Here is a 144,179-nt window from a genome sequence, read left to right as displayed (position 1 = left end):
AGAGCCTATGGGATCCAGGCCGGAATGAACTCACACCAGAGGGCCCACATCATGAAACTGTGACCAACCCAGCCATTGGGAACTCAGCGCAGAAGGCCCACATCCCCATGGGGATGGGAACCTGGCAGCAGTGTCCTCGCACCACTGGGCGCACATCAGAAAATGTGGGGAGCCCAGCAGTTAGGGCCTGACGCCAGAGGGCCCTCATCACCGAGGGGAGGAGGCTCCCAGCAGGCTCCAACTGCCACCAGAGGGCCTACGTCGGCAAAGCGACGTGTGCCAGCCAGGCAGGAGTGACCTCAGAGCAGAGGGCTCACCTCACAGAAGGGTGAGGAACACAGCGAGGATCAGACTCTCACCAGAGTGCCCACATCACCAAGGGGATGGGAACCAGGCAGGAGTGTCCTCACACCAGTGGGGCCACATCATCGAAAGGTGAGGAACCCAGCATATGTGGCCTCAAACCAGAGGGCCCACAACACCAAGGGGCTCGGAGTCAGGTAGGTGTCTGGACGGGCACATTTAACTATAATTTCCCACCAGGAAGCGGAATTAACCAAAGGCTCAGCGTGCCATGCCGGAACCAGATTAGGGCCTGAAGCAATCCTGCGGTTTTGCGGCCGGCTCACAAGAAAGCGAGTTGAAGAAAGGAGCTCAGGGGCACTGTAATTCACAAATCTGCAGAGTTATAAATGACAGCTATCGTCCGAAAATAGATTCAAGTAAGGCTGCGAAGAGGACTTGAAAGCGGGGCAGAATTGCAGGAAACCGATTTCAGGAGGTAGACTGGAATTGCATTTAAAGCATAGGAAAAGAGGCAGAACGCCGACAATGATGCACTTGGCCAAAAAGGACGTATGCGTTTTCTCCTGAATATATTCAGGAGAAAACCCATACGCCCTTTTTGGCCAACCAAACAAGCGTGCAATGGAAATCCGCACTACAATGAAGTCTCACTTCCCCCCCCCCCCCCCGGTCAAAAGGGCCATCTGAAAAATGTGTAAAATCCAGAAAGGCAGGACAGGCCAAGGAGAACAGGGAGCCTCGTTATGCTGATGGGCGGGATGTAAATTGCCAACAGCCACTCTGGAGAAGTGTATGGTGTTTCCCGAAACATCTAAAAAAAAAAGCTACGGAGCCTAGGGCACTTCCGCTTATGGTCCTATAGCTTAGGCAAATTAAAATCAAAAAGACACAGCCACCCCAAAGTTTGGGACTGCTCTGTTTACAAGAACCTCGTCTACGGTACAGGTTAAATATCCCAGAAAGCGAAAAATGGGTAAAGAAGGTGTGGTACTACGTACAAAGGAATATCACTCAGCAATGAAATCTATGTCATCAGGCCCATAGCAGCATAATGAGTGGATCGAGGCACGACGATTTTAAGTGAAATAAGTCACACAGAAAGAGGAATATCATAAGATATCACTAATACACGGAATGTAAACGTGGCTACACATGAACTGAATTACAATACAGAAGAGGCTCTCAAATTCAGAAAACCAACTTACGCTTGCTGAAGGGGAAAGGTGAGTTGGGGTGCTGCATAAAACCAGAGATTGAAATTAGCACAGATAGCGTTCCATAAGCCAAATATGTAATAGACAAGACCTACTCCTTGCTCAGCGAAATGGGCTCAACACCCCATATTCAACGCCTAGGAATATACCTGACTAGTAAGAATTTTAAACCTATGTATTTATATGTCTCCGTAAGAGAATCAAGTGTGTGTACAGCGGCATCAACGCAGCAGTGAAACTCAGCTAAATCCCAGTATAAAACTAAATTTCAAAAACAAAACACAATGACAGTGAAATAGAGAGCAATTCTTAAATAATTCATTCAGGGCTTGTGATGAAATCTGGATTTACCACATCTACACCCACAGCTGGGTGAGACATAAGGCTGGACACTTGGGGCTGGTAGGAGTGGTGAGGTTCGGTGAGCACATGGAGACGCTTTGAAGTAATACTGCATGGAACCCATTCCACGGGTCCCAACTCTCCAGCTTTAAAGGATTCTTCCTTCAGCTAAAACATGCATGGGGAACCCAGAGTATGGTCCACCGTGTGATCGGGAAACGTTTTCAAATGCATCTCACTTTTCGTCCCCTGGTACTCGGGTTCGCCATTCCAGAGGCTTTACTAACACTCTCCCCACTTGGAGAGTCAGTGCCTTTAACCTCCTGTTTGGCAGAGTTTGCAATTTCTGCGCAAGATGAACAGGAATAGGGAGAACCAATGAGAGGCTGGCTGTAGGTGTCTGGACGGGCACATTTACCTCTAATTTCTCACCAAGAAGACGAATTAACCAAAGGCTCCGCGTGCCGTGCCGGAACCAGATTAAGGCCTGAAGCAAACCTGAGGCTTTGCGGCCAGCTCACAAAGAAGCCAGTTCAAGAAAGGAAATCAGGGGCACTGTAATTCACAAACCTGCAGAGTTATAAATGACAGCTATTGTCCAAAAATATATTGAAGTAAGGCTGCAAAGAGGACTTGAAAGCGAGGCAGAATTTCAGGAATCATATTTCAGGACGTAGACTGGAATTGCATTTAAAGCATAGGAAAAGAGGCAGAAGGTCGACAATGATGCACTTGGGCAAAAAGGGCTTATGCGTTTTTTCCAGGGCCCTCATCACCGAGGGGAGGAGGCTCCCAGCAGGCTCCAACAGCCACCAGAGGGCTCACGTCGCCAAGGCAACGTGAGCAAGCCAGGTAGCAGTTACCTCACAGCAGAGGACCCACCTCACACAAGGGGGAGGAACAGAGCCAGGATCAGACTCTCACCAGAGGGCCCACATCACCAAGGGGCTGGGAGTGAGGCAGGCAGGAGGAGCCTCACAACAGAGAGCCCCAAGAATCAAAAAGGTGAGGAATCCAGCAATTGGAACCTCCCAGCAGGCAGCCCAGAGCACAGAGGCTATGGGATCCAGGCCGGAGTGAACTAACACCAGAGAGCCCACATCATGAAACTGTGAGCAGCCCAGCCGGTGAGACCTCAGAGCAGAAGGCCCACATCCCCATGGGGATGGGAACCTGACAGGAGTATCCGGGCATCACTGGGCTAAACTCAGAAAACGTGGGGAGCCCAGCGGTTAGGGCCTGACGCCAGAGGGCCCTCATCACCCAGGGGAGGAGGCACCCAGCACGCTCCAAATGCCACCAGAGGGCCCTCGTCTCCAAGGCAACGTGTGCCACCCAGGCAGGAGAGACCTCACAGCAGAGGACCCACCTCACAGAAGGGTGAGGAACCCAGCGAGGATCAGACTCTCACCAGAGGGCCCACATCACAAAGGGCATGGGAACCAGGCAGGAGTGTCCTCACACCAGTGGGGCCACATCATCGAAAGGTGAGGAACCCAGCACATGTGGTCTCAAACCAGAGGACACACATCACCAAGGGGCTGGCAGTGAGGCAGGCAGGAGGAACCTCACAACAGAGGGCCCATAGGATAAAAAAGGTGAGGAATCCAGCAATTGGAACCTCCCAGCAGGCGGCCCAGAGCACAGAGCCTATGGGATCCAGGCCGGAATGAACTCACACCAGAGGGCCCACATCATGAAACTGTGACCAACCCAGCCATTGGGAACTCAGCGCAGAAGGCCCACATCCCCATGGGGATGGGAACCTGGCAGCAGTGTCCTCGCACCACTGGGCGCACATCAGAAAATGTGGGGAGCCCAGCAGTTAGGGCCTGACGCCAGAGGGCCCTCATCACCGAGGGGAGGAGGCTCCCAGCAGGCTCCAACTGCCACCAGAGGGCCTACGTCGGCAAAGCGACGTGTGCCAGCCAGGCAGGAGTGACCTCAGAGCAGAGGGCTCACCTCACAGAAGGGTGAGGAACACAGCGAGGATCAGACTCTCACCAGAGTGCCCACATCACCAAGGGGATGGGAACCAGGCAGGAGTGTCCTCACACCAGTGGGGCCACATCATCGAAAGGTGAGGAACCCAGCATATGTGGCCTCAAACCAGAGGGCCCACAACACCAAGGGGCTCGGAGTGAGGTAGGTGTCTGGACGGGCACATTTAACTATAATTTCCCACCAGGAAGCGGAATTAACCAAAGGCTCAGCGTGCCATGCCGGAACCAGATTAGGGCCTGAAGCAATCCTGCGGTTTTGCGGCCGGCTCACAAGAAAGCGAGTTGAAGAAAGGAGCTCAGGGGCACTGTAATTCACAAATCTGCAGAGTTATAAATGACAGCTATCGTCCGAAAATAGATTCAAGTAAGGCTGCGAAGAGGACTTGAAAGCGGGGCAGAATTGCAGGAAACCGATTTCAGGAGGTAGACTGGAATTGCATTTAAAGCATAGGAAAAGAGGCAGAACGCCGACAATGATGCACTTGGCCAAAAAGGACGTATGCGTTTTCTCCTGAATATATTCAGGAGAAAACCCATACGCCCTTTTTGGCCAACCAAACAAGCGTGCAATGGAAATCCGCACTACAATGAAGTCTCACTTCCCCCCCCCCCCCCCCCGGTCAAAAGGGCCATCTGAAAAATGTGTAAAATCCAGAAAGGCAGGACAGGCCAAGGAGAACAGGGAGCCTCGTTATGCTGATGGGCGGGATGTAAATTGCCAACAGCCACTCTGGAGAAGTGTATGGTGTTTCCCGAAACATCTAAAAAAAAAAGCTACGGAGCCTAGGGCACTTCCGCTTATGGTCCTATAGCTTAGGCAAATTAAAATCAAAAAGACACAGCCACCCCAAAGTTTGGGACTGCTCTGTTTACAAGAACCTCGTCTACGGTACAGGTTAAATATCCCAGAAAGCGAAAAATGGGTAAAGAAGGTGTGGTACTACGTACAAAGGAATATCACTCAGCAATGAAATCTATGTCATCAGGCCCATAGCAGCATAATGAGTGGATCGAGGCACGACGATTTTAAGTGAAATAAGTCACACAGAAAGAGGAATATCATAAGATATCACTAATACACGGAATGTAAACGTGGCTACACATGAACTGAATTACAATACAGAAGAGGCTCTCAAATTCAGAAAACCAACTTACGCTTGCTGAAGGGGAAAGGTGAGTTGGGGTGCTGCATAAAACCAGAGATTGAAATTAGCACAGATAGCGTTCCATAAGCCAAATATGTAATAGACAAGACCTACTCCTTGCTCAGCGAAATGGGCTCAACACCCCATATTCAACGCCTAGGAATATACCTGACTAGTAAGAATTTTAAACCTATGTATTTATATGTCTCCGTAAGAGAATCAAGTGTGTGTACAGCGGCATCAACGCAGCAGTGAAACTCAGCTAAATCCCAGTATAAAACTAAATTTCAAAAACAAAACACAATGACAGTGAAATAGAGAGCAATTCTTAAATAATTCATTCAGGGCTTGTGATGAAATCTGGATTTACCACATCTACACCCACAGCTGGGTGAGACATAAGGCTGGACACTTGGGGCTGGTAGGAGTGGTGAGGTTCGGTGAGCACATGGAGACGCTTTGAAGTAATACTGCATGGAACCCATTCCACGGGTCCCAACTCTCCAGCTTTAAAGGATTCTTCCTTCAGCTAAAACATGCATGGGGAACCCAGAGTATGGTCCACCGTGTGATCGGGAAACGTTTTCAAATGCATCTCACTTTTCGTCCCCTGGTACTCGGGTTCGCCATTCCAGAGGCTTTACTAACACTCTCCCCACTTGGAGAGTCAGTGCCTTTAACCTCCTGTTTGGCAGAGTTTGCAATTTCTGCGCAAGATGAACAGGAATAGGGAGAACCAATGAGAGGCTGGCTGTAGGTGTCTGGACGGGCACATTTACCTCTAATTTCTCACCAAGAAGACGAATTAACCAAAGGCTCCGCGTGCCGTGCCGGAACCAGATTAAGGCCTGAAGCAAACCTGAGGCTTTGCGGCCAGCTCACAAAGAAGCCAGTTCAAGAAAGGAAATCAGGGGCACTGTAATTCACAAACCTGCAGAGTTATAAATGACAGCTATTGTCCAAAAATATATTGAAGTAAGGCTGCAAAGAGGACTTGAAAGCGAGGCAGAATTTCAGGAATCATATTTCAGGACGTAGACTGGAATTGCATTTAAAGCATAGGAAAAGAGGCAGAAGGTCGACAATGATGCACTTGGGCAAAAAGGGCTTATGCGTTTTTTCCAGGGCCCTCATCACCGAGGGGAGGAGGCTCCCAGCAGGCTCCAACAGCCACCAGAGGGCTCACGTCGCCAAGGCAACGTGAGCAAGCCAGGTAGCAGTTACCTCACAGCAGAGGACCCACCTCACACAAGGGGGAGGAACAGAGCCAGGATCAGACTCTCACCAGAGGGCCCACATCACCAAGGGGCTGGGAGTGAGGCAGGCAGGAGGAGCCTCACAACAGAGAGCCCCAAGAATCAAAAAGGTGAGGAATCCAGCAATTGGAACCTCCCAGCAGGCAGCCCAGAGCACAGAGGCTATGGGATCCAGGCCGGAGTGAACTAACACCAGAGAGCCCACATCATGAAACTGTGAGCAGCCCAGCCGGTGAGACCTCAGAGCAGAAGGCCCACATCCCCATGGGGATGGGAACCTGACAGGAGTATCCGGGCATCACTGGGCTAAACTCAGAAAACGTGGGGAGCCCAGCGGTTAGGGCCTGACGCCAGAGGGCCCTCATCACCCAGGGGAGGAGGCACCCAGCACGCTCCAAATGCCACCAGAGGGCCCTCGTCTCCAAGGCAACGTGTGCCACCCAGGCAGGAGAGACCTCACAGCAGAGGACCCACCTCACAGAAGGGTGAGGAACCCAGCGAGGATCAGACTCTCACCAGAGGGCCCACATCACAAAGGGCATGGGAACCAGGCAGGAGTGTCCTCACACCAGTGGGGCCACATCATCGAAAGGTGAGGAACCCAGCACATGTGGTCTCAAACCAGAGGACACACATCACCAAGGGGCTGGCAGTGAGGCAGGCAGGAGGAACCTCACAACAGAGGGCCCATAGGATAAAAAAGGTGAGGAATCCAGCAATTGGAACCTCCCAGCAGGCGGCCCAGAGCACAGAGCCTATGGGATCCAGGCCGGAATGAACTCACACCAGAGGGCCCACATCATGAAACTGTGACCAACCCAGCCATTGGGAACTCAGCGCAGAAGGCCCACATCCCCATGGGGATGGGAACCTGGCAGCAGTGTCCTCGCACCACTGGGCGCACATCAGAAAATGTGGGGAGCCCAGCAGTTAGGGCCTGACGCCAGAGGGCCCTCATCACCGAGGGGAGGAGGCTCCCAGCAGGCTCCAACTGCCACCAGAGGGCCTACGTCGGCAAAGCGACGTGTGCCAGCCAGGCAGGAGTGACCTCAGAGCAGAGGGCTCACCTCACAGAAGGGTGAGGAACACAGCGAGGATCAGACTCTCACCACAGTGCCCACATCACCAAGGGGATGGGAACCAGGCAGGAGTGTCCTCACACCAGTGGGGCCACATCATCGAAAGGTGAGGAACCCAGCATATGTGGCCTCAAACCAGAGGGCCCACAACACCAAGGGGCTCGGAGTGAGGTAGGTGTCTGGACGGGCACATTTAACTATAATTTCCCACCAGGAAGCGGAATTAACCAAAGGTTCAGCGTGCCATGCCGGAACCAGATTAGGGCCTGAAGGAATCCTGCGGTTTTGCGGCCGGCTCACAAGAAAGCGAGTTGAAGAAAGGAGCTCAGGGGCACTGTAATTCACAAATCTGCAGAGTTATAAATGACAGCTATCGTCCGAAAATAGATTCAAGTAAGGCTGCGAAGAGGACTTGAAAGCGGGGCAGAATTGCAGGAAACCGATTTCAGGAGGTAGACTGGAATTGCATTTAAAGCATAGGAAAAGAGGCAGAACGCCGACAATGATGCACTTGGCCAAAAAGGACGTATGCGTTTTCTCCTGAATATATTCAGGAGAAAACCCATACGCCCTTTTTGGCCAACCAAACAAGCGTGCAATGGAAATCCGCACTACAATGAAGTCTCACTTCCCCCCCCCCCGGTCAAAAGGGCCATCTGAAAAATGTGTAAAATCCAGAAAGGCAGGACAGGCCAAGGAGAACAGGGAGCCTCGTTATGCTGATGGGCGGGATGTAAATTGCCAACAGCCACTCTGGAGAAGTGTATGGTGTTTCCTGAAACATCTAAAAAAAAAAGCTACGGAGCCTAGGGCACTTCCGCTTATGGTCCTATAGCTTAGGCAAATTAAAATCAAAAAGACACAGCCACCCCAAAGTTTGGGACTGCTCTGTTTACAAGAACCTCGTCTACGGTACAGGTTAAATATCCCAGAAAGCGAAAAATGGGTAAAGAAGGTGTGGTACTACGTACAAAGGAATATCACTCAGCAATGAAATCTATGTCATCAGGCCCATAGCAGCATAATGAGTGGATCGAGGCACGACGATTTTAAGTGAAATAAGTCACACAGAAAGAGGAATATCATAAGATATCACTAATACACGGAATGTAAACGTGGCTACACATGAACTGAATTACAATACAGAAGAGGCTCTCAAATTCAGAAAACCAACTTACGCTTGCTGAAGGGGAAAGGTGAGTTGGGGTGCTGCATAAAACCAGAGATTGAAATTAGCACAGATAGCGTTCCATAAGCCAAATATGTAATAGACAAGACCTACTCCTTGCTCAGCGAAATGGGCTCAACACCCCATATTCAACGCCTAGGAATATACCTGACTAGTAAGAATTTTAAACCTATGTATTTATATGTCTCCGTAAGAGAATCAAGTGTGTGTACAGCGGCATCAACGCAGCAGTGAAAATCAGCTAAATCCCAGTATAAAACTAAATTTCAAAAACAAAACACAATGACAGTGAAATAGAGAGCAATTCTTAAATAATTCATTCAGGGCTTGTGATGAAATCTGGATTTACCACATCTACACCCACAGCTGGGTGAGACATAAGGCTGGACACTTGGGGCTGGTAGGAGTGGTGAGGTTCGGTGAGCACATGGAGACGCTTTGAAGTAATACTGCATGGAACCCATTCCACGGGTCCCAACTCTCCAGCTTTAAAGGATTCTTCCTTCAGCTAAAACATGCATGGGGAACCCAGAGTATGGTCCACCGTGTGATCGGGAAACGTTTTCAAATGCATCTCACTTTTCGTCCCCTGGTACTCGGGTTCGCCATTCCAGAGGCTTTACTAACACTCTCCCCACTTGGAGAGTCAGTGCCTTTAACCTCCTGTTTGGCAGAGTTTGCAATTTCTGCGCAAGATGAACAGGAATAGGGAGAACCAATGAGAGGCTGGCTGTAGGTGTCTGGACGGGCACATTTACCTCTAATTTCTCACCAAGAAGACGAATTAACCAAAGGCTCCGCGTGCCGTGCCGGAACCAGATTAAGGCCTGAAGCAAACCTGAGGCTTTGCGGCCAGCTCACAAAGAAGCCAGTTCAAGAAAGGAAATCAGGGGCACTGTAATTCACAAACCTGCAGAGTTATAAATGACAGCTATTGTCCAAAAATATATTGAAGTAAGGCTGCAAAGAGGACTTGAAAGCGAGGCAGAATTTCAGGAATCATATTTCAGGACGTAGACTGGAATTGCATTTAAAGCATAGGAAAAGAGGCAGAAGGTCGACAATGATGCACTTGGGCAAAAAGGGCTTATGCGTTTTTTCCAGGGCCCTCATCACGGAGGGGAGGAGGCTCCCAGCAGGCTCCAACAGCCACCAGAGGGCTCACGTCGCCAAGGCAACGTGAGCAAGCCAGGTAGCAGTTACCTCACAGCAGAGGACCCACCTCACACAAGGGGGAGGAACAGAGCCAGGATCAGACTCTCACCAGAGGGCCCACATCACCAAGGGGCTGGGAGTGAGGCAGGCAGGAGGAGCCTCACAACAGAGAGCCCCAAGAATCAAAAAGGTGAGGAATCCAGCAATTGGAACCTCCCAGCAGGCAGCCCAGAGCACAGAGGCTATGGGATCCAGGCCGGAGTGAACTAACACCAGAGAGCCCACATCATGAAACTGTGAGCAGCCCAGCCGGTGAGACCTCAGAGCAGAAGGCCCACATCCCCATGGGGATGGGAACCTGACAGGAGTATCCGGGCATCACTGGGCTAAACTCAGAAAACGTGGGGAGCCCAGCGGTTAGGGCCTGACGCCAGAGGGCCCTCATCACCCAGGGGAGGAGGCACCCAGCACGCTCCAAATGCCACCAGAGGGCCCTCGTCTCCAAGGCAACGTGTGCCACCCAGGCAGGAGAGACCTCACAGCAGAGGACCCACCTCACAGAAGGGTGAGGAACCCAGCGAGGATCAGACTCTCACCAGAGGGCCCACATCACAAAGGGCATGGGAACCAGGCAGGAGTGTCCTCACACCAGTGGGGCCACATCATCGAAAGGTGAGGAACCCAGCACATGTGGTCTCAAACCAGAGGACACACATCACCAAGGGGCTGGCAGTGAGGCAGGCAGGAGGAACCTCACAACAGAGGGCCCATAGGATAAAAAAGGTGAGGAATCCAGCAATTGGAACCTCCCAGCAGGCGGCCCAGAGCACAGAGCCTATGGGATCCAGGCCGGAATGAACTCACACCAGAGGGCCCACATCATGAAACTGTGACCAACCCAGCCATTGGGAACTCAGCGCAGAAGGCCCACATCCCCATGGGGATGGGAACCTGGCAGCAGTGTCCTCGCACCACTGGGCGCACATCAGAAAATGTGGGGAGCCCAGCAGTTAGGGCCTGACGCCAGAGGGCCCTCATCACCGAGGGGAGGAGGCTCCCAGCAGGCTCCAACTGCCACCAGAGGGCCTACGTCGGCAAAGCGACGTGTGCCAGCCAGGCAGGAGTGACCTCAGAGCAGAGGGCTCACCTCACAGAAGGGTGAGGAACACAGCGAGGATCAGACTCTCACCAGAGTGCCCACATCACCAAGGGGATGGGAACCAGGCAGGAGTGTCCTCACACCAGTGGGGCCACATCATCGAAAGGTGAGGAACCCAGCATATGTGGCCTCAAACCAGAGGGCCCACAACACCAAGGGGCTCGGAGTGAGGTAGGTGTCTGGACGGGCACATTTAACTATAATTTCCCACCAGGAAGCGGAATTAACCAAAGGCTCAGCGTGCCATGCCGGAACCAGATTAGGGCCTGAAGCAATCCTGCGGTTTTGCGGCCGGCTCACAAGAAAGCGAGTTGAAGAAAGGAGCTCAGGGGCACTGTAATTCACAAATCTGCAGAGTTATAAATGACAGCTATCGTCCAAAAATAGATTCAAGTAAGGCTGCGAAGAGGACTTGAAAGCGGGGCAGAATTGCAGGAAACCGATTTCAGGAGGTAGACTGGAATTGCATTTAAAGCATAGGAAAAGAGGCAGAACGCCGACAATGATGCACTTGGCCAAAAAGGACGTATGCGTTTTCTCCTGAATATATTCAGGAGAAAACCCATACGCCCTTTTTGGCCAACCAAACAAGCGTGCAATGGAAATCCGCACTACAATGAAGTCTCACTTCCCCCCCGGTCAAAAGGGCCATCTGAAAAATGTGTAAAATCCAGAAAGGCAGGACAGGCCAAGGAGAACAGGGAGCCTCGTTATGCTGATGGGCGGGATGTAAATTGCCAACAGCCACTCTGGAGAAGTGTATGGTGTTTCCCGAAACATCTAAAAAAAAAAGCTACGGAGCCTAGGGCACTTCCGCTTATGGTCCTATAGCTTAGGCAAATTAAAATCAAACAGACGCAGCCATCCCAAAGTTTGGGACGGCTCTGTTTACAAGAACCTCGTCTACGGTACAGGTTAAATATCCCAGAAAGCGAAAAATGGGTAAAGAAGGTGTGGTACTTACGTACAAAGGAATATCACTCAGCAATGAAATCTATGTCATCAGGCCCATAGCAGCATAATGAGTGGATCGAGGTACGACGATTTTAAGTGAAATAAGTCACACAGAAAGAGGAATATCATAAGATATCACTAATACACGGAATGTAAACGTGGCTACACATGAACTGAATTACAATACAGAAGAGGGTCTCAAATTCAGAAAACCAACTTACGCTTGCTGAAGGGGAAAGGTGAGTTGGGGTGCTGCATAAAACCAGAGATTGAAATTAGCACAGATAGCGTTCCATAAGCCAAATATGTAATAGACAAGACCTACTCCTTGCTCAGCGAAATGGGCTCAACACCCCATATTCAACGCCTAGGAATATACCTGACTAGTAAGAATCTTAAAACCTATGTATTTATATGTCTCCGTAAGAGAATCAAGTGTGTGTACAGCGGCATCAACGCAGCAGTGAAAATCAGCTAAATCCCAGTATAAAAGTAAATTTCAAAAACAAAACACAATGACAGTGAAATAGAGAGCAATTCTTAAATAATTCATTCAGGGCTTGTGATGAAATCTGGATTTACCACATCTACACCCACAGCTGGGTGAGACATAAGGCTGGACACTTGGGGCTGGTAGGATTGGTGAGGTTCGGTGAGCACATGGAGACGCTTTGAAGTAATACTGCATGGAACCCATTCCACGGGTCCCAACTCTCCAGCTTTCAGGGATTCTTCCTTCAGCTAAAACATGCATGGGGAACCCAGAGTATGGTCCACCGTGTGATCGGGAAACGTTTTCAAATGCATCTCACTTTTCGTCCCCTGGTACTCGGGTTCGCCATTCCAGAGGCTTTACTAACACTCTCCCCACTTGGAGAGTCAGTGCCTTTAATCTCCTGTTTGGCAGAGTTTGCAATTTCTGCGCAAGATGAACAGGAATAGGGAGAACCAATGAGAGGCTGGCTGTAGGTGTCTGGACGGGCACATTTACCTCTAATTTCTCACCAAGAAGACGAATTAACCAAAGGCTCCGCGTGCCGTGCCGGAACCAGATTAAGGCCTGAAGCAAACCTGAGGCTTTGCGGCCAGCTCACAAAGAAGCCAGTTCAAGAAAGGAAATCAGGGGCACTGTAATTCACAAACCTGCAGAGTTATAAATGACAGCTATTGTCCAAAAATATATTGAAGTAAGGCTGCAAAGAGGACTTGAAAGCGAGGCAGAATTTCAGGAATCATATTTCAGGAGGTAGACTGGAATTGCATTTAAAGCATAGGAAAAGCGGCAGATCTTTGACAGTGATGCACTTGGAATATTTTTCCTGAATATATTCAGGAAAAAACGCATACGCCCTTTTCGGGCAACCAAGCACTCGAGCAATGGAAATCCGCACTACAATGATGTCTCATTTCCCATTGGTCAAAAGGGCCATCTGAAAACAGTGTAAAAACCAGAAACACAGGACAGGCCATGGAGAACAGGGAGCCCTGTTATGCTGATGGGCGGGATGTAAATTGCCAACAGCCACTCTGGATATGTTTATTGTGTATCCTGAAACATCTAAAAAAAAAAAGCTACAGAGCCTAGGGCATTTCCACTTATTGCCCTATAGCTTAGGAAAATTAAAATCAACAAGACACAGCCAACACAAAATTTAGGGCTGCTGTGTTTACGAGAACCTCGAGTCCAGTACAACTTAAATATCCCAGAAAGAAAAAAATGGATAAAGAAGTTGGGCTACTTACATACAATGGAATATCACTCCGCAATGAAATCAATGTCATCAGGCCTGTAGCAGCAAATTGAGTGGATTTAAGTACGATGATTCTAAGAGAAATATGTCACACAGAGAAAGATAATTATCATAAGGTATCACTAATAGAGGGAGTGTAAACTTGGCTACACGTGAACTGAATTACAAAACCGAACAGAGTCTCACATTTAGATTAAAAACTTATGCTTGCTTAAGGGGAAAGTTGAGTTGGGGTGCTGTATAAAACCAGAGATAGAAATTAGCACAGATACCGTTCCATAAGCCAAATATGTAATAGACAAGACCTACTCCTTGCTCAACGAAATAGACTCAACCATGAGGTATCACCTCACACCTGTTAGAATGGGCACCATCAGAAAATCTACAAACAACAAATGCTGGAAAGGGTGTGGAGAAAAGGAACCCTCTTCCACTAATGTTGGGAATGTAAATTGATGCAGTCACTGTGGAGAACAATATGGAGTTTCTTAGAAAACTAACAGTAGAATTACCATATGCTAGAGCAATCCAACTACTGGGCATATACCCAGACAAAACCATAAATCAAAAAGAGACATTCACCATATCCAGGTAATGGAAGCAACCTAAATGCCCACAGACAGACGAATGCATATAGACGTGGTACATATATAAAATGGAATATTACTAACCATAAGAAGGAATGAAATTGGGTCACTTGTGGAGACGTCGATGGATCTAGAGACTGTCATACAGAGTGAAGTAAGTCAGAAAGAGAAAAACAAATCTTGTCTATTAATGCATATATGTGGAACCTAGAAAAATTGTACAGATGAACCGTTTTGCAAGGCAGAAATAGAGCAACAGGTGTAGACAACAAACGTATGGACACCAACGGGGGAAAGCTGTTGTGGGGGTGGTGGTGGGAGGAGTTGAGAGATTGGGATTGGCATGTATACATTTATATGTATAAAATAGATAACCAATAAGAACCTGCTGTATAAAAACGTAAAATAAAATTCAAAATTAAAAAGCAATAAAATGAAAAAAAGTAAAACAGAAAAAAAATTCTTCCCTTCACATACATGTATTGATATGAATAAATTATTTCCATGCTTATATCTGTAAATACAGAAAAGAGGAATAAAACCTACCTTGAACCAAAAATGAAAAAAAGAAAGAAAAAAGAAAAACAGAACCCACCAGTTACACAGAGGGAAACCGTATCAGGGCACTTGCTCCAGTTGTAAACAATTCTGAAGCTGGTCAGTGGTGGGGAATCGCCTCCCATTCAGCCAGCAGCCCCCACGCAACGAGCGTCCTCATTGCAAAGCTGGGGGACCGTGCCGAGGCATCTGTGAGTAAACGTGAGCTGAGCCCCAGGCCAGCTGCTGCTGAACGGTTCCCACCCTTCCCAGGTAAAACACCCGAATATGTACAAGGACTTGAAAGCCTAGAGGAAGGGCCATGGAGCCACACGAGCGACAGCATGCCGGCCGACTTGGTGCCTGCAGGCCAGCCAGGATGGTCCTGGCCCTGGGTGCTCTTCTGGAAGCTTTCCATTTCCCTGCCTGAGATACCCCTCCTGTCCCGGCCCCCACTGCTTTTTTCCTTCCTCACCTCTGCCCAGGGAGAAATTCCAGCGGCAGGTATGGGTGACACATCCTCTTCTTTAGCAGGTGGCAGCCTGGCAACTGCTGCAGAAAGTCCAGCAGAGCCCCACTCACACTGGGCCACCCACAAAGCCGTGGCCTCTCCCTCCCTCCCTCCCACCAGCCCAGCCCCGAGACTGCTGACAGGGCAGAGAAAATGGCGTCAGGCACAGCTGCAGGGGCTCTTGCTGCCTGGAGCGGTGTTTATATTGATCTCAACCCAGGCACACCTGGGGAGGGCTGGCCGGCACGGTCAGGCTGCCCAGGTCAGCCAATCATCACCCCTCAGGGGCTCACAGTGGCAGAAAATGGAACTTGCTGATCCGGCCAGGTCCAAGGAACAGGTGTGGGCTCCTGAGACTCAGGATAGACAAGGGCCTGCAGCTCTGGCTTGTTTTCTAATCCTTTTATCTGGCCCATGAGTGGGAGACAACTTCAAGAAAACCCTCTCCTAATGAGAGGAACCCAGGAGTCAGGGAGAGGAGGGGTGGGGGGTGGGTGGAGACAGAGGCCTGGTGCCCCGGCTGCAGTGGAAGTCTCTGGAAGACCAGGTGGAGGGAGGCCGCACAGAGTGATGCCCAGGGTCACAGACCTGTCGGAGCTGCTGTTTGTTCATTCTAGACCTGCTCTGAGGTGCTCTGTGTCAGCTCTGAGCGACAGGTGAGCTGGGGGTGCTCTGCAATGAGGGCTATGTGCACGGTTCCTGTGTGCCCAGCCCTGCCACGGTACCTGCAAGGGTAGCTCTGTATCCTGGGAGGGGCCTGACCACGAGAGCCCCGTGGGCTGCAGGGGACCTGCCCAGGGAACCCCATATCCTGGGAGGGGCCTGACCACGAGAGCCCCGTGGGCTGGGGTGGGGGCGGGGTACCTGCCCAGGTGAGCTCCATATCCTGGGATTGGCCTGACCACGAGAGCCCCATGGGCTGCTGGGGACCTGATAAAGGATGTCAGGACAGTCAGTGAAGCCACCGAGGATATACCTCCAGTAGTTCCTAATTCCTACACCCTGCTGGTCATTCTACCAACCACCAGGACATGGTATTCTGTATTAGTCTTCAATGATGCCTTCTTTTGTATTCCATTAGTCCCAGAGTCACAAGAAATTTTGGCTTCTGAGTGGCAGGCCTCAACATACAACTAAAACAATACTCCCGGGCCGTCTTGCCCCAAGGGTTCAAAAATTCCCACAGCATCTTTGGGGAAAGCTTAGCTAAAGACCTAAAAGTTCTACCTCTGGAAAAGGAAACCCTCCTTCAATATGCAGACGACATTCTCATCGCCAGCCCTACTAAGGAGGCCTCTGAACTACCAAGCCGATAAGGGATAGAAGTTGTCCAAGAAGAAGCTCAAATATCACAGACTACGGTGACCTGCCTGGGCTTCATTCTCACAGAAGGTCGGAGAAGCCCATCCCAGGAAAGGGAAGAAACCATTTGCAGCCTTAGCCCTTTCGAAAACTAGAAGACAGCTTAGGGGTTCCTGGGGAGGCCAGGGTTTGCTGCTTCTGGATCCCTAACTACAGTCTACTAGCTGGGCCTCTATGTGAAACACTGAAAGGAAAAGATGATGATCCTTCTGCATAGAATCCAGAAGTGGCCTTTCAAGAATGGAAAGGGCAGTCCATTCAGACCCTTGCCCTGGAACTCCCCAACTTAGCTAAACCCTTTGACCTTTACATTCCCGGGGAAAGGTGAATCGCCATTGGAGTATTAGTGCAAAAACTGGGACCACTTGAAATGGAACAACGCAAGAATGCCATCCAGGTAGGATAAACTACGGTCACCAAGGGGCTTGGCCCACCACCACATCTGGCCAAGATACTGGCGGTATCTAAAAACCTGGAAATCAGCAGCCCAAAAGGCCACCTCCCTCGTAAGGGAAGAGGACCCCACGTGGTGATCCTAACCACCAACCATGCCCTGAAGTTGCAGGGTTCGCTCCGTGGGCACACTGACCTCGAGTGAGGAGGCCCTCCAACTCCAACCTCCAGAGAGATAACCGGGGGCAACGGGGCACCAGGACGACTCGTGTGACCATCACTTGACCTGGAGTTTCTCTCATAGAACAACAAGTGTGTGTCCCAAAAGAGTAGACTACTGCTTGCAGGGCTTACTGCACCCAGAGGGGAGCTAATAATCTTGGCGGGGGAACCGTATATCACGCTGTCACCATAGAAAAGCCTACAGACACCGTGATGATGGTGGCCAATAAGACCGGCTGGACTCCTGTTTACTTCAAAAGGCTGTTGACTCAGTGGCCATCATGGTCCTTGATCACCACTGACCCTGGACTGTCTGGGAGTTGAGCGGGCAGGGCTCTGACACCCGGTGCTGTTTTTACGTTAATTCAGGGGCCTAACTGAAGAAAGCGCAGACTGCTGGTCAGAGCATCTAGGCTGGCAGAAACCGTCAGCCTAAGATGGCCGAACAAATGTGGGGCGGGGTGAAACTGGACCCCACAGCGTCTCTGCACATCTCCTTCGTGGACCCTTCAAAGTCATTAGAATCTATAACACTTCCAATGCTGGTGCTCCGGCGGACGAGCAGGGAGGCAGGAGGCCTGGGGACAATCAACGTCACCTGGAGGCTGCTGGGGAGAAGTTCTGACCCTCGCCCACGGGTATGAGGGCTCCTAACTCAGCATTCAGCAGTTACAGAAGAAGGGCCTGCACCCTCAGCACTCCAAGAATGAGGAACGGGACAAAAGGCAGAAGAGGGCTTTGTCCCAGGCAAAACCCATTAAAAATCCCTGGGAGATACAAATAGAACCTGGGCAATAAAATAAAGTCTAACCTTTTTTATCCTTTGTGCTTTGTCTAATTTCACGTGCTCCTAGGGTCCCGCATGCAGAGGTTCCACACCCGGCACTTCAGACCAGATTTCCTAGTGCAGAATGGCTGGGTCGACACCTCAGCTCCTGGGGCCCAGTGCAGACTCCGCGATATAGAGCCTGAGCTGCAGCCAACCCGGCCCTCGAGGGCTCCGCCCCCTCCCTCCCACTGACTCTCACAGGATCTCTACACAGCAGCCCAGCCCACAGCCCGCGGGGTAGCACATGCTCTCACCTCTCCATTCTCTGATCAAAATGTAAAGTTTCCTTTGCTTCTGAACCAAACTCAGTCTCGATCTGTTGGCTCCAATGTCACTGGGCAGGGGGACACTTGTTGGGGTCCACTCTGGAGGATCAGTAACAGAAATGGAGAACATTGTAACTTCAATGAACAGATGTGTGAGCCAAACTGTAATTGACATGGAACAGTGTATAAGGCTCGGGTAAAATAAGATGTTTCTAACACTTCCATTTGATATTTCCATCACTTTATTGTAAGCAAGTTCAGTGAAAAGGTTTGTCTTATTTGTCAGGTCAATATTAGAGAAACGAAGTGATTCCTTTCCAAGGATGTACATCTAATAATCTTGGTTAAAGCTTCAATCTTGTTTCAAATGCTTCTCCATTGAAAATGATACCTCTCTTTCAGCTCCCCCATTTCTGAGAAGTATAAAATCTTATGACTTATTATTACCAAAGGGGAAAGGTGGGAGGAGGGATAAATTAACAGTTTGGGATTAACACATACACACTGCTATGTATAAAACAGATCATCAACAAGGAACTACTGTATAGCACAGGGAACTACACTCAATATTTTGCAATAACCTATAAGGGGAAATAATCTGAAAAAGAAGAGATATTTTTATCGACATCATCTCTCAACGACAGTTAAAATGGAACCTAAGGGAAGCCGGTGGTGAGTGCTTCTGACCCTGAAGACTTCAATCATCTAAAGTTTGGACTCTGCCTACTTCCCAAGGCCCTTAATGAACATATGTGTAGCCGTAGCTTAAAAAATTCCCCAGTTTGGGTTTCGGGGAGACACTGATTTTGAAAAAGCCCTGGTGTTCTCCTCACATGAATGGGACCTTTCCTACTGCTAAAACATGCCTGTCACACACAGAGGATGGTATGCCGTCTGATCGGGAAGACTTTGGAAAAGGCATCTCATCTCCTCATCTTCTGGTGCTCGGGTTCACCCCTCCAGCGTCTTTACGAACAGTCTCCCCACTCGGAGATGTCAGCACTGTCAACATCCTGTTGCGTACAGTTTGGAATTTGTCCAGAGGATGAAGCGGAAGGATGAGGAACAATGAGACACAAGTCCTAGGTCTTCGGACAGGCACATGTCACTCTAAGTTCCAATCAGGAAGACGAATTGACCATAGGCTAGGGTTGCCCATGGAAACAGAATAGGGCTTGAGGAAATCCCGCTGCTTTGTGGCCAGTTCCCACAAACACAAGTTGAAAAATGGAACTCAGGGGCACTAAAATTCACGAAACTGCAGCGTTGAAAATATCTATCACTGAAAAATGTCTTGAGGAAAGTCAGAGAAAAGGACTTGTAAGCAAGGGAGAATGGCAGGAAAGGGATTGGAAGAGGTAGAAAGGACTCGCCATTAAGCACAAGAAAAGGGGCTGAACATTGCCAGCATTGCAGTTGGCCAAAAAGGGTGTATGCGTCTTTTTCTGTATATATTCAAGAAAAGGGCATACACTTTTTTAGCCAACCAACCAGGTGGGCACTGGAAATCAATACTACAAAAGATATCACTTCGCATCAGTCAGAAGAGCCGTCCTCATAAAGTGTAAACACCAGAAATGCAGGACAGGGCAAGGAGGAAAGGGAGCCCTTTATAAGGGAGGCTTATAGTGGAAATGTATATTGCCAACGGCCACTCTGGAGAAGTGTATTGTGTTCACTAAAGCATCTAAAAAATGAGCTACACAGCATAGGGCACTTGCACTCATGGGCGTATATCTTGGGAAAAACAAAAATCGAGAGGACACAGGCACCCCAATGTTTACCGCCTCTCTGTTTCAAAGATCCTCGACTAGGATATAACTTAAATGTCTCTGGAGGGCAAAAATGGATAGAGATGTGGTACTTGTGTAGAGTGGGATATTACTCAGCCTGGAAATCAATGAAATATGGCCAGTTGTAACAACTCCGGAGGAGTTACGTATGATCATTCTAAGTGACATAATTCAAAAAGAAAAAGACACATATCATAAGATATCACTTAAAGGTGGAATCCAAAATGGCTACACATGACATAAATTACAAAACAAAAACATAGTCAAATATGTAGAAAACACGCATAAGGCTGCTAAACGGGAAAGGTGGGGAGGGGTGAGGCCTTATCCAGGAGGCTGAAATTAGCAAAGATACCATTCCAAATACCAAATTGATCATCAACAAGAGCTACACGGCAGCTAAAAGAACTGCACTCAGCACACTCAAGTCACCGGAAAAGAATATATACGACTGGTAAGAAGCTGAAACAGAGTTTATCGATGTCTCTCTGTACGTGAATCAAGAGGATGGACAGCAGCAAGAAACAGAGCTTTGAAAATCAGCTGTAACCAATATAATAATAAATTGAAAAAAGTAAACCACAGAGAGACAGAGAAAACCTCTTACAACTTTTCCTCAGGGACGGTGATGCAACATGGATTGAACACATCTAGACCCACAGCAGGATGAGACATAAGGCTGGAAACTGTTTGCGCTAAGAGAAATGTGAGGTTGGATGAGGAAATGCACACCCTTTAAAGTAATACTACCTGGTACCCATTCAATGGGTCCCAAATCTGCAGGTTCAAGGGATCTTCCTACAGCTAAAACATGCATGGAAAACCCAGAGGACTGTACACCATGTGATCGGGAGATGTGTCTAAAATGCACCTCATTTATCCTCTCCTGGTGCTCCTGTTCACCATTCCAGCCACGTTACTTAGAATCTCCCCACTTGGAGAATCAGCACATTTAAACTTCTGTTTCACACATTTTGCAAATTGTGAGGAGGATGAACGGGAAGAGGGGGAACCAATGAGAGAATAGTTGTAGGGGTTTGGACGGGCACATGTCACTCTAATTTCCCATTAAGAATAAGAATTTTAAAAAGGCTCAGCCCGTCTCGCCGGAGCCAAAATAGGGCCTGAAGCAATCCTGCGGTTTTGAGGCCAGCTCACAAAAGAGCAACTTAAAAACTGGAGCTCAGCGTCACTGCAATTCACAAACCTGCAGAGTTATAAATGAAAACTAACGTCCAAAAGCATGTTGAGGTAAGGCAAAGAAGAGGATCTGAATGCAAGACAGAATTGCAAGAAACAGATTTCAAGAGATAGATTGGACTCGTCTTTAAAGCACATGAAAAGCGGCAGAATTTCGACAATGATGCAGTTGGCCAAAAAGGGCGTATGTGTTGTTTCCTGAACATATTCAGGAAACAACGCATACGCACTTTATGGGCAACCAAGCAAGCAAGCAATGCAAATGCGCACAACAAAGAAGTCTCATTTCCCACCGGTCAAAAGGGCCATCCGAAAAAATTGTAGAAACCAGAAATGCAGGACAGGCCATGGAGAACAGGGAGCCTTTATACGCTGATGGGCGGTGTGTGAACTGCCGAGAGCCACTCTGGAGAAGTGTATGGTGGTTTCTAAATCATCTAAAAAACAGAGCTACAGAGCATAGGCCACTTCCAATCACGGGAGTATATCTAGGGAAGTCTAAAAATCAACAAGACACAAGCACACCACAGTTTAGGGCTGCTCTGTTTACAAGAACCTCGACTTCAGTACACCTTAAATATCCCAGGAAAGAGAACAATGGATAAAGAAGATGTGGTACTTATGTACAATGGAGTATCTCTTCACCATGAAATCAATGTAATAAGGCTAGTAGAAGCATAAAGAGTGGATTTAGGTCCGATAATACTACTTGAAATAAGTCAAACAGAAAAAGAAACATATCGTGAGACATCACTTATAGAGGGAATGTAAATATGGCTGCACAACAAATGAATTACAAAACAGAACAGTGTCTCACATTTAGAAAACACACTTATGTCAGCTTAAGGGGAAAGGAGAGGTGGGGTGATGCATAAAACCAGAGTTTGAAATTAGCACAGATACCGTTCCATAAACCAAATAGGTATTAGACAAGATCTACACCTTGCTCAATGAACTGGCCTCAACACCCCCTATACAAAGCAGAGGAATATATCTGAGTAATAAGAATCTTAAAACCTATGTATTGATATATCTCCATAAGGGAATCAAGTGTGTGCGGAGCGGCACAAACACAGCAGTGAAAATGAGCTAAACCCCATTATAGAAATAAATTTTAAAAACAAAACACAGAAACAACGAAAGAGAGAAAAATTCTTACAAAACTCGTTCAGGGGCTGTGATGCAACCTGGATTGACCACATATAAACCCACAGCTGCATAAGCCATAAGGCTGGACACTTGGGGCTGACAGGATTGCTCAGCTTTGGTGAGCAACTGCCGAACCTTTAATGCAATACTTCATGCTACTCATTCCAAGGGTCCCAACGCTCCAGGTTGAAGGGAATCTTCCTACAGCTAAACCATGCATGGGAAACCCAGCGGATGGTATACCATGTGATCGGGAAAGGTTTCTAAAACGCACCTCATTTTTCCTCTCCTGGGGCTCCGGATCGACATTCCAGCCGCTTTACCAACAATATCCCCACCTGGAGAGTCAAGGCCTTTAAGTTCCTGTATCGCACAGTCTGCAGTTAGTGCGGAGGATGAATGGGAAGAGGGGGAACCAGCCAGAAACTAGCGGTAGGGGTTTTGATGGGCACATGTCACTCTAAATTGACATCAGGAAGAAGAATTAACCAAAGGCACAGCAAGGGGGCCCGGAACAAGAACAGGGCCTGAGGCAATCCTGCGGTTATGAGGCCAGATCACAAAAATAAGAGCTGAAAAATGGAGCTCAGGGGCACAGTAATTCACAAACCTGCAGAGTTATAAATGACAGCTATCGTCCAAAAATAGATTGAAGCAAGGCTGCGAAGAGGACTTGAAAGCGGGGCAGAATTGCAGGAAACCGATTTCAGGAGGTAGACTGGAATTGCATTTAAAGCATAGGAAAAGAGGCAGAACGCCGACAATGATGCATTGGCCAAAAAGTGCGTATGCGTTTTCTCCTGAATATGTTCAGGGAAAAACCCATACGCACTTTTTGGCCAACCAAACAAGCGTGCAATGGAAATCCGCACTACAATGAAGGCTCACTTCCCCCCGGGTCAAAAGGGCCATCTGAAAAATGTGTAAAATCCAGAAAGGCAGGACAGGCCAAGGAGAACAGGGAGCCTCGTTATGCTGATGGGCGGGATGTAAATTGCCAACAGCCACTCTGGAGAAGTGTATGGTGTTTCCCGAAACATCTAAAAAAAGAAAGCTACGGAGCCTAGGGCACTTCCGCTTATGGTCCTATAGCTTAGGCAAATTAAAATCAAACAGACGCAGCCATCCCAAAGTTTGGGACGGCTCTGTTTACAAGAACCTCGTCTACGGTACAGGTTAAATATCCCAGAAAGCGAAAAATGGGTAAAGAAGGTGTGGTACTTACGTACAAAGGAATATCACTCAGCAATGAAATCTATGTCATCAGGCCCATAGCAGCATAATGAGTGGATCGAGGTACGACGATTTTAAGTGAAATAAGTCACACAGAAAGAGGAATATCATAAGATATCACTAATACACGGAATGTAAACGTGGCTACACATGAACTGAATTACAATACAGAAGAGGGTCTCAAATTCAGAAAACCAACTTACGCTTGCTGAAGGGGAAAGGTGAGTTGGGGTGCTGCATAAAACCAGAGATTGAAATTAGCACAGATAGCGTTCCATAAGCCAAATATGTAATAGACAAGACCTACTCCTTGCTCAGCGAAATGGGCTCAACACCCCATATTCAACGCCTAGGAATATACCTGACTAGTAAGAATCTTAAAACCTATGTATTTATATGTCTCCGTAAGAGAATCAAGTGTGTGTACAGCGGCATCAACGCAGCAGTGAAGATCAGCTAAATCCCAGTATAAAACTAAATTTCAAAAACAAAACACAATGACGGTGAAATAGAGAGCAATTCTTAAATAATTCATTCAGGGCTTGTGATGAAATCTGGATTTACCACATCTACACCCACAGCTGGGTGAGACATAAGGCTGGACACTTGGGGTTGGTAGGATTGGTGAGGTTCGGTGAGCACATGGAGACGCTTTGAAGTAATACTGCATGGAACCCATTCCACGGGTCCCAACTCTCCAGCTTTAAGGGATTCTTCCTTCAGCTAAAACATGCATGGGGAACCCAGAGTATGGTCCACCGTGTGATCGGGAAACGTTTTCAAATGCATCTCACTTTTCGTCCCCTGGTACTCGGGTTCGCCATTCCAGAGGCTTTACTAACACTCTCCCCACTTGGAGAGTCAGTGCCTTTAACCTCCTGTTTGGCAGAGTTTGCAATTTCTGCGCAAGATGAACAGGAATAGGGAGAACCAATGAGAGGCTGGCTGTAGGTGTCTGGACGGGCACATTTACCTCTAATTTCTCACCAAGAAGACGAATTAACCAAAGGCTCCGCGTGCCGTGCCGGAACCAGATTAAGGCCTGAAGCAAACCTGAGGCTGTGCGGCCAGCTCACAAAGAAGCCAGTTCAAGAAAGGAAATCAGGGGCACTGTAATTCACAAACCTGCAGAGTTATAAATGACAGCTATTGTCCAAAAATATATTGAAGTAAGGCTGCAAAGAGGACTTGAAAGCGAGGCAGAATTTCAGGAATCATATTTCAGGAGGTAGACTGGAATTGCATTTAAAGCATAGGAAAAGAGGCAGAAGGTCGACAATGATGCACTTGGGCAAAAAGGGCTTATGCGTTTTTTCCAGGGCCCTCATCACCGAGGGGAGGAGGCTCCCAGCAGGCTCCAACAGCCACCAGAGGGCTCACGTCGCCAAGGCAACGTGAGCAAGCCAGGTAGCAGTTACCTCACAGCAGAGGACCCACCTCACACAAGGGGGAGGAACAGAGCCAGGATCAGACTCTCACCAGAGGGCCCACATCACGAAGGGGCTGGGAGTGAGGCAGGCAGGAGGAACCTCACAACAGAGGGCCCATAGGATAAAAAAGGTGAGGAATCCAGCAATTGGAACCTCCCAGCAGGCGGCCCAGAGCCCAGCCTATGGGATCCAGGCCGGAATGAACTCACACCGGGGCCCCATCATGAAACTGTGACCAACCCAGCCTTGGGAACTCGCGCGGGCCTCCTGGGTGGGACCTGGCGCGTGTCCTCGCCCCTGGGCGCCTCCTGCTAGGCAGGCAGGAGGAGCCTCACAACAGAGAGCCCCAAGAATCAAAAAGGTGAGGAATCCAGCAATTGGAACCTCCCAGCAGGCAGCCCAGAGCACAGAGGCTATGGGATCCAGGCCGGAGTGAACTAACACCAGAGAGCCCACATCATGAAACTGTGAGCAGCCCAGCCGGTGAGACCTCAGAGCAGAAGGCCCACATCCCCATGGGGATGGGAACCTGACAGGAGTATCCGGGCATCACTGGGCTAAACTCAGAAAACGTGGGGAGCCCAGCGGTTAGGGCCTGACGCCAGAGGGCCCTCATCACCCAGGGGAGGAGGCACCCAGCACGCTCCAAATGCCACCAGAGGGCCCTCGTCTCCAAGGCAACGTGTGCCACCCAGGCAGGAGAGACCTCACAGCAGAGGACCCACCTCACAGAAGGGTGAGGAACCCAGCGAGGATCAGACTCTCACCAGAGGGCCCACATCACAAAGGGCATGGGAACCAGGCAGGAGTGTCCTCACACCAGTGGGGCCACATCATCGAAAGGTGAGGAACCCAGCACATGTGGTCTCAAACCAGAGGACACACATCACCAAGGGGCTGGCAGTGAGGCAGGCAGGAGGAACCTCACAACAGAGGGCCCATAGGATAAAAAAGGTGAGGAATCCAGCAATTGGAACCTCCCAGCAGGCGGCCCAGAGCACAGAGCCTATGGGATCCAGGCCGGAATGAACTCACACCAGAGGGCCCACATCATGAAACTGTGACCAACCCAGCCATTGGGAACTCAGCGCAGAAGGCCCACATCCCCATGGGGATGGGAACCTGGCAGCAGTGTCCTCGCACCACTGGGCGCACATCAGAAAACGTGGGGAGCCCAGCAGTTAGGGCCTGACGCCAGAGGGCCCTCATCACCGAGGGGAGGAGGCTCCCAGCAGGCTCCAACTGCCACCAGAGGGCCTACGTCGGCAAAGCGACGTGTGCCAGCCAGGCAGGAGTGACCTCAGAGCAGAGGGCTCACCTCACAGAAGGGTGAGGAACACAGCGAGGATCAGACTCTCACCAGAGTGCCCACATCACCAAGGGGATGGGAACCAGGCAGGAGTGTCCTCACACCAGTGGGGCCACATCATCGAAAGGTGAGGAACCCAGCATATGTGGCCTCAAACCAGAGGGCCCACAACACCAAGGGGCTCGGAGTGAGGTAGGTGTCTGGACGGGCACATTTAACTATAATTTCCCACCAGGAAGCGGAATTAACCAAAGGCTCAGCGTGCCATGCCGGAACCAGATTAGGGCCTGAAGGAATCCTGCGGTTTTGCGGCCGGCTCACAAGAAAGCGAGTTGAAGAAAGGAGCTCAGGGGCACTGTAATTCACAAATCTGCAGAGTTATAAATGACAGCTATCGTCCAAAAATAGATTCAAGGAAGGCTGCGAAGAGGACTTGAAAGCGGGGCAGAATTGCAGGAAACCGATTTCAGGAGGTAGACTGGAATTGCATTTAAAGCATAGGAAAAGAGGCAGAACGCCGACAATGATGCACTTGGCCAAAAAGGACGTATGCGTTTTCTCCTGAATATATTCAGGAGAAAACGCATACGCCCTTTTTGGCCAACCAAACAAGCGTGCAATGGAAATCCGCACTACAATGAAGTCTCACTTCCCCCCCGGTCAAAAGGGCCATCTGAAAAATGTGTAAAATCCAGAAAGGCAGGACAGGCCAAGGAGAACAGGGAGCCTCGTTATGCTGATGGGCGGGATGTAAATTGCCAACAGCCACTCTGGAGAAGTGTATGGTGTTTCCCGAAACATCTAAAAAAAAAAGCTACGGAGCCTAGGGCACTTCCGCTTATGGTCCTATAGCTTAGGCAAATTAAAATCAAACAGACGCAGCCATCCCAAAGTTTGGGACGGCTCTGTTTACAAGAACCTCGTCTACGGTACAGGTTAAATATCCCAGAAAGCGAAAAATGGGTAAAGAAGGTGTGGTACTTACGTACAAAGGAATATCACTCAGCAATGAAATCTATGTCATCAGGCCCATAGCAGCATAATGAGTGGATCGAGGTACGACGATTTTAAGTGAAATAAGTCACACAGAAAGAGGAATATCATAAGATATCACTAATACACGGAATGTAAACGTGGCTACACATGAACTGAATTACAATACAGAAGAGGCTCTCAAATTCAGAAAACCAACTTACGCTTGCTGAAGGGGAAAGGTGAGTTGGGGTGCTGCATAAAACCAGAGATTGAAATTAGCACAGATAGCGTTCCATAAGCCAAATATGTAATAGACAAGACCTACTCCTTGCTCAGCGAAATGGGCTCAACACCCCATATTCAACGCCTAGGAATATACCTGACTAGTAAGAATCTTAAAACCTATGTATTTATATGTCTCCGTAAGAGAATCAAGTGTGTGTACAGCGGCATCAACGCAGCAGTGAAAATCAGCTAAATCCCAGTATAAAACTAAATTTCAAAAACAAAACACAATGACAGTGAAATAGAGAGCAATTCTTAAATAATTCATTCAGGGCTTGTGATGAAATCTGGATTTACCACATCTACACCCACAGCTGGGTGAGACATAAGGCTGGACACTTGGGGCTGGTAGGAGTGGTGAGGTTCGGTGAGCACATGGAGACGCTTTGAAGTAATACTGCATGGAACCCATTCCACGGGTCCCAACTCTCCAGCTTTAAAGGATTCTTCCTTCAGCTAAAACATGCATGGGGAACCCAGAGTATGGTCCACCGTGTGATCGGGAAACGTTTTCAAATGCATCTCACTTTTCGTCCCCTGGTACTCGGGTTCGCCATTCCAGAGGCTTTACTAACACTCTCCCCACTTGGAGAGTCAGTGCCTTTAACCTCCTGTTTGGCAGAGTTTGCAATTTCTGCGCAAGATGAACAGGAATAGGGAGAACCAATGAGAGGCTGGCTGTAGGTGTCTGGACGGGCACATTTACCTCTAATTTCTCACCAAGAAGACGAATTAACCAAAGGCTCCGCGTGCCGTGCCGGAACCAGATTAAGGCCTGAAGCAAACCTGAGGCTTTGCGGCCAGCTCACAAAGAAGCCAGTTCAAGAAAGGAAATCAGGGGCACTGTAATTCACAAACCTGCAGAGTTATAAATGACAGCTATTGTCCAAAAATATATTGAAGTAAGGCTGCAAAGAGGACTTGAAAGCGAGGCAGAATTTCAGGAATCATATTTCAGGACGTAGACTGGAATTGCATTTAAAGCATAGGAAAAGCGGCAGAAGGTCGACAATGATGCACTTGGGCAAAAAGGGCTTATGCGTTTTTTCCAGGGCCCTCATCACCGAGGGGAGGAGGCTCCCAGCAGGCTCCAACAGCCACCAGAGGGCTCACGTCGCCAAGGCAACGTGAGCAAGCCAGGTAGCAGTTACCTCACAGCAGAGGACCCACCTCACACAAGGGGGAGGAACAGAGCCAGGATCAGACTCTCACCAGAGGGCCCACATCACCAAGGGGCTGGGAGTGAGGCAGGCAGGAGGAGCCTCACAACAGAGAGCCCCAAGAATCAAAAAGGTGAGGAATCCAGCAATTGGAACCTCCCAGCAGGCAGCCCAGAGCACAGAGGCTATGGGATCCAGGCCGGAGTGAACTAACACCAGAGAGCCCACATCATGAAACTGTGAGCAGCCCAGCCGGTGAGACCTCAGAGCAGAAGGCCCACATCCCCATGGGGATGGGAACCTGACAGGAGTATCCGGGCATCACTGGGCTAAACTCAGAAAACGTGGGGAGCCCAGCGGTTAGGGCCTGACGCCAGAGGGCCCTCATCACCCAGGGGAGGAGGCACCCAGCACGCTCCAAATGCCACCAGAGGGCCCTCGTCTCCAAGGCAACGTGTGCCACCCAGGCAGGAGAGACCTCACAGCAGAGGACCCACCTCACAGAAGGGTGAGGAACCCAGCGAGGATCAGACTCTCACCAGAGGGCCCACATCACAAAGGGCATGGGAACCAGGCAGGAGTGTCCTCACACCAGTGGGGCCACATCATCGAAAGGTGAGGAACCCAGCACATGTGGTCTCAAACCAGAGGACACACATCACCAAGGGGCTGGCAGTGAGGCAGGCAGGAGGAACCTCACAACAGAGGGCCCATAGGATAAAAAAGGTGAGGAATCCAGCAATTGGAACCTCCCAGCAGGCGGCCCAGAGCACAGAGCCTATGGGATCCAGGCCGGAATGAACTCACACCAGAGGGCCCACATCATGAAACTGTGACCAACCCAGCCATTGGGAACTCAGCGCAGAAGGCCCACATCCCCATGGGGATGGGAACCTGGCAGCAGTGTCCTCGCACCACTGGGCGCACATCAGAAAATGTGGGGAGCCCAGCAGTTAGGGCCTGACGCCAGAGGGCCCTCATCACCGAGGGGAGGAGGCTCCCAGCAGGCTCCAACTGCCACCAGAGGGCCTACGTCGGCAAAGCGACGTGTGCCAGCCAGGCAGGAGTGACCTCAGAGCAGAGGGCTCACCTCACAGAAGGGTGAGGAACACAGCGAGGATCAGACTCTCACCAGAGTGCCCACATCACCAAGGGGATGGGAACCAGGCAGGAGTGTCCTCACACCAGTGGGGCCACATCATCGAAAGGTGAGGAACCCAGCATATGTGGCCTCAAACCAGAGGGCCCACAACACCAAGGGGCTCGGAGTGAGGTAGGTGTCTGGACGGGCACATTTAACTATAATTTCCCACCAGGAAGCGGAATTAACCAAAGGTTCAGCGTGCCATGCCGGAACCAGATTAGGGCCTGAAGGAATCCTGCGGTTTTGCGGCCGGCTCACAAGAAAGCGAGTTGAAGAAAGGAGCTCAGGGGCACTGTAATTCACAAATCTGCAGAGTTATAAATGACAGCTATCGTCCGAAAATAGATTCAAGTAAGGCTGCGAAGAGGACTTGAAAGCGGGGCAGAATTGCAGGAAACCGATTTCAGGAGGTAGACTGGAATTGCATTTAAAGCATAGGAAAAGAGGCAGAACGCCGACAATGATGCACTTGGCCAAAAAGGACGTATGCGTTTTCTCCTGAATATATTCAGGAGAAAACCCATACGCCCTTTTTGGCCAACCAAACAAGCGTGCAATGGAAATCCGCACTACAATGAAGTCTCACTTCCCCCCCCCCCCCCGGTCAAAAGGGCCATCTGAAAAATGTGTAAAATCCAGAAAGGCAGGACAGGCCAAGGAGAACAGGGAGCCTCGTTATGCTGATGGGCGGGATGTAAATTGCCAACAGCCACTCTGGAGAAGTGTATGGTGTTTCCCGAAACATCTAAAAAAAAAAGCTACGGAGCCTAGGGCACTTCCGCTTATGGTCCTATAGCTTAGGCAAATTAAAATCAAAAAGACACAGCCACCCCAAAGTTTGGGACTGCTCTGTTTACAAGAACCTCGTCTACGGTACAGGTTAAATATCCCAGAAAGCGAAAAATGGGTAAAGAAGGTGTGGTACTACGTACAAAGGAATATCACTCAGCAATGAAATCTATGTCATCAGGCCCATAGCAGCATAATGAGTGGATCGAGGCACGACGATTTTAAGTGAAATAAGTCACACAGAAAGAGGAATATCATAAGATATCACTAATACACGGAATGTAAACGTGGCTACACATGAACTGAATTACAATACAGAAGAGGCTCTCAAATTCAGAAAACCAACTTACGCTTGCTGAAGGGGAAAGGTGAGTTGGGGTGCTGCATAAAACCAGAGATTGAAATTAGCACAGATAGCGTTCCATAAGCCAAATATGTAATAGACAAGACCTACTCCTTGCTCAGCGAAATGGGCTCAACACCCCATATTCAACGCCTAGGAATATACCTGACTAGTAAGAATTTTAAACCTATGTATTTATATGTCTCCGTAAGAGAATCAAGTGTGTGTACAGCGGCATCAACGCAGCAGTGAAACTCAGCTAAATCCCAGTATAAAACTAAATTTCAAAAACAAAACACAATGACAGTGAAATAGAGAGCAATTCTTAAATAATTCATTCAGGGCTTGTGATGAAATCTGGATTTACCACATCTACACCCACAGCTGGGTGAGACATAAGGCTGGACACTTGGGGCTGGTAGGAGTGGTGAGGTTCGGTGAGCACATGGAGACGCTTTGAAGTAATACTGCATGGAACCCATTCCACGGGTCCCAACTCTCCAGCTTTAAAGGATTCTTCCTTCAGCTAAAACATGCATGGGGAACCCAGAGTATGGTCCACCGTGTGATCGGGAAACGTTTTCAAATGCATCTCACTTTTCGTCCCCTGGTACTCGGGTTCGCCATTCCAGAGGCTTTACTAACACTCTCCCCACTTGGAGAGTCAGTGCCTTTAACCTCCTGTTTGGCAGAGTTTGCAATTTCTGCGCAAGATGAACAGGAATAGGGAGAACCAATGAGAGGCTGGCTGTAGGTGTCTGGACGGGCACATTTACCTCTAATTTCTCACCAAGAAGACGAATTAACCAAAGGCTCCGCGTGCCGTGCCGGAACCAGATTAAGGCCTGAAGCAAACCTGAGGCTTTGCGGCCAGCTCACAAAGAAGCCAGTTCAAGAAAGGAAATCAGGGGCACTGTAATTCACAAACCTGCAGAGTTATAAATGACAGCTATTGTCCAAAAATATATTGAAGTAAGGCTGCAAAGAGGACTTGAAAGCGAGGCAGAATTTCAGGAATCATATTTCAGGACGTAGACTGGAATTGCATTTAAAGCATAGGAAAAGAGGCAGAAGGTCGACAATGATGCACTTGGGCAAAAAGGGCTTATGCGTTTTTTCCAGGGCCCTCATCACCGAGGGGAGGAGGCTCCCAGCAGGCTCCAACAGCCACCAGAGGGCTCACGTCGCCAAGGCAACGTGAGCAAGCCAGGTAGCAGTTACCTCACAGCAGAGGACCCACCTCACACAAGGGGGAGGAACAGAGCCAGGATCAGACTCTCACCAGAGGGCCCACATCACCAAGGGGCTGGGAGTGAGGCAGGCAGGAGGAGCCTCACAACAGAGAGCCCCAAGAATCAAAAAGGTGAGGAATCCAGCAATTGGAACCTCCCAGCAGGCAGCCCAGAGCACAGAGGCTATGGGATCCAGGCCGGAGTGAACTAACACCAGAGAGCCCACATCATGAAACTGTGAGCAGCCCAGCCGGTGAGACCTCAGAGCAGAAGGCCCACATCCCCATGGGGATGGGAACCTGACAGGAGTATCCGGGCATCACTGGGCTAAACTCAGAAAACGTGGGGAGCCCAGCGGTTAGGGCCTGACGCCAGAGGGCCCTCATCACCCAGGGGAGGAGGCACCCAGCACGCTCCAAATGCCACCAGAGGGCCCTCGTCTCCAAGGCAACGTGTGCCACCCAGGCAGGAGAGACCTCACAGCAGAGGACCCACCTCACAGAAGGGTGAGGAACCCAGCGAGGATCAGACTCTCACCAGAGGGCCCACATCACAAAGGGCATGGGAACCAGGCAGGAGTGTCCTCACACCAGTGGGGCCACATCATCGAAAGGTGAGGAACCCAGCACATGTGGTCTCAAACCAGAGGACACACATCACCAAGGGGCTGGCAGTGAGGCAGGCAGGAGGAACCTCACAACAGAGGGCCCATAGGATAAAAAAGGTGAGGAATCCAGCAATTGGAACCTCCCAGCAGGCGGCCCAGAGCACAGAGCCTATGGGATCCAGGCCGGAATGAACTCACACCAGAGGGCCCACATCATGAAACTGTGACCAACCCAGCCATTGGGAACTCAGCGCAGAAGGCCCACATCCCCATGGGGATGGGAACCTGGCAGCAGTGTCCTCGCACCACTGGGCGCACATCAGAAAATGTGGGGAGCCCAGCAGTTAGGGCCTGACGCCAGAGGGCCCTCATCACCGAGGGGAGGAGGCTCCCAGCAGGCTCCAACTGCCACCAGAGGGCCTACGTCGGCAAAGCGACGTGTGCCAGCCAGGCAGGAGTGACCTCAGAGCAGAGGGCTCACCTCACAGAAGGGTGAGGAACACAGCGAGGATCAGACTCTCACCAGAGTGCCCACATCACCAAGGGGATGGGAACCAGGCAGGAGTGTCCTCACACCAGTGGGGCCACATCATCGAAAGGTGAGGAACCCAGCATATGTGGCCTCAAACCAGAGGGCCCACAACACCAAGGGGCTCGGAGTGAGGTAGGTGTCTGGACGGGCACATTTAACTATAATTTCCCACCAGGAAGCGGAATTAACCAAAGGTTCAGCGTGCCATGCCGGAACCAGATTAGGGCCTGAAGGAATCCTGCGGTTTTGCGGCCGGCTCACAAGAAAGCGAGTTGAAGAAAGGAGCTCAGGGGCACTGTAATTCACAAATCTGCAGAGTTATAAATGACAGCTATCGTCCGAAAATAGATTCAAGTAAGGCTGCGAAGAGGACTTGAAAGCGGGGCAGAATTGCAGGAAACCGATTTCAGGAGGTAGACTGGAATTGCATTTAAAGCATAGGAAAAGAGGCAGAACGCCGACAATGATGCACTTGGCCAAAAAGGACGTATGCGTTTTCTCCTGAATATATTCAGGAGAAAACCCATACGCCCTTTTTGGCCAACCAAACAAGCGTGCAATGGAAATCCGCACTACAATGAAGTCTCACTTCCCCCCCCCCCCCGGTCAAAAGGGCCATCTGAAAAATGTGTAAAATCCAGAAAGGCAGGACAGGCCAAGGAGAACAGGGAGCCTCGTTATGCTGATGGGCGGGATGTAAATTGCCAACAGCCACTCTGGAGAAGTGTATGGTGTTTCCCGAAACATCTAAAAAAAAAAGCTACGGAGCCTAGGGCACTTCCGCTTATGGTCCTATAGCTTAGGCAAATTAAAATCAAAAAGACACAGCCACCCCAAAGTTTGGGACTGCTCTGTTTACAAGAACCTCGTCTACGGTACAGGTTAAATATCCCAGAAAGCGAAAAATGGGTAAAGAAGGTGTGGTACTACGTACAAAGGAATATCACTCAGCAATGAAATCTATGTCATCAGGCCCATAGCAGCATAATGAGTGGATCGAGGCACGACGATTTTAAGTGAAATAAGTCACACAGAAAGAGGAATATCATAAGATATCACTAATACACGGAATGTAAACGTGGCTACACATGAACTGAATTACAATACAGAAGAGGCTCTCAAATTCAGAAAACCAACTTACGCTTGCTGAAGGGGAAAGGTGAGTTGGGGTGCTGCATAAAACCAGAGATTGAAATTAGCACAGATAGCGTTCCATAAGCCAAATATGTAATAGACAAGACCTACTCCTTGCTCAGCGAAATGGGCTCAACACCCCATATTCAACGCCTAGGAATATACCTGACTAGTAAGAATTTTAAACCTATGTATTTATATGTCTCCGTAAGAGAATCAAGTGTGTGTACAGCGGCATCAACGCAGCAGTGAAACTCAGCTAAATCCCAGTATAAAACTAAATTTCAAAAACAAAACACAATGACAGTGAAATAGAGAGCAATTCTTAAATAATTCATTCAGGGCTTGTGATGAAATCTGGATTTACCACATCTACACCCACAGCTGGGTGAGACATAAGGCTGGACACTTGGGGCTGGTAGGAGTGGTGAGGTTCGGTGAGCACATGGAGACGCTTTGAAGTAATACTGCATGGAACCCATTCCACGGGTCCCAACTCTCCAGCTTTAAAGGATTCTTCCTTCAGCTAAAACATGCATGGGGAACCCAGAGTATGGTCCACCGTGTGATCGGGAAACGTTTTCAAATGCATCTCACTTTTCGTCCCCTGGTACTCGGGTTCGCCATTCCAGAGGCTTTACTAACACTCTCCCCACTTGGAGAGTCAGTGCCTTTAACCTCCTGTTTGGCAGAGTTTGCAATTTCTGCGCAAGATGAACAGGAATAGGGAGAACCAATGAGAGGCTGGCTGTAGGTGTCTGGACGGGCACATTTACCTCTAATTTCTCACCAAGAAGACGAATTAACCAAAGGCTCCGCGTGCCGTGCCGGAACCAGATTAAGGCCTGAAGCAAACCTGAGGCTTTGCGGCCAGCTCACAAAGAAGCCAGTTCAAGAAAGGAAATCAGGGGCACTGTAATTCACAAACCTGCAGAGTTATAAATGACAGCTATTGTCCAAAAATATATTGAAGTAAGGCTGCAAAGAGGACTTGAAAGCGAGGCAGAATTTCAGGAATCATATTTCAGGACGTAGACTGGAATTGCATTTAAAGCATAGGAAAAGAGGCAGAAGGTCGACAATGATGCACTTGGGCAAAAAGGGCTTATGCGTTTTTTCCAGGGCCCTCATCACCGAGGGGAGGAGGCTCCCAGCAGGCTCCAACAGCCACCAGAGGGCTCACGTCGCCAAGGCAACGTGAGCAAGCCAGGTAGCAGTTACCTCACAGCAGAGGACCCACCTCACACAAGGGGGAGGAACAGAGCCAGGATCAGACTCTCACCAGAGGGCCCACATCACCAAGGGGCTGGGAGTGAGGCAGGCAGGAGGAGCCTCACAACAGAGAGCCCCAAGAATCAAAAAGGTGAGGAATCCAGCAATTGGAACCTCCCAGCAGGCAGCCCAGAGCACAGAGGCTATGGGATCCAGGCCGGAGTGAACTAACACCAGAGAGCCCACATCATGAAACTGTGAGCAGCCCAGCCGGTGAGACCTCAGAGCAGAAGGCCCACATCCCCATGGGGATGGGAACCTGACAGGAGTATCCGGGCATCACTGGGCTAAACTCAGAAAACGTGGGGAGCCCAGCGGTTAGGGCCTGACGCCAGAGGGCCCTCATCACCCAGGGGAGGAGGCACCCAGCACGCTCCAAATGCCACCAGAGGGCCCTCGTCTCCAAGGCAACGTGTGCCACCCAGGCAGGAGAGACCTCACAGCAGAGGACCCACCTCACAGAAGGGTGAGGAACCCAGCGAGGATCAGACTCTCACCAGAGGGCCCACATCACAAAGGGCATGGGAACCAGGCAGGAGTGTCCTCACACCAGTGGGGCCACATCATCGAAAGGTGAGGAACCCAGCACATGTGGTCTCAAACCAGAGGACACACATCACCAAGGGGCTGGCAGTGAGGCAGGCAGGAGGAACCTCACAACAGAGTGCCCATAGGATAAAAAAGGTGAGGAATCCAGCAATTGGAACCTCCCAGCAGGCGGCCCAGAGCACAGAGCCTATGGGATCCAGGCCGGAATGAACTCACACCAGAGGGCCCACATCATGAAACTGTGACCAACCCAGCCATTGGGAACTCAGCGCAGAAGGCCCACATCCCCATGGGGATGGGAACCTGGCAGCAGTGTCCTCGCACCACTGGGCGCACATCAGAAAACGTGGGGAGCCCAGCAGTTAGGGCCTGACGCCAGAGGGCCCTCATCACCGAGGGGAGGAGGCTCCCAGCAGGCTCCAACTGCCACCAGAGGGCCTACGTCGGCAAAGCGACGTGTGCCAGCCAGGCAGGAGTAACCTCAGAGCAGAGGGCTCACCTCACAGAAGGGTGAGGAACACAGCGAGGATCAGACTCTCACCAGAGTGCCCACATCACCAAGGGGATGGGAACCAGGCAGGAGTGTCCTCACACCAGTGGGGCCACATCATCGAAAGGTGAGGAACCCAGCATATGTGGCCTCAAACCAGAGGGCCCACAACACCAAGGGGCTCGGAGTGAGGTAGGTGTCTGGACGGGCACATTTAACTATAATTTCCCACCAGGAAGCGGAATTAACCAAAGGCTCAGCGTGCCATGCCGGAACCAGATTAGGGCCTGAAGCAATCCTGCGGTTTTGCGGCCGGCTCACAAGAAAGCGAGTTGAAGAAAGGAGCTCAGGGGCACTGTAATTCACAAATCTGCAGAGTTATAAATGACAGCTATCGTCCGAAAATAGATTCAAGTAAGGCTGCGAAGAGGACTTGAAAGCGGGGCAGAATTGCAGGAAACCGATTTCAGGAGGTAGACTGGAATTGCATTTAAAGCATAGGAAAAGAGGCAGAACGCCGACAATGATGCACTTGGCCAAAAAGGACGTATGCGTTTTCTCCTGAATATATTCAGGAGAAAACCCATACGCCCTTTTTGGCCAACCAAACAAGCGTGCAATGGAAATCCGCACTACAATGAAGTCTCACTTCCCCCCCCCCCCCGGTCAAAAGGGCCATCTGAAAAATGTGTAAAATCCAGAAAGGCAGGACAGGCCAAGGAGAACAGGGAGCCTCGTTATGCTGATGGGCGGGATGTAAATTGCCAACAGCCACTCTGGAGAAGTGTATGGTGTTTCCCGAAACATCTAAAAAAAAAAGCTACGGAGCCTAGGGCACTTCCGCTTATGGTCCTATAGCTTAGGCAAATTAAAATCAAAAAGACACAGCCACCCCAAAGTTTGGGACTGCTCTGTTTACAAGAACCTCGTCTACGGTACAGGTTAAATATCCCAGAAAGCGAAAAATGGGTAAAGAAGGTGTGGTACTACGTACAAAGGAATATCACTCAGCAATGAAATCTATGTCATCAGGCCCATAGCAGCATAATGAGTGGATCGAGGCACGACGATTTTAAGTGAAATAAGTCACACAGAAAGAGGAATATCATAAGATATCACTAATACACGGAATGTAAACGTGGCTACACATGAACTGAATTACAATACAGAAGAGGCTCTCAAATTCAGAAAACCAACTTACGCTTGCTGAAGGGGAAAGGTGAGTTGGGGTGCTGCATAAAACCAGAGATTGAAATTAGCACAGATAGCGTTCCATAAGCCAAATATGTAATAGACAAGACCTACTCCTTGCTCAGCGAAATGGGCTCAACACCCCATATTCAACGCCTAGGAATATACCTGACTAGTAAGAATTTTAAACCTATGTATTTATATGTCTCCGTAAGAGAATCAAGTGTGTGTACAGCGGCATCAACGCAGCAGTGAAAATCAGCTAAATCCCAGTATAAAACTAAATTTCAAAAACAAAACACAATGACAGTGAAATAGAGAGCAATTCTTAAATAATTCATTCAGGGCTTGTGATGAAATCTGGATTTACCACATCTACACCCACAGCTGGGTGAGACATAAGGCTGGACACTTGGGGCTGGTAGGAGTGGTGAGGTTCGGTGAGCACATGGAGACGCTTTGAAGTAATACTGCATGGAACCCATTCCACGGGTCCCAACTCTCCAGCTTTAAAGGATTCTTCCTTCAGCTAAAACATGCATGGGGAACCCAGAGTATGGTCCACCGTGTGATCGGGAAACGTTTTCAAATGCATCTCACTTTTCGTCCCCTGGTACTCGGGTTCGCCATTCCAGAGGCTTTACTAACACTCTCCCCACTTGGAGAGTCAGTGCCTTTAACCTCCTGTTTGGCAGAGTTTGCAATTTCTGCGCAAGATGAACAGGAATAGGGAGAACCAATGAGAGGCTGGCTGTAGGTGTCTGGACGGGCACATTTACCTCTAATTTCTCACCAAGAAGACGAATTAACCAAAGGCTCCGCGTGCCGTGCCGGAACCAGATTAAGGCCTGAAGCAAACCTGAGGCTTTGCGGCCAGCTCACAAAGAAGCCAGTTCAAGAAAGGAAATCAGGGGCACTGTAATTCACAAACCTGCAGAGTTATAAATGACAGCTATTGTCCAAAAATATATTGAAGTAAGGCTGCAAAGAGGACTTGAAAGCGAGGCAGAATTTCAGGAATCATATTTCAGGACGTAGACTGGAATTGCATTTAAAGCATAGGAAAAGAGGCAGAAGGTCGACAATGATGCACTTGGGCAAAAAGGGCTTATGCGTTTTTTCCAGGGCCCTCATCACCGAGGGGAGGAGGCTCCCAGCAGGCTCCAACAGCCACCAGAGGGCTCACGTCGCCAAGGCAACGTGAGCAAGCCAGGTAGCAGTTACCTCACAGCAGAGGACCCACCTCACACAAGGGGGAGGAACAGAGCCAGGATCAGACTCTCACCAGAGGGCCCACATCACCAAGGGGCTGGGAGTGAGGCAGGCAGGAGGAGCCTCACAACAGAGAGCCCCAAGAATCAAAAAGGTGAGGAATCCAGCAATTGGAACCTCCCAGCAGGCAGCCCAGAGCACAGAGGCTATGGGATCCAGGCCGGAGTGAACTAACACCAGAGAGCCCACATCATGAAACTGTGAGCAGCCCAGCCGGTGAGACCTCAGAGCAGAAGGCCCACATCCCCATGGGGATGGGAACCTGACAGGAGTATCCGGGCATCACTGGGCTAAACTCAGAAAACGTGGGGAGCCCAGCGGTTAGGGCCTGACGCCAGAGGGCCCTCATCACCCAGGGGAGGAGGCACCCAGCACGCTCCAAATGCCACCAGAGGGCCCTCGTCTCCAAGGCAACGTGTGCCACCCAGGCAGGAGAGACCTCACAGCAGAGGACCCACCTCACAGAAAGGTGAGGAACCCAGCGAGGATCAGACTCTCACCAGAGGGCCCACATCACAAAGGGCATGGGAACCAGGCAGGAGTGTCCTCACACCAGTGGGGCCACATCATCGAAAGGTGAGGAACCCAGCACATGTGGTCTCAAACCAGAGGACACACATCACCAAGGGGCTGGCAGTGAGGCAGGCAGGAGGAACCTCACAACAGAGGGCCCATAGGATAAAAAAGGTGAGGAATCCAGCAATTGGAACCTCCCAGCAGGCGGCCCAGAGCACAGAGCCTATGGGATCCAGGCCGGAATGAACTCACACCAGAGGGCCCACATCATGAAACTGTGACCAACCCAGCCATTGGGAACTCAGCGCAGAAGGCCCACATCCCCATGGGGATGGGAACCTGGCAGCAGTGTCCTCGCACCACTGGGCGCACATCAGAAAATGTGGGGAGCCCAGCAGTTAGGGCCTGACGCCAGAGGGCCCTCATCACCGAGGGGAGGAGGCTCCCAGCAGGCTCCAACTGCCACCAGAGGGCCTACGTCGGCAAAGCGACGTGTGCCAGCCAGGCAGGAGTGACCTCAGAGCAGAGGGCTCACCTCACAGAAGGGTGAGGAACACAGCGAGGATCAGACTCTCACCAGAGTGCCCACATCACCAAGGGGATGGGAACCAGGCAGGAGTGTCCTCACACCAGTGGGGCCACATCATCGAAAGGTGAGGAACCCAGCATATGTGGCCTCAAACCAGAGGGCCCACAACACCAAGGGGCTCGGAGTGAGGTAGGTGTCTGGACGGGCACATTTAACTATAATTTCCCACCAGGAAGCGGAATTAACCAAAGGCTCAGCGTGCCATGCCGGAACCAGATTAGGGCCTGAAGCAATCCTGCGGTTTTGCGGCCGGCTCACAAGAAAGCGAGTTGAAGAAAGGAGCTCAGGGGCACTGTAATTCACAAATCTGCAGAGTTATAAATGACAGCTATCGTCCGAAAATAGATTCAAGTAAGGCTGCGAAGAGGACTTGAAAGCGGGGCAGAATTGCAGGAAACCGATTTCAGGAGGTAGACTGGAATTGCATTTAAAGCATAGGAAAAGAGGCAGAACGCCGACAATGATGCACTTGGCCAAAAAGGACGTATGCGTTTTCTCCTGAATATATTCAGGAGAAAACCCATACGCCCTTTTTGGCCAACCAAGCAAGCGTGCAATGGAAATCCGCACTACAATGAAGTCCCACTTCCCCCCCCCAATCAAAAGGGCCATCAGAGAAAAGTATAAAATCAAGAAAGGCAGGACAGGCCAAGGAGAACAGGGAGCCTCGTTATGCTGATGGGCGGGATGTAAATTGCCAACAGCCACTCTGGAGAAGTGTATGGTGTTTCCCGAAACATCTAAAAAAAAAAGCTACGGAGCCTAGGGCACTTCCGCTTATGGTCCTATAGCTTAGGCAAATTAAAATCAAAAAGACACAGCCACCCCAAAGTTTGGGACTGCTCTGTTTACAAGAACCTCGTCTACGGTACAGGTTAAATATCCCAGAAAGCGAAAAATGGGTAAAGAAGGTGTGGTACTACGTACAAAGGAATATCACTCAGCAATGAAATCTATGTCATCAGGCCCATAGCAGCATAATGAGTGGATCGAGGCACGACGATTTTAAGTGAAATAAGTCACACAGAAAGAGGAATATCATAAGATATCACTAATACACGGAATGTAAACGTGGCTACACATGAACTGAATTACAATACAGAAGAGGCTCTCAAATTCAGAAAACCAACTTACGCTTGCTGAAGGGGAAAGGTGAGTTGGGGTGCTGCATAAAACCAGAGATTGAAATTAGCACAGATAGCGTTCCATAAGCCAAATATGTAATAGACAAGACCTACTCCTTGCTCAGCGAAATGGGCTCAACACCCCATATTCAACGCCTAGGAATATACCTGACTAGTAAGAATTTTAAACCTATGTATTTATATGTCTCCGTAAGAGAATCAAGTGTGTGTACAGCGGCATCAACGCAGCAGTGAAACTCAGCTAAATCCCAGTATAAAACTAAATTTCAAAAACAAAACACAATGACAGTGAAATAGAGAGCAATTCTTAAATAATTCATTCAGGGCTTGTGATGAAATCTGGATTTACCACATCTACACCCACAGCTGGGTGAGACATAAGGCTGGACACTTGGGGCTGGTAGGAGTGGTGAGGTTCGGTGAGCACATGGAGACGCTTTGAAGTAATACTGCATGGAACCCATTCCACGGGTCCCAACTCTCCAGCTTTAAAGGATTCTTCCTTCAGCTAAAACATGCATGGGGAACCCAGAGTATGGTCCACCGTGTGATCGGGAAACGTTTTCAAATGCATCTCACTTTTCGTCCCCTGGTACTCGGGTTCGCCATTCCAGAGGCTTTACTAACACTCTCCCCACTTGGAGAGTCAGTGCCTTTAACCTCCTGTTTGGCAGAGTTTGCAATTTCTGCGCAAGATGAACAGGAATAGGGAGAACCAATGAGAGGCTGGCTGTAGGTGTCTGGACGGGCACATTTACCTCTAATTTCTCACCAAGAAGACGAATTAACCAAAGGCTCCGCGTGCCGTGCCGGAACCAGATTAAGGCCTGAAGCAAACCTGAGGCTGTGCGGCCAGCTCACAAAGAAGCCAGTTCAAGAAAGGAAATCAGGGGCACTGTAATTCACAAACCTGCAGAGTTATAAATGACAGCTATTGTCCAAAAATATATTGAAGTAAGGCTGCAAAGAGGACTTGAAAGCGAGGCAGAATTTCAGGAATCATATTTCAGGAGGTAGACTGGAATTGCATTTAAAGCATAGGAAAAGAGGCAGAAGGTCGACAATGATGCACTTGGGCAAAAAGGGCTTATGCGTTTTTTCCAGGGCCCTCATCACCGAGGGGAGGAGGCTCCCAGCAGGCTCCAACAGCCACCAGAGGGCTCACGTCGCCAAGGCAACGTGAGCAAGCCAGGTAGCAGTTACCTCACAGCAGAGGACCCACCTCACACAAGGGGGAGGAACAGAGCCAGGATCAGACTCTCACCAGAGGGCCCACATCACGAAGGGGCTGGGAGTTAGGCAGGCAGGAGGAGCCTCACAACAGAGAGCCCCAAGAATCAAAAAGGTGAGGAATCCAGCAATTGGAACCTCCCAGCAGGCAGCCCAGAGCACAGAGGCTATGGGATCCAGGCCGGAGTGAACTAACACCAGAGAGCCCACATCATGAAACTGTGAGCAGCCCAGCCGGTGAGACCTCAGAGCAGAAGGCCCACATCCCCATGGGGATGGGAACCTGACAGGAGTATCCGGGCATCACTGGGCTAAACTCAGAAAACGTGGGGAGCCCAGCGGTTAGGGCCTGACGCCAGAGGGCCCTCATCACCCAGGGGAGGAGGCACCCAGCACGCTCCAAATGCCACCAGAGGGCCCTCGTCTCCAAGGCAACGTGTGCCACCCAGGCAGGAGAGACCTCACAGCAGAGGACCCACCTCACAGAAGGGTGAGGAACCCAGCGAGGATCAGACTCTCACCAGAGGGCCCACATCACAAAGGGCATGGGAACCAGGCAGGAGTGTCCTCACACCAGTGGGGCCACATCATCGAAAGGTGAGGAACCCAGCACATGTGGTCTCAAACCAGAGGACACACATCACCAAGGGGCTGGCAGTGAGGCAGGCAGGAGGAACCTCACAACAGAGGGCCCATAGGATAAAAAAGGTGAGGAATCCAGCAATTGGAACCTCCCAGCAGGCGGCCCAGAGCACAGAGCCTATGGGATCCAGGCCGGAATGAACTCACACCAGAGGGCCCACATCATGAAACTGTGACCAACCCAGCCATTGGGAACTCAGCGCAGAAGGCCCACATCCCCATGGGGATGGGAACCTGGCAGCAGTGTCCTCGCACCACTGGGCGCACATCAGAAAACGTGGGGAGCCCAGCAGTTAGGGCCTGACGCCAGAGGGCCCTCATCACCGAGGGGAGGAGGCTCCCAGCAGGCTCCAACTGCCACCAGAGGGCCTACGTCGGCAAAGCGACGTGTGCCAGCCAGGCAGGAGTGACCTCAGAGCAGAGGGCTCACCTCACAGAAGGGTGAGGAACACAGCGAGGATCAGACTCTCACCAGAGTGCCCACATCACCAAGGGGATGGGAACCAGGCAGGAGTGTCCTCACACCAGTGGGGCCACATCATCGAAAGGTGAGGAACCCAGCATATGTGGCCTCAAACCAGAGGGCCCACAACACCAAGGGGCTCGGAGTGAGGTAGGTGTCTGGACGGGCACATTTAACTATAATTTCCCACCAGGAAGCGGAATTAACCAAAGGCTCAGCGTGCCATGCCGGAACCAGATTAGGGCCTGAAGCAATCCTGCGGTTTTGCGGCCGGCTCACAAGAAAGCGAGTTGAAGAAAGGAGCTCAGGGGCACTGTAATTCACAAATCTGCAGAGTTATAAATGACAGCTATCGTCCAAAAATAGATTCAAGTAAGGCTGCGAAGAGGACTTGAAAGCGGGGCAGAATTGCAGGAAACCGATTTCAGGAGGTAGACTGGAATTGCATTTAAAGCATAGGAAAAGAGGCAGAACGCCGACAATGATGCACTTGGCCAAAAAGGACGTATGCGTTTTCTCCTGAATATATTCAGGAGAAAACGCATACGCCCTTTTTGGCCAACCAAACAAGCGTGCAATGGAAATCCGCACTACAATGAAGTCTCACTTCCCCCCCGGTCAAAAGGGCCATCTGAAAAATGTGTAAAATCCAGAAAGGCAGGACAGGCCAAGGAGAACAGGGAGCCTCGTTATGCTGATGGGCGGGATGTAAATTGCCAACAGCCACTCTGGAGAAGTGTATGGTGTTTCCCGAAACATCTAAAAAAAAGAAAGCTACGGAGCCTAGGGCACTTCCGCTTATGGTCCTATAGCTTAGGCAAATTAAAATCAAACAGACGCAGCCATCCCAAAGTTTGGGACGGCTCTGTTTACAAGAACCTCGTCTACGGTACAGGTTAAATATCCCAGAAAGCGAAAAATGGGTAAAGAAGGTGTGGTACTTACGTACAAAGGAATATCACTCAGCAATGAAATCTATGTCATCAGGCCCATAGCAGCATAATGAGTGGATCGAGGTACGACGATTTTAAGTGAAATAAGTCACACAGAAAGAGGAATATCATAAGATATCACTAATACACGGAATGTAAACGTGGCTACACATGAACTGAATTACAATACAGAAGAGGGTCTCAAATTCAGAAAACCAACTTACGCTTGCTGAAGGGGAAAGGTGAGTTGGGGTGCTGCATAAAACCAGAGATTGAAATTAGCACAGATAGCGTTCCATAAGCCAAATATGTAATAGACAAGACCTACTCCTTGCTCAGCGAAATGGGCTCAACACCCCATATTCAACGCCTAGGAATATACCTGACTAGTAAGAATCTTAAAACCTATGTATTTATATGTCTCCGTAAGAGAATCAAGTGTGTGTACAGCGGCATCAACGCAGCAGTGAAAATCAGCTAAATCCCAGTATAAAACTAAATTTCAAAAACAAAACACAATGACAGTGAAATAGAGAGCAATTCTTAAATAATTCATTCAGGGCTTGTGATGAAATCTGGATTTACCACATCTACACCCACAGCTGGGTGAGACATAAGGCTGGACACTTGGGGCTGGTAGGATTGGTGAGGTTCGGTGAGCACATGGAGACGCTTTGAAGTAATACTGCATGGAACCCATTCCACGGGTCCCAACTCTCCAGCTTTAAAGGATTCTTCCTTCAGCTAAAACATGCATGGGGAACCCAGAGTATGGTCCACCGTGTGATCGGGAAACGTTTTCAAATGCATCTCACTTTTCGTCCCCTGGTACTCGGGTTCGCCATTCCAGAGGCTTTACTAACACTCTCCCCACTTGGAGAGTCAGTGCCTTTAATCTCCTGTTTGGCAGAGTTTGCAATTTCTGCGCAAGATGAACAGGAATAGGGAGAACCAATGAGAGGCTGGCTGTAGGTGTCTGGACGGGCACATTTACCTCTAATTTCTCACCAAGAAGACGAATTAACCAAAGGCTCCGCGTGCCGTGCCGGAACCAGATTAAGGCCTGAAGCAAACCTGAGGCTTTGCGGCCAGCTCACAAAGAAGCCAGTTCAAGAAAGGAAATCAGGGGCACTGTAATTCACAAACCTGCAGAGTTATAAATGACAGCTATTGTCCAAAAATATATTGAAGTAAGGCTGCAAAGAGGACTTGAAAGCGAGGCAGAATTTCAGGAATCATATTTCAGGACGTAGACTGGAATTGCATTTAAAGCATAGGAAAAGAGGCAGAAGGTCGACAATGATGCACTTGGGCAAAAAGGGCTTATGCGTTTTTTCCAGGGCCCTCATCACCGAGGGGAGGAGGCTCCCAGCAGGCTCCAACAGCCACCAGAGGGCTCACGTCGCCAAGGCAACGTGAGCAAGCCAGGTAGCAGTTACCTCACAGCAGAGGACCCACCTCACACAAGGGGGAGGAACAGAGCCAGGATCAGACTCTCACCAGAGGGCCCACATCACCAAGGGGCTGGGAGTGAGGCAGGCAGGAGGAGCCTCACAACAGAGAGCCCCAAGAATCAAAAAGGTGAGGAATCCAGCAATTGGAACCTCCCAGCAGGCAGCCCAGAGCACAGAGGCTATGGGATCCAGGCCGGAGTGAACTAACACCAGAGAGCCCACATCATGAAACTGTGAGCAGCCCAGCCGGTGAGACCTCAGAGCAGAAGGCCCACATCCCCATGGGGATGGGAACCTGACAGGAGTATCCGGACATCACTGGGCTAAACTCAGAAAACGTGGGGAGCCCAGCGGTTAGGGCCTGACGCCAGAGGGCCCTCATCACCCAGGGGAGGAGGCACCCAGCACGCTCCAAATGCCACCAGAGGGCCCTCGTCTCCAAGGCAACGTGTGCCACCCAGGCAGGAGAGACCTCACAGCAGAGGACCCACCTCACAGAAGGGTGAGGAACCCAGCGAGGATCAGACTCTCACCAGAGGGCCCACATCACAAAGGGCATGGGAACCAGGCAGGAGTGTCCTCACACCAGTGGGGCCACATCATCGAAAGGTGAGGAACCCAGCACATGTGGTCTCAAACCAGAGGACACACATCACCAAGGGGCTGGCAGTGAGGCAGGCAGGAGGAACCTCACAACAGAGGGCCCATAGGATAAAAAAGGTGAGGAATCCAGCAATTGGAACCTCCCAGCAGGCGGCCCAGAGCACACAGCCTATGGGATCCAGGCCGGAATGAACTCACACCAGAGGGCCCACATCATGAAACTGTGACCAACCCAGCCATTGGGAACTCAGCGCAGAAGGCCCACATCCCCATGGGGATGGGAACCTGGCAGCAGTGTCCTCGCACCACTGGGCGCACATCAGAAAATGTGGGGAGCCCAGCAGTTAGGGCCTGACGCCAGAGGGCCCTCATCACCGAGGGGAGGAGGCTCCCAGCAGGCTCCAACTGCCACCAGAGGGCCTACGTCGGCAAAGCGACGTGTGCCAGCCAGGCAGGAGTGACCTCAGAGCAGAGGGCTCACCTCACAGAAGGGTGAGGAACACAGCGAGGATCAGACTCTCACCAGAGTGGCCACATCACCAAGGGGATGGGAACCAGGCAGGAGTGTCCTCACACCAGTGGGGCCACATCATCGAAAGGTGAGGAACCCAGCATATGTGGCCTCAAACCAGAGGGCCCACAACACCAAGGGGCTCGGAGTGAGGTAGGTGTCTGGACGGGCACATTTAACTATAATTTCCCACCAGGAAGCGGAATTAACCAAAGGCTCAGCGTGCCATGCCGGAACCAGATTAGGGCCTGAAGCAATCCTGCGGTTTTGCGGCCGGCTCACAAGAAAGCGAGTTGAAGAAAGGAGCTCAGGGGCACTGTAATTCACAAATCTGCAGAGTTATAAATGACAGCTATCGTCCGAAAATAGATTCAAGTAAGGCTGCGAAGAGGACTTGAAAGCGGGGCAGAATTGCAGGAAACCGATTTCAGGAGGTAGACTGGAATTGCATTTAAAGCATAGGAAAAGAGGCAGAACGCCGACAATGATGCACTTGGCCAAAAAGGACGTATGCGTTTTCTCCTGAATATATTCAGGAGAAAACCCATACGCCCTTTTTGGCCAACCAAACAAGCGTGCAATGGAAATCCGCACTACAATGAAGTCTCACTTCCCCCCCCCCCCCCCCGGTCAAAAGGGCCATCTGAAAAATGTGTAAAATCCAGAAAGGCAGGACAGGCCAAGGAGAACAGGGAGCCTCGTTATGCTGATGGGCGGGATGTAAATTGCCAACAGCCACTCTGGAGAAGTGTATGGTGTTTCCCGAAACATCTAAAAAAAAAAGCTACGGAGCCTAGGGCACTTCCGCTTATGGTCCTATAGCTTAGGCAAATTAAAATCAAAAAGACACAGCCACCCCAAAGTTTAGGACGGCTCTGTTTACAAGAACCTCGTCTACGGTACAAGTTAAATATCCCAGAAAGCGAAAAATGGGTAAAGAAGGTGTGGTACTTACGTACAAAGGAATATCACTCAGCAATGAAATCTATGTCATCAGGCCCATAGCAGCATAATGAGTGGATCGAGGCACGACGATTTTAAGTGAAATAAGTCACACAGAAAGAGGAATATCATAAGATATCACTAATACACGGAATGTAAACGTGGCTACACATGAACTGAATTACAATACAGAAGAGGGTCTCAAATTCAGAAAACCAACTTACGCTTGCTGAAGGGGAAAGGTGAGTTGGGGTGCTGCATAAAACCAGAGATTGAAATTAGCACAGATAGCGTTCCATAAGCCAAATATGTAATAGACAAGACCTACTCCTTGCTCAACGAAATGGGCTCAACACCCCATATTCAACGCCTAGGAATATACCTGACTAGTAAGAATCTTAAAACCTATGTATTTATATGTCTCCGTAAGAGAATCAAGTGTGTGTGTACAGCGGCATCAACGCAGCAGGGAAAATCAGCTAAATCCCAGTATAAAACTAAATTTCAAAAACAAAACACAATGACGGTGAAATAGAGAGCAATTCTTAAATAATTCATTCAGGGCTTGTGATGAAATCTGGATTTACCACATCTACACCCACAGCTGGGTGAGACATAAGGCTGGACACTTGGGGCTGATAGGATTGGTGAGGTTCGGTGAGCACATGGAGACGCTTTGAAGTAATACTGCATGGTACCCATTCCACGGGTCCCAACTCTCCAGCTTTAAGGGATTCTTCCTTCAGCTAAAACATGCATGGGGAACCCAGAGTATGGTCCACCGTGTGATCGGGAAACGTTTTCAAATGCATCTCACTTTTCGTCCCCTGGTACTCGGGTTCGCCATTCCAGAGGCTTTACTAACACTCTCCCCACTTGGAGAGTCAGTGCCTTTAACCTCCTGTTTGGCAGAGTTTGCAATTTCTGCGCAAGATGAACAGGAATAGGGAGAACCAATGAGAGAGTAGCTATACATGTCTGGAGGGGTACATTTACCTCTAATTTCCCACCAGGAAGACGAATTAACCAAAGGCTCCACGTGCCGTGCCGGAACCAGATTAAGGCCTGAAGCAAACCTGAGGCTTTGCGGCCAGCTCACAAAGAAGCCAGTTCAAGAAAGGAAATCAGGGGCACTGTAATTCACAAACCTGCAGAGTTATAAATGACAGCTATTGTCCAAAAATATATTGAAGTAAGGCTGCAAAGAGGACTTGAAAGCGAGGCAGAATTTCAGGAATCATATTTCAGGAGGTAGACTGGAATTGCATTTAAAGCATAGGAAAAGCGGCAGATCTTTGACAGTGATGCACTTGGAATATTTTTCCTGAATATATTCAGGAAAAAACGCATACGCCCTTTTCGGGCAACCAAGCACTCGAGCAATGGAAATCCGGACTACAATGATGTCTCATTTCCCATTGGTCAAAAGGGCCATCTGAAAACAGTGTAAAAACCAGAAACACAGGACAGGCCATGGAGAACAGGGAGCCCTGTTATGCTGATGGGCGGGATGTAAATTGCCAACAGCCACTCTGGATATGTTTATTGTGTATCCTGAAACATCTAAAAAAAAAAAAGCTACAGAGCCTAGGGCCTTTCCACTTATTGCCCTATAGCTTAGGAAAATTAAAATCAACAAGACACAGCCAACACAAAATTTAGGGCTGCTGTGTTTACGAGAACCTCGAGTCCAGTACAACTTAAATATCCCAGAAAGAAAAAAATGGATAAAGAAGTTGGGCTACTTACATACAATGGAATATCACTCCGCAATGAAATCAATGTCATCAGGCCTGTAGCAGCAAATTGAGTGGATTTAAGTACGATGATTCTAAGAGAAATATGTCACACAGAGAAAGATAATTATCATAAGGTATCACTAATAGAGGGAGTGTAAACTTGGCTACACGTGAACTGAATTACAAAACCGAACAGAGTCTCACATTTAGATTAAAAACTTATGCTTGCTTAAGGGGAAAGTTGAGTTGGGGTGCTGTATAAAACCAGAGATAGAAATTAGCACAGATACCGTTCCATAAGCCAAATATGTAATAGACAAGACCTACTCCTTGCTCAACGAAATAGACTCAACCATGAGGTATCACCTCACACCTGTTAGAATGGGCACCATCAGAAAATCTACAAACAACAAATGCTGGAAAGGGTGTGGAGAAAAGGAACCCTCTTCCACTAATGTTGGGAATGTAAATTGATGCAGTCACTGTGGAGAACAATATGGAGTTTCTTAGAAAACTAACAGTAGAATTACCATATGCTAGAGCAATCCAACTACTGGGCATATACCCAGACAAAACCATAAATCAAAAAGAGACATTCACCATATCCAGGTAATGGAAGCAACCTAAATGCCCACAGACAGACGAATGCATATAGACGTGGTACATATATAAAATGGAATATTACTAACCATAAGAAGGAATGAAATTGGGTCACTTGTGGAGACGTCGATGGATCTAGAGACTGTCATACAGAGTGAAGTAAGTCAGAAAGAGAAAAACAAATCTTGTCTATTAATGCATATATGTGGAACCTAGAAAAATTGTACAGATGAACCGTTTTGCAAGGCAGAAATAGAGCAACAGGTGTAGACAACAAACGTATGGACACCAACGGGGGAAAGCTGTTGTGGGGGTGGTGGTGGGAGGAGTTGAGAGATTGGGATTGGCATGTATACATTTATATGTATAAAATAGATAACCAATAAGAACCTGCTGTATAAAAACGTAAAATAAAATTCAAAATTAAAAAGCAATAAAATGAAAAAAAGTAAAACAGAAAAAAAATTCTTCCCTTCACATACATGTATTGATATGAATAAATTATTTCCATGCTTATATCTGTAAATACAGAAAAGAGGAATAAAACCTACCTTGAACCAAAAATGAAAACAAGAAAGAAAAAAGAAAAACAGAACCCACCAGTTACACAGAGGGAAACCGTATCAGGGCACTTGCTCCAGTTGTAAACAATTCTGAAGCTGGTCAGTGGTGGGGAATCGCCTCCCATTCAGCCAGCAGCCCCCACGCAACGAGCGTCCTCATTGCAAAGCTGGGGGACCGTGCCGAGGCATCTGTGAGTAAACGTGAGCTGAGCCCCAGGCCAGCTGCTGCTGAACGGTTCCCACCCTTCCCAGGTAAAACACCCGAATATGTACAAGGACTTGAAAGCCTAGAGGAAGGGCCATGGAGCCACACGAGCGACAGCATGCCGGCCGACTTGGTGCCTGCAGGCCAGCCAGGATGGTCCTGGCCCTGGGTGCTCTTCTGGAAGCTTTCCATTTCCCTGCCTGAGATACCCCTCCTGTCCCGGCCCCCACTGCTTTTTTCCTTCCTCACCTCTGCCCAGGGAGAAATTCCAGCGGCAGGTATGGGTGACACATCCTCTTCTTTAGCAGGTGGCAGCCTGGCAACTGCTGCAGAAAGTCCAGCAGAGCCCCACTCACACTGGGCCACCCACAAAGCCGTGGCCTCTCCCTCCCTCCCTCCCACCAGCCCAGCCCCGAGACTGCTGACAGGGCAGAGAAAATGGCGTCAGGCACAGCTGCAGGGGCTCTTGCTGCCTGGAGCGGTGTTTATATTGATCTCAACCCAGGCACACCTGGGGAGGGCTGGCCGGCACGGTCAGGCTGCCCAGGTCAGCCAATCATCACCCCTCAGGGGCTCACAGTGGCAGAAAATGGAACTTGCTGATCCGGCCAGGTCCAAGGAACAGGTGTGGGCTCCTGAGACTCAGGATAGACAAGGGCCTGCAGCTCTGGCTTGTTTTCTAATCCTTTTATCTGGCCCATGAGTGGGAGACAACTTCAAGAAAACCCTCTCCTAATGAGAGGAACCCAGGAGTCAGGGAGAGGAGGGGTGGGGGGTGGGTGGAGACAGAGGCCTGGTGCCCCGGCTGCAGTGGAAGTCTCTGGAAGACCAGGTGGAGGGAGGCCGCACAGAGTGATGCCCAGGGTCACAGACCTGTCGGAGCTGCTGTTTGTTCATTCTAGACCTGCTCTGAGGTGCTCTGTGTCAGCTCTGAGCGACAGGTGAGCTGGGGGTGCTCTGCAATGAGGGCTATGTGCACGGTTCCTGTGTGCCCAGCCCTGCCACGGTACCTGCAAGGGTAGCTCTGTATCCTGGGAGGGGCCTGACCACGAGAGCCCCGTGGGCTGCAGGGGACCTGCCCAGGGAACCCCATATCCTGGGAGGGGCCTGACCACGAGAGCCCCGTGGGCTGGGGTGGGGGCGGGGTACCTGCCCAGGTGAGCTCCATATCCTGGGATTGGCCTGACCACGAGAGCCCCATGGGCTGCTGGGGACCTGATAAAGGATGTCAGGACAGTCAGTGAAGCCACCGAGGATATACCTCCAGTAGTTCCTAATTCCTACACCCTGCTGGTCATTCTACCAACCACCAGGACATGGTATTCTGTATTAGTCTTCAATGATGCCTTCTTTTGTATTCCATTAGTCCCAGAGTCACAAGAAATTTTGGCTTCTGAGTGGCAGGCCTCAACATACAACTAAAACAATACTCCCGGGCCGTCTTGCCCCAAGGGTTCAAAAATTCCCACAGCATCTTTGGGGAAAGCTTAGCTAAAGACCTAAAAGTTCTACCTCTGGAAAAGGAAACCCTCCTTCAATATGCAGACGACATTCTCATCGCCAGCCCTACTAAGGAGGCCTCTGAACTACCAAGCCGATAAGGGATAGAAGTTGTCCAAGAAGAAGCTCAAATATCACAGACTACGGTGACCTGCCTGGGCTTCATTCTCACAGAAGGTCGGAGAAGCCCATCCCAGGAAAGGGAAGAAACCATTTGCAGCCTTAGCCCTTTCGAAAACTAGAAGACAGCTTAGGGGTTCCTGGGGAGGCCAGGGTTTGCTGCTTCTGGATCCCTAACTACAGTCTACTAGCTGGGCCTCTATGTGAAACACTGAAAGGAAAAGATGATGATCCTTCTGCATAGAATCCAGAAGTGGCCTTTCAAGAATGGAAAGGGCAGTCCATTCAGACCCTTGCCCTGGAACTCCCCAACTTAGCTAAACCCTTTGACCTTTACATTCCCGGGGAAAGGTGAATCGCCATTGGAGTATTAGTGCAAAAACTGGGACCACTTGAAATGGAACAACGCAAGAATGCCATCCAGGTAGGATAAACTACGGTCACCAAGGGGCTTGGCCCACCACCACATCTGGCCAAGATACTGGCGGTATCTAAAAACCTGGAAATCAGCAGCCCAAAAGGCCACCTCCCTCGTAAGGGAAGAGGACCCCACGTGGTGATCCTAACCACCAACCATGCCCTGAAGTTGCAGGGTTCGCTCCGTGGGCACACTGACCTCGAGTGAGGAGGCCCTCCAACTCCAACCTCCAGAGAGATAACCGGGGGCAACGGGGCACCAGGACGACTCGTGTGACCATCACTTGACCTGGAGTTTCTCTCATAGAACAACAAGTGTGTGTCCCAAAAGAGTAGACTACTGCTTGCAGGGCTTACTGCACCCAGAGGGGAGCTAATAATCTTGGCGGGGGAACCGTATATCACGCTGTCACCATAGAAAAGCCTACAGACACCGTGATGATGGTGGCCAATAAGACCGGCTGGACTCCTGTTTACTTCAAAAGGCTGTTGACTCAGTGGCCATCATGGTCCTTGATCACCACTGACCCTGGACTGTCTGGGAGTTGAGCGGGCAGGGCTCTGACACCCGGTGCTGTTTTTACGTTAATTCAGGGGCCTAACTGAAGAAAGCGCAGACTGCTGGTCAGAGCATCTAGGCTGGCAGAAACCGTCAGCCTAAGATGGCCGAACAAATGTGGGGCGGGGTGAAACTGGACCCCACAGCGTCTCTGCACATCTCCTTCGTGGACCCTTCAAAGTCATTAGAATCTATAACACTTCCAATGCTGGTGCTCCGGCGGACGAGCAGGGAGGCAGGAGGCCTGGGGACAATCAACGTCACCTGGAGGCTGCTGGGGAGAAGTTCTGACCCTCGCCCACGGGTATGAGGGCTCCTAACTCAGCATTCAGCAGTTACAGAAGAAGGGCCTGCACCCTCAGCACTCCAAGAATGAGGAACGGGACAAAAGGCAGAAGAGGGCTTTGTCCCAGGCAAAACCCATTAAAAATCCCTGGGAGATACAAATAGAACCTGGGCAATAAAATAAAGTCTAACCTTTTTTATCCTTTGTGCTTTGTCTAATTTCACGTGCTCCTAGGGTCCCGCATGCAGAGGTTCCACACCCGGCACTTCAGACCAGATTTCCTAGTGCAGAATGGCTGGGTCGACACCTCAGCTCCTGGGGCCCAGTGCAGACTCCGCGATATAGAGCCTGAGCTGCAGCCAACCCGGCCCTCGAGGGCTCCGCCCCCTCCCTCCCACTGACTCTCACAGGATCTCTACACAGCAGCCCAGCCCACAGCCCGCGGGGTAGCACATGCTCTCACCTCTCCATTCTCTGATCAAAATGTAAAGTTTCCTTTGCTTCTGAACCAAACTCAGTCTCGATCTGTTGGCTCCAATGTCACTGGGCAGGGGGACACTTGTTTGGGTCCACTCTGGAGGATCAGTAACAGAAATGGAGAACATTGTAACTTCAATGAACAGATGTGTGAGCCAAACTGTAATTGACATGGAACAGTGTATAAGGCTCGGGTAAAATAAGATGTTTCTAACACTTCCATTTGATATTTCCATCACTTTATTGTAAGCAAGTTCAGTGAAAAGGTTTGTCTTATTTGTCAGGTCAATATTAGAGAAACGAAGTGATTCCTTTCCAAGGATGTACATCTAATAATCTTGGTTAAAGCTTCAATCTTGTTTCAAATGCTTCTCCATTGAAAATGATACCTCTCTTTCAGCTCCCCCATTTCTGAGAAGTATAAAATCTTATGACTTATTATTACCAAAGGGGAAAGGTGGGAGGAGGGATAAATTAACAGTTTGGGATTAACACATACACACTGCTATGTATAAAACAGATCATCAACAAGGAACTACTGTATAGCACAGGGAACTACACTCAATATTTTGCAATAACCTATAAGGGGAAATAATCTGAAAAAGAAGAGATATTTTTATCGACATCATCTCTCAACGACAGTTAAAATGGAACCTAAGGGAAGCCGGTGGTGAGTGCTTCTGACCCTGAAGACTTCAATCATCTAAAGTTTGGACTCTGCCTACTTCCCAAGGCCCTTAATGAACATATGTGTAGCCGTAGCTTAAAAAATTCCCCAGTTTGGGTTTCGGGGAGACACTGATTTTGAAAAAGCCCTGGTGTTCTCCTCACATGAATGGGACCTTTCCTACTGCTAAAACATGCCTGTCACACACAGAGGATGGTATGCCGTCTGATCGGGAAGACTTTGGAAAAGGCATCTCATCTCCTCATCTTCTGGTGCTCGGGTTCACCCCTCCAGCGTCTTTACGAACAGTCTCCCCACTCGGAGATGTCAGCACTGTCAACATCCTGTTGCGTACAGTTTGGAATTTGTCCAGAGGATGAAGCGGAAGGATGAGGAACAATGAGACACAAGTCCTAGGTCTTCGGACAGGCACATGTCACTCTAAGTTCCAATCAGGAAGACGAATTGACCATAGGCTAGGGTTGCCCATGGAAACAGAATAGGGCTTGAGGAAATCCCGCTGCTTTGTGGCCAGTTCCCACAAACACAAGTTGAAAAATGGAACTCAGGGGCACTAAAATTCACGAAACTGCAGCGTTGAAAATATCTATCACTGAAAAATGTCTTGAGGAAAGTCAGAGAAAAGGACTTGTAAGCAAGGGAGAATGGCAGGAAAGGGATTGGAAGAGGTAGAAAGGACTCGCCATTAAGCACAAGAAAAGGGGCTGAACATTGCCAGCATTGCAGTTGGCCAAAAAGGGTGTATGCGTCTTTTTCTGTATATATTCAAGAAAAGGGCATACACTTTTTTAGCCAACCAACCAGGTGGGCACTGGAAATCAATACTACAAAAGATATCACTTCGCATCAGTCAGAAGAGCCGTCCTCATAAAGTGTAAACACCAGAAATGCAGGACAGGGCAAGGAGGAAAGGGAGCCCTTTATAAGGGAGGCTTATAGTGGAAATGTATATTGCCAACGGCCACTCTGGAGAAGTGTATTGTGTTCACTAAAGCATCTAAAAAATGAGCTACACAGCATAGGGCACTTGCACTCATGGGCGTATATCTTGGGAAAAACAAAAATCGAGAGGACACAGGCACCCCAATGTTTACCGCCTCTCTGTTTCAAAGATCCTCGACTAGGATATAACTTAAATGTCTCTGGAGGGCAAAAATGGATAGAGATGTGGTACTTGTGTAGAGTGGGATATTACTCAGCCTGGAAATCAATGAAATATGGCCAGTTGTAACAACTCCGGAGGAGTTACGTATGATCATTCTAAGTGACATAATTCAAAAAGAAAAAGACACATATCATAAGATATCACTTAAAGGTGGAATCCAAAATGGCTACACATGACATAAATTACAAAACAAAAACATAGTCAAATATGTAGAAAACACGCATAAGGCTGCTAAACGGGAAAGGTGGGGAGGGGTGAGGCCTTATCCAGGAGGCTGAAATTAGCAAAGATACCATTCCAAATACCAAATTGATCATCAACAAGACCTACACGGCAGCTAAAAGAACTGCACTCAGCACACTCAAGTCACCGGAAAAGAATATATACGACTGGTAAGAAGCTGAAACAGAGTTTATCGATGTCTCTCTGTACGTGAATCAAGAGGATGGACAGCAGCAAGAAACAGAGCTTTGAAAATCAGCTGTAACCAATATAATAATAAATTGAAAAAAGTAAACCACAGAGAGACAGAGAAAACCTCTTACAACTTTTCCTCAGGGACGGTGATGCAACATGGATTGAACACATCTAGACCCACAGCAGGATGAGACATAAGGCTGGAAACTGTTTGCGCTAAGAGAAATGTGAGGTTGGATGAGGAAATGCACACCCTTTAAAGTAATACTACCTGGTACCCATTCAATGGGTCCCAAATCTGCAGGTTCAAGGGATCTTCCTACAGCTAAAACATGCATGGAAAACCCAGAGGACTGTACACCATGTGATCGGGAGATGTGTCTAAAATGCACCTCATTTATCCTCTCCTGGTGCTCCTGTTCACCATTCCAGCCACGTTACTTAGAATCTCCCCACTTGGAGAATCAGCACATTTAAACTTCTGTTTCACACATTTTGCAAATTGTGAGGAGGATGAACGGGAAGAGGGGGAACCAATGAGAGAATAGTTGTAGGGGTTTGGACGGGCACATGTCACTCTAATTTCCCATTAAGAATAAGAATTTTAAAAAGGCTCAGCCCGTCTCGCCGGAGCCAAAATAGGGCCTGAAGCAATCCTGCGGTTTTGAGGCCAGCTCACAAAAGAGCAACTTAAAAACTGGAGCTCAGCGTCACTGCAATTCACAAACCTGCAGAGTTATAAATGAAAACTAACGTCCAAAAGCATGTTGAGGTAAGGCAAAGAAGAGGATCTGAATGCAAGACAGAATTGCAAGAAACAGATTTCAAGAGATAGATTGGACTCGTCTTTAAAGCACATGAAAAGCGGCAGAATTTCGACAATGATGCAGTTGGCCAAAAAGGGCGTATGTGTTGTTTCCTGAACATATTCAGGAAACAACGCATACGCACTTTATGGGCAACCAAGCAAGCAAGCAATGCAAATGCGCACAACAAAGAAGTCTCATTTCCCACCGGTCAAAAGGGCCATCCGAAAAAATTGTAGAAACCAGAAATGCAGGACAGGCCATGGAGAACAGGGAGCCTTTATACGCTGATGGGCGGTGTGTGAACTGCCGAGAGCCACTCTGGAGAAGTGTATGGTGGTTTCTAAATCATCTAAAAAACAGAGCTACAGAGCATAGGCCACTTCCAATCACGGGAGTATATCTAGGGAAGTCTAAAAATCAACAAGACACAAGCACACCACAGTTTAGGGCTGCTCTGTTTACAAGAACCTCGACTTCAGTACACCTTAAATATCCCAGGAAAGAGAACAATGGATAAAGAAGATGTGGTACTTATGTACAATGGAGTATCTCTTCACCATGAAATCAATGTAATAAGGCTAGTAGAAGCATAAAGAGTGGATTTAGGTCCGATAATACTACTTGAAATAAGTCAAACAGAAAAAGAAACATATCGTGAGACATCACTTATAGAGGGAATGTAAATATGGCTGCACAACAAATGAATTACAAAACAGAACAGTGTCTCACATTTAGAAAACACACTTATGTCAGCTTAAGGGGAAAGGAGAGGTGGGGTGATGCATAAAACCAGAGTTTGAAATTAGCACAGATACCGTTCCATAAACCAAATAGGTATTAGACAAGATCTACACCTTGCTCAATGAACTGGCCTCAACACCCCCTATACAAAGCAGAGGAATATATCTGAGTAATAAGAATCTTAAAACCTATGTATTGATATATCTCCATAAGGGAATCAAGTGTGTGCGGAGCGGCACAAACACAGCAGTGAAAATGAGCTAAACCCCATTATAGAAATAAATTTTAAAAACAAAACACAGAAACAACGAAAGAGAGAAAAATTCTTACAAAACTCGTTCAGGGGCTGTGATGCAACCTGGATTGACCACATATAAACCCACAGCTGCATAAGCCATAAGGCTGGACACTTGGGGCTGACAGGATTGCTCAGCTTTGGTGAGCAACTGCCGAACCTTTAATGCAATACTTCATGCTACTCATTCCAAGGGTCCCAACGCTCCAGGTTGAAGGGAATCTTCCTACAGCTAAACCATGCATGGGAAACCCAGCGGATGGTATACCATGTGATCGGGAAAGGTTTCTAAAACGCACCTCATTTTTCCTCTCCTGGGGCTCCGGATCGACATTCCAGCCGCTTTACCAACAATATCCCCACCTGGAGAGTCAAGGCCTTTAAGTTCCTGTATCGCACAGTCTGCAGTTAGTGCGGAGGATGAATGGGAAGAGGGGGAACCAGCCAGAAACTAGCGGTAGGGGTTTTGATGGGCACATGTCACTCTAAATTGACATCAGGAAGAAGAATTAACCAAAGGCACAGCAAGGGGGCCCGGAACAAGAACAGGGCCTGAGGCAATCCTGCGGTTATGAGGCCAGATCACAAAAATAAGAGCTGAAAAATGGAGCTCAGGGGCACAGTAATTCACAAACCTGCAGAGTTATAAATGACAGCTATCGTCCAAAAATAGATTGAAGCAAGGCTGCGAAGAGGACTTGAAAGCGGGGCAGAATTGCAGGAAACCGATTTCAGGAGGTAGACTGGAATTGCATTTAAAGCATAGGAAAAGAGGCAGAACGTCGACAATGATGCATTGGCCAAAAAGTGCGTATGCGTTTTCTCCTGAATATATTCAGGGAAAAACCCACACGCACTTTTTGGCCAACCAAACAAGCGTGCAATGGAAATCCGCACTACAATGAAGTCTCACTTCCCCCCGGGTCAAAAGGGCCATCTGAAAAAAGGGTAAAATCCAGAAAGGCAGGACAGGCCAAGGAGAACAGGGAGCCTCGTTATGCTGATGGGCGGGATGTAAATTGCCAACAGCCACTCTGGAGAAGTGTATGGTGTTTCCCGAAACATCTAAAAAAAAAAAAGCTACGGAGCCTAGGGCACTTCCGCTTATGGTCCTATAGCTTAGGGAAATGAAAATCAAACAGACGCAGCCACCCCAAAGTTTGGGACGGCTCTGTTTACAAGAACCTCGTCTACGGTACAGGTTAAATATCCCAGAAAGCGAAAAATGGGTAAAGAAGGTGTGGTACTTACGTACAAAGGAATATCACTCAGCAATGAAATCTATGTCATCAGGCCCATAGCAGCATAATGAGTGGATCGAGGCACGACGATTTTAAGTGAAATAAGTCACACAGAAAGAGGAATATCATAAGATATCACTAATACACGGAATGTAAACGTGGCTACACATGAACTGAATTACAATACAGAAGAGGCTCTCAAATTCAGAAAACCAACTTACGCTTGCTGAAGGGGAAAGGTGAGTTGGGGTGCTGCATAAAACCAGAGATTGAAATTAGCACAGATAGCGTTCCATAAGCCAAATATGTAATAGACAAGACCTACTCCTTGCTCAGCGAAATGGGCTCAACACCCCATATTCAACGCCTAGGAATATACCTGACTAGTAAGAATCTTAAAACCTATGTATTTATATGTCTCCGTAAGAGAATCAAGTGTGTGTACAGCGGCATCAACGCAGCAGTGAAACTCAGCTAAATCCCAGTATAAAACTAAATTTCAAAAACAAAACACAATGACGGTGAAATAGAGAGCAATTCTTAAATAATTCATTCAGGGCTTGTGATGAAATCTGGATTTACCACATCTACACCCACAGCTGGGTGAGACATAAGGCTGGACACTTGGGGCTGGTAGGATTGGTGAGGTTCGGTGAGCACATGGAGACGCTTTGAAGTAATACTGCATGGTACCCATTCCACGGGTCCCAACTCTCCAGCTTTAAGGGATTCTTCCTTCAGCTAAAACATGCATGGGGAACCCAGAGTATGGTCCACCGTGTGATCGGGAAACGTTTTCAAATGCATCTCAGTTTTCGTCCCCTGGTACTCGGGTTCGCCGTTCCAGAGGCTTTACTAACACTCTCCCCACTTGGAGAGTCAGTGCCTTTAACCTCCTGTTTGGCAGAGTTTGCAATTTCTGCGCAAGATGAACAGGAATAGGGAGAACCAATGAGAGGCTGGCTGTAGGTGTCTGGACGGGCACATTTACCTCTAATTTCTCACCAGGAAGACGAATTAACCAAAGGCTCCGCGTGCCGTGCCGGAACCAGATTAAGGCCTGAAGCAAACCTGAGGCTTTGCGGCCAGCTCACAAAGAAGCCAGTTCAAGAAAGGAAATCAGGGGCACTGTAATTCACAAACCTGCAGAGTTATAAATGACAGCTATTGTCCAAAAATATATTGAAGTAAGGCTGCAAAGAGGACTTGAAAGCGAGGCAGAATTTCAGGAATCATATTACAGGAGGTAGACTGGAATTGCATTTAAAGCATAGGAAAAGAGGCAGAAGGTCGACAATGATGCACTTGGGCAAAAAGGGCTTATGCGTTTTTTCCAGGGCCCTCATCACCGAGGGGAGGAGGCTCCCAGCAGGCTCCAACAGCCACCAGAGGGCTCACGTCGCCAAGGCAACGTGAGCAAGCCAGGTAGCAGTTACCTCACAGCAGAGGACCCACCTCACACAAGGGGGAGGAACAGAGCCAGGATCAGACTCTCGCCAGAGGGCCCACATCACCAAGGGGCTGGGAGTGAGGCAGGCAGGAGGAACCTCACAACAGAGGGCCCATAGGATAAAAAAGGTGAGGAATCCAGCAATTGGAACCTCCCAGCAGGCGGCCCAGAGCACACAGCCTATGGGATCCAGGCCGGAATGAACTCACACCAGAGGGCCCACATCATGAAACTGTGACCAACCCAGCCATTGGGAACTCAGCGCAGAAGGCCCACATCCCCATGGGGATGGGAACCTGGCAGCAGTGTCCTCGCACCACTGGGCGCACATCAGAAAACGTGGGGAGCCCAGCAGTTAGGGCCTGACGCCAGAGGGCCCTCATCACCGAGGGGAGGAGGCTCCCAGCAGGCTCCTACTGCCTCGAGAGGCCCCACGTCGCCAAGGCGAGGTGTGCCAGCCAGGCAGGAGTGACCTCACAGCAGAGGGCCCACCTCACAGAACTCTGAGGAACCCAGCCAGGATCAGACTCTCACCAGAGGGCCCACATCACCAAGGGGATGGGAACCAGGCAGGAGTGTCCTCACACCAGAGGCGCCACATCAACGAAAGGGGAGGAACCAGCACATGTGGCCTCAAACCAGAGGACACACATCGCGAAGGGGCTAGGTGTGAGGCAGGCAGGAGGAGCCTCACAACAGAGGGCCCATAGAATAAAAAAGGTGAGGAATCCAGCAGTCGGAACCTCCCAGCAGGCGGCCAGGAGCACTGAGGCTATGGGATCCAGGCCAGAGTGAACTCAGAGCAGAGGGCTGACATCATGAAACTGTGAGCAACCCAGCTGTTGGGACCTCAGAGCAGAAGGCCCACATCCCCATGGGGAAGGGAACATGACAGGAGTATACTTGCACCGCAGGACGCACATCGGAAAACGTGGGGAGCCCAGCAGTTAGGCCCTGACGCCAGAGGGCCCTCATAACCGACGGGAGGAGACACCCAGCAGACTCCAACTGCCAACAGAGGGCCCACGTCGCCAACGTGACGTGTGCCAGCCAGGCAGGAGTGACCTCACAGCAGAGGGCCTACCTCACAGAAGGGTGAGGAACCCAGCCAGGATAAGACTCTCGCCAGAGGGCCCACATCACCAAGGGGATGGGAACTAGGCAGGAATGTCCTCATACCAGTGGGGCCACATCATCGAAAGGTGCGAAACCCAGCACATATGCCTTCAAACCAGAGGACCCACATCACGAAGGGGCTGGGGGTGAGGCAGGCAGGAGGAGCCTCACAACAGAGGGCCCCAAGAATCAAAAAGGTGAGGAATCCAGCAATTGGAACCTCCCAGCAGGCAGCCCAGAGCACAGAGGCTATGGGATCCAGGCCGGAGTGAACTAACACCAGAGAGCCCACATCATGAAACTGTGAGCAGCCCAGCCGGTGAGACCTCAGAGCAGAAGGCCCACATCCCCATGGGGATGGGAACCTGACAGGAGTATCCGGGCATCACTGGGCTAAACTCAGAAAACGTGGGGAGCCCAGCGGTTAGGGCCTGACGCCAGAGGGCCCTCATCACCCAGGGGAGGAGGCACCCAGCACGCTCCAAATGCCACCAGAGGGCCCTCGTCTCCAAGGCAACGTGTGCCACCCAGGCAGGAGAGACCTCACAGCAGAGGACCCACCTCACAGAAGGGTGAGGAACCCAGCGAGGATCAGACTCTCACCAGAGGGCCCACATCACAAAGGGCATGGGAACCAGGCAGGAGTGTCCTCACACCAGTGGGGCCACATCATCGAAAGGTGAGGAACCCAGCACATGTGGTCTCAAACCAGAGGACACACATCACCAAGGGGCTGGCAGTGAGGCAGGCAGGAGGAACCTCACAACAGAGGGCCCATAGGATAAAAAAGGTGAGGAATCCAGCAATTGGAACCTCCCAGCAGGCGGCCCAGAGCACAGAGCCTATGGGATCCAGGCCGGAATGAACTCACACCAGAGGGCCCACATCATGAAACTGTGACCAACCCAGCCATTGGGAACTCAGCGCAGAAGGCCCACATCCCCATGGGGATGGGAACCTGGCAGCAGTGTCCTCGCACCACTGGGCGCACATCAGAAAATGTGGGGAGCCCAGCAGTTAGGGCCTGACGCCAGAGGGCCCTCATCACCGAGGGGAGGAGGCTCCCAGCAGGCTCCAACTGCCACCAGAGGGCCTACGTCGGCAAAGCGACGTGTGCCAGCCAGGCAGGAGTGACCTCAGAGCAGAGGGCTCACCTCACAGAAGGGTGAGGAACACAGCGAGGATCAGACTCTCACCAGAGTGCCCACATCACCAAGGGGATGGGAACCAGGCAGGAGTGTCCTCACACCAGTGGGGCCACATCATCGAAAGGTGAGGAACCCAGCATATGTGGCCTCAAACCAGAGGGCCCACAACACCAAGGGGCTCGGAGTGAGGTAGGTGTCTGGACGGGCACATTTAACTATAATTTCCCACCAGGAAGCGGAATTAACCAAAGGCTCAGCGTGCCATGCCGGAACCAGATTAGGGCCTGAAGCAATCCTGCGGTTTTGCGGCCGGCTCACAAGAAAGCGAGTTGAAGAAAGGAGCTCAGGGGCACTGTAATTCACAAATCTGCAGAGTTATAAATGACAGCTATCGTCCGAAAATAGATTCAAGTAAGGCTGCGAAGAGGACTTGAAAGCGGGGCAGAATTGCAGGAAACCGATTTCAGGAGGTAGACTGGAATTGCATTTAAAGCATAGGAAAAGAGGCAGAACGCCGACAATGATGCACTTGGCCAAAAAGGACGTATGCGTTTTCTCCTGAATATATTCAGGAGAAAACCCATACGCCCTTTTTGGCCAACCAAACAAGCGTGCAATGGAAATCCGCACTACAATGAAGTCTCACTTCCCCCCCCCCCCCGGTCAAAAGGGCCATCTGAAAAATGTGTAAAATCCAGAAAGGCAGGACAGGCCAAGGAGAACAGGGAGCCTCGTTATGCTGATGGGCGGGATGTAAATTGCCAACAGCCACTCTGGAGAAGTGTATGGTGTTTCCCGAAACATCTAAAAAAAAAAGCTACGGAGCCTAGGGCACTTCCGCTTATGGTCCTATAGCTTAGGCAAATTAAAATCAAAAAGACACAGCCACCCCAAAGTTTGGGACTGCTCTGTTTACAAGAACCTCGTCTACGGTACAGGTTAAATATCCCAGAAAGCGAAAAATGGGTAAAGAAGGTGTGGTACTACGTACAAAGGAATATCACTCAGCAATGAAATCTATGTCATCAGGCCCATAGCAGCATAATGAGTGGATCGAGGCACGACGATTTTAAGTGAAATAAGTCACACAGAAAGAGGAATATCATAAGATATCACTAATACACGGAATGTAAACGTGGCTACACATGAACTGAATTACAATACAGAAGAGGCTCTCAAATTCAGAAAACCAACTTACGCTTGCTGAAGGGGAAAGGTGAGTTGGGGTGCTGCATAAAACCAGAGATTGAAATTAGCACAGATAGCGTTCCATAAGCCAAATATGTAATAGACAAGACCTACTCCTTGCTCAGCGAAATGGGCTCAACACCCCATATTCAACGCCTAGGAATATACCTGACTAGTAAGAATTTTAAACCTATGTATTTATATGTCTCCGTAAGAGAATCAAGTGTGTGTACAGCGGCATCAACGCAGCAGTGAAACTCAGCTAAATCCCAGTATAAAACTAAATTTCAAAAACAAAACACAATGACGGTGAAATAGAGAGCAATTCTTAAATAATTCATTCAGGGCTTGTGATGAAATCTGGATTTACCACATCTACACCCACAGCTGGGTGAGACATAAGGCTGGACACTTGGGGCTGGTAGGAGTGGTGAGGTTCGGTGAGCACATGGAGACGCTTTGAAGTAATACTGCATGGAACCCATTCCACGGGTCCCAACTCTCCAGCTTTAAAGGATTCTTCCTTCAGCTAAAACATGCATGGGGAACCCAGAGTATGGTCCACCGTGTGATCGGGAAACGTTTTCAAATGCATCTCACTTTTCGTCCCCTGGTACTCGGGTTCGCCATTCCAGAGGCTTTACTAACACTCTCCCCACTTGGAGAGTCAGTGCCTTTAACCTCCTGTTTGGCAGAGTTTGCAATTTCTGCGCAAGATGAACAGGAATAGGGAGAACCAATGAGAGGCTGGCTGTAGGTGTCTGGACGGGCACATTTACCTCTAATTTCTCACCAAGAAGACGAATTAACCAAAGGCTCCGCGTGCCGTGCCGGAACCAGATTAAGGCCTGAAGCAAACCTGAGGCTTTGCGGCCAGCTCACAAAGAAGCCAGTTCAAGAAAGGAAATCAGGGGCACTGTAATTCACAAACCTGCAGAGTTATAAATGACAGCTATTGTCCAAAAATATATTGAAGTAAGGCTGCAAAGAGGACTTGAAAGCGAGGCAGAATTTCAGGAATCATATTTCAGGACGTAGACTGGAATTGCATTTAAAGCATAGGAAAAGAGGCAGAAGGTCGACAATGATGCACTTGGGCAAAAAGGGCTTATGCGTTTTTTCCAGGGCCCTCATCACCGAGGGGAGGAGGCTCCCAGCAGGCTCCAACAGCCACCAGAGGGCTCACGTCGCCAAGGCAACGTGAGCAAGCCAGGTAGCAGTTACCTCACAGCAGAGGACCCACCTCACACAAGGGGGAGGAACAGAGCCAGGATCAGACTCTCACCAGAGGGCCCACATCACCAAGGGGCTGGGAGTGAGGCAGGCAGGAGGAGCCTCACAACAGAGAGCCCCAAGAATCAAAAAGGTGAGGAATCCAGCAATTGGAACCTCCCAGCAGGCAGCCCAGAGCACAGAGGCTATGGGATCCAGGCCGGAGTGAACTAACACCAGAGAGCCCACATCATGAAACTGTGAGCAGCCCAGCCGGTGAGACCTCAGAGCAGAAGGCCCACATCCCCATGGGGATGGGAACCTGACAGGAGTATCCGGGCATCACTGGGCTAAACTCAGAAAACGTGGGGAGCCCAGCGGTTAGGGCCTGACGCCAGAGGGCCCTCATCACCCAGGGGAGGAGGCACCCAGCACGCTCCAAATGCCACCAGAGGGCCCTCGTCTCCAAGGCAACGTGTGCCACCCAGGCAGGAGAGACCTCACAGCAGAGGACCCACCTCACAGAAGGGTGAGGAACCCAGCGAGGATCAGACTCTCACCAGAGGGCCCACATCACAAAGGGCATGGGAACCAGGCAGGAGTGTCCTCACACCAGTGGGGCCACATCATCGAAAGGTGAGGAACCCAGCACATGTGGTCTCAAACCAGAGGACACACATCACCAAGGGGCTGGCAGTGAGGCAGGCAGGAGGAACCTCACAACAGAGGGCCCATAGGATAAAAAAGGTGAGGAATCCAGCAATTGGAACCTCCCAGCAGGCGGCCCAGAGCACAGAGCCTATGGGATCCAGGCCGGAATGAACTCACACCAGAGGGCCCACATCATGAAACTGTGACCAACCCAGCCATTGGGAACTCAGCGCAGAAGGCCCACATCCCCATGGGGATGGGAACCTGGCAGCAGTGTCCTCGCACCACTGGGCGCACATCAGAAAACGTGGGGAGCCCAGCAGTTAGGGCCTGACGCCAGAGGGCCCTCATCACCGAGGGGAGGAGGCTCCCAGCAGGCTCCAACTGCCACCAGAGGGCCTACGTCGGCAAAGCGACGTGTGCCAGCCAGGCAGGAGTGACCTCAGAGCAGAGGGCTCACCTCACAGAAGGGTGAGGAACACAGCGAGGATCAGACTCTCACCAGAGTGCCCACATCACCAAGGGGATGGGAACCAGGCAGGAGTGTCCTCACACCAGTGGGGCCACATCATCGAAAGGTGAGGAACCCAGCATATGTGGCCTCAAACCAGAGGGCCCACAACACCAAGGGGCTCGGAGTGAGGTAGGTGTCTGGACGGGCACATTTAACTATAATTTCCCACCAGGAAGCGGAATTAACCAAAGGCTCAGCGTGCCATGCCGGAACCAGATTAGGGCCTGAAGCAATCCTGCGGTTTTGCGGCCGGCTCACAAGAAAGCGAGTTGAAGAAAGGAGCTCAGGGGCACTGTAATTCACAAATCTGCAGAGTTATAAATGACAGCTATCGTCCGAAAATAGATTCAAGTAAGGCTGCGAAGAGGACTTGAAAGCGGGGCAGAATTGCAGGAAACCGATTTCAGGAGGTAGACTGGAATTGCATTTAAAGCATAGGAAAAGAGGCAGAACGCCGACAATGATGCACTTGGCCAAAAAGGACGTATGCGTTTTCTCCTGAATATATTCAGGAGAAAACCCATACGCCCTTTTTGGCCAACCAAACAAGCGTGCAATGGAAATCCGCACTACAATGAAGTCTCACTTCCCCCCCCCCCCCCGGTCAAAAGGGCCATCTGAAAAATGTGTAAAATCCAGAAAGGCAGGACAGGCCAAGGAGAACAGGGAGCCTCGTTATGCTGATGGGCGGGATGTAAATTGCCAACAGCCACTCTGGAGAAGTGTATGGTGTTTCCCGAAACATCTAAAAAAAAAAGCTACGGAGCCTAGGGCACTTCCGCTTATGGTCCTATAGCTTAGGCAAATTAAAATCAAAAAGACACAGCCACCCCAAAGTTTGGGACTGCTCTGTTTACAAGAACCTCGTCTACGGTACAGGTTAAATATCCCAGAAAGCGAAAAATGGGTAAAGAAGGTGTGGTACTACGTACAAAGGAATATCACTCAGCAATGAAATCTATGTCATCAGGCCCATAGCAGCATAATGAGTGGATCGAGGCACGACGATTTTAAGTGAAATAAGTCACACAGAAAGAGGAATATCATAAGATATCACTAATACACGGAATGTAAACGTGGCTACACATGAACTGAATTACAATACAGAAGAGGCTCTCAAATTCAGAAAACCAACTTACGCTTGCTGAAGGGGAAAGGTGAGTTGGGGTGCTGCATAAAACCAGAGATTGAAATTAGCACAGATAGCGTTCCATAAGCCAAATATGTAATAGACAAGACCTACTCCTTGCTCAGCGAAATGGGCTCAACACCCCATATTCAACGCCTAGGAATATACCTGACTAGTAAGAATTTTAAACCTATGTATTTATATGTCTCCGTAAGAGAATCAAGTGTGTGTACAGCGGCATCAACGCAGCAGTGAAACTCAGCTAAATCCCAGTATAAAACTAAATTTCAAAAACAAAACACAATGACAGTGAAATAGAGAGCAATTCTTAAATAATTCATTCAGGGCTTGTGATGAAATCTGGATTTACCACATCTACACCCACAGCTGGGTGAGACATAAGGCTGGACACTTGGGGCTGGTAGGAGTGGTGAGGTTCGGTGAGCACATGGAGACGCTTTGAAGTAATACTGCATGGAACCCATTCCACGGGTCCCAACTCTCCAGCTTTAAAGGATTCTTCCTTCAGCTAAAACATGCATGGGGAACCCAGAGTATGGTCCACCGTGTGATCGGGAAACGTTTTCAAATGCATCTCACTTTTCGTCCCCTGGTACTCGGGTTCGCCATTCCAGAGGCTTTACTAACACTCTCCCCACTTGGAGAGTCAGTGCCTTTAACCTCCTGTTTGGCAGAGTTTGCAATTTCTGCGCAAGATGAACAGGAATAGGGAGAACCAATGAGAGGCTGGCTGTAGGTGTCTGGACGGGCACATTTACCTCTAATTTCTCACCAAGAAGACGAATTAACCAAAGGCTCCGCGTGCCGTGCCGGAACCAGATTAAGGCCTGAAGCAAACCTGAGGCTTTGCGGCCAGCTCACAAAGAAGCCAGTTCAAGAAAGGAAATCAGGGGCACTGTAATTCACAAACCTGCAGAGTTATAAATGACAGCTATTGTCCAAAAATATATTGAAGTAAGGCTGCAAAGAGGACTTGAAAGCGAGGCAGAATTTCAGGAATCATATTTCAGGACGTAGACTGGAATTGCATTTAAAGCATAGGAAAAGAGGCAGAAGGTCGACAATGATGCACTTGGGCAAAAAGGGCTTATGCGTTTTTTCCAGGGCCCTCATCACCGAGGGGAGGAGGCTCCCAGCAGGCTCCAACAGCCACCAGAGGGCTCACGTCGCCAAGGCAACGTGAGCAAGCCAGGTAGCAGTTACCTCACAGCAGAGGACCCACCTCACACAAGGGGGAGGAACAGAGCCAGGATCAGACTCTCACCAGAGGGCCCACATCACCAAGGGGCTGGGAGTGAGGCAGGCAGGAGGAGCCTCACAACAGAGAGCCCCAAGAATCAAAAAGGTGAGGAATCCAGCAATTGGAACCTCCCAGCAGGCAGCCCAGAGCACAGAGGCTATGGGATCCAGGCCGGAGTGAACTAACACCAGAGAGCCCACATCATGAAACTGTGAGCAGCCCAGCCGGTGAGACCTCAGAGCAGAAGGCCCACATCCCCATGGGGATGGGAACCTGACAGGAGTATCCGGGCATCACTGGGCTAAACTCAGAAAACGTGGGGAGCCCAGCGGTTAGGGCCTGACGCCAGAGGGCCCTCATCACCCAGGGGAGGAGGCACCCAGCACGCTCCAAATGCCACCAGAGGGCCCTCGTCTCCAAGGCAACGTGTGCCACCCAGGCAGGAGAGACCTCACAGCAGAGGACCCACCTCACAGAAGGGTGAGGAACCCAGCGAGGATCAGACTCTCACCAGAGGGCCCACATCACAAAGGGCATGGGAACCAGGCAGGAGTGTCCTCACACCAGTGGGGCCACATCATCGAAAGGTGAGGAACCCAGCACATGTGGTCTCAAACCAGAGGACACACATCACCAAGGGGCTGGCAGTGAGGCAGGCAGGAGGAACCTCACAACAGAGGGCCCATAGGATAAAAAAGGTGAGGAATCCAGCAATTGGAACCTCCCAGCAGGCGGCCCAGAGCACAGAGCCTATGGGATCCAGGCCGGAATGAACTCACACCAGAGGGCCCACATCATGAAACTGTGACCAACCCAGCCATTGGGAACTCAGCGCAGAAGGCCCACATCCCCATGGGGATGGGAACCTGGCAGCAGTGTCCTCGCACCACTGGGCGCACATCAGAAAACGTGGGGAGCCCAGCAGTTAGGGCCTGACGCCAGAGGGCCCTCATCACCGAGGGGAGGAGGCTCCCAGCAGGCTCCAACTGCCACCAGAGGGCCTACGTCGGCAAAGCGACGTGTGCCAGCCAGGCAGGAGTGACCTCAGAGCAGAGGGCTCACCTCACAGAAGGGTGAGGAACACAGCGAGGATCAGACTCTCACCAGAGTGCCCACATCACCAAGGGGATGGGAACCAGGCAGGAGTGTCCTCACACCAGTGGGGCCACATCATCGAAAGGTGAGGAACCCAGCATATGTGGCCTCAAACCAGAGGGCCCACAACACCAAGGGGCTCGGAGTGAGGTAGGTGTCTGGACGGGCACATTTAACTATAATTTCCCACCAGGAAGCGGAATTAACCAAAGGCTCAGCGTGCCATGCCGGAACCAGATTAGGGCCTGAAGCAATCCTGCGGTTTTGCGGCCGGCTCACAAGAAAGCGAGTTGAAGAAAGGAGCTCAGGGGCACTGTAATTCACAAATCTGCAGAGTTATAAATGACAGCTATCGTCCGAAAATAGATTCAAGTAAGGCTGCGAAGAGGACTTGAAAGCGGGGCAGAATTGCAGGAAACCGATTTCAGGAGGTAGACTGGAATTGCATTTAAAGCATAGGAAAAGAGGCAGAACGCCGACAATGATGCACTTGGCCAAAAAGGACGTATGCGTTTTCTCCTGAATATATTCAGGAGAAAACCCATACGCCCTTTTTGGCCAACCAAACAAGCGTGCAATGGAAATCCGCACTACAATGAAGTCTCACTTCCCCCCCCCCCCCGGTCAAAAGGGCCATCTGAAAAATGTGTAAAATCCAGAAAGGCAGGACAGGCCAAGGAGAACAGGGAGCCTCGTTATGCTGATGGGCGGGATGTAAATTGCCAACAGCCACTCTGGAGAAGTGTATGGTGTTTCCCGAAACATCTAAAAAAAAAAGCTACGGAGCCTAGGGCACTTCCGCTTATGGTCCTATAGCTTAGGCAAATTAAAATCAAAAAGACACAGCCACCCCAAAGTTTGGGACTGCTCTGTTTACAAGAACCTCGTCTACGGTACAGGTTAAATATCCCAGAAAGCGAAAAATGGGTAAAGAAGGTGTGGTACTACGTACAAAGGAATATCACTCAGCAATGAAATCTATGTCATCAGGCCCATAGCAGCATAATGAGTGGATCGAGGCACGACGATTTTAAGTGAAATAAGTCACACAGAAAGAGGAATATCATAAGATATCACTAATACACGGAATGTAAACGTGGCTACACATGAACTGAATTACAATACAGAAGAGGCTCTCAAATTCAGAAAACCAACTTACGCTTGCTGAAGGGGAAAGGTGAGTTGGGGTGCTGCATAAAACCAGAGATTGAAATTAGCACAGATAGCGTTCCATAAGCCAAATATGTAATAGACAAGACCTACTCCTTGCTCAGCGAAATGGGCTCAACACCCCATATTCAACGCCTAGGAATATACCTGACTAGTAAGAATTTTAAACCTATGTATTTATATGTCTCCGTAAGAGAATCAAGTGTGTGTACAGCGGCATCAACGCAGCAGTGAAACTCAGCTAAATCCCAGTATAAAACTAAATTTCAAAAACAAAACACAATGACAGTGAAATAGAGAGCAATTCTTAAATAATTCATTCAGGGCTTGTGATGAAATCTGGATTTACCACATCTACACCCACAGCTGGGTGAGACATAAGGCTGGACACTTGGGGCTGGTAGGAGTGGTGAGGTTCGGTGAGCACATGGAGACGCTTTGAAGTAATACTGCATGGAACCCATTCCACGGGTCCCAACTCTCCAGCTTTAAAGGATTCTTCCTTCAGCTAAAACATGCATGGGGAACCCAGAGTATGGTCCACCGTGTGATCGGGAAACGTTTTCAAATGCATCTCACTTTTCGTCCCCTGGTACTCGGGTTCGCCATTCCAGAGGCTTTACTAACACTCTCCCCACTTGGAGAGTCAGTGCCTTTAACCTCCTGTTTGGCAGAGTTTGCAATTTCTGCGCAAGATGAACAGGAATAGGGAGAACCAATGAGAGGCTGGCTGTAGGTGTCTGGACGGGCACATTTACCTCTAATTTCTCACCAAGAAGACGAATTAACCAAAGGCTCCGCGTGCCGTGCCGGAACCAGATTAAGGCCTGAAGCAAACCTGAGGCTTTGCGGCCAGCTCACAAAGAAGCCAGTTCAAGAAAGGAAATCAGGGGCACTGTAATTCACAAACCTGCAGAGTTATAAATGACAGCTATTGTCCAAAAATATATTGAAGTAAGGCTGCAAAGAGGACTTGAAAGCGAGGCAGAATTTCAGGAATCATATTTCAGGACGTAGACTGGAATTGCATTTAAAGCATAGGAAAAGAGGCAGAAGGTCGACAATGATGCACTTGGGCAAAAAGGGCTTATGCGTTTTTTCCAGGGCCCTCATCACCGAGGGGAGGAGGCTCCCAGCAGGCTCCAACAGCCACCAGAGGGCTCACGTCGCCAAGGCAACGTGAGCAAGCCAGGTAGCAGTTACCTCACAGCAGAGGACCCACCTCACACAAGGGGGAGGAACAGAGCCAGGATCAGACTCTCACCAGAGGGCCCACATCACCAAGGGGCTGGGAGTGAGGCAGGCAGGAGGAGCCTCACAACAGAGAGCCCCAAGAATCAAAAAGGTGAGGAATCCAGCAATTGGAACCTCCCAGCAGGCAGCCCAGAGCACAGAGGCTATGGGATCCAGGCCGGAGTGAACTAACACCAGAGAGCCCACATCATGAAACTGTGAGCAGCCCAGCCGGTGAGACCTCAGAGCAGAAGGCCCACATCCCCATGGGGATGGGAACCTGACAGGAGTATCCGGGCATCACTGGGCTAAACTCAGAAAACGTGGGGAGCCCAGCGGTTAGGGCCTGACGCCAGAGGGCCCTCATCACCCAGGGGAGGAGGCACCCAGCACGCTCCAAATGCCACCAGAGGGCCCTCGTCTCCAAGGCAACGTGTGCCACCCAGGCAGGAGAGACCTCACAGCAGAGGACCCACCTCACAGAAGGGTGAGGAACCCAGCGAGGATCAGACTCTCACCAGAGGGCCCACATCACAAAGGGCATGGGAACCAGGCAGGAGTGTCCTCACACCAGTGGGGCCACATCATCGAAAGGTGAGGAACCCAGCACATGTGGTCTCAAACCAGAGGACACACATCACCAAGGGGCTGGCAGTGAGGCAGGCAGGAGGAACCTCACAACAGAGGGCCCATAGGATAAAAAAGGTGAGGAATCCAGCAATTGGAACCTCCCAGCAGGCGGCCCAGAGCACAGAGCCTATGGGATCCAGGCCGGAATGAACTCACACCAGAGGGCCCACATCATGAAACTGTGACCAACCCAGCCATTGGGAACTCAGCGCAGAAGGCCCACATCCCCATGGGGATGGGAACCTGGCAGCAGTGTCCTCGCACCACTGGGCGCACATCAGAAAACGTGGGGAGCCCAGCAGTTAGGGCCTGACGCCAGAGGGCCCTCATCACCGAGGGGAGGAGGCTCCCAGCAGGCTCCAACTGCCACCAGAGGGCCTACGTCGGCAAAGCGACGTGTGCCAGCCAGGCAGGAGTGACCTCAGAGCAGAGGGCTCACCTCACAGAAGGTTGAGGAACACAGCGAGGATCAGACTCTCACCAGAGTGCCCACATCACCAAGGGGATGGGAACCAGGCAGGAGTGTCCTCACACCAGTGGGGCCACATCATCGAAAGGTGAGGAACCCAGCATATGTGGCCTCAAACCAGAGGGCCCACAACACCAAGGGGCTCGGAGTGAGGTAGGTGTCTGGACGGGCACATTTAACTATAATTTCCCACCAGGAAGCGGAATTAACCAAAGGCTCAGCGTGCCATGCCGGAACCAGATTAGGGCCTGAAGCAATCCTGCGGTTTTGCGGCCGGCTCACAAGAAAGCGAGTTGAAGAAAGGAGCTCAGGGGCACTGTAATTCACAAATCTGCAGAGTTATAAATGACAGCTATCGTCCGAAAATAGATTCAAGTAAGGCTGCGAAGAGGACTTGAAAGCGGGGCAGAATTGCAGGAAACCGATTTCAGGAGGTAGACTGGAATTGCATTTAAAGCATAGGAAAAGAGGCAGAACGCCGACAATGATGCACTTGGCCAAAAAGGACGTATGCGTTTTCTCCTGAATATATTCAGGAGAAAACCCATACGCCCTTTTTGGCCAACCAAACAAGCGTGCAATGGAAATCCGCACTACAATGAAGTCTCACTTCCCCCCCCCCCCGGTCAAAAGGGCCATCTGAAAAATGTGTAAAATCCAGAAAGGCAGGACAGGCCAAGGAGAACAGGGAGCCTCGTTATGCTGATGGGCGGGATGTAAATTGCCAACAGCCACTCTGGAGAAGTGTATGGTGTTTCCCGAAACATCTAAAAAAAAAAGCTACGGAGCCTAGGGCACTTCCGCTTATGGTCCTATAGCTTAGGCAAATTAAAATCAAAAAGACACAGCCACCCCAAAGTTTGGGACTGCTCTGTTTACAAGAACCTCGTCTACGGTACAGGTTAAATATCCCAGAAAGCGAAAAATGGGTAAAGAAGGTGTGGTACTACGTACAAAGGAATATCACTCAGCAATGAAATCTATGTCATCAGGCCCATAGCAGCATAATGAGTGGATCGAGGCACGACGATTTTAAGTGAAATAAGTCACACAGAAAGAGGAATATCATAAGATATCACTAATACACGGAATGTAAACGTGGCTACACATGAACTGAATTACAATACAGAAGAGGCTCTCAAATTCAGAAAACCAACTTACGCTTGCTGAAGGGGAAAGGTGAGTTGGGGTGCTGCATAAAACCAGAGATTGAAATTAGCACAGATAGCGTTCCATAAGCCAAATATGTAATAGACAAGACCTACTCCTTGCTCAGCGAAATGGGCTCAACACCCCATATTCAACGCCTAGGAATATACCTGACTAGTAAGAATTTTAAACCTATGTATTTATATGTCTCCGTAAGAGAATCAAGTGTGTGTACAGCGGCATCAACGCAGCAGTGAAACTCAGCTAAATCCCAGTATAAAACTAAATTTCAAAAACAAAACACAATGACAGTGAAATAGAGAGCAATTCTTAAATAATTCATTCAGGGCTTGTGATGAAATCTGGATTTACCACATCTACACCCACAGCTGGGTGAGACATAAGGCTGGACACTTGGGGCTGGTAGGAGTGGTGAGGTTCGGTGAGCACATGGAGACGCTTTGAAGTAATACTGCATGGAACCCATTCCACGGGTCCCAACTCTCCAGCTTTAAAGGATTCTTCCTTCAGCTAAAACATGCATGGGGAACCCAGAGTATGGTCCACCGTGTGATCGGGAAACGTTTTCAAATGCATCTCACTTTTCGTCCCCTGGTACTCGGGTTCGCCATTCCAGAGGCTTTACTAACACTCTCCCCACTTGGAGAGTCAGTGCCTTTAACCTCCTGTTTGGCAGAGTTTGCAATTTCTGCGCAAGATGAACAGGAATAGGGAGAACCAATGAGAGGCTGGCTGTAGGTGTCTGGACGGGCACATTTACCTCTAATTTCTCACCAAGAAGACGAATTAACCAAAGGCTCCGCGTGCCGTGCCGGAACCAGATTAAGGCCTGAAGCAAACCTGAGGCTTTGCGGCCAGCTCACAAAGAAGCCAGTTCAAGAAAGGAAATCAGGGGCACTGTAATTCACAAACCTGCAGAGTTATAAATGACAGCTATTGTCCAAAAATATATTGAAGTAAGGCTGCAAAGAGGACTTGAAAGCGAGGCAGAATTTCAGGAATCATATTTCAGGACGTAGACTGGAATTGCATTTAAAGCATAGGAAAAGAGGCAGAAGGTCGACAATGATGCACTTGGGCAAAAAGGGCTTATGCGTTTTTTCCAGGGCCCTCATCACCGAGGGGAGGAGGCTCCCAGCAGGCTCCAACAGCCACCAGAGGGCTCACGTCGCCAAGGCAACGTGAGCAAGCCAGGTAGCAGTTACCTCACAGCAGAGGACCCACCTCACACAAGGGGGAGGAACAGAGCCAGGATCAGACTCTCACCAGAGGGCCCACATCACCAAGGGGCTGGGAGTGAGGCAGGCAGGAGGAGCCTCACAACAGAGAGCCCCAAGAATCAAAAAGGTGAGGAATCCAGCAATTGGAACCTCCCAGCAGGCAGCCCAGAGCACAGAGGCTATGGGATCCAGGCCGGAGTGAACTAACACCAGAGAGCCCACATCATGAAACTGTGAGCAGCCCAGCCGGTGAGACCTCAGAGCAGAAGGCCCACATCCCCATGGGGATGGGAACCTGACAGGAGTATCCGGGCATCACTGGGCTAAACTCAGAAAACGTGGGGAGCCCAGCGGTTAGGGCCTGACGCCAGAGGGCCCTCATCACCCAGGGGAGGAGGCACCCAGCACGCTCCAAATGCCACCAGAGGGCCCTCGTCTCCAAGGCAACGTGTGCCACCCAGGCAGGAGAGACCTCACAGCAGAGGACCCACCTCACAGAAGGGTGAGGAACCCAGCGAGGATCAGACTCTCACCAGAGGGCCCACATCACAAAGGGCATGGGAACCAGGCAGGAGTGTCCTCACACCAGTGGGGCCACATCATCGAAAGGTGAGGAACCCAGCACATGTGGTCTCAAACCAGAGGACACACATCACCAAGGGGCTGGCAGTGAGGCAGGCAGGAGGAACCTCACAACAGAGGGCCCATAGGATAAAAAAGGTGAGGAATCCAGCAATTGGAACCTCCCAGCAGGCGGCCCAGAGCACAGAGCCTATGGGATCCAGGCCGGAATGAACTCACACCAGAGGGCCCACATCATGAAACTGTGACCAACCCAGCCATTGGGAACTCAGCGCAGAAGGCCCACATCCCCATGGGGATGGGAACCTGGCAGCAGTGTCCTCGCACCACTGGGCGCACATCAGAAAATGTGGGGAGCCCAGCAGTTAGGGCCTGACGCCAGAGGGCCCTCATCACCGAGGGGAGGAGGCTCCCAGCAGGCTCCAACTGCCACCAGAGGGCCTACGTCGGCAAAGCGACGTGTGCCAGCCAGGCAGGAGTGACCTCAGAGCAGAGGGCTCACCTCACAGAAGGGTGAGGAACACAGCGAGGATCAGACTCTCACCAGAGTGCCCACATCACCAAGGGGATGGGAACCAGGCAGGAGTGTCCTCACACCAGTGGGGCCACATCATCGAAAGGTGAGGAACCCAGCATATGTGGCCTCAAACCAGAGGGCCCACAACACCAAGGGGCTCGGAGTGAGGTAGGTGTCTGGACGGGCACATTTAACTATAATTTCCCACCAGGAAGCGGAATTAACCAAAGGCTCAGCGTGCCATGCCGGAACCAGATTAGGGCCTGAAGCAATCCTGCGGTTTTGCGGCCGGCTCACAAGAAAGCGAGTTGAAGAAAGGAGCTCAGGGGCACTGTAATTCACAAATCTGCAGAGTTATAAATGACAGCTATCGTCCGAAAATAGATTCAAGTAAGGCTGCGAAGAGGACTTGAAAGCGGGGCAGCATTGCAGGAAACCGATTTCAGGAGGTAGACTGGAATTGCATTTAAAGCATAGGAAAAGAGGCAGAACGCCGACAATGATGCACTTGGCCAAAAAGGACGTATGCGTTTTCTCCTGAATATATTCAGGAGAAAACCCATACGCCCTTTTTGGCCAACCAAACAAGCGTGCAATGGAAATCCGCACTACAATGAAGTCTCACTTCCCCCCCCCCCCCCCGGTCAAAAGGGCCATCTGAAAAATGTGTAAAATCCAGAAAGGCAGGACAGGCCAAGGAGAACAGGGAGCCTCGTTATGCTGATGGGCGGGATGTAAATTGCCAACAGCCACTCTGGAGAAGTGTATGGTGTTTCCCGAAACATCTAAAAAAAAAAGCTACGGAGCCTAGGGCACTTCCGCTTATGGTCCTATAGCTTAGGCAAATTAAAATCAAAAAGACACAGCCACCCCAAAGTTTGGGACTGCTCTGTTTACAAGAACCTCGTCTACGGTACAGGTTAAATATCCCAGAAAGCGAAAAATGGGTAAAGAAGGTGTGGTACTACGTACAAAGGAATATCACTCAGCAATGAAATCTATGTCATCAGGCCCATAGCAGCATAATGAGTGGATCGAGGCACGACGATTTTAAGTGAAATAAGTCACACAGAAAGAGGAATATCATAAGATATCACTAATACACGGAATGTAAACGTGGCTACACATGAACTGAATTACAATACAGAAGAGGCTCTCAAATTCAGAAAACCAACTTACGCTTGCTGAAGGGGAAAGGTGAGTTGGGGTGCTGCATAAAACCAGAGATTGAAATTAGCACAGATAGCGTTCCATAAGCCAAATATGTAATAGACAAGACCTACTCCTTGCTCAGCGAAATGGGCTCAACACCCCATATTCAACGCCTAGGAATATACCTGACTAGTAAGAATTTTAAACCTATGTATTTATATGTCTCCGTAAGAGAATCAAGTGTGTGTACAGCGGCATCAACGCAGCAGTGAAACTCAGCTAAATCCCAGTATAAAACTAAATTTCAAAAACAAAACACAATGACAGTGAAATAGAGAGCAATTCTTAAATAATTCATTCAGGGCTTGTGATGAAATCTGGATTTACCACATCTACACCCACAGCTGGGTGAGACATAAGGCTGGACACTTGGGGCTGGTAGGAGTGGTGAGGTTCGGTGAGCACATGGAGACGCTTTGAAGTAATACTGCATGGAACCCATTCCACGGGTCCCAACTCTCCAGCTTTAAAGGATTCTTCCTTCAGCTAAAACATGCATGGGGAACCCAGAGTATGGTCCACCGTGTGATCGGGAAACGTTTTCAAATGCATCTCACTTTTCGTCCCCTGGTACTCGGGTTCGCCATTCCAGAGGCTTTACTAACACTCTCCCCACTTGGAGAGTCAGTGCCTTTAACCTCCTGTTTGGCAGAGTTTGCAATTTCTGCGCAAGATGAACAGGAATAGGGAGAACCAATGAGAGGCTGGCTGTAGGTGTCTGGACGGGCACATTTACCTCTAATTTCTCACCAAGAAGACGAATTAACCAAAGGCTCCGCGTGCCGTGCCGGAACCAGATTAAGGCCTGAAGCAAACCTGAGGCTTTGCGGCCAGCTCACAAAGAAGCCAGTTCAAGAAAGGAAATCAGGGGCACTGTAATTCACAAACCTGCAGAGTTATAAATGACAGCTATTGTCCAAAAATATATTGAAGTAAGGCTGCAAAGAGGACTTGAAAGCGAGGCAGAATTTCAGGAATCATATTTCAGGACGTAGACTGGAATTGCATTTAAAGCATAGGAAAAGAGGCAGAAGGTCGACAATGATGCACTTGGGCAAAAAGGGCTTATGCGTTTTTTCCAGGGCCCTCATCACCGAGGGGAGGAGGCTCCCAGCAGGCTCCAACAGCCACCAGAGGGCTCACGTCGCCAAGGCAACGTGAGCAAGCCAGGTAGCAGTTACCTCACAGCAGAGGACCCACCTCACACAAGGGGGAGGAACAGAGCCAGGATCAGACTCTCACCAGAGGGCCCACATCACCAAGGGGCTGGGAGTGAGGCAGGCAGGAGGAGCCTCACAACAGAGAGCCCCAAGAATCAAAAAGGTGAGGAATCCAGCAATTGGAACCTCCCAGCAGGCAGCCCAGAGCACAGAGGCTATGGGATCCAGGCCGGAGTGAACTAACACCAGAGAGCCCACATCATGAAACTGTGAGCAGCCCAGCCGGTGAGACCTCAGAGCAGAAGGCCCACATCCCCATGGGGATGGGAACCTGACAGGAGTATCCGGGCATCACTGGGCTAAACTCAGAAAACGTGGGGAGCCCAGCGGTTAGGGCCTGACGCCAGAGGGCCCTCATCACCCAGGGGAGGAGGCACCCAGCACGCTCCAAATGCCACCAGAGGGCCCTCGTCTCCAAGGCAACGTGTGCCACCCAGGCAGGAGAGACCTCACAGCAGAGGACCCACCTCACAGAAGGGTGAGGAACCCAGCGAGGATCAGACTCTCACCAGAGGGCCCACATCACAAAGGGCATGGGAACCAGGCAGGAGTGTCCTCACACCAGTGGGGCCACATCATCGAAAGGTGAGGAACCCAGCACATGTGGTCTCAAACCAGAGGACACACATCACCAAGGGGCTGGCAGTGAGGCAGGCAGGAGGAACCTCACAACAGAGGGCCCATAGGATAAAAAAGGTGAGGAATCCAGCAATTGGAACCTCCCAGCAGGCGGCCCAGAGCACAGAGCCTATGGGATCCAGGCCGGAATGAACTCACACCAGAGGGCCCACATCATGAAACTGTGACCAACCCAGCCATTGGGAACTCAGCGCAGAAGGCCCACATCCCCATGGGGATGGGAACCTGGCAGCAGTGTCCTCGCACCACTGGGCGCACATCAGAAAACGTGGGGAGCCCAGCAGTTAGGGCCTGACGCCAGAGGGCCCTCATCACCGAGGGGAGGAGGCTCCCAGCAGGCTCCAACTGCCACCAGAGGGCCTACGTCGGCAAAGCGACGTGTGCCAGCCAGGCAGGAGTGACCTCAGAGCAGAGGGCTCACCTCACAGAAGGGTGAGGAACACAGCGAGGATCAGACTCTCACCAGAGTGCCCACATCACCAAGGGGATGGGAACCAGGCAGGAGTGTCCTCACACCAGTGGGGCCACATCATCGAAAGGTGAGGAACCCAGCATATGTGGCCTCAAACCAGAGGGCCCACAACACCAAGGGGCTCGGAGTGAGGTAGGTGTCTGGACGGGCACATTTAACTATAATTTCCCACCAGGAAGCGGAATTAACCAAAGGCTCAGCGTGCCATGCCGGAACCAGATTAGGGCCTGAAGCAATCCTGCGGTTTTGCGGCCGGCTCACAAGAAAGCGAGTTGAAGAAAGGAGCTCAGGGGCACTGTAATTCACAAATCTGCAGAGTTATAAATGACAGCTATCGTCCGAAAATAGATTCAAGTAAGGCTGCGAAGAGGACTTGAAAGCGGGGCAGAATTGCAGGAAACCGATTTCAGGAGGTAGACTGGAATTGCATTTAAAGCATAGGAAAAGAGGCAGAACGCCGACAATGATGCACTTGGCCAAAAAGGACGTATGCGTTTTCTCCTGAATATATTCAGGAGAAAACCCATACGCCCTTTTTGGCCAACCAAACAAGCGTGCAATGGAAATCCGCACTACAATGAAGTCTCACTTCCCCCCCCCCCCGGTCAAAAGGGCCATCTGAAAAATGTGTAAAATCCAGAAAGGCAGGACAGGCCAAGGAGAACAGGGAGCCTCGTTATGCTGATGGGCGGGATGTAAATTGCCAACAGCCACTCTGGAGAAGTGTATGGTGTTTCCCGAAACATCTAAAAAAAAAAGCTACGGAGCCTAGGGCACTTCCGCTTATGGTCCTATAGCTTAGGCAAATTAAAATCAAAAAGACACAGCCACCCCAAAGTTTGGGACTGCTCTGTTTACAAGAACCTCGTCTACGGTACAGGTTAAATATCCCAGAAAGCGAAAAATGGGTAAAGAAGGTGTGGTACTACGTACAAAGGAATATCACTCAGCAATGAAATCTATGTCATCAGGCCCATAGCAGCATAATGAGTGGATCGAGGCACGACGATTTTAAGTGAAATAAGTCACACAGAAAGAGGAATATCATAAGATATCACTAATACACGGAATGTAAACGTGGCTACACATGAACTGAATTACAATACAGAAGAGGCTCTCAAATTCAGAAAACCAACTTACGCTTGCTGAAGGGGAAAGGTGAGTTGGGGTGCTGCATAAAACCAGAGATTGAAATTAGCACAGATAGCGTTCCATAAGCCAAATATGTAATAGACAAGACCTACTCCTTGCTCAGCGAAATGGGCTCAACACCCCATATTCAACGCCTAGGAATATACCTGACTAGTAAGAATTTTAAACCTATGTATTTATATGTCTCCGTAAGAGAATCAAGTGTGTGTACAGCGGCATCAACGCAGCAGTGAAAATCAGCTAAATCCCAGTATAAAACTAAATTTCAAAAACAAAACACAATGACAGTGAAATAGAGAGCAATTCTTAAATAATTCATTCAGGGCTTGTGATGAAATCTGGATTTACCACATCTACACCCACAGCTGGGTGAGACATAAGGCTGGACACTTGGGGCTGGTAGGAGTGGTGAGGTTCGGTGAGCACATGGAGACGCTTTGAAGTAATACTGCATGGAACCCATTCCACGGGTCCCAACTCTCCAGCTTTAAAGGATTCTTCCTTCAGCTAAAACATGCATGGGGAACCCAGAGTATGGTCCACCGTGTGATCGGGAAACGTTTTCAAATGCATCTCACTTTTCGTCCCCTGGTACTCGGGTTCGCCATTCCAGAGGCTTTACTAACACTCTCCCCACTTGGAGAGTCAGTGCCTTTAACCTCCTGTTTGGCAGAGTTTGCAATTTCTGCGCAAGATGAACAGGAATAGGGAGAACCAATGAGAGGCTGGCTGTAGGTGTCTGGACGGGCACATTTACCTCTAATTTCTCACCAAGAAGACGAATTAACCAAAGGCTCCGCGTGCCGTGCCGGAACCAGATTAAGGCCTGAAGCAAACCTGAGGCTTTGCGGCCAGCTCACAAAGAAGCCAGTTCAAGAAAGGAAATCAGGGGCACTGTAATTCACAAACCTGCAGAGTTATAAATGACAGCTATTGTCCAAAAATATATTGAAGTAAGGCTGCAAAGAGGACTTGAAAGCGAGGCAGAATTTCAGGAATCATATTTCAGGACGTAGACTGGAATTGCATTTAAAGCATAGGAAAAGAGGCAGAAGGTCGACAATGATGCACTTGGGCAAAAAGGGCTTATGCGTTTTTTCCAGGGCCCTCATCACCGAGGGGAGGAGGCTCCCAGCAGGCTCCAACAGCCACCAGAGGGCTCACGTCGCCAAGGCAACGTGAGCAAGCCAGGTAGCAGTTACCTCACAGCAGAGGACCCACCTCACACAAGGGGGAGGAACAGAGCCAGGATCAGACTCTCACCAGAGGGCCCACATCACCAAGGGGCTGGGAGTGAGGCAGGCAGGAGGAGCCTCACAACAGAGAGCCCCAAGAATCAAAAAGGTGAGGAATCCAGCAATTGGAACCTCCCAGCAGGCAGCCCAGAGCACAGAGGCTATGGGATCCAGGCCGGAGTGAACTAACACCAGAGAGCCCACATCATGAAACTGTGAGCAGCCCAGCCGGTGAGACCTCAGAGCAGAAGGCCCACATCCCCATGGGGATGGGAACCTGACAGGAGTATCCGGGCATCACTGGGCTAAACTCAGAAAACGTGGGGAGCCCAGCGGTTAGGGCCTGACGCCAGAGGGCCCTCATCACCCAGGGGAGGAGGCACCCAGCACGCTCCAAATGCCACCAGAGGGCCCTCGTCTCCAAGGCAACGTGTGCCACCCAGGCAGGAGAGACCTCACAGCAGAGGACCCACCTCACAGAAGGGTGAGGAACCCAGCGAGGATCAGACTCTCACCAGAGGGCCCACATCACAAAGGGCATGGGAACCAGGCAGGAGTGTCCTCACACCAGTGGGGCCACATCATCGAAAGGTGAGGAACCCAGCACATGTGGTCTCAAACCAGAGGACACACATCACCAAGGGGCTGGCAGTGAGGCAGGCAGGAGGAACCTCACAACAGAGGGCCCATAGGATAAAAAAGGTGAGGAATCCAGCAATTGGAACCTCCCAGCAGGCGGCCCAGAGCACAGAGCCTATGGGATCCAGGCCGGAATGAACTCACACCAGAGGGCCCACATCATGAAACTGTGACCAACCCAGCCATTGGGAACTCAGCGCAGAAGGCCCACATCCCCATGGGGATGGGAACCTGGCAGCAGTGTCCTCGCACCACTGGGCGCACATCAGAAAATGTGGGGAGCCCAGCAGTTAGGGCCTGACGCCAGAGGGCCCTCATCACCGAGGGGAGGAGGCTCCCAGCAGGCTCCAACTGCCACCAGAGGGCCTACGTCGGCAAAGCGACGTGTGCCAGCCAGGCAGGAGTGACCTCAGAGCAGAGGGCTCACCTCACAGAAGGGTGAGGAACACAGCGAGGATCAGACTCTCACCAGAGTGCCCACATCACCAAGGGGATGGGAACCAGGCAGGAGTGTCCTCACACCAGTGGGGCCACATCATCGAAAGGTGAGGAACCCAGCATATGTGGCCTCAAACCAGAGGGCCCACAACACCAAGGGGCTCGGAGTGAGGTAGGTGTCTGGACGGGCACATTTAACTATAATTTCCCACCAGGAAGCGGAATTAACCAAAGGCTCAGCGTGCCATGCCGGAACCAGATTAGGGCCTGAAGCAATCCTGCGGTTTTGCGGCCGGCTCACAAGAAAGCGAGTTGAAGAAAGGAGCTCAGGGGCACTGTAATTCACAAATCTGCAGAGTTATAAATGACAGCTATCGTCCGAAAATAGATTCAAGTAAGGCTGCGAAGAGGACTTGAAAGCGGGGCAGCATTGCAGGAAACCGATTTCAGGAGGTAGACTGGAATTGCATTTAAAGCATAGGAAAAGAGGCAGAACGCCGACAATGATGCACTTGGCCAAAAAGGACGTATGCGTTTTCTCCTGAATATATTCAGGAGAAAACCCATACGCCCTTTTTGGCCAACCAAACAAGCGTGCAATGGAAATCCGCACTACAATGAAGTCTCACTTCCCCCCCCCCCCGGTCAAAAGGGCCATCTGAAAAATGTGTAAAATCCAGAAAGGCAGGACAGGCCAAGGAGAACAGGGAGCCTCGTTATGCTGATGGGCGGGATGTAAATTGCCAACAGCCACTCTGGAGAAGTGTATGGTGTTTCCCGAAACATCTAAAAAAAAAAGCTACGGAGCCTAGGGCACTTCCGCTTATGGTCCTATAGCTTAGGCAAATTAAAATCAAAAAGACACAGCCACCCCAAAGTTTGGGACTGCTCTGTTTACAAGAACCTCGTCTACGGTACAGGTTAAATATCCCAGAAAGCGAAAAATGGGTAAAGAAGGTGTGGTACTACGTACAAAGGAATATCACTCAGCAATGAAATCTATGTCATCAGGCCCATAGCAGCATAATGAGTGGATCGAGGCACGACGATTTTAAGTGAAATAAGTCACACAGAAAGAGGAATATCATAAGATATCACTAATACACGGAATGTAAACGTGGCTACACATGAACTGAATTACAATACAGAAGAGGCTCTCAAATTCAGAAAACCAACTTACGCTTGCTGAAGGGGAAAGGTGAGTTGGGGTGCTGCATAAAACCAGAGATTGAAATTAGCACAGATAGCGTTCCATAAGCCAAATATGTAATAGACAAGACCTACTCCTTGCTCAGCGAAATGGGCTCAACACCCCATATTCAACGCCTAGGAATATACCTGACTAGTAAGAATTTTAAACCTATGTATTTATATGTCTCCGTAAGAGAATCAAGTGTGTGTACAGCGGCATCAACGCAGCAGTGAAACTCAGCTAAATCCCAGTATAAAACTAAATTTCAAAAACAAAACACAATGACGGTGAAATAGAGAGCAATTCTTAAATAATTCATTCAGGGCTTGTGATGAAATCTGGATTTACCACATCTACACCCACAGCTGGGTGAGACATAAGGCTGGACACTTGGGGCTGGTAGGAGTGGTGAGGTTCGGTGAGCACATGGAGACGCTTTGAAGTAATACTGCATGGAACCCATTCCACGGGTCCCAACTCTCCAGCTTTAAAGGATTCTTCCTTCAGCTAAAACATGCATGGGGAACCCAGAGTATGGTCCACCGTGTGATCGGGAAACGTTTTCAAATGCATCTCACTTTTCGTCCCCTGGTACTCGGGTTCGCCATTCCAGAGGCTTTACTAACACTCTCCCCACTTGGAGAGTCAGTGCCTTTAACCTCCTGTTTGGCAGAGTTTGCAATTTCTGCGCAAGATGAACAGGAATAGGGAGAACCAATGAGAGGCTGGCTGTAGGTGTCTGGACGGGCACATTTACCTCTAATTTCTCACCAAGAAGACGAATTAACCAAAGGCTCCGCGTGCCGTGCCGGAACCAGATTAAGGCCTGAAGCAAACCTGAGGCTTTGCGGCCAGCTCACAAAGAAGCCAGTTCAAGAAAGGAAATCAGGGGCACTGTAATTCACAAACCTGCAGAGTTATAAATGACAGCTATTGTCCAAAAATATATTGAAGTAAGGCTGCAAAGAGGACTTGAAAGCGAGGCAGAATTTCAGGAATCATATTTCAGGACGTAGACTGGAATTGCATTTAAAGCATAGGAAAAGAGGCAGAAGGTCGACAATGATGCACTTGGGCAAAAAGGGCTTATGCGTTTTTTCCAGGGCCCTCATCACCGAGGGGAGGAGGCTCCCAGCAGGCTCCAACAGCCACCAGAGGGCTCACGTCGCCAAGGCAACGTGAGCAAGCCAGGTAGCAGTTACCTCACAGCAGAGGACCCACCTCACACAAGGGGGAGGAACAGAGCCAGGATCAGACTCTCACCAGAGGGCCCACATCACCAAGGGGCTGGGAGTGAGGCAGGCAGGAGGAGCCTCACAACAGAGAGCCCCAAGAATCAAAAAGGTGAGGAATCCAGCAATTGGAACCTCCCAGCAGGCAGCCCAGAGCACAGAGGCTATGGGATCCAGGCCGGAGTGAACTAACACCAGAGAGCCCACATCATGAAACTGTGAGCAGCCCAGCCGGTGAGACCTCAGAGCAGAAGGCCCACATCCCCATGGGGATGGGAACCTGACAGGAGTATCCGGGCATCACTGGGCTAAACTCAGAAAACGTGGGGAGCCCAGCGGTTAGGGCCTGACGCCAGAGGGCCCTCATCACCCAGGGGAGGAGGCACCCAGCACGCTCCAAATGCCACCAGAGGGCCCTCGTCTCCAAGGCAACGTGTGCCACCCAGGCAGGAGAGACCTCACAGCAGAGGACCCACCTCACAGAAGGGTGAGGAACCCAGCGAGGATCAGACTCTCACCAGAGGGCCCACATCACAAAGGGCATGGGAACCAGGCAGGAGTGTCCTCACACCAGTGGGGCCACATCATCGAAAGGTGAGGAACCCAGCACATGTGGTCTCAAACCAGAGGACACACATCACCAAGGGGCTGGCAGTGAGGCAGGCAGGAGGAACCTCACAACAGAGGGCCCATAGGATAAAAAAGGTGAGGAATCCAGCAATTGGAACCTCCCAGCAGGCGGCCCAGAGCACAGAGCCTATGGGATCCAGGCCGGAATGAACTCACACCAGAGGGCCCACATCATGAAACTGTGACCAACCCAGCCATTGGGAACTCAGCGCAGAAGGCCCACATCCCCATGGGGATGGGAACCTGGCAGCAGTGTCCTCGCACCACTGGGCGCACATCAGAAAATGTGGGGAGCCCAGCAGTTAGGGCCTGACGCCAGAGGGCCCTCATCACCGAGGGGAGGAGGCTCCCAGCAGGCTCCAACTGCCACCAGAGGGCCTACGTCGGCAAAGCGACGTGTGCCAGCCAGGCAGGAGTGACCTCAGAGCAGAGGGCTCACCTCACAGAAGGGTGAGGAACACAGCGAGGATCAGACTCTCACCAGAGTGCCCACATCACCAAGGGGATGGGAACCAGGCAGGAGTGTCCTCACACCAGTGGGGCCACATCATCGAAAGGTGAGGAACCCAGCATATGTGGCCTCAAACCAGAGGGCCCACAACACCAAGGGGCTCGGAGTGAGGTAGGTGTCTGGACGGGCACATTTAACTATAATTTCCCACCAGGAAGCGGAATTAACCAAAGGCTCAGCGTGCCATGCCGGAACCAGATTAGGGCCTGAAGCAATCCTGCGGTTTTGCGGCCGGCTCACAAGAAAGCGAGTTGAAGAAAGGAGCTCAGGGGCACTGTAATTCACAAATCTGCAGAGTTATAAATGACAGCTATCGTCCGAAAATAGATTCAAGTAAGGCTGCGAAGAGGACTTGAAAGCGGGGCAGAATTGCAGGAAACCGATTTCAGGAGGTAGACTGGAATTGCATTTAAAGCATAGGAAAAGAGGCAGAACGCCGACAATGATGCACTTGGCCAAAAAGGACGTATGCGTTTTCTCCTGAATATATTCAGGAGAAAACCCATACGCCCTTTTTGGCCAACCAAACAAGCGTGCAATGGAAATCCGCACTACAATGAAGTCTCACTTCCCCCCCCCCCCGGTCAAAAGGGCCATCTGAAAAATGTGTAAAATCCAGAAAGGCAGGACAGGCCAAGGAGAACAGGGAGCCTCGTTATGCTGATGGGCGGGATGTAAATTGCCAACAGCCACTCTGGAGAAGTGTATGGTGTTTCCCGAAACATCTAAAAAAAAAAGCTACGGAGCCTAGGGCACTTCCGCTTATGGTCCTATAGCTTAGGCAAATTAAAATCAAAAAGACACAGCCACCCCAAAGTTTGGGACTGCTCTGTTTACAAGAACCTCGTCTACGGTACAGGTTAAATATCCCAGAAAGCGAAAAATGGGTAAAGAAGGTGTGGTACTACGTACAAAGGAATATCACTCAGCAATGAAATCTATGTCATCAGGCCCATAGCAGCATAATGAGTGGATCGAGGCACGACGATTTTAAGTGAAATAAGTCACACAGAAAGAGGAATATCATAAGATATCACTAATACACGGAATGTAAACGTGGCTACACATGAACTGAATTACAATACAGAAGAGGCTCTCAAATTCAGAAAACCAACTTACGCTTGCTGAAGGGGAAAGGTGAGTTGGGGTGCTGCATAAAACCAGAGATTGAAATTAGCACAGATAGCGTTCCATAAGCCAAATATGTAATAGACAAGACCTACTCCTTGCTCAGCGAAATGGGCTCAACACCCCATATTCAACGCCTAGGAATATACCTGACTAGTAAGAATTTTAAACCTATGTATTTATATGTCTCCGTAAGAGAATCAAGTGTGTGTACAGCGGCATCAACGCAGCAGTGAAACTCAGCTAAATCCCAGTATAAAACTAAATTTCAAAAACAAAACACAATGACAGTGAAATAGAGAGCAATTCTTAAATAATTCATTCAGGGCTTGTGATGAAATCTGGATTTACCACATCTACACCCACAGCTGGGTGAGACATAAGGCTGGACACTTGGGGCTGGTAGGAGTGGTGAGGTTCGGTGAGCACATGGAGACGCTTTGAAGTAATACTGCATGGAACCCATTCCACGGGTCCCAACTCTCCAGCTTTAAAGGATTCTTCCTTCAGCTAAAACATGCATGGGGAACCCAGAGTATGGTCCACCGTGTGATCGGGAAACGTTTTCAAATGCATCTCACTTTTCGTCCCCTGGTACTCGGGTTCGCCATTCCAGAGGCTTTACTAACACTCTCCCCACTTGGAGAGTCAGTGCCTTTAACCTCCTGTTTGGCAGAGTTTGCAATTTCTGCGCAAGATGAACAGGAATAGGGAGAACCAATGAGAGGCTGGCTGTAGGTGTCTGGACGGGCACATTTACCTCTAATTTCTCACCAAGAAGACGAATTAACCAAAGGCTCCGCGTGCCGTGCCGGAACCAGATTAAGGCCTGAAGCAAACCTGAGGCTTTGCGGCCAGCTCACAAAGAAGCCAGTTCAAGAAAGGAAATCAGGGGCACTGTAATTCACAAACCTGCAGAGTTATAAATGACAGCTATTGTCCAAAAATATATTGAAGTAAGGCTGCAAAGAGGACTTGAAAGCGAGGCAGAATTTCAGGAATCATATTTCAGGACGTAGACTGGAATTGCATTTAAAGCATAGGAAAAGAGGCAGAAGGTCGACAATGATGCACTTGGGCAAAAAGGGCTTATGCGTTTTTTCCAGGGCCCTCATCACCGAGGGGAGGAGGCTCCCAGCAGGCTCCAACAGCCACCAGAGGGCTCACGTCGCCAAGGCAACGTGAGCAAGCCAGGTAGCAGTTACCTCACAGCAGAGGACCCACCTCACACAAGGGGGAGGAACAGAGCCAGGATCAGACTCTCACCAGAGGGCCCACATCACCAAGGGGCTGGGAGTGAGGCAGGCAGGAGGAGCCTCACAACAGAGAGCCCCAAGAATCAAAAAGGTGAGGAATCCAGCAATTGGAACCTCCCAGCAGGCAGCCCAGAGCACAGAGGCTATGGGATCCAGGCCGGAGTGAACTAACACCAGAGAGCCCACATCATGAAACTGTGAGCAGCCCAGCCGGTGAGACCTCAGAGCAGAAGGCCCACATCCCCATGGGGATGGGAACCTGACAGGAGTATCCGGGCATCACTGGGCTAAACTCAGAAAACGTGGGGAGCCCAGCGGTTAGGGCCTGACGCCAGAGGGCCCTCATCACCCAGGGGAGGAGGCACCCAGCACGCTCCAAATGCCACCAGAGGGCCCTCGTCTCCAAGGCAACGTGTGCCACCCAGGCAGGAGAGACCTCACAGCAGAGGACCCACCTCACAGAAGGGTGAGGAACCCAGCGAGGATCAGACTCTCACCAGAGGGCCCACATCACAAAGGGCATGGGAACCAGGCAGGAGTGTCCTCACACCAGTGGGGCCACATCATCGAAAGGTGAGGAACCCAGCACATGTGGTCTCAAACCAGAGGACACACATCACCAAGGGGCTGGCAGTGAGGCAGGCAGGAGGAACCTCACAACAGAGGGCCCATAGGATAAAAAAGGTGAGGAATCCAGCAATTGGAACCTCCCAGCAGGCGGCCCAGAGCACAGAGCCTATGGGATCCAGGCCGGAATGAACTCACACCAGAGGGCCCACATCATGAAACTGTGACCAACCCAGCCATTGGGAACTCAGCGCAGAAGGCCCACATCCCCATGGGGATGGGAACCTGGCAGCAGTGTCCTCGCACCACTGGGCGCACATCAGAAAATGTGGGGAGCCCAGCAGTTAGGGCCTGACGCCAGAGGGCCCTCATCACCGAGGGGAGGAGGCTCCCAGCAGGCTCCAACTGCCACCAGAGGGCCTACGTCGGCAAAGCGACGTGTGCCAGCCAGGCAGGAGTGACCTCAGAGCAGAGGGCTCACCTCACAGAAGGGTGAGGAACACAGCGAGGATCAGACTCTCACCAGAGTGCCCACATCACCAAGGGGATGGGAACCAGGCAGGAGTGTCCTCACACCAGTGGGGCCACATCATCGAAAGGTGAGGAACCCAGCATATGTGGCCTCAAACCAGAGGGCCCACAACACCAAGGGGCTCGGAGTGAGGTAGGTGTCTGGACGGGCACATTTAACTATAATTTCCCACCAGGAAGCGGAATTAACCAAAGGCTCAGCGTGCCATGCCGGAACCAGATTAGGGCCTGAAGCAATCCTGCGGTTTTGCGGCCGGCTCACAAGAAAGCGAGTTGAAGAAAGGAGCTCAGGGGCACTGTAATTCACAAATCTGCAGAGTTATAAATGACAGCTATCGTCCGAAAATAGATTCAAGTAAGGCTGCGAAGAGGACTTGAAAGCGGGGCAGAATTGCAGGAAACCGATTTCAGGAGGTAGACTGGAATTGCATTTAAAGCATAGGAAAAGAGGCAGAACGCCGACAATGATGCACTTGGCCAAAAAGGACGTATGCGTTTTCTCCTGAATATATTCAGGAGAAAACCCATACGCCCTTTTTGGCCAACCAAACAAGCGTGCAATGGAAATCCGCACTACAATGAAGTCTCACTTCCCCCCCCCCCCCGGTCAAAAGGGCCATCTGAAAAATGTGTAAAATCCAGAAAGGCAGGACAGGCCAAGGAGAACAGGGAGCCTCGTTATGCTGATGGGCGGGATGTAAATTGCCAACAGCCACTCTGGAGAAGTGTATGGTGTTTCCCGAAACATCTAAAAAAAAAAGCTACGGAGCCTAGGGCACTTCCGCTTATGGTCCTATAGCTTAGGCAAATTAAAATCAAAAAGACACAGCCACCCCAAAGTTTGGGACTGCTCTGTTTACAAGAACCTCGTCTACGGTACAGGTTAAATATCCCAGAAAGCGAAAAATGGGTAAAGAAGGTGTGGTACTACGTACAAAGGAATATCACTCAGCAATGAAATCTATGTCATCAGGCCCATAGCAGCATAATGAGTGGATCGAGGCACGACGATTTTAAGTGAAATAAGTCACACAGAAAGAGGAATATCATAAGATATCACTAATACACGGAATGTAAACGTGGCTACACATGAACTGAATTACAATACAGAAGAGGCTCTCAAATTCAGAAAACCAACTTACGCTTGCTGAAGGGGAAAGGTGAGTTGGGGTGCTGCATAAAACCAGAGATTGAAATTAGCACAGATAGCGTTCCATAAGCCAAATATGTAATAGACAAGACCTACTCCTTGCTCAGCGAAATGGGCTCAACACCCCATATTCAACGCCTAGGAATATACCTGACTAGTAAGAATTTTAAACCTATGTATTTATATGTCTCCGTAAGAGAATCAAGTGTGTGTACAGCGGCATCAACGCAGCAGTGAAACTCAGCTAAATCCCAGTATAAAACTAAATTTCAAAAACAAAACACAATGACAGTGAAATAGAGAGCAATTCTTAAATAATTCATTCAGGGCTTGTGATGAAATCTGGATTTACCACATCTACACCCACAGCTGGGTGAGACATAAGGCTGGACACTTGGGGCTGGTAGGAGTGGTGAGGTTCGGTGAGCACATGGAGACGCTTTGAAGTAATACTGCATGGAACCCATTCCACGGGTCCCAACTCTCCAGCTTTAAAGGATTCTTCCTTCAGCTAAAACATGCATGGGGAACCCAGAGTATGGTCCACCGTGTGATCGGGAAACGTTTTCAAATGCATCTCACTTTTCGTCCCCTGGTACTCGGGTTCGCCATTCCAGAGGCTTTACTAACACTCTCCCCACTTGGAGAGTCAGTGCCTTTAACCTCCTGTTTGGCAGAGTTTGCAATTTCTGCGCAAGATGAACAGGAATAGGGAGAACCAATGAGAGGCTGGCTGTAGGTGTCTGGACGGGCACATTTACCTCTAATTTCTCACCAAGAAGACGAATTAACCAAAGGCTCCGCGTGCCGTGCCGGAACCAGATTAAGGCCTGAAGCAAACCTGAGGCTTTGCGGCCAGCTCACAAAGAAGCCAGTTCAAGAAAGGAAATCAGGGGCACTGTAATTCACAAACCTGCAGAGTTATAAATGACAGCTATTGTCCAAAAATATATTGAAGTAAGGCTGCAAAGAGGACTTGAAAGCGAGGCAGAATTTCAGGAATCATATTTCAGGACGTAGACTGGAATTGCATTTAAAGCATAGGAAAAGAGGCAGAAGGTCGACAATGATGCACTTGGGCAAAAAGGGCTTATGCGTTTTTTCCAGGGCCCTCATCACCGAGGGGAGGAGGCTCCCAGCAGGCTCCAACAGCCACCAGAGGGCTCACGTCGCCAAGGCAACGTGAGCAAGCCAGGTAGCAGTTACCTCACAGCAGAGGACCCACCTCACACAAGGGGGAGGAACAGAGCCAGGATCAGACTCTCACCAGAGGGCCCACATCACCAAGGGGCTGGGAGTGAGGCAGGCAGGAGGAGCCTCACAACAGAGAGCCCCAAGAATCAAAAAGGTGAGGAATCCAGCAATTGGAACCTCCCAGCAGGCAGCCCAGAGCACAGAGGCTATGGGATCCAGGCCGGAGTGAACTAACACCAGAGAGCCCACATCATGAAACTGTGAGCAGCCCAGCCGGTGAGACCTCAGAGCAGAAGGCCCACATCCCCATGGGGATGGGAACCTGACAGGAGTATCCGGGCATCACTGGGCTAAACTCAGAAAACGTGGGGAGCCCAGCGGTTAGGGCCTGACGCCAGAGGGCCCTCATCACCCAGGGGAGGAGGCACCCAGCACGCTCCAAATGCCACCAGAGGGCCCTCGTCTCCAAGGCAACGTGTGCCACCCAGGCAGGAGAGACCTCACAGCAGAGGACCCACCTCACAGAAGGGTGAGGAACCCAGCGAGGATCAGACTCTCACCAGAGGGCCCACATCACAAAGGGCATGGGAACCAGGCAGGAGTGTCCTCACACCAGTGGGGCCACATCATCGAAAGGTGAGGAACCCAGCACATGTGGTCTCAAACCAGAGGACACACATCACCAAGGGGCTGGCAGTGAGGCAGGCAGGAGGAACCTCACAACAGAGGGCCCATAGGATAAAAAAGGTGAGGAATCCAGCAATTGGAACCTCCCAGCAGGCGGCCCAGAGCACAGAGCCTATGGGATCCAGGCCGGAATGAACTCACACCAGAGGGCCCACATCATGAAACTGTGACCAACCCAGCCATTGGGAACTCAGCGCAGAAGGCCCACATCCCCATGGGGATGGGAACCTGGCAGCAGTGTCCTCGCACCACTGGGCGCACATCAGAAAATGTGGGGAGCCCAGCAGTTAGGGCCTGACGCCAGAGGGCCCTCATCACCGAGGGGAGGAGGCTCCCAGCAGGCTCCAACTGCCACCAGAGGGCCTACGTCGGCAAAGCGACGTGTGCCAGCCAGGCAGGAGTGACCTCAGAGCAGAGGGCTCACCTCACAGAAGGGTGAGGAACACAGCGAGGATCAGACTCTCACCAGAGTGCCCACATCACCAAGGGGATGGGAACCAGGCAGGAGTGTCCTCACACCAGTGGGGCCACATCATCGAAAGGTGAGGAACCCAGCATATGTGGCCTCAAACCAGAGGGCCCACAACACCAAGGGGCTCGGAGTGAGGTAGGTGTCTGGACGGGCACATTTAACTATAATTTCCCACCAGGAAGCGGAATTAACCAAAGGCTCAGCGTGCCATGCCGGAACCAGATTAGGGCCTGAAGCAATCCTGCGGTTTTGCGGCCGGCTCACAAGAAAGCGAGTTGAAGAAAGGAGCTCAGGGGCACTGTAATTCACAAATCTGCAGAGTTATAAATGACAGCTATCGTCCGAAAATAGATTCAAGTAAGGCTGCGAAGAGGACTTGAAAGCGGGGCAGAATTGCAGGAAACCGATTTCAGGAGGTAGACTGGAATTGCATTTAAAGCATAGGAAAAGAGGCAGAACGCCGACAATGATGCACTTGGCCAAAAAGGACGTATGCGTTTTCTCCTGAATATATTCAGGAGAAAACCCATACGCCCTTTTTGGCCAACCAAACAAGCGTGCAATGGAAATCCGCACTACAATGAAGTCTCACTTCCCCCCCCCCCCGGTCAAAAGGGCCATCTGAAAAATGTGTAAAATCCAGAAAGGCAGGACAGGCCAAGGAGAACAGGGAGCCTCGTTATGCTGATGGGCGGGATGTAAATTGCCAACAGCCACTCTGGAGAAGTGTATGGTGTTTCCCGAAACATCTAAAAAAAAAAGCTACGGAGCCTAGGGCACTTCCGCTTATGGTCCTATAGCTTAGGCAAATTAAAATCAAAAAGACACAGCCACCCCAAAGTTTGGGACTGCTCTGTTTACAAGAACCTCGTCTACGGTACAGGTTAAATATCCCAGAAAGCGAAAAATGGGTAAAGAAGGTGTGGTACTACGTACAAAGGAATATCACTCAGCAATGAAATCTATGTCATCAGGCCCATAGCAGCATAATGAGTGGATCGAGGCACGACGATTTTAAGTGAAATAAGTCACACAGAAAGAGGAATATCATAAGATATCACTAATACACGGAATGTAAACGTGGCTACACATGAACTGAATTACAATACAGAAGAGGCTCTCAAATTCAGAAAACCAACTTACGCTTGCTGAAGGGGAAAGGTGAGTTGGGGTGCTGCATAAAACCAGAGATTGAAATTAGCACAGATAGCGTTCCATAAGCCAAATATGTAATAGACAAGACCTACTCCTTGCTCAGCGAAATGGGCTCAACACCCCATATTCAACGCCTAGGAATATACCTGACTAGTAAGAATTTTAAACCTATGTATTTATATGTCTCCGTAAGAGAATCAAGTGTGTGTACAGCGGCATCAACGCAGCAGTGAAACTCAGCTAAATCCCAGTATAAAACTAAATTTCAAAAACAAAACACAATGACGGTGAAATAGAGAGCAATTCTTAAATAATTCATTCAGGGCTTGTGATGAAATCTGGATTTACCACATCTACACCCACAGCTGGGTGAGACATAAGGCTGGACACTTGGGGCTGGTAGGAGTGGTGAGGTTCGGTGAGCACATGGAGACGCTTTGAAGTAATACTGCATGGAACCCATTCCACGGGTCCCAACTCTCCAGCTTTAAAGGATTCTTCCTTCAGCTAAAACATGCATGGGGAACCCAGAGTATGGTCCACCGTGTGATCGGGAAACGTTTTCAAATGCATCTCACTTTTCGTCCCCTGGTACTCGGGTTCGCCATTCCAGAGGCTTTACTAACACTCTCCCCACTTGGAGAGTCAGTGCCTTTAACCTCCTGTTTGGCAGAGTTTGCAATTTCTGCGCAAGATGAACAGGAATAGGGAGAACCAATGAGAGGCTGGCTGTAGGTGTCTGGACGGGCACATTTACCTCTAATTTCTCACCAAGAAGACGAATTAACCAAAGGCTCCGCGTGCCGTGCCGGAACCAGATTAAGGCCTGAAGCAAACCTGAGGCTTTGCGGCCAGCTCACAAAGAAGCCAGTTCAAGAAAGGAAATCAGGGGCACTGTAATTCACAAACCTGCAGAGTTATAAATGACAGCTATTGTCCAAAAATATATTGAAGTAAGGCTGCAAAGAGGACTTGAAAGCGAGGCAGAATTTCAGGAATCATATTTCAGGACGTAGACTGGAATTGCATTTAAAGCATAGGAAAAGAGGCAGAAGGTCGACAATGATGCACTTGGGCAAAAAGGGCTTATGCGTTTTTTCCAGGGCCCTCATCACCGAGGGGAGGAGGCTCCCAGCAGGCTCCAACAGCCACCAGAGGGCTCACGTCGCCAAGGCAACGTGAGCAAGCCAGGTAGCAGTTACCTCACAGCAGAGGACCCACCTCACACAAGGGGGAGGAACAGAGCCAGGATCAGACTCTCACCAGAGGGCCCACATCACCAAGGGGCTGGGAGTGAGGCAGGCAGGAGGAGCCTCACAACAGAGAGCCCCAAGAATCAAAAAGGTGAGGAATCCAGCAATTGGAACCTCCCAGCAGGCAGCCCAGAGCACAGAGGCTATGGGATCCAGGCCGGAGTGAACTAACACCAGAGAGCCCACATCATGAAACTGTGAGCAGCCCAGCCGGTGAGACCTCAGAGCAGAAGGCCCACATCCCCATGGGGATGGGAACCTGACAGGAGTATCCGGGCATCACTGGGCTAAACTCAGAAAACGTGGGGAGCCCAGCGGTTAGGGCCTGACGCCAGAGGGCCCTCATCACCCAGGGGAGGAGGCACCCAGCACGCTCCAAATGCCACCAGAGGGCCCTCGTCTCCAAGGCAACGTGTGCCACCCAGGCAGGAGAGACCTCACAGCAGAGGACCCACCTCACAGAAGGGTGAGGAACCCAGCGAGGATCAGACTCTCACCAGAGGGCCCACATCACAAAGGGCATGGGAACCAGGCAGGAGTGTCCTCACACCAGTGGGGCCACATCATCGAAAGGTGAGGAACCCAGCACATGTGGTCTCAAACCAGAGGACACACATCACCAAGGGGCTGGCAGTGAGGCAGGCAGGAGGAACCTCACAACAGAGGGCCCATAGGATAAAAAAGGTGAGGAATCCAGCAATTGGAACCTCCCAGCAGGCGGCCCAGAGCACAGAGCCTATGGGATCCAGGCCGGAATGAACTCACACCAGAGGGCCCACATCATGAAACTGTGACCAACCCAGCCATTGGGAACTCAGCGCAGAAGGCCCACATCCCCATGGGGATGGGAACCTGGCAGCAGTGTCCTCGCACCACTGGGCGCACATCAGAAAATGTGGGGAGCCCAGCAGTTAGGGCCTGACGCCAGAGGGCCCTCATCACCGAGGGGAGGAGGCTCCCAGCAGGCTCCAACTGCCACCAGAGGGCCTACGTCGGCAAAGCGACGTGTGCCAGCCAGGCAGGAGTGACCTCAGAGCAGAGGGCTCACCTCACAGAAGGGTGAGGAACACAGCGAGGATCAGACTCTCACCAGAGTGCCCACATCACCAAGGGGATGGGAACCAGGCAGGAGTGTCCTCACACCAGTGGGGCCACATCATCGAAAGGTGAGGAACCCAGCATATGTGGCCTCAAACCAGAGGGCCCACAACACCAAGGGGCTCGGAGTGAGGTAGGTGTCTGGACGGGCACATTTAACTATAATTTCCCACCAGGAAGCGGAATTAACCAAAGGCTCAGCGTGCCATGCCGGAACCAGATTAGGGCCTGAAGCAATCCTGCGGTTTTGCGGCCGGCTCACAAGAAAGCGAGTTGAAGAAAGGAGCTCAGGGGCACTGTAATTCACAAATCTGCAGAGTTATAAATGACAGCTATCGTCCGAAAATAGATTCAAGTAAGGCTGCGAAGAGGACTTGAAAGCGGGGCAGAATTGCAGGAAACCGATTTCAGGAGGTAGACTGGAATTGCATTTAAAGCATAGGAAAAGAGGCAGAACGCCGACAATGATGCACTTGGCCAAAAAGGACGTATGCGTTTTCTCCTGAATATATTCAGGAGAAAACCCATACGCCCTTTTTGGCCAACCAAACAAGCGTGCAATGGAAATCCGCACTACAATGAAGTCTCACTTCCCCCCCCCCCCGGTCAAAAGGGCCATCTGAAAAATGTGTAAAATCCAGAAAGGCAGGACAGGCCAAGGAGAACAGGGAGCCTCGTTATGCTGATGGGCGGGATGTAAATTGCCAACAGCCACTCTGGAGAAGTGTATGGTGTTTCCCGAAACATCTAAAAAAAAAAGCTACGGAGCCTAGGGCACTTCCGCTTATGGTCCTATAGCTTAGGCAAATTAAAATCAAAAAGACACAGCCACCCCAAAGTTTGGGACTGCTCTGTTTACAAGAACCTCGTCTACGGTACAGGTTAAATATCCCAGAAAGCGAAAAATGGGTAAAGAAGGTGTGGTACTACGTACAAAGGAATATCACTCAGCAATGAAATCTATGTCATCAGGCCCATAGCAGCATAATGAGTGGATCGAGGCACGACGATTTTAAGTGAAATAAGTCACACAGAAAGAGGAATATCATAAGATATCACTAATACACGGAATGTAAACGTGGCTACACATGAACTGAATTACAATACAGAAGAGGCTCTCAAATTCAGAAAACCAACTTACGCTTGCTGAAGGGGAAAGGTGAGTTGGGGTGCTGCATAAAACCAGAGATTGAAATTAGCACAGATAGCGTTCCATAAGCCAAATATGTAATAGACAAGACCTACTCCTTGCTCAGCGAAATGGGCTCAACACCCCATATTCAACGCCTAGGAATATACCTGACTAGTAAGAATTTTAAACCTATGTATTTATATGTCTCCGTAAGAGAATCAAGTGTGTGTACAGCGGCATCAACGCAGCAGTGAAACTCAGCTAAATCCCAGTATAAAACTAAATTTCAAAAACAAAACACAATGACAGTGAAATAGAGAGCAATTCTTAAATAATTCATTCAGGGCTTGTGATGAAATCTGGATTTACCACATCTACACCCACAGCTGGGTGAGACATAAGGCTGGACACTTGGGGCTGGTAGGAGTGGTGAGGTTCGGTGAGCACATGGAGACGCTTTGAAGTAATACTGCATGGAACCCATTCCACGGGTCCCAACTCTCCAGCTTTAAAGGATTCTTCCTTCAGCTAAAACATGCATGGGGAACCCAGAGTATGGTCCACCGTGTGATCGGGAAACGTTTTCAAATGCATCTCACTTTTCGTCCCCTGGTACTCGGGTTCGCCATTCCAGAGGCTTTACTAACACTCTCCCCACTTGGAGAGTCAGTGCCTTTAACCTCCTGTTTGGCAGAGTTTGCAATTTCTGCGCAAGATGAACAGGAATAGGGAGAACCAATGAGAGGCTGGCTGTAGGTGTCTGGACGGGCACATTTACCTCTAATTTCTCACCAAGAAGACGAATTAACCAAAGGCTCCGCGTGCCGTGCCGGAACCAGATTAAGGCCTGAAGCAAACCTGAGGCTTTGCGGCCAGCTCACAAAGAAGCCAGTTCAAGAAAGGAAATCAGGGGCACTGTAATTCACAAACCTGCAGAGTTATAAATGACAGCTATTGTCCAAAAATATATTGAAGTAAGGCTGCAAAGAGGACTTGAAAGCGAGGCAGAATTTCAGGAATCATATTTCAGGACGTAGACTGGAATTGCATTTAAAGCATAGGAAAAGAGGCAGAAGGTCGACAATGATGCACTTGGGCAAAAAGGGCTTATGCGTTTTTTCCAGGGCCCTCATCACCGAGGGGAGGAGGCTCCCAGCAGGCTCCAACAGCCACCAGAGGGCTCACGTCGCCAAGGCAACGTGAGCAAGCCAGGTAGCAGTTACCTCACAGCAGAGGACCCACCTCACACAAGGGGGAGGAACAGAGCCAGGATCAGACTCTCACCAGAGGGCCCACATCACCAAGGGGCTGGGAGTGAGGCAGGCAGGAGGAGCCTCACAACAGAGAGCCCCAAGAATCAAAAAGGTGAGGAATCCAGCAATTGGAACCTCCCAGCAGGCAGCCCAGAGCACAGAGGCTATGGGATCCAGGCCGGAGTGAACTAACACCAGAGAGCCCACATCATGAAACTGTGAGCAGCCCAGCCGGTGAGACCTCAGAGCAGAAGGCCCACATCCCCATGGGGATGGGAACCTGACAGGAGTATCCGGGCATCACTGGGCTAAACTCAGAAAACGTGGGGAGCCCAGCGGTTAGGGCCTGACGCCAGAGGGCCCTCATCACCCAGGGGAGGAGGCACCCAGCACGCTCCAAATGCCACCAGAGGGCCCTCGTCTCCAAGGCAACGTGTGCCACCCAGGCAGGAGAGACCTCACAGCAGAGGACCCACCTCACAGAAGGGTGAGGAACCCAGCGAGGATCAGACTCTCACCAGAGGGCCCACATCACAAAGGGCATGGGAACCAGGCAGGAGTGTCCTCACACCAGTGGGGCCACATCATCGAAAGGTGAGGAACCCAGCACATGTGGTCTCAAACCAGAGGACACACATCACCAAGGGGCTGGCAGTGAGGCAGGCAGGAGGAACCTCACAACAGAGGGCCCATAGGATAAAAAAGGTGAGGAATCCAGCAATTGGAACCTCCCAGCAGGCGGCCCAGAGCACAGAGCCTATGGGATCCAGGCCGGAATGAACTCACACCAGAGGGCCCACATCATGAAACTGTGACCAACCCAGCCATTGGGAACTCAGCGCAGAAGGCCCACATCCCCATGGGGATGGGAACCTGGCAGCAGTGTCCTCGCACCACTGGGCGCACATCAGAAAATGTGGGGAGCCCAGCAGTTAGGGCCTGACGCCAGAGGGCCCTCATCACCGAGGGGAGGAGGCTCCCAGCAGGCTCCAACTGCCACCAGAGGGCCTACGTCGGCAAAGCGACGTGTGCCAGCCAGGCAGGAGTGACCTCAGAGCAGAGGGCTCACCTCACAGAAGGGTGAGGAACACAGCGAGGATCAGACTCTCACCAGAGTGCCCACATCACCAAGGGGATGGGAACCAGGCAGGAGTGTCCTCACACCAGTGGGGCCACATCATCGAAAGGTGAGGAACCCAGCATATGTGGCCTCAAACCAGAGGGCCCACAACACCAAGGGGCTCGGAGTGAGGTAGGTGTCTGGACGGGCACATTTAACTATAATTTCCCACCAGGAAGCGGAATTAACCAAAGGCTCAGCGTGCCATGCCGGAACCAGATTAGGGCCTGAAGCAATCCTGCGGTTTTGCGGCCGGCTCACAAGAAAGCGAGTTGAAGAAAGGAGCTCAGGGGCACTGTAATTCACAAATCTGCAGAGTTATAAATGACAGCTATCGTCCGAAAATAGATTCAAGTAAGGCTGCGAAGAGGACTTGAAAGCGGGGCAGAATTGCAGGAAACCGATTTCAGGAGGTAGACTGGAATTGCATTTAAAGCATAGGAAAAGAGGCAGAACGCCGACAATGATGCACTTGGCCAAAAAGGACGTATGCGTTTTCTCCTGAATATATTCAGGAGAAAACCCATACGCCCTTTTTGGCCAACCAAACAAGCGTGCAATGGAAATCCGCACTACAATGAAGTCTCACTTCCCCCCCCCCCCGGTCAAAAGGGCCATCTGAAAAATGTGTAAAATCCAGAAAGGCAGGACAGGCCAAGGAGAACAGGGAGCCTCGTTATGCTGATGGGCGGGATGTAAATTGCCAACAGCCACTCTGGAGAAGTGTATGGTGTTTCCCGAAACATCTAAAAAAAAAAGCTACGGAGCCTAGGGCACTTCCGCTTATGGTCCTATAGCTTAGGCAAATTAAAATCAAAAAGACACAGCCACCCCAAAGTTTGGGACTGCTCTGTTTACAAGAACCTCGTCTACGGTACAGGTTAAATATCCCAGAAAGCGAAAAATGGGTAAAGAAGGTGTGGTACTACGTACAAAGGAATATCACTCAGCAATGAAATCTATGTCATCAGGCCCATAGCAGCATAATGAGTGGATCGAGGCACGACGATTTTAAGTGAAATAAGTCACACAGAAAGAGGAATATCATAAGATATCACTAATACACGGAATGTAAACGTGGCTACACATGAACTGAATTACAATACAGAAGAGGCTCTCAAATTCAGAAAACCAACTTACGCTTGCTGAAGGGGAAAGGTGAGTTGGGGTGCTGCATAAAACCAGAGATTGAAATTAGCACAGATAGCGTTCCATAAGCCAAATATGTAATAGACAAGACCTACTCCTTGCTCAGCGAAATGGGCTCAACACCCCATATTCAACGCCTAGGAATATACCTGACTAGTAAGAATTTTAAACCTATGTATTTATATGTCTCCGTAAGAGAATCAAGTGTGTGTACAGCGGCATCAACGCAGCAGTGAAACTCAGCTAAATCCCAGTATAAAACTAAATTTCAAAAACAAAACACAATGACAGTGAAATAGAGAGCAATTCTTAAATAATTCATTCAGGGCTTGTGATGAAATCTGGATTTACCACATCTACACCCACAGCTGGGTGAGACATAAGGCTGGACACTTGGGGCTGGTAGGAGTGGTGAGGTTCGGTGAGCACATGGAGACGCTTTGAAGTAATACTGCATGGAACCCATTCCACGGGTCCCAACTCTCCAGCTTTAAAGGATTCTTCCTTCAGCTAAAACATGCATGGGGAACCCAGAGTATGGTCCACCGTGTGATCGGGAAACGTTTTCAAATGCATCTCACTTTTCGTCCCCTGGTACTCGGGTTCGCCATTCCAGAGGCTTTACTAACACTCTCCCCACTTGGAGAGTCAGTGCCTTTAACCTCCTGTTTGGCAGAGTTTGCAATTTCTGCGCAAGATGAACAGGAATAGGGAGAACCAATGAGAGGCTGGCTGTAGGTGTCTGGACGGGCACATTTACCTCTAATTTCTCACCAAGAAGACGAATTAACCAAAGGCTCCGCGTGCCGTGCCGGAACCAGATTAAGGCCTGAAGCAAACCTGAGGCTTTGCGGCCAGCTCACAAAGAAGCCAGTTCAAGAAAGGAAATCAGGGGCACTGTAATTCACAAACCTGCAGAGTTATAAATGACAGCTATTGTCCAAAAATATATTGAAGTAAGGCTGCAAAGAGGACTTGAAAGCGAGGCAGAATTTCAGGAATCATATTTCAGGACGTAGACTGGAATTGCATTTAAAGCATAGGAAAAGAGGCAGAAGGTCGACAATGATGCACTTGGGCAAAAAGGGCTTATGCGTTTTTTCCAGGGCCCTCATCACCGAGGGGAGGAGGCTCCCAGCAGGCTCCAACAGCCACCAGAGGGCTCACGTCGCCAAGGCAACGTGAGCAAGCCAGGTAGCAGTTACCTCACAGCAGAGGACCCACCTCACACAAGGGGGAGGAACAGAGCCAGGATCAGACTCTCACCAGAGGGCCCACATCACCAAGGGGCTGGGAGTGAGGCAGGCAGGAGGAGCCTCACAACAGAGAGCCCCAAGAATCAAAAAGGTGAGGAATCCAGCAATTGGAACCTCCCAGCAGGCAGCCCAGAGCACAGAGGCTATGGGATCCAGGCCGGAGTGAACTAACACCAGAGAGCCCACATCATGAAACTGTGAGCAGCCCAGCCGGTGAGACCTCAGAGCAGAAGGCCCACATCCCCATGGGGATGGGAACCTGACAGGAGTATCCGGGCATCACTGGGCTAAACTCAGAAAACGTGGGGAGCCCAGCGGTTAGGGCCTGACGCCAGAGGGCCCTCATCACCCAGGGGAGGAGGCACCCAGCACGCTCCAAATGCCACCAGAGGGCCCTCGTCTCCAAGGCAACGTGTGCCACCCAGGCAGGAGAGACCTCACAGCAGAGGACCCACCTCACAGAAGGGTGAGGAACCCAGCGAGGATCAGACTCTCACCAGAGGGCCCACATCACAAAGGGCATGGGAACCAGGCAGGAGTGTCCTCACACCAGTGGGGCCACATCATCGAAAGGTGAGGAACCCAGCACATGTGGTCTCAAACCAGAGGACACACATCACCAAGGGGCTGGCAGTGAGGCAGGCAGGAGGAACCTCACAACAGAGGGCCCATAGGATAAAAAAGGTGAGGAATCCAGCAATTGGAACCTCCCAGCAGGCGGCCCAGAGCACAGAGCCTATGGGATCCAGGCCGGAATGAACTCACACCAGAGGGCCCACATCATGAAACTGTGACCAACCCAGCCATTGGGAACTCAGCGCAGAAGGCCCACATCCCCATGGGGATGGGAACCTGGCAGCAGTGTCCTCGCACCACTGGGCGCACATCAGAAAATGTGGGGAGCCCAGCAGTTAGGGCCTGACGCCAGAGGGCCCTCATCACCGAGGGGAGGAGGCTCCCAGCAGGCTCCAACTGCCACCAGAGGGCCTACGTCGGCAAAGCGACGTGTGCCAGCCAGGCAGGAGTGACCTCAGAGCAGAGGGCTCACCTCACAGAAGGGTGAGGAACACAGCGAGGATCAGACTCTCACCAGAGTGCCCACATCACCAAGGGGATGGGAACCAGGCAGGAGTGTCCTCACACCAGTGGGGCCACATCATCGAAAGGTGAGGAACCCAGCATATGTGGCCTCAAACCAGAGGGCCCACAACACCAAGGGGCTCGGAGTGAGGTAGGTGTCTGGACGGGCACATTTAACTATAATTTCCCACCAGGAAGCGGAATTAACCAAAGGCTCAGCGTGCCATGCCGGAACCAGATTAGGGCCTGAAGCAATCCTGCGGTTTTGCGGCCGGCTCACAAGAAAGCGAGTTGAAGAAAGGAGCTCAGGGGCACTGTAATTCACAAATCTGCAGAGTTATAAATGACAGCTATCGTCCGAAAATAGATTCAAGTAAGGCTGCGAAGAGGACTTGAAAGCGGGGCAGAATTGCAGGAAACCGATTTCAGGAGGTAGACTGGAATTGCATTTAAAGCATAGGAAAAGAGGCAGAACGCCGACAATGATGCACTTGGCCAAAAAGGACGTATGCGTTTTCTCCTGAATATATTCAGGAGAAAACCCATACGCCCTTTTTGGCCAACCAAACAAGCGTGCAATGGAAATCCGCACTACAATGAAGGCTCACTTCCCCCCCCCCCCCCGGTCAAAAGGGCCATCTGAAAAATGTGTAAAATCCAGAAAGGCAGGACAGGCCAAGGAGAACAGGGAGCCTCGTTATGCTGATGGGCGGGATGTAAATTGCCAACAGCCACTCTGGAGAAGTGTATGGTGTTTCCCGAAACATCTAAAAAAAAAAGCTACGGAGCCTAGGGCACTTCCGCTTATGGTCCTATAGCTTAGGCAAATTAAAATCAAAAAGACACAGCCACCCCAAAGTTTAGGACGGCTCTGTTTACAAGAACCTCGTCTACGGTACAAGTTAAATATCCCAGAAAGCGAAAAATGGGTAAAGAAGGTGTGGTACTTACGTACAAAGGAATATCACTCAGCAATGAAATCTATGTCATCAGGCCCATAGCAGCATAATGAGTGGATCGAGGCACGACGATTTTAAGTGAAATAAGTCACACAGAAAGAGGAATATCATAAGATATCACTAATACACGGAATGTAAACGTGGCTACACATGAACTGAATTACAATACAGAAGAGGGTCTCAAATTCAGAAAACCAACTTACGCTTGCTGAAGGGGAAAGGTGAGTTGGGGTGCTGCATAAAACCAGAGATTGAAATTAGCACAGATAGCGTTCCATAAGCCAAATATGTAATAGACAAGACCTACTCCTTGCTCAACGAAATGGGCTCAACACCCCATATTCAACGCCTAGGAATATACCTGACTAGTAAGAATCTTAAAACCTATGTATTTATATGTCTCCGTAAGAGAATCAAGTGTGTGTGTACAGCGGCATCAACGCAGCAGGGAAAATCAGCTAAATCCCAGTATAAAACTAAATTTCAAAAACAAAACACAATGACGGTGAAATAGAGAGCAATTCTTAAATAATTCATTCAGGGCTTGTGATGAAATCTGGATTTACCACATCTACACCCACAGCTGGGTGAGACATAAGGCTGGACACTTGGGGCTGATAGGATTGGTGAGGTTCGGTGAGCACATGGAGACGCTTTGAAGTAATACTGCATGGTACCCATTCCACGGGTCCCAACTCTCCAGCTTTAAGGGATTCTTCCTTCAGCTAAAACATGCATGGGGAACCCAGAGTATGGTCCACCGTGTGATCGGGAAACGTTTTCAAATGCATCTCACTTTTCGTCCCCTGGTACTCGGGTTCGCCATTCCACAGGCTTTACTAACACTCTCCCCACTTGGAGAGTCAGTGCCTTTAATCTCCTGTTTGGCAGAGTTTGCAATTTCTGCGCAAGATGAACAGGAATAGGGAGAACCAATGAGAGAGTAGCTATGCATGTCTGGAGGGGTACATTTACCTCTAATTACCCACCAGGAAGACGAATTAACCAAAGGCTCCGCGTGCCGTGCCGGAACCAGATTAAGGCCTGAAGCAAACCTGAGGCTTTGCGGCCAGCTCACAAAGAAGCCAGTTCAAGAAAGGAAATCAGGGGCACTGTAATTCACAAACCTGCAGAGTTATAAATGACAGCTATTGTCCAAAAATATATTGAAGTAAGGCTGCAAAGAGGACTTGAAAGCGAGGCAGAATTTCAGGAATCATATTTCAGGAGGTAGACTGGAATTGCATTTAAAGCATAGGAAAAGCGGCAGATCTTTGACAGTGATGCACTTGGAATATTTTTCCTGAATATATTCAGGAAAAAACGCATACGCCCTTTTCGGGCAACCAAGCACTCGAGCAATGGAAATCCGGACTACAATGATGTCTCATTTCCCATTGGTCAAAAGGGCCATCTGAAAACAGTGTAAAAACCAGAAACACAGGACAGGCCATGGAGAACAGGGAGCCCTGTTATGCTGATGGGCGGGATGTAAATTGCCAACAGCCACTCTGGATATGTTTATTGTGTATCCTGAAACATCTAAAAAAAAAAAAGCTACAGAGCCTAGGGCCTTTCCACTTATTGCCCTATAGCTTAGGAAAATTAAAATCAACAAGACACAGCCAACACAAAATTTAGGGCTGCTGTGTTTACGAGAACCTCGAGTCCAGTACAACTTAAATATCCCAGAAAGAAAAAAATGGATAAAGAAGTTGGGCTACTTACATACAATGGAATATCACTCCGCAATGAAATCAATGTCATCAGGCCTGTAGCAGCAAATTGAGTGGATTTAAGTACGATGATTCTAAGAGAAATATGTCACACAGAGAAAGATAATTATCATAAGGTATCACTAATAGAGGGAGTGTAAACTTGGCTACACGTGAACTGAATTACAAAACCGAACAGAGTCTCACATTTAGATTAAAAACTTATGCTTGCTTAAGGGGAAAGTTGAGTTGGGGTGCTGTATAAAACCAGAGATAGAAATTAGCACAGATACCGTTCCATAAGCCAAATATGTAATAGACAAGACCTACTCCTTGCTCAACGAAATAGACTCAACCATGAGGTATCACCTCACACCTGTTAGAATGGGCATCATCAGAAAATCTACAAACAACAAATGCTGGAAAGGGTGTGGAGAAAAGGAACCCTCTTCCACTAATGTTGGGAATGTAAATTGATGCAGTCACTGTGGAGAACAATATGGAGTTTCTTAGAAAACTAACAGTAGAATTACCATATGCTAGAGCAATCCAACTACTGGGCATATACCCAGACAAAACCATAAATCAAAAAGAGACATTCACCATATCCAGGTAATGGAAGCAACCTAAATGCCCACAGACAGACGAATGCATATAGACGTGGTACATATATAAAATGGAATATTACTAACCATAAGAAGGAATGAAATTGGGTCACTTGTGGAGACGTCGATGGATCTAGAGACTGTCATACAGAGTGAAGTAAGTCAGAAAGAGAAAAACAAATCTTGTCTATTAATGCATATATGTGGAACCTAGAAAAATTGTACAGATGAACCGTTTTGCAAGGCAGAAATAGAGCAACAGGTGTAGACAACAAACGTATGGACACCAACGGGGGAAAGCTGTTGTGGGGGTGGTGGTGGGAGGAGTTGAGAGATTGGGATTGGCATGTATACATTTATATGTATAAAATAGATAACCAATAAGAACCTGCTGTATAAAAACGTAAAATAAAATTCAAAATTAAAAAGCAATAAAATGAAAAAAAGTAAAACAGAAAAAAAATTCTTCCCTTCACATACATGTATTGATATGAATAAATTATTTCCATGCTTATATCTGTAAATACAGAAAAGAGGAATAAAACCTACCTTGAACCAAAAATGAAAACAAGAAAGAAAAAAGAAAAACAGAACCCACCAGTTACACAGAGGGAAACCGTATCAGGGCACTTGCTCCAGTTGTAAACAATTCTGAAGCTGGTCAGTGGTGGGGAATCGCCTCCCATTCAGCCAGCAGCCCCCACGCAACGAGCGTCCTCATTGCAAAGCTGGGGGACCGTGCCGAGGCATCTGTGAGTAAACGTGAGCTGAGCCCCAGGCCAGCTGCTGCTGAACGGTTCCCACCCTTCCCAGGTAAAACACCCGAATATGTACAAGGACTTGAAAGCCTAGAGGAAGGGCCATGGAGCCACACGAGCGACAGCATGCCGGCCGACTTGGTGCCTGCAGGCCAGCCAGGATGGTCCTGGCCCTGGGTGCTCTTCTGGAAGCTTTCCATTTCCCTGCCTGAGATACCCCTCCTGTCCCGGCCCCCACTGCTTTTTTCCTTCCTCACCTCTGCCCAGGGAGAAATTCCAGCGGCAGGTATGGGTGACACATCCTCTTCTTTAGCAGGTGGCAGCCTGGCAACTGCTGCAGAAAGTCCAGCAGAGCCCCACTCACACTGGGCCACCCACAAAGCCGTGGCCTCTCCCTCCCTCCCTCCCACCAGCCCAGCCCCGAGACTGCTGACAGGGCAGAGAAAATGGCGTCAGGCACAGCTGCAGGGGCTCTTGCTGCCTGGAGCGGTGTTTATATTGATCTCAACCCAGGCACACCTGGGGAGGGCTGGCCGGCACGGTCAGGCTGCCCAGGTCAGCCAATCATCACCCCTCAGGGGCTCACAGTGGCAGAAAATGGAACTTGCTGATCCGGCCAGGTCCAAGGAACAGGTGTGGGCTCCTGAGACTCAGGATAGACAAGGGCCTGCAGCTCTGGCTTGTTTTCTAATCCTTTTATCTGGCCCATGAGTGGGAGACAACTTCAAGAAAACCCTCTCCTAATGAGAGGAACCCAGGAGTCAGGGAGAGGAGGGGTGGGGGGTGGGTGGAGACAGAGGCCTGGTGCCCCGGCTGCAGTGGAAGTCTCTGGAAGACCAGGTGGAGGGAGGCCGCACAGAGTGATGCCCAGGGTCACAGACCTGTCGGAGCTGCTGTTTGTTCATTCTAGACCTGCTCTGAGGTGCTCTGTGTCAGCTCTGAGCGACAGGTGAGCTGGGGGTGCTCTGCAATGAGGGCTATGTGCACGGTTCCTGTGTGCCCAGCCCTGCCACGGTACCTGCAAGGGTAGCTCTGTATCCTGGGAGGGGCCTGACCACGAGAGCCCCGTGGGCTGCAGGGGACCTGCCCAGGGAACCCCATATCCTGGGAGGGGCCTGACCACGAGAGCCCCGTGGGCTGGGGTGGGGGCGGGGTACCTGCCCAGGTGAGCTCCATATCCTGGGATTGGCCTGACCACGAGAGCCCCATGGGCTGCTGGGGACCTGATAAAGGATGTCAGGACAGTCAGTGAAGCCACCGAGGATATACCTCCAGTAGTTCCTAATTCCTACACCCTGCTGGTCATTCTACCAACCACCAGGACATGGTATTCTGTATTAGTCTTCAATGATGCCTTCTTTTGTATTCCATTAGTCCCAGAGTCACAAGAAATTTTGGCTTCTGAGTGGCAGGCCTCAACATACAACTAAAACAATACTCCCGGGCCGTCTTGCCCCAAGGGTTCAAAAATTCCCACAGCATCTTTGGGGAAAGCTTAGCTAAAGACCTAAAAGTTCTACCTCTGGAAAAGGAAACCCTCCTTCAATATGCAGACGACATTCTCATCGCCAGCCCTACTAAGGAGGCCTCTGAACTACCAAGCCGATAAGGGATAGAAGTTGTCCAAGAAGAAGCTCAAATATCACAGACTACGGTGACCTGCCTGGGCTTCATTCTCACAGAAGGTCGGAGAAGCCCATCCCAGGAAAGGGAAGAAACCATTTGCAGCCTTAGCCCTTTCGAAAACTAGAAGACAGCTTAGGGGTTCCTGGGGAGGCCAGGGTTTGCTGCTTCTGGATCCCTAACTACAGTCTACTAGCTGGGCCTCTATGTGAAACACTGAAAGGAAAAGATGATGATCCTTCTGCATAGAATCCAGAAGTGGCCTTTCAAGAATGGAAAGGGCAGTCCATTCAGACCCTTGCCCTGGAACTCCCCAACTTAGCTAAACCCTTTGACCTTTACATTCCCGGGGAAAGGTGAATCGCCATTGGAGTATTAGTGCAAAAACTGGGACCACTTGAAATGGAACAACGCAAGAATGCCATCCAGGTAGGATAAACTACGGTCACCAAGGGGCTTGGCCCACCACCACATCTGGCCAAGATACTGGCGGTATCTAAAAACCTGGAAATCAGCAGCCCAAAAGGCCACCTCCCTCGTAAGGGAAGAGGACCCCACGTGGTGATCCTAACCACCAACCATGCCCTGAAGTTGCAGGGTTCGCTCCGTGGGCACACTGACCTCGAGTGAGGAGGCCCTCCAACTCCAACCTCCAGAGAGATAACCGGGGGCAACGGGGCACCAGGACGACTCGTGTGACCATCACTTGACCTGGAGTTTCTCTCATAGAACAACAAGTGTGTGTCCCAAAAGAGTAGACTACTGCTTGCAGGGCTTACTGCACCCAGAGGGGAGCTAATAATCTTGGCGGGGGAACCGTATATCACGCTGTCACCATAGAAAAGCCTACAGACACCGTGATGATGGTGGCCAATAAGACCGGCTGGACTCCTGTTTACTTCAAAAGGCTGTTGACTCAGTGGCCATCATGGTCCTTGATCACCACTGACCCTGGACTGTCTGGGAGTTGAGCGGGCAGGGCTCTGACACCCGGTGCTGTTTTTACGTTAATTCAGGGGCCTAACTGAAGAAAGCGCAGACTGCTGGTCAGAGCATCTAGGCTGGCAGAAACCGTCAGCCTAAGGTGGCCGAACAAATGTGGGGCGGGGTGAAACTGGACCCCACAGCGTCTCTGCACATCTCCTTCGTGGACCCTTCAAAGTCATTAGAATCTATAACACTTCCAATGCTGGTGCTCAGGCGGACGAGCAGGGAGGCAGGAGGCCTGGGGACAATCAACGTCACCTGGAGGCTGCTGGGGAGAAGTTCTGACCCTCGCCCACGGGTATGAGGGCTCCTAACTCAGCACTCAGCAGTTACAGAAGAAGGGCCTGCACCCTCAGCACTCCAAGAATGAGGAACGGGACAAAAGGCAGAAGAGGGCTTTGTCCCAGGCAAAACCCATTAAAAATCCCTGGGAGATATAAATAGAATCTGGGCAATAAAATAAAGTCTAACCTTTTTTATCCTTTGTGCTTTGTCTAATCCCACGTGCTCCTAGGGTCCCGCATGCAGAGGTTCCACACCCGGCACTTCAGACCAGATTTCCTAGTGCAGAATGGCTGGGTCGACACCTCAGCTCCTGGGGCCCAGTGCAGACTCCGCGATACAGAGCCTGAGCTGCAGCCAACCCGGCCCTCGAGGGCTCCGCCCCCTCCCTCCCACTGACTCTCACAGGATCTCTACACAGCAGCCCAGCCCACAGCCCGCGGGGTAGCACATGCTCTCACCTCTCCATTCTCTGATCAAAATGTAAAGTTTCCTTTGCTTCTGAACCAAACTCAGTCTCGATCTGTTGGCTCCAATGTCACTGGGCAGGGGGACACTTGTTGGGGTCCACTCTGGAGGATCAGTAACAGAAATGGAGAACATTGTAACTTCAATGAACAGATGTGTGAGCCAAACTGTAATTGACATGGAACAGTGTATAAGGCTCGGGTAAAATAAGATGTTTCTAACACTTCCATTTGATATTTCCATCACTTTATTATAAGCAAGTTCAGTGAAAAGGTTTCTCTTATTTGTCAGGTCAATATTAGAGAAACGAAGTGATTCCTTTCCAAGGATGTACATCTAATAATCTTGGTTAAAGCTTCAATCTTGTTTCAAATGCTTCTCCATTGAAAATGATACCTCTCTTTCAGCTCCCCCATTTCTGAGAAGTATAAAATCTTATGACTTATTATTACCAAAGGGGAAAGGTGGGAGGAGGGATAAATTAACAGTTTGGGATTAACACATACACACTGCTATGTATAAAACAGATCATCAACAAGGAACTACTGTATAGCACAGGGAACTACACTCAATATTTTGCAATAACCTATAAGGGGAAATAATCTGAAAAAGAAGAGATAATTTTATCGACATCATCTCTCAACGACAGTTAAAATGGAACCTAAGGGAAGCCGGTGGTGAGTGCTTCTGACCCTGAAGACTTCAATCATCTAAAGTTTGGACTCTGCCTACTTCCCAAGGCCCTTAATGAACATATGTGTAGCCGTAGCTTAAAAAATTCCCCAGTTTGGGTTTCGGGGAGACACTGATTTTGAAAAAGCCCTGGTGTTCTCCTCACATGAATGGGACCTTTCCTACTGCTAAAACATGCCTGTCACACACAGAGGATGGTATGCCGTCTGATCGGGAAGACTTTGGAAAAGGCATCTCATCTCCTCATCTTCTGGTGCTCGGGTTCACCCCTCCAGCGTCTTTACGAACAGTCTCCCCACTCGGAGATGTCAGCACTGTCAACATCCTGTTGCGTACAGTTTGGAATTTGTCCAGAGGATGAAGCGGAAGGATGAGGAACAATGAGACACAAGTCCTAGGTCTTCGGACAGGCACATGTCACTCTAAGTTCCAATCAGGAAGACGAATTGACCATAGGCTAGGGTTGCCCATGGAAACAGAATAGGGCTTGAGGAAATCCCGCTGCTTTGTGGCCAGTTCCCACAAACACAAGTTGAAAAATGGAACTCAGGGGCACTAAAATTCACGAAACTGCAGCGTTGAAAATATCTATCACTGAAAAATGTCTTGAGGAAAGTCAGAGAAAAGGACTTGTAAGCAAGGGAGAATGGCAGGAAAGGGATTGGAAGAGGTAGAAAGGACTCGCCATTAAGCACAAGAAAAGGGGCTGAACATTGCCAGCATTGCAGTTGGCCAAAAAGGGTGTATGCGTCTTTTTCTGTATATATTCAAGAAAAGGGCATACACTTTTTTAGCCAACCAACCAGGTGGGCACTGGAAATCAATACTACAAAAGATATCACTTCGCATCAGTCAGAAGAGCCGTCCTCATAAAGTGTAAACACCAGAAATGCAGGACAGGGCAAGGAGGAAAGGGAGCCCTTTATAAGGGAGGCTTATAGTGGAAATGTATATTGCCAACGGCCACTCTGGAGAAGTGTATTGTGTTCACTAAAGCATCTAAAAAATGAGCTACACAGCATAGGGCACTTGCACTCATGGGCGTATATCTTGGGAAAAACAAAAATCGAGAGGACACAGGCACCCCAATGTTTACCGCCTCTCTGTTTCAAAGATCCTCGACTAGGATATAACTTAAATGTCTCTGGAGGGCAAAAATGGATAGAGATGTGGTACTTGTGTAGAGTGGGATATTACTCAGCCTGGAAATCAATGAAATATGGCCAGTTGTAACAACTCCGGAGGAGTTACGTATGATCATTCTAAGTGACATAATTCAAAAAGAAAAAGACACATATCATAAGATATCACTTAAAGGTGGAATCCAAAATGGCTACACATGACATAAATTACAAAACAAAAACATAGTCAAATATGTAGAAAACACGCATAAGGCTGCTAAACGGGAAAGGTGGGGAGGGGTGAGGCCTTATCCAGGAGGCTGAAATTAGCAAAGATACCATTCCAAATACCAAATTGATCATCAACAAGACCTACACGGCAGCTAAAAGAACTGCACTCAGCACACTCAAGTCACCGGAAAAGAATATATACGACTGGTAAGAAGCTGAAACAGAGTTTATCGATGTCTCTCTGTACGTGAATCAAGAGGATGGACAGCAGCAAGAAACAGAGCTTTGAAAATCAGCTGTAACCAATATAATAATAAATTGAAAAAAGTAAACCACAGAGAGACAGAGAAAACCTCTTACAACTTTTCCTCAGGGACGGTGATGCAACATGGATTGAACACATCTAGACCCACAGCAGGATGAGACATAAGGCTGGAAACTGTTTGCGCTAAGAGAAATGTGAGGTTGGATGAGGAAATGCACACCCTTTAAAGTAATACTACCTGGTACCCATTCAATGGGTCCCAAATCTGCAGGTTCAAGGGATCTTCCTACAGCTAAAACATGCATGGAAAACCCAGAGGACTGTACACCATGTGATCGGGAGATGTGTCTAAAATGCACCTCATTTATCCTCTCCTGGTGCTCCTGTTCACCATTCCAGCCACGTTACTTAGAATCTCCCCACTTGGAGAATCAGCACATTTAAACTTCTGTTTCACACATTTTGCAAATTGTGAGGAGGATGAACGGGAAGAGGGGGAACCAATGAGAGAATAGTTGTAGGGGTTTGGACGGGCACATGTCACTCTAATTTCCCATTAAGAATAAGAATTTTAAAAAGGCTCAGCCCGTCTCGCCGGAGCCAAAATAGGGCCTGAAGCAATCCTGCGGTTTTGAGGCCAGCTCACAAAAGAGCAACTTAAAAACTGGAGCTCAGCGTCACTGCAATTCACAAACCTGCAGAGTTATAAATGAAAACTAACGTCCAAAAGCATGTTGAGGTAAGGCAAAGAAGAGGATCTGAATGCAAGACAGAACTGCAAGAAACAGATTTCAAGAGATAGATTGGACTCGTCTTTAAAGCACATGAAAAGCGGCAGAATTTCGACAATGATGCAGTTGGCCAAAAAGGGCGTATGTGTTGTTTCCTGAACATATTCAGGAAACAACGCATACGCACTTTATGGGCAACCAAGCAAGCAAGCAATGCAAATGCGCACAACAAAGAAGTCTCATTTCCCACCGGTCAAAAGGGCCATCCGAAAAAATTGTAGAAACCAGAAATGCAGGACAGGCCATGGAGAACAGGGAGCCTTTATACGCTGATGGGCGGTGTGTGAACTGCCGAGAGCCACTCTGGAGAAGTGTATGGTGGTTTCTAAATCATCTAAAAAACAGAGCTACAGAGCATAGGCCACTTCCAATCACGGGAGTATATCTAGGGAAGTCTAAAAATCAACAAGACACAAGCACACCACAGTTTAGGGCTGCTCTGTTTACAAGAACCTCGACTTCAGTACACCTTAAATATCCCAGGAAAGAGAACAATGGATAAAGAAGATGTGGTACTTATGTACAATGGAGTATCTCTTCACCATGAAATCAATGTAATAAGGCTAGTAGAAGCATAAAGAGTGGATTTAGGTCCGATAATACTACTTGAAATAAGTCAAACAGAAAAAGAAACATATCGTGAGACATCACTTATAGAGGGAATGTAAATATGGCTGCACAACAAATGAATTACAAAACAGAACAGTGTCTCACATTTAGAAAACACACTTATGTCAGCTTAAGGGGAAAGGAGAGGTGGGGTGATGCATAAAACCAGAGTTTGAAATTAGCACAGATACCGTTCCATAAACCAAATAGGTATTAGACAAGATCTACACCTTGCTCAATGAACTGGCCTCAACACCCCCTATACAAAGCAGAGGAATATATCTGAGTAATAAGAATCTTAAAACCTATGTATTGATATATCTCCATAAGGGAATCAAGTGTGTGCGGAGCGGCACAAACACAGCAGTGAAAATGAGCTAAACCCCATTATAGAAATAAATTTTAAAAACAAAACACAGAAACAACGAAAGAGAGAAAAATTCTTACAAAACTCGTTCAGGGGCTGTGATGCAACCTGGATTGACCACATATAAACCCACAGCTGCATAAGCCATAAGGCTGGACACTTGGGGCTGACAGGATTGCTCAGCTTTGGTGAGCAACTGCCGAACCTTTAATGCAATACTTCATGCTACTCATTCCAAGGGTCCCAACGCTCCAGGTTGAAGGGAATCTTCCTACAGCTAAACCATGCATGGGAAACCCAGCGGATGGTATACCATGTGATCGGGAAAGGTTTCTAAAACGCACCTCATTTTTCCTCTCCTGGGGCTCCGGATCGACATTCCAGCCGCTTTACCAACAATATCCCCACCTGGAGAGTCAAGGCCTTTAAGTTCCTGTATCGCACAGTCTGCAGTTAGTGCGGAGGATGAATGGGAAGAGGGGGAACCAGCCAGAAACTAGCGGTAGGGGTTTTGATGGGCACATGTCACTCTAAATTGACATCAGGAAGAAGAATTAACCAAAGGCACAGCAAGGGGGCCCGGAACAAGAACAGGGCCTGAGGCAATCCTGCGGTTATGAGGCCAGATCACAAAAATAAGAGCTGAAAAATGGAGCTCAGGGGCACAGTAATTCACAAACCTGCAGAGTTATAAATGACAGCTATCGTCCAAAAATAGATTGAAGCAAGGCTGCGAAGAGGACTTGAAAGCGGGGCAGAATTGCAGGAAACCGATTTCAGGAGGTAGACTGGAATTGCATTTAAAGCATAGGAAAAGAGGCAGAACGTCGACAATGATGCATTGGCCAAAAAGTGCGTATGCGTTTTCTCCTGAATATATTCAGGGAAAAACCCACACGCACTTTTTGGCCAACCAAACAAGCGTGCAATGGAAATCCGCACTACAATGAAGTCTCACTTCCCCCCGGGTCAAAAGGGCCATCTGAAAAAAGGGTAAAATCCAGAAAGGCAGGACAGGCCAAGGAGAACAGGGAGCCTCGTTATGCTGATGGGCGGGATGTAAATTGCCAACAGCCACTCTGGAGAAGTGTATGGTGTTTCCCGAAACATCTAAAAAAAAAAAAGCTACGGAGCCTAGGGCACTTCCGCTTATGGTCCTATAGCTTAGGGAAATGAAAATCAAACAGACGCAGCCACCCCAAAGTTTGGGACGGCTCTGTTTACAAGAACCTCGTCTACGGTACAGGTTAAATATCCCAGAAAGCGAAAAATGGGTAAAGAAGGTGTGGTACTTACGTACAAAGGAATATCACTCAGCAATGAAATCTATGTCATCAGGCCCATAGCAGCATAATGAGTGGATCGAGGTACGACGATTTTAAGTGAAATAAGTCACACAGAAAGAGGAATATCATAAGATATCACTAATACACGGAATGTAAACGTGGCTACACATGAACTGAATTACAATACAGAAGAGGCTCTCAAATTCAGAAAACCAACTTACGCTTGCTGAAGGGGAAAGGTGAGTTGGGGTGCTGCATAAAACCAGAGATTGAAATTAGCACAGATAGCGTTCCATAAGCCAAATATGTAATAGACAAGACCTACTCCTTGCTCAGCGAAATGGGCTCAACACCCCATATTCAACGCCTAGGAATATACCTGACTAGTAAGAATCTTAAAACCTATGTATTTATATGTCTCCGTAAGAGAATCAAGTGTGTGTACAGCGGCATCAACGCAGCAGTGAAACTCAGCTAAATCCCAGTATAAAACTAAATTTCAAAAACAAAACACAATGACGGTGAAATAGAGAGCAATTCTTAAATAATTCATTCAGGGCTTGTGATGAAATCTGGATTTACCACATCTACACCCACAGCTGGGTGAGACATAAGGCTGGACACTTGGGGCTGGTAGGATTGGTGAGGTTCGGTGAGCACATGGAGACGCTTTGAAGTAATACTGCATGGTACCCATTCCACGGGTCCCAACTCTCCAGCTTTAAGGGATTCTTCCTTCAGCTAAAACATGCATGGGGAACCCAGAGTATGGTCCACCTTGTGATCGGGAAACGTTTTCAAATGCATCTCAGTTTTCGTCCCCTGGTACTCGGGTTCGCCGTTCCAGAGGCTTTACTAACACTCTCCCCACTTGGAGAGTCAGTGCCTTTAACCTCCTGTTTGGCAGAGTTTGCAATTTCTGCGCAAGATGAACAGGAATAGGGAGCACCAATGAGAGGCTGGCTGTAGGTGTCTGGACGGGCACATTTACCTCTAATTTCTCACCAGGAAGACGAATTAACCAAAGGCTCCGCGTGCCGTGCCGGAACCAGATTAAGGCCTGAAGCAAACCTGAGGCTTTGCGGCCAGCTCACAAAGAAGCCAGTTCAAGAAAGGAAATCAGGGGCACTGTAATTCACAAACCTGCAGAGTTATAAATGACAGCTATTGTCCAAAAATATATTGAAGTAAGGCTGCAAAGAGGACTTGAAAGCGAGGCAGAATTTCAGGAATCATATTTCAGGAGGTGGACTGGAATTGCATTTAAAGCATAGGAAAAGAGGCAGAAGGTCGACAATGATGCACTTGGGCAAAAAGGGCTTATGCGTTTTTTCCAGGGCCCTCATCACCGAGGGGAGGAGGCTCCCAGCAGGCTCCAACAGCCACCAGAGGGCTCACGTCGCCAAGGCAACGTGAGCAAGCCAGGTAGCAGTTACCTCACAGCAGAGGACCCACCTCACACAAGGGGGAGGAACAGAGCCAGGATCAGACTCTCACCAGAGGGCCCACATCACCAAGGGGCTGGGAGTGAGGCAGGCAGGAGGAACCTCACAACAGAGGGCCCATAGGATAAAAAAGGTGAGGAATCCAGCAATTGGAACCTCCCAGCAGGCGGCCCAGAGCACACAGCCTATGGGATCCAGGCCGGAATGAACTCACACCAGAGGGCCCACATCATGAAACTGTGACCAACCCAGCCATTGGGAACTCAGCGCAGAAGGCCCACATCCCCATGGGGATGGGAACCTGGCAGCAGTGTCCTCGCACCACTGGGCGCACATCAGAAAACGTGGGGAGCCCAGCAGTTAGGGCCTGACGCCAGAGGGCCCTCATCACCGAGGGGAGGAGGCTCCCAGCAGGCTCCTACTGCCTCGAGAGGCCCCACGTCGCCAAGGCGAGGTGTGCCAGCCAGGCAGGAGTGACCTCACAGCAGAGGGCCCACCTCACAGAACTCTGAGGAACCCAGCCAGGATCAGACTCTCACCAGAGGGCCCACATCACCAAGGGGATGGGAACCAGGCAGGAGTGTCCTCACACCAGAGGCGCCACATCAACGAAAGGGGAGGAACCAGCACATGTGGCCTCAAACCAGAGGACACACATCGCGAAGGGGCTAGGTGTGAGGCAGGCAGGAGGAGCCTCACAACAGAGGGCCCATAGAATAAAAAAGGTGAGGAATCCAGCAGTCGGAACCTCCCAGCAGGCGGCCAGGAGCACTGAGGCTATGGGATCCAGGCCAGAGTGAACTCAGAGCAGAGGGCTGACATCATGAAACTGTGAGCAACCCAGCTGTTGGGACCTCAGAGCAGAAGGCCCACATCCCCATGGGGAAGGGAACATGACAGGAGTATACTTGCACCGCAGGACGCACATCGGAAAACGTGGGGAGCCCAGCAGTTAGGCCCTGACGCCAGAGGGCCCTCATAACCGACGGGAGGAGACACCCAGCAGACTCCAACTGCCAACAGAGGGCCCACGTCGCCAACGTGACGTGTGCCAGCCAGGCAGGAGTGACCTCACAGCAGAGGGCCTACCTCACAGAAGGGTGAGGAACCCAGCCAGGATAAGACTCTCGCCAGAGGGCCCACATCACCAAGGGGATGGGAACTAGGCAGGAATGTCCTCATACCAGTGGGGCCACATCATCGAAAGGTGCGAAACCCAGCACATATGCCTTCAAACCAGAGGACCCACATCACGAAGGGGCTGGGGGTGAGGCAGGCAGGAGGAGCCTCACAACAGAGGGCCCCAAGAATCAAAAAGGTGAGGAATCCAGCAATTGGAACCTCCCAGCAGGCAGCCCAGAGCACAGAGGCTATGGGATCCAGGCCGGAGTGAACTAACACCAGAGAGCCCACATCATGAAACTGTGAGCAGCCCAGCCGGTGAGACCTCAGAGCAGAAGGCCCACATCCCCATGGGGATGGGAACCTGACAGGAGTATCCGGGCATCACTGGGCTAAACTCAGAAAACGTGGGGAGCCCAGCGGTTAGGGCCTGACGCCAGAGGGCCCTCATCACCCAGGGGAGGAGGCACCCAGCACGCTCCAAATGCCACCAGAGGGCCCTCGTCTCCAAGGCAACGTGTGCCACCCAGGCAGGAGAGACCTCACAGCAGAGGACCCACCTCACAGAAGGGTGAGGAACCCAGCGAGGATCAGACTCTCACCAGAGGGCCCACATCACAAAGGGCATGGGAACCAGGCAGGAGTGTCCTCACACCAGTGGGGCCACATCATCGAAAGGTGAGGAACCCAGCACATGTGGTCTCAAACCAGAGGACACACATCACCAAGGGGCTGGCAGTGAGGCAGGCAGGAGGAACCTCACAACAGAGGGCCCATAGGATAAAAAAGGTGAGGAATCCAGCAATTGGAACCTCCCAGCAGGCAGCCCAGAGCACACAGCCTATGGGATCCAGGCCGGAATGAACTCACACCAGAGGGCCCACATCATGAAACTGTGACCAACCCAGCCATTGGGAACTCAGCGCAGAAGGCCCACATCCCCATGGGGATGGGAACCTGGCAGCAGTGTCCTCGCACCACTGGGCGCACATCAGAAAACGTGGGGAGCCCAGCAGTTAGGGCCTGACGCCAGAGGGCCCTCATCACCGAGGGGAGGAGGCTCCCAGCAGGCTCCAACTGCCACCAGAGGGCCTACGTCGGCAAAGCGACGTGTGCCAGCCAGGCAGGAGTGACCTCAGAGCAGAGGGCTCACCTCACAGAAGGGTGAGGAACACAGCGAGGATCAGACTCTCACCAGAGTGCCCACATCACCAAGGGGATGGGAACCAGGCAGGAGTGTCCTCACACCAGTGGGGCCACATCATCGAAAGGTGAGGAACCCAGCATATGTGGCCTCAAACCAGAGGGCCCACAACACCAAGGGGCTCGGAGTGAGGTAGGTGTCTGGACGGGCACATTTAACTATAATTTCCCACCAGGAAACGGAATTAACCAAAGGCTCAGCGTGCCATGCCGGAACCAGATTAGGGCCTGAAGCAATCCTGCGGTTTTGCGGCCGGCTCACAAGAAAGCGAGTTGAAGAAAGGAGCTCAGGGGCACTGTAATTCACAAATCTGCAGAGTTATAAATGACAGCTATCGTCCAAAAATAGATTCAAGGAAGGCTGCGAAGAGGACTTGAAAGCGGGGCAGAATTGCAGGAAACCGATTTCAGGAGGTAGACTGGAATTGCATTTAAAGCATAGGAAAAGCGGCAGATCTTTGACAGTGATGCACTTGGAATATTTTTCCTGAATATATTCAGGAAAAAACGCATACGCCCTTTTTGGGCAACCAAGCACTCGAGCAATGGAAATCCGCACTACAATGATGTCTCATTTCCCATTGGTCAAAAGGGCCATCTGAAAAAAGTGTAAAAACCAGAAACACAGGACAGGCCATGGAGAACAGGGAGCCCTGTTATGCTGATGGGCGGGATGTAAATTGCCAACAGCCACTCTGGATATGTTTATTGTGTATCCTGAAACATCTAAAAAACAAAGCTACAGAGCCTAGGGCATTTCCACTTATTGCCCTATAGCTTAGGAAAATTAAAATCAACAAGACACAGCCAACACAAAATTTAGGGCTGCTGTGTTTACAAGAACCTCGAGTCCAGTACAACTTAAATATCCCAGAAAGAAAAAAATGGATAAAGAAGTTGTGCTACTTACATACAATGGAATATCACTCCGCAATGAAATCAATGTCATCAGGCCTGTAGCAGCAAATTGAGTGGATTTAAGTACGGTGATTCTAAGAGAAAGAAGTCCCACAGAAAAAGGAACTTGTCATAACATTTCACTTATAGAGGGAACGTAAACATGGCTACACATGATCTGAATTACAAGACAGAACAGAGTCTCACATTTAGAAAACAGCTTATGCCTGCTTAAGGGGACAGGTGAATTGGGGTGATGCATAAAAGCAGAGTTTGAAATTAGCTCAGATACGGTTCCATAAGCCAAATATGTAATAGACAAGACCTACTCCTTGCTCAACGAACTGGATTCAACACCCCCTATTCACCACAGAAGAATATATCTGACTAGTAAGAATCTTAAAACCTATGTATTTATATGTCTTCGTAAGGGAATCAAGGGTTTGTAGAGCGGCATAAACGCAGCAGTGAAAATCAGCTAAACCCCATTATAAAAATAAATTTCAAAAACAAAACACAGGGGCTTCCCTGGTGGCGCAGTGGTTGAGAGTCCGCCTGCCAATGCGGGGGACGCGGGTTCGTGCCCCGGTCCGGGAAGATCCCACGTGCCGTGGAGCGGCTGGGCCCGTGAGCCATGGCCGCTGGGCCTGCACATCTGGAGCCTGTGCTCCGCAATGGGAGAGGCCACAGCAGTGAGAGGGCCGCGTATCGCAAAAAAAACAAAAAAAAACACAAAGACAGCAAAAGAGAGAGAAATTCTTACAAAATTCGTTCAGGGGTTGTGATGCAACCTGGATTGACCACATCTACACCCACAGCCAGGTGAGACATAAGGCTGGACACTTGGGACTGAGAGGATTCGTGCGGCTGGGTGAGCGAATGCAGACCCTTTAAAGTAATACTGCGTGCTACCCATTCCATGGGTCTCAACTCACCAGGTTTAAGGGAATCTTCCTACAGCTAAAACATACATGGGAAAGCCAGAGGATGGTCCACCGTGTGATCGGGAAAGGTTTCTAAAATGCATGTCATTTTTCCTCTCCTGGTGCTCGGGTTCACCATTCCAGCCTCTTTACTAACAACCTCGCCACTTGGAGAGTCAGCGCCTTTAACTTCCTATTTCTCACAGTGTGCAAGTTGTGCGGAGAATGAAAGGAAACAGGGGGAGCAAATTAGAGATTCGGTGTAGGTGTCTGGTCGCGCACATTTCACTCTAATTTCCCATCAGGAAGAAGAATTAACCAAAGGCTTAGCCTGCCACCCCAGAACTAGAATAGGGCCTGAAGCAATCCTGCAGTTTTGTGGCCAGCTCACAGAAAGGGAGTTGAAAAATGGAGCTCAGGGGCACTGCAGTTCACAAACCTGCAGAGTCATAAACGACAACTATCAGTTTAAAATATATTGAGTTAAGACAAAGAAGAGGATTCGAAAGCAAGGCAGAATTGCAGGAAACTGATTTCGAGAGGTCGATTGGAGTCGCCTTTAAATCACATGAAAAGCAGCAGAACTTCGACAATGATGCAGTTGGCCAAAAAGTGCATATGCGTTTTTTCCTGAATATATTCAGGATAAAACACATACGCACTTTTTGGCCAACCAAGCAAGCGGGAAATTCAAATCTGCACTACAAAGAAGTCTCATCCTAACACATACCCTAACCCTATCCCGCTACCGTACCCTAACCTGTACCTGAGACCGTACCTGTCCCCTAACCCTAACCCTTACCCTAAGCTGTACACGAACACTAACCCGTACACTAACATGTACCCTAACAGTAACACATAGCCATACACTAAACTTTATCCTAACCCTACCCCGTATCCTAACCCTTTCCCTAAACCGTACCATAACCCGTACCCTAATCCTAACCCATCCCCTAACACTAACCTATAACCTAACCCGTACCCTAATCCTAACCCATACACTAACACGTACCCTAACCCTAACCCGTTGTCATACCCTAACCTGTAACCTAATCTGTACCCATTCCCTAACCCTAACCCTAACCCTTACACTATCCCGTACCATAATCCTAACCTGTACACTAACACTAACCCGTACCCTAACACTTACCCTACTCCTAACCCGTGGTCATACTGTAAACTGTACCCCAAACCATACCCGTTCCCTAACTCTAACCCTAAACCTTACCCTAAACCGTACCCTAATCCTAACCCATACACTAACACTAAACTGTACCCTAACACGTACCCTAACCCTAACCCTTTGTTGTTCCATATCCTGTACCCTAAACTGTACCCGTTCCTTAACACTAAACCTAACCCTAACCCTTACCCTAACCCGTACCTAACACTAACCCATACACTAAACCTAACCATAACCCTGAACGTAAACCGTACCCTAATCCTAACCCATACCCTAACACTAACCCATACCCTAACCCACACCCTAACACTAAACCATAGCCATACCCTAAACTGTACCCTAACACTAGCCCGTACCATAACCCTAACCCTAAACCATACTCTAAGCCGTACAATAATCCTAACCCGTATCCTAACCCTAAACCTTACCCTAAACCCTAATCCTTACCCCTAGCTTAATTTTGTTTTTTTGTATTTAAAAAATATTTTCTTGGGTTAAAACAAACTAGCAGAACAACAAAATAGGGGGCTTCCCTGGTGGTGCAGTGGTTAGAATCTGCCTGCTAATGCAGGGGACACAGGTTTGAGCCCTGGTCTGGGAGGATCCCACATGCCGTGGAGCAACTAGGCCCATAAGCCACAACCAGTGAGCCCTCGCATCTGGAGCCTGTGCTCCGCAACAAGAGAGGCCGCGATAGTGAGAGGCCCGCGCACCGAGATGAAGAGTGGCCCCCCACTTGCCACAACTAGAGAAAGCCCTCACACGGAAACTCAGACCCAACACAACAAAAATAAATAAATAAATAATAAACTCCTACCCCCCCCCCAAGAAAAGAACAACAAAATAAAACAGAAAGTAACCTGAGTGTCCCTCAAAAAGCTAAGTCTGAAATAGTTGGTACTTCTGTTCTATGGACTGTTATGTAGCCTATAAAAAGTGTGAGAGCTAAATCTGTTTTTCTACAGTGAGAAGCATGATATTCCAGATGTATAGAACACCTGGATAAAATGAGAAATCTACACATTATGCTGGTCGTTTCAGTAAATGGGAAAGGATGGCAAGTGGTAAAATATTATCTTTTCCTTTAATTTTTTAAATTTCACTTGTTACAAAGAACTTCAATTATAATTGTAATTTTAAAAAGTAACAATGGAAATTTAAAAGAAAAAATATATATTGTGTGTTCAGTTACATTTCATAGAATTATGAAATGCTCCACCCTCTGGCCATTACCTGCAAAAGCAGCTTTAAAACCTATGCTAATTGTCACTTCATATGAACAAGTCCTGCAGGGCTTTAAAGGAAACCTGCCCTCATCATGTCTTGAGGGAGGTAAAGGCCAAAGTATTTCAAAATGTGGCACATATTTCAAGAAAACCATTTGAAGAACTAAGATGTAATAACCGTTTGAAAAATAAAAGGACATGCCTGAAAGCTCAATTTCAAAGGATTATGAGACACATGCAAATCCAACCACACAGAGGTATCAGCTCACACCATTCAGAATAACCATCAGGAAAGAAACTACAAACGATCAATGCTGAAGAGGTTGTGGAGAAATGCATACCCTTAATTTGAAGTGGGACGTAACCTGGTAAGAGCCACTAATGGGAACAGAGTGGAGGTGCCTTTAAAAGGTAAACATTGAGCTACTATATTATCCAGCAGGCCCACTCCTGGGCCTATAACATAAGAAGACATAATTGGAAAGACACAGGCAGGCAAATCTGCACTGCAGCAGTATTACAATAGCCAAGACATGGAAGCAACCAAAAGTCCATCAACAGATGAGTGGACAAAGAGGAACTGTTACATGTAGAGATGGAATATTAGCTCGGGAAAAAAATGAAACAGTGCCATTTGCAGCACCATAGATGAGTCTAGAGGTAATCATGCAACTTGTACTAAGTGAGAAAGTGAAAGACACCTAACGTATATCACTTAGAGGTGTTACCTAAAAATTGATACCAATGAAGATATTTCCACAGAGAAAGGCAATCACAGATTCATTAAACAAACTTATGGCTCCCCAAATCGAAAGGTGTGAGGATTGGATACATTACGATATTGGGGTTAACAGAGATATACAAACACATGTGAAATATATAATCACCAAAGACTTACGGAATACCAAGAGAAGACTACTCAACATTGTGTCATAACGTACCTGGGAAAAGGTTCCGAAGAAGAATAGATATATGTATATGTGTGAAAGAACCACATCTTGCACACCTAGAACAAAAAAAGAACACATTGTAATCAAAACTTGCTGCGATAAAAAATAAAAATTAAATTAAAAATATGAACAAGAAATAATGAGACATAAACTGAAAGGAATTTTTCCTGGCACATTCCATTCTAATTTTCAACCTAGAACAGGACTTCCATTAAGGCTCTGTTGCCCTGGTAACCAGATTTGGTAAAGGAGAAATGCTGCCACCTTGTGGCTGTTTCACACAACAGCAGCTTTAAACCAAGAGGTAATGGTCACTTAATATTCAAAATATGTGCAGCACTGTAAAGGACACCGGGCCTCAAAAAATGTCCTGGGGTAGTAAATCGACCAGAAAATTCAAAAGACGTCAACATTTCAAGAAGACAATGTCAAGAGGCATATTTTACGCACATTTTGTCTTTTCTTTTTTTTCTCTTTAAAATAAAAGGGAATTGAAAAATGAGCAACATCAGCAATGAATAAAGCCATGCAAATCCAATTACAGAAATGTTCACCTCACAGCCGTCAGAATGTTCTTCAGCAAAAAGTCTACAAAGAATAAATGCTGAAGGGGTTTCAGGGAACTGTGTACCCTCTAACTGCTGGGGGGATGTAAACTGGTAACAGGCTGTAGTGAGAACATAATGGAGGTGCGTTTAAGGGTAAAAATTGAGCTACCATGTGATCTGGTATGTCCTTTGATGCGCCTATCACCTGAGCAGAGCAGAATGGAAAAGACACAGGATGGCAATCGTGCGCTGCAGGAACATTTAACAGAGCCAAGACTTGGAAGAAACCAAAATGTCCATCAACAGAAAAATGCACAAAGAGGATGTGGTCCATGTAAACAATGGAATATTAGCCATGGAAAACAATGAAACAGTGCCATTTGCACCATCATATAAAGACCTAGAGATAATCACCCAACTTGAAGTAAGAAAGAAAGTGAAAGACAGATATCCTATGACATCACTTCTAGGTGTTACCTAAAAGTTGATACTCATGAACTTATTTCCAAGAGAAGGAAAAGCATGGATTAAGAAAAAAAAATTATGTTTAACCAAATGGAAAAGTGTAAGGAATGTGTGAATTAGGAAATGGGGGTTAACAGACATGTACTAATACATATGAAATATATAATCACAAAATACCTATGGAATACCAACAGAGGTCTAGGCAACACTCTGTAATAACCTATACGGTAAAGAATGCAAAGATAAATAGACAGATACATTGACATAATGAACCAGATTCTGTACACCTAGGAGAAACAAAATATTTTTATCAAGTTTGCTCTGATAATTAATAAAAATTAAATTTATAAACCAAACAAGAAGTAAGGAGATATAAGCTCTTGGGGATGTGCTCTGGCACATTCCACTCTAATTTGCAGCCTACTAACACGATTTCCAGGAAGCCTCTGCTGCCCAAAAACCCAGAGTTGGAAATATAGAAATTCTGCTGCCTTGTGGCCGTTTTCCGCAAGAGCAGCGTTAAGCCCACAGCTAATGGTCTCTTAACATTCACAAGGACTCAGGGCTGCAAAGGACACCTGCCCTAAATAACTGTGCTGAGGTAGGGAATGGACAATAAAATTCAAAACTGGCAAATTTTTCAAGACGATAGTATGAAGAGGTAAGTTTGACTCACTCTCTTGTTTAAAAAAGGAAAATGGGTGAAAGCTCAACCTCAGGAATTATTAGACTCATGCAAATCTAATGTACAAAAAGGTTTCAACTCACACCAGTCGACTGACCATCAGCAAAAGGTCTACAAACAATAAATTCTGAAGGGGATTTAGAGAACTGTGTACCCTCTAGCTGCTGGTGAGATGTAAAGTGGTAACAGCCAATAATGAGAACAGAAAGGAGCTACGATTAAAAGTAAAAATTGAGGTACCATTCGATGCAGCAGTCACACCACTGGGCCTCTCACCTGAGAAGACCAGAATCGAGAAGACGTGGGCTGCAAAAGCGGCACTGCAGCCTTATTCACAATAGCCAAGACAGTGAAGCAACCAAAATGTCCATCAACAGATGTATGGATGAAGAAGAAGTGGTCCACGTTCACAATAGAATATTAGCCATGGAAAACAATGAAACACTGCTATGTGAGGCACCATAGATGAGCTTGGAGATAATCACAGAATATGAGGTAAGTCAGAAAGCAAAAGACCTATATCCTATGATATCACTTATAGGCGTTATCTAATAACTAACACAAATGAACATATTTCCACAGAGAAAGACACTCACAGACTTAGAAATTAAGTATGCTTATCTAAAAGGAAAGGTTGGCAGAATGGATAAATTAAGATTAGCGTTACCATACGTATACAAATACATATTATAAACATATATCAAAAAGACAGGACCATATAGCAAGGGAGGTCTACAGAACACTGTAATATTTTACATGGGAAGAGGACCTGAACATGAATAGACATATATATTGTACAAATGAACTAGATTGTGTACATCTGGACAAACAATATCTAATCATTACCCCGATTAAATAAATTTTAAAAACCAAGAAAAAGTAATGAGACATAAACTTATGGGCATTCCTCCTGGCACATTCCATTCTAACTTAAGACCTAGGACCACGACTTCCAGAGAGGCTCTGCTGCCCTAGTACCCAGATATGGGAAAGGACAAATGCTGCCTCCTTGTGGCCGTTTCCCACAACAGCAGCTTTAAACCCAGTGCTAATGGTCACTAAATATTCACCAAACTTGCAGTTCTGTAATGACATCTGCCCTCCAGAAAAATCCTGGGGTCTAATATCGACCAAAAATTCAAAAGAGGGCAACCTTCCAAGAAGACAGCTTCAAGAGATATATTGTACTCACACTTTATTTTTAACAGAAAGGAAAAAGGCGTGGAAAATGATGAATTTTAGGAATTTTTAAAGTCATGCAAACCCAAATTACAAAAACCTATCAGGTCACAGCAGTCAGATTGGCCATTAGCAAAAATGCTGCAAACTATAAATGCTGAAGGGATTGTGGAGAAGTTCGTACCCTCGGTTCTAAGGGAGGCATGGTAAGAGCCACTAATGAAAACACAATGGAGGTGCTTTGAAAAGGTAAACATTGAGCTACTAGTCAATCAGTCACACCCACTGCTGGGCCTATCACCTGAGAAAATGAGAATCAAAAAGTCACAGGCTGGCAATCTTGCACTCCAGCAGTATTTAATATAGCCAACACTTGAAAGCAACGAAAATGTCCATCAACAGAGGAATGCACCAAGAAGTGGTCCATATACACAATGGAATATTACTCCGATAAAAATATAAATTAAATTAAAAAAAAACAAAAGTAAGGAGACATCAGCTTTTGGGGGTTTATCCGGGCACATTCCACTCTAATTTATAACCGAGGAAGACCACTGGCCGGAAGCTCTGTTTCCCTAGTACCAGCATGGGGAACAAAGAAAAGCTGCCGCAATCTGGCCGTTACCTACAAAAGCAGCTTTAAAGCCTGTGCTAATGGTCACTTCATGTGAACAAGTACTGCAGGGCTGTAAATGAAACCTGCCCTCAAAATGTTTTGGGGGAGGTAATGGCCAATAAATTTCAAAATGTAACACATACTTTAAGAAAACATTTTGAAGAGCTAAGCTGTAATCACAGTTTGAAAAATAAAAAGGACATGCCTTAAAGCTCAATTTCAAAGGATTATGAGTCATATGCAAATTCAACCACAAAGAGGTATCAGCTCACACCAGTCAGAATATCCATCAGCAAGAAAACTACAAACAATAAATGCTGAAGCCATAAAAAGAAACGAAATTGAGCTATTTGTAATGAGATGGATAGACCTAGAGTCTGTCATACAGAGTGAAGTAAGTCAGAAAGAGAGAGACAAATACCGTATGCTAACACATATACATGCGATTTAAGGGAAAAAAATGTCATGAAGAACCTAGGGGTAAAACAGGAATAAAGACACAGACCTACTAGAGAATGGACTTGAGGATATGGGGAGGGGGAAGGGTGGGCTGTGACAAAGTGAGAGAGAGGCATGGACATATATACACTACCAAACGTAAGGTAGATAGCTAGTGGGAAGCAGCCGCATAGCACAGGGAGATCAGCTCGGTGCTTTGTGACCGCCTGGAGGGGTGGGATAGGGAGGGTGGGAGGGAGGGAGACGCAAGAGGGAAGTGATATGGGAACATATGTATATGTATAACTGATTCATTTTGTTGTAAAGCACAAGCTAGCACACCATTGTAATGCAATTATACTCCAATAAAGATGTTAAAAATAAATAAATAAATAAATAAATGCTGAAGGTGTTGTGGAGAAATGCATACCCTCAACTTTAAGTGGGATGTAACCTGGAAAGAGCCACTAATGAGCATAGAATCGTGGTGCATTTAAACGGTAAATCCTGAGACACCATATGATACAGGAGGCCCACTCCTGGGTCTATAACATAAGAAGACAGAATTGGAAAGACACAGGCAGGCAAATGTGCAGTGCAGCAGTATTACAATAGCCAAGACATGGAGGCAACCAAAAAGTCCATCCAGAGGTGAGTGGACAAAGTAGAACTTATACATGTACAGATGGAGTATTAGCTAGGGAAAAAAATGAAACAATGCCATTTGCAGCACCATAGATGATTCTAGAGGTAATCAGGCAAATTGTACTAAGTCAGACAGCAAAAGACACATATCCTATAATATCACTTATAGGTATTAGCTAAAAATTGATACCAATGAAGATATTTCCACAGAGAAAGGCAATCACAGATTCATTAAACAAAGTTATGGTTCACCAAATGGAAAGGTGTGAGGACTGGATACATTAGGATATTGGGGTTAACATAGATATAGAAACACATGTGAAATATATAATCACCAAAGACCTATGGAATACCAAGAGAAGACTACTCAACATTGTGTCATAACCTACATGAGAAAACGATCTGAAGAAGTATAGATACATGTATATGTGTAAAAGAACCACATCTTACACACCTAGAACAAACAAAACATTTTAATCAAATTTTCTCTGATAAAAAAATAAAATTAAAAAAAGAACAAGAAAAAAAAGGGAAAAAAAGAACAGGAGGTAATGAGACATACACTTAAGGGGCTTTTTGCTGGCACATTGCATTCTAATTTACAACCAGAACACGACTTCCATTAAAGCTCTGTCATCACTAATAAAGCAGCTTTATAAGCAATGTTGAAGGTAGCTTAAAAGAATTCTCACTAATTATTGACAGTAACAAGAAAACAAACAAAAGTAAAAATCTCACGGCAAAAAGTATACCTAGAGTAAGGGTAGTAGATCAAACACTTATTAAACTTCTGTAAAGAATAAAAGACAAGAGTAGTATTTTTTTTAAAAGAGAGGGCCCAAATAAATCAGAAATGAAAGAGATGATGTTACAAGAGCCACCACAGAAATAAAAAGTATCCTAAGATACACACAGGGTAACTCAGGGCTCAGACTGGACAGAGCCCATTCTCCATTCTCCTGTACATGACTTACAGGAGTCTCAGGAACTGAGGAGGGGATCCTTGAGGAGAGGCACAAGATAGAAGATGTTAGGCATTAACATGACTGCATTCATCTTAAACGTGCCTGAACTACATTCACACGAGATGATTTTGTCCTGTATGTACATCAGCACCTCTAGTCGGAACTGCAGATCTTTGGCTTCACCACCTCTATGACAGCATTAGCTTCACCTGCTGTGGACCGTCTCCTATAGGATTTCTAGAACCACAAAACATCGAAGCTTCACAGGACCCAGAGTCTGTGCGACTCCACTCTGAGTCTCAGAGTCTCAACTGCACTCAGAGACTCAGAGTCTCAACAGAGACTCCACTCTTGGAGGACACACACAAAGTAGTGTGCACATCAGGATCCAGGGGAAGGAGCAGTCACCCCGTAGGTGAATGATCATACCTAGCTGCTAGTTTTAGAGGGTCTCCTGCAGAGGCAGGGTATGGCTGCGGCTCACCATGGGGACAACGACACTGGCAGCAGAAGTTCTGGGAAATACTCCTTGGCGTGAACTCTCCCAGAGTCCACCATTAGCCCGACCAAGAGCAAGGTAGGCTCCAGTGCTGGGTCGCCTCAGTCCAAACAACCAACAGGGAGGGAACCCAGCCCCATGCATCAGCAGACAAGCGGATTAAACTTTTTATTAAAATTTATTTAATCCACAGACAAGCAGATTAAAGCTCTGCCCACCAGAGCAACACCCAGCTCTACCCACCACCAGTCCCTCCCATAAGGAAGCTTGCACAAGCCTCTCAGATAGACTCAATCACTGGAGAGCAGACAGCAGAAGCAAGAAAAACTACAATTCTGAAGCCTGTGGAAGGAAAACCACATTCACAGAAAGATAGAGCAAATGAAAAGGCAGAGGACTTTATACCAGATCAAGGAGCAAGATAAATCCTCAGAAAAACAACGAAATGAGGTGGGGATAGGTAACCTTCCAGTAAAAGAATTCGGAATAATGATAGTGAAGATGATCCAAGACCTTAGAAAAATAATGGAGGCAAAGATTGAGAAGATGCAAGAAATGCTTAACAAAGACCTAGAAGAATTAAGGAACAAACACCTAGAAGAATTAAAGAACAAACAGAGATGAACAATACAATAACTGAAATGAAAAATACACTAGAAGGAATCAGTAGCAGAATAACTGTGGCAGAAGAACGGATAAGTGACCTGGAAGACAGAAAGGTGGAAATCACTGCCATGGAACAGAATAAAGAAAAAGAATGAAAATAAATGAAGACACCCTAAGAGACTTCTGGGACAACATTAAATGCAACAACATTCGCATTATAGGGGTCCCAGATGGAGAACAGAGAGAGAAAGGACTCGAGAAAATATTTGAAGAGATTATAGTTGAAAACTTCCCTAGCATGGGAAAAGAAATAGCCACCAAAGTCCACGAAGCGCAGAGAGTCCCAGGCAGGATAAACCAAAGGAGAAAAATGCCGAGACACACAGTAATCAAATTGAAAAAATTAAAGACAAAGAAAAATTATTGAAAGCAACAAGGGAAAAATGACAAATAACATACAACGGAACTCCCATAAGGTTAACAGCTGATTTCTCAGCAGAAAATCTACAAGCCAGAAGGGAGTGGCATGATAAATTTAACGTGATGAAAGGGAAGAACCTACCACCAAGAGTACTCCACCCAGCAAGTATCTCATTCAGATTCAATGGAGAAATTAAAAGCTTTACAGACAAGCAAAAGCTAAGAGAATTCAGCACCACGAAACCAGCTCTACAACAAATGCTAAAGGAACTTCTCTAAGTGGAAAACACAAGAGAAGAAAAGGACCCACCAAGACAAACCCATAACAATTAAGAAAATAATAATAGGAACATACATATCGATAATTACCTTAAACGTGAATGGATTAAATGCTCCAACCAAATGACACAGGCTCACTGAATGAATACAAAAACAAGACTCATCTATATGCTGTCTACAAGAGACCCATCTCAGACCTAGGGACACATACAGACTGAAAGTGAGGGGATGGAAAAATATATTCCATGCAAATGATAATCAAAAGAAAGCTGGAGTAGCAATACTCCTATCAGATAAAATAGATTTTAAAATAAAGAATGTTACAAGAGACAAGGAAGGACACTACATAATGATCAAGGGATCAATCCAAGAAGATATAACAATTATAAATATATATGTACCCAACATAGGAACACCTCAATATATAAGGCAACTGCTAACAGCTATAAAAGAGGAAATCAACAGTAACACAATAATAGCAAGGGACTTTAACACCTCACTTACACCAATGGAGATCATTCAGACAGAAAATTAATAAGGAAACACAAGATTTATATGACACAATAGACCAGATAGATTTAATGGATATTTATAGGACATTCCATCCAAAAACAGCAGATTACACATTCTTCTCAATGGCACACGGAACATTCTCCGGGATAGATCACATCTTGGGTCACAAATAAAGCCTCAGTAAATTTAAGAAAACTGAAATCATATCAAGCAGCTGTTCCGACCACAATGCTATGAGATTAGAAATCAATTACAGGGAAAATAACGTAAAAAACACTAAGACGTGGAGGCTAAACAATACGTTTCTAAATAACCAAGAGATCACTGAAGGAATAAAAGAGGAAATCAAAAACTACCTAGAGACAAATGACAACAAAAACACGATGATCCAAAACCTATGGGATGCAGCAAAAACAGTTCTAAGAGGGAAGTTTATAGCAATAAAAGCCTACCTCAAGAAACCAGAAAAATCTCAAATAAACAATCTAACCTTACACCTAAAGGAACTAGAGAAAGAAGAACAAAACCCAAAGTTAATAGAAGGAAAGAAATCATAAAGATCAGAGCAGAAATAAATGAAAGAAAAACAATAGGAAAGATCAATAAATACTAAAAGCTGGTTCTTTGAGAAGATAAACAAAAATGATAAAATTTTAGCCAGACTCAAGGAAAAGAGGGAGAGGACTCAAATCAATAAAATTAGAAATGAAAAAGGAGAAGTTGTAACAGACACCACAGAAATACAAAGCATCCTAAGAGACCTCTACAAGCAACTCTATGCCAATAAAATGGACAACCTGGAAGAAATGGACAATTTCTTAGAAAGGTATAACCTTCCAAGACTGAACCAGGAAGAAATAGAAAATATGAACAGACCAATCACAAGTAACGAAATTGAAACTGTGATTAAAAATCTTCCAACAAACAAAAGTCCAGAACCAGATGGCATCAGAGGTGAATTCTATCAAACATTTAGACAAGAGCTAACACCCAATCTTCTCAAACTCTTCAGAAATTTTCAGGGGAAGGAACACTCCCAAACTCATTATATGAGGCCACCATCACCCTGATACCAAAACCAGACAAAGATACTACAGAAAAAGAAAATTAGAGACCAATATCACTGATTAATATAGATGTAAAAATCCTCAACAAAATACTAGGAAACAGAATTGAACAACACATTAAAAGGATCATGCACCATGATCAGGTGGGGTTTATCCCAGGGTTGCAAGAATTCTTCAATATACACAAATCAATCAATGTGATACACCATATTAACAAATTGTAGAATAAAAATATGATCATCCCAATAGATGCAGGAAAAGCTTTCGATAAAATTCAACACCCATTTATGATTAAAAGTCTCCAAAAAGTGGGCATAGAGGGAATCTACCTCAACATAATAAAGGCAGTATATGACAAACCCACTGCAAACATCATTCTCAATAGTGAAAAACTAAAAGCATTTCCTCTAAGATCAGGAACAAGACAAGGATGTACACTCTCACCACTATTACTCAACATAGTTTTGGAAGTCCTAGACACAGTAATCAGAGAAGAAAAAGAAATAAAAGGAATACAAATTGGAAAAGAAGAAGTAAAATTGTCACTGTTTGCAAATGACACGATACTACACATAGTGAATCCTAAAGATGCCACCAGAAAACTACTAGAGCTAATCAATGAATTTGGTAAAGTTGCAGGATACAAAATTAATGCACAGAAATCTCTTGCATTCCTATACACTAACAATGAAAGATCAGAAAGAGAAATTAAGGAAACAATCCCATTCACCATTGCAACAAAAAGAATAAAATACGTAGGAATGAACCTACCTAAGGAGGTAAAAGAACTGTACTCAGAAAACTATAAGACACTGCTGAAAGAAATCAAAGATGATATAAACAGATGGAGGTATAAACCATGTTCTTGGATTAGAAGAATCAATATTGTGAAAATGACTGTAGTACCCAAAGCAAGCTACAGATTCAATGCAATCCCTATCAAATTACCAGTGGCTTTTTCTACAGAACTAGAACAAAAAAATCTTAAAATTTGTATGGAGACACAAAAGACCCTGAATAGCCAAAGCAGTCTTGAGGGAAATTAAAAGAGCTGGAGGAATCAGACTTCCTGACTTCAGACTATACTACAAAGCTACAGTAATCAAGACTATATGGTACTGGCACAAAAACAGAAATATAGATCAATTGAACAAGATAGAAAGCCCAGAGATAAACCTACGTACATATGGCTAACTCATCTATGACAAAGGAGGCAAAGATATACAATGGAGAAAAGACAGTCTCTTCAGTAAGTGGTGCTGGGAAAACTGGACAACTACACGTAAAAGAATGAAATTAGAACACTCCATAACACCATACACAAAAATAAACTCAAAATGGATTAGAGATCTAAATGTTAGACCAGACACTATAAAACTCTTACAGGAAAACATAGGCAGAACACTCTATGACATAAATCACAGCAAGATCCTTTTTGACCCACCTCCTAGAGAAGTGGAAATAAAAACAAAAATAAACAAATAGAACCTAATGAAACTTCAAAGCTTTTGCACAGCAAAGGAAAACATAAACAAGACGAAAAGACAACCCTCAGAATGGGAGAAAACGTTTTCAAATGAAGCAAACGACAAAGGATTAATCTCCAAAATTTACAAGCAGCTCGTGTAGCTCAATATCACAAAAACAAACAACCCAATCCAAAAATGGGCAGAAGACCTAAATAGACATTTCTCCAAAGAAGATATACAGATTGCCAACAAACACATGAAAGGATGCTGAACATCACTAATCAATAGAGAAATGCAAATCAAAACTACATTGAGGTATCACCTCCCAGCAGTCAGAATGGCAATCATCAAAAAATCTACAAACAATAAATGCTGGAGAGGCATTTACTGGAGAAAAGGGAACGCTCTTGCACTGTTGCTGGGAATGTAAATTGGTATAGCCACTAGGGATAACAGTATAGAGGTTCCTTAAAAAACTAAAAATAGAAGTACCATACAACCCAGCAATCCAACTACTGGGCATTTACCCTGAGAAAACCATAATTCAAAAAGAGTTATATACAACAATGTTCATTGCAGCTCTACTTACAATAGCCAGGACATGGAAGCAACCTAAGTGTCCATCGACAGATGAATGGATAAAGAAGATCTGGCACATATATACAATGGAATATTACTCAGCCATAAAAGGAAACAAAACTGAGTTATTTGTAGTGAGGTGGGTGGACTTAGAGTCTGTCCTACACAGTGAAGTATGTCAGAAAGAGAAAAGTATATACCGTATGCTAACAGAGATATATGGAATCTAAAGAAAAAAAAGTTTATGAAGAACCTAGGGGCAGGACAGGATTAAGGACACAGACATAGAGAAAGGACTTGAGGACACGGGGAGGGGGAAGGGTAAACTGGGACGAAGTGAGAGAGTGGCATGGACATGTATACACTACCAAATGTAAAATAGATAGCTAGTGGGAAGCAGCCGCATAGCACAGGGAGATCAGCTCAGTGCTTTGTGACCACCTAAAGGGGTGGGATATGGAGGGTGAGAGGGAGATGCAAGAGGGAGGGGATATGGTGATATATGTATAAGTATAATTGATTCACTTTGTTATACAGCAGAAACTAACACTCCATTGTAAAGCAATTATACTCCAATAAAGGTGTAAAAGGAAAAAAAGAAAGAAAGAAAGCCCAGAGATAAACCTACACACCTATGGTCAACTAATCTATGACAAAGTAGGCAAGACTATACAATGGAGAAAAGACAGTGTCTTCAATCAGTGGTGCTGGGAAAAATGGACAGCTACATGTAAAAGAATGAAGTTAGAACACCCCCTAACACCATACAGAAAAATAAATTCAAAATGGATTAGAGACCTTAATGTAAGACCAGACAGTATAAAACTCTTAGAGGAAAACATAGGAAGAATACTCTAACTTAAACCACAGCAAGATCTTTTTTGATCCACCTCCTAGAGTAATGCAATAAAAAAGAAAACTAAACAAATGGGACCTAATTAAATGTAAAAGCTTTTGCAAAGCAATGGAAACTACAAACAAGACGAAAAGACAACCCTCAGAATGGGAGAAAATATTTGCAAACGAATCAATGGACAAAGGAGTAATCTCCAATATATATAAACAGCTCATGCAGCTCAATATTAAAAAAACAAACAACCCAATACAAAAGTGGGCAGAAGATCTAAATAGACATTTCTTCCAAGAAGACATAGAGATGGCCAAGACGCAGATGAAAAGCTGCTCAACATCACTAATCATTAGAGAAATGCAAATCAAAACTGCAATGAGGTATCACCTCACACCAGTTAGAATGGGCATCATCAGAAAATCTACAAACAACAAATGCTGGAAAGGGTGTGGAGAAAAGGAACCCTCTTGCACTGCTGGTGGGAATGTAAATTGATACAGCCACTATGGAGAACAGTATGGAGGTTCCTTAAAGAACTAAAAATAGAATTACCATATGATCCAGCAATCCCACTACTGGGCATATACCCAGACAAAACCATAAATCAAAAAGACACATTCACCACAATGCTCATTGCAGCACTATTTACAATAGCCAGGTAATGGAAGCAACCTAAATGCCCACAGACAGACGAATGCATAAAGATGTGGTACATATATACAATGGAATATTACTCAGCCATAAAAAGGAATGAAATTGGGTCATTTGTAGAGACGTCGATGGATCTAGAGACTGTCATACAGAGTGAAGTAAGTCAGAAAGAAAAAAACAAATATTGTATATTAATGCATATATGTGGAACCTAGAAAAATGGTACAGATGAACCAGTTTGCAGGGCAGAAATAGAGACACAGATGTAGAGAACAAATGTATGGACACCAAGAGGGGAAAGCCGTGGGGGGGTGGCGGTGGGAGGAGTTGGGAGATTGGGATTGACATGTATACATTTTTATGTATAAAATAGATAACCAATAAGAACCTGCTGTATAAAAAATAAATAAAATAAAATGAAAAATAAAATTTTTTAAAAAACGGAAAAAAGTTATTCCCTTCACATACATGTATTTATATGAATGAATTATTTCCATGCTTATATCTATAAGTACAAAAAAGAGGAATAAAATCTACCTTGAACCAAAAAAGAAAAAAAAAAAAGAACCCACCAGTTACACAGAGGAAAACCCTATCAGGGCACTTGCTCCAGTGGTAAACAATTCTGAAGTTGGTCAGAGGTGGGGAATCATGTCCCATGAAGCCAGCAGCCCCCCCGCAAGGAGCGTCCTCCTTGCAAAGCTGGGGGACAGTGCCGAGGCGTCTGTGAGTAAACGTGAGCTGAGCCCCAGGCCAGCTGCTGAACTGTTCCCACCCTTCCCAGGTAGAACACCTGAATATGTACAAGGACTTGAAAGCCTACAGGAAGGGCCGTGGAGCCACACCAGCTACAGCACGCCGGCCGACTTGGTGCCTGCAGGCCAGCCAGGATGGTCCTGGCCCCGGGCGCTCCTCTGGAAGCTTTCCATTTCCCTGCCTGAGGCACCCCTCCTGTCCAGGCCCCCACTGCTTTTTTCCTTCCTCACCTCTGCCTGGGGAGAAATTCCAGCGGCAGGTATGGGTGACACATCCTCTTCTTTAGCAGGTGGCAGCTTGGCAACTCCTGCAGAAAGTCCAGCAGAGCCCCACTCACACCGGGCCACCCACAAAGGCGTGGCCCCTCACTCCCACCCACCAGCCCAGCCCCGACACTGCTGACGGGGCAGAGAATATGGCGTCAGGCACAGCTGCAGGGGCTCTTGCTCCCTGGAGCGGTGTTTATATTGACCTAAATCCAGGCACACCTGGGGAGGGCTGGCCCGCACGGTCAGGCTGCCCAGGTCAGCCAATCCTCACCCCTCAGGGGCTCATAGCTGCAGAAAATGGGCCTTGCTGCACCGGCCAGGTCCAAGGAACAGGTGTGGGCTCCTGAGAGTCAGGATAGACAAGGGGCTGCAGCTCTGGCTTGTTTTCTAATCATTTTATCTGGCCCATGAGTGGGAGACGACTTCAAGAAAACCCTCTCCTAATGAGAGGAACCCAGGAATCAGGGAGAGGAGGGCTGGTGGTGGGTGGAGACAGAGGCCTGGTGCCCCGGCTGCAGTGGAAGCCTCTGAAAGACCAGGCGGAAGGAGGCCACACAGAGTGAAGCCCAGGGTCACAGACGTGTCCCGGAGCTGCTGTTTGTTAGTTCAGGTCCTGCTCTGAGGTGCTCTGTGTCAGCTCTGACCGACAGGTGGGCTGGGGGTGCTCTGCAATGAGGGCTACGTGCACGGTTCCTGTGTGTCCAGCCCTGCCAGGGTACCTGCCCAGGGGAGCTCCGTATCCTGGGAGGGGCCGGACCATGAGAGCCCCGTGGGCTGCTGGGTGCCGGCCCAGGTGAGCTCCATATCCTGAGAGGGGCCTGGCCACGAGAGCCCTGTGTGCTGGGGGTTGGGGGGCGTGTGTATGAGCGTCCTCTCTGTGCAGCCGGCACAGAGTTTCTTAGCAACTTCCCTGTGGGCAGTGCTGGGATGAAATGAGAACCAGGAGATGCCACGGGCCCCCTGAACCCCTGTCCATCTAGAGTGATGAGGTCAGTAGGCAGGTGCTGGCCACTGTGCTGCATGAGGGAGGCCCCACGGGTACCTCTTGTGTCTTCCACCTGACACCACGGAGGCTTCCCCAGGACAGAGCAGACAGCCTGTCTGGGGCAGGTGGGAGCTCCTGGTGACGCTGCAGGGGACATGAGAGGGACTGACCAGGCAGGAGGGGGTGGGAGCCCAGGCAGAGCCATGGGGCTCGGGGCCGAGGGGGCCTTTCTGGGTCTGAGCTGGGAGTGGACGTGCAGGTGGTGAGTGTGATCCAGGAAAGCTGCCCTGGTGACGTGAGGCTGATCGTGCTTCAGTGACAAGCTTCCGCGTGATCCCAGAACAGGATAGTGAGACAGATCCTGTTAGAAGAAGGTAAGTGAGTCCCCCAAGAGGAGGCTCTGTGAGCTGGTCCCGGGAGGGGGTGAAGGGAACAGGCGTGGAACCTGCGGGGAGTGGGCAGTCCCCCTGGGCGGGCGGCGGGTGCAGACCCCACTCCGTGTCCCACAGCTGTGCTTCCGGCTGGATTACTTGGCTTCTCGGAGCCTCAGCTTCCTGGTCTGCTCATGGGGTGATGGTAGCATGGACTGACTAGTAATTTGCTCAGAACAGGGTAGGAACGGGTCTAGTGGAAATTCCACAGAACACCATCAGTATGGGAATCGCAGGCCCTGTTTCCCGCAGGTCTGTCTTCAGGATCGGGAGAGCAAAGCCGAGCAGACTTGCAGCAGAGCCTGGGGACGGGCTCCGTTTGGTGGGTCCCCCTGTTTCCTGAGTCTCGGAAGGAGCAGCTCCAGCGGGCAGTGACAGCTTCATCCCACACCTGGGAGCATCCAGACCTCAAGGCCCTGCAGCCCCAAGCCCTGTGTCTGGGCCCCCAGGAGGCAGACAGGACAGGCCGGCGGCCTCCTTGCCCTCTTCCTGCCCAGAACATTCGGGGTCCAAGCCATCATTAGGGAGAAGCAGGGATAGGGGTGTCCCATGTGGGAACAGGACATGGAGCGGCTTGTGCACGTGGACGTCCACACCGGGAATGTGGGTCGGTGGGCCGCGGGCACAGGGAGGGGCAGGCGGTGGGCCTGCGGAAGCAGGGCGGGGCCGGGGGTCCTGGGGGCGGTGGGAGCTTCGCCTGTGCCGGGCCTCAGACTCCACGGGGCTTCCCTCCCTTTGTGACTGGGCAGGAGGGGCCGAGCAGTGTTGGTGGAAGGACCCCTCGCGTCCCCAGGCCCTGGCAGCATCAGCCCTCCAGGCTCTGGGTCGGGGAGCCTGAGGGGCGCAGGCCCAGCTGTGCCCACAGGGAGGCCTGGAGGGGTCGGGCGGGAAGCACGGGTGTGGTCTCGCCTATGCGGAAGCTCCCGAGCCAGTGTCCAGTGGGAGCCCTCACCTCGCACGTGGGTTTCAAGCCCACGGCTCAGATCACCTTCTAGCCGCTTGGTTTGTTTTCTAGACACAAAGTCCTAATATCTCCTATGTCCCCTGCCCGTGAAAAGGCACGTCTGATCTGGTACCAGGTGCTGCCTCTGGTCCCGCCTGACTTTCCGCCCAGCAGCCAGTGTGACCACGTTACGACTGTCAGGGGTGTCAGCCGTGGGGGGACGAGAGCACACGGTGCAGGCCCATGAGGGGCCGTGCCATCCACGGAGCCGGTGCTGTGGCTCTAGGTGTTCCCTCCCCACCCCGCGGGCAGAGACCACCGTCTCCTTACAGACTGTTACCAGGTGAAGTCATGTGGACCCTGCTCGGGCCCCAGCCTGCGAGGCGCTCTGCCCCAGCGGGGAAGGTTTCCTTTTTCCATGTGGGTTCAAGTAGGCAAATAACAGAACCAAAGCCGAGACCAACACAGCACAGGCTCTACTCAGTGGCCAAAGAGTGGAGAAGCGGGAACTGAGCTCACAGATCACCTTCTCGCCCTCCTGGAGAGAGTGGTTTAATTTTAAAGAGTAAAGACAAAGGGAGGAGGAGTGAGGCTAGTGGTGGGATG

The sequence above is a fragment of the Delphinapterus leucas genome, unplaced genomic scaffold (assembly GCF_059928025.1).
Source record: "Delphinapterus leucas isolate spDelLeu-1000000601 "Yukka" unplaced genomic scaffold, BTC_Dleu_Yukka2 spDelLeu_asBTCV2_sq79, whole genome shotgun sequence".
NCBI lineage: Eukaryota > Metazoa > Chordata > Mammalia > Artiodactyla > Monodontidae > Delphinapterus > Delphinapterus leucas.
This window is presented reverse-complemented; position numbering follows the sequence as displayed.